Source organism: Harpia harpyja, chromosome 18 (assembly GCF_026419915.1).
Source record: "Harpia harpyja isolate bHarHar1 chromosome 18, bHarHar1 primary haplotype, whole genome shotgun sequence".
Lineage (NCBI taxonomy): Eukaryota > Metazoa > Chordata > Aves > Accipitriformes > Accipitridae > Harpia > Harpia harpyja.
The window spans coordinates 16,277,344-16,421,522 of NC_068957.1; the positions used below are offsets into that span (position 1 = coordinate 16,277,344).

The window sequence follows — 144,179 nt, forward strand, 5'->3', positions numbered from 1 at the left end:
AAAAGTACAGCCAAGCAATTAACTAGTAGAGGTAGTTACTCATAAGTTTTGCAGTTCTTTGTTCTTATGACTAGATGTTCCTGTGTGCTAGATGAGAACAATGTTGAAACTGACCACATGTGATTGAAACTGCATTAAGCTTCAAGATCAAAGAACAAGGACAAGAATAAAGACAGCCAACAAGAACTTCAAATGGGTCGGTGGTCGTAAAAGCAGCCCTTTGACTCAAATGGATCCTTCGTTGTGCATGATCAGATATAGGCAGTACTATGATAATCAATTATAATCATTTTTATGTATATGTATACTAATCTGATTAATGTGCAATTAGTTATTCTATATAAGCTGTTTGTGCTAAAGGTGTGGTATGCACGCTAGGTGGAAATATCCCCCGTGCATCCGGCACTGCAATAAAGAATGCCTGCTTTCTAAAACTCCAAGACGAGTCTTAGAGAGTTTCTTCGACCGGATTTCGGTATCAGTGAGAGATGTTTTACTGAAGTCTAAGCAAATGAGAGCTGCCTACCTAATGTGGGTAGCACACTGGAAACATGTCGTGTACCTACGATAAGCTTTATTCTTGAACAAATTCCTCTTTCAGTAAGACAGCGCATTGCAATGGCTTTGCATATGCGCTTCCATGACATACATAGTGCAGAAAATGCAGGACAGCTTTGTGTTATTGTCGAAGAAGTAAAGTCCTAATTATGTAAGATGTAATTTCTTTTTCTGCAGCTCCTTGTCCCCCTGTAATCATGATATATTTTCCCAGGATGAGTCTCTCATTTCCCTCCTTCTCGTTATCACTTTACCATACTATGCAGGCGCAGCAGTAACTGCCTGGGACTCCCTTGTGCAAGGCACTGTAGAAACAAGGAGAAAAGGAATCACCAGCCCAAGTCTAAGCCCTACAGTAGTATGCATGAGCTGGTCCCTAAGAGTGCAGGCAGATGTAGCCAGTGGTTTGAACAAAGGCACCAAGACAACACTGTTTCACCAAAGCCTCTGGACCACTATGCAAAGCCCTGTGTGACAATTTTCACTCTCCTGCCCTCTCCACGCTGCACTTGGGGGACTGTACATCTTTTAGGAGATGTATTTCCCTGACGGTCCCTTTGGTTACATAAAAGCTGCTGTGAGTAAATCTCATCCTCCAGGTAGCTTGTGTCTCACCCAGGAGTGTTTGGAAGAGTTTCATGTCTCTGTAGAGGGATTGTCAAGACACAGTTCATAAATTTGAGGAGGCACCTGGCCCTGTTATGGACTACTGTGGTGTGCATTGCTGGGACAAACTGTCCCCAGGGTAGTGCCTCCCCCTGTGTTACCCAGGATACGTTTGCTCCTGTATTGATTGCATACGTCTTCAGGCAGTCACTAAAAGGGGAAATTTGACCCCACAGTGCAGGGGCTCGTAACGATCTTGGCAGGTTTATTGGCCTGATCGATGGTACATGACTTCTCCGCCAGAGCTGAAAAAAAATGTAAGTCATCCTTATATTAAAACAAGTGTGGGGAAAAGATGTTTCCACAAAGAATTGTTCAATCTTTTAAAATTAGGTTTCTTTTTTCCCTAAACTATTGGCTAATGGACTGAAGAATTTCTAAATGCATCTGTTTTTGAAGACAATGCCATTTTTCTCAGGAAAGAAAATCATTAAGTGACAAGTGAACAACAAGTCTGTCCTTGTCAGTGTGTTTCTCAGGCTCAGCTGGGGAAACAGGTGTGGAAAAGGTTTAAATTAAATGGTTCTCCAAACTCAGAGTCAAAATGTAAACTGTTAGGATTCTGATGCTTTTGTTTTTCTTTCAGGGTTTTGCACATTTTTGCTCTACGGTCCAATTGTGCATTATTCCAGAAATCAGTGGCCTGGTGCAAAGCTCATCAATGCATTAATTTCCGTGGTTGTAAAAGCTGCAACTTCATCACAACACCCTAAATACCTTGGAGGATTTCCTGTGGGTCCTGGGATCTTTGTTGCTTACATCTGGCTGCTCCTTTATGATGAAGCTGGGCTTAAGCAGCCACCCCACATTTCTGCCTGTCAATAGGCAGCTGCTGCATGTGCCAAGTCACCCTGTGCTTGAGGTGACATGCCATTTCATTGCCTCTGTATGATCATCCCGAACCCTGGGAAAGGTCATGCCGGGGCTTTGCCAGAGCAATGACTAACTTTTGTTTTGCTGCCATGAGCTTTGTCCTTCTGACACCAGCTGTTATAAGCCTGCACTTTGTACCAAGGGCACATCAGACTCATCCCAAGTCCCTTTTTAGTATTTGTTTGCAGAGGTTAGCGACTCTAGGTCCAGTTTACAAGCTCCCCTGAGTTTGACTGCTATTAAGACAATTCATAACCTCATTCCTGTGTCCAACAAACATTCTATTGCACCTTAGCTAAAAACCTGGAGCCGACGGAAGGGAATGAAGCAAGTGTGGATTATGGGTCCTCTTGGCTACAGCAGTGTCCCTTGTTTGTAGGCATTTCCATTACCATCAGGAGAGGTAGGAGTGGGTTCTCATGCTTCTTAATAGCAAAGATGAATCTTCCTAGATAAGGATCATTTGGAGATTCTTATCCTTGCAATGCTGGCCACTTCTGCTCAGACCCAACATACTCAGGGCCAAATCCTGCTCATTCTTGTGTTAGTGGCAGAGAGCAGCTCAGATCTTTTTCACCTGGGGGAAATGACTGCCCCTGTTGTAGAACATACCAAGTGTGTTACATCACTTACATTTGCCTATTAAGAGACTGATGCCAAAAGGTTCATATGGTGTAAATTAGGCAAGATTTACCCAAGTCAGTGGGGATTGTGTGGGTTTTGGTTTTGTTTTTTTAGTAGTGTGGTTTACTGTCTTATTTATGGTTGCTAGGCAAGATTTTTCAAATGGTGGTGACAGTAGCAAATTTGGAGGAATAGGGATAATATTGGTAGAAAATGCAGGACCTTTCACTAACTGGATAGAGGAATCCTGATTTCATTTTTTAAAGCAAAGCTGAAGTTTACACAGAAAGAGTGGAGGGACTCCTTCATTGTCACTGCTCTCTTTTAGCAGATGCCTTGTTTTATTGATTACACTCAAGATTATAAAAAAATGAATCCGAGTGTCCTGAGGTGATTAAAGCCTCATGCTGCTGCTTGTTTTCAGAGCTCTTTAGAAACCCTTTGAATCTGGTTTTGCTGTAAGATGCTGTGGCTGTTCCCTTGATTTGACTTGGCCATGGTGAGAAATAGCTAAGGAGTTTTTAGTTTCTTGGGATTTGCATTTGAGTTTCCTTAGGGTAGATGATTTCCTGATATGGGGAGGATGTGACTCACCTCCTGGAGACAACTGAAGCCCTGGGAGTGCTGCTCCCTGGGGACTCTGGAGAGGAGGGATGGGCTCTTGGGCTGAGACTCTGCAGGTAAGTGAGATTTTTTTCAAAGCAATTCATTGCTCTTGCTGTATTAAATTGCGCTGCTGGAGAATACACAGTGGTGTGGAGGAATATTTCCCGACTCGCTTAGAATTTCATGAGCCATGAGTCTGTCCAGGATTGCTTGTTTATCTCATCTAGGAACCAAGACAGAGCTCTGCTGCATATTTAATTAGATGGGGGGAAGGTAAAGAATTTTAAGATAATCTTATCTTCTGCTCCTTCTCACAGCCCTCATGTAAAAAGTTTGCATGGCATGCAAAACAGAGCCTGATGGTAAGCCTTTTGGTTCTGAGGACACTGCACATGAAAACAGCTTTACAGAGTAATACCTTTTTCAGTTGAATACTCCTATGAATCCTTTTGTGTATATGACTAAAAAAATCTGTTGTGCAATCTTACGAAAATTAACTGGGAGATGTAAAGAGATGTGTGGGAACCTGGGGCTTCTGGAGGAATAAACTTTTTCATTCCTGTGGCTGTTGAAAGGAGAAGAAGAACAGGTGAAGAGAACCTGAGTCCAAGTTTCTCATTGCTGCAATAGGCTGATAATAATCAGAATTAAGGTACTGGGAATGACAGCATAAAGCCAGTCAGAAACCAAAGTGCAATAGAATTTTACGAAGAGCAATGGATTTTATATTGTGGCCTTTCAGTTCCAGTTCTGCAAGGGTTTTTGTGTACATTTAGGGAGGGGAGGATGACTGGCTGCTAGTCCTTGCTGCAGAGTCAGCTGCAAGAGCAGAGTCCGAGGTGGCAGAAGGGGTGTGAAGGTGATGGAGAACCGGGACGGAGTCCTGTGAGGTTTTGTGTTTAGTTTTCAATCTTCAGTGTTGGCACCAGTGTGCAGCAAGCGTTAAAACTATGTATCACTCTCACACAAAAACCAGAAATGTCAGGAGCCTGCACCACCACCACAGCTGGGAACCATCTTCTGCTCTCTCTGAGCTAACTTGCTCCTTTGTAACTCAAAACCCTTTGGATCTGTGTTCTCCCCTTTCAGCAAGGGTCAGAGGAAATCTGGGGGACGTCTGTACAGCTAGTCAGTATGTGAGTTGTTATCTGTACTGTCCAGGGCTTGCTGGGGAGCTGGGGTCCTGCTCTCCTCCTGGCAGAAGGATGTGGGAGGAGGATAAGATGGTGCTTTAAGCCTAGTTTTGCTAATTCCACATCTCTGAACAAGTTGTTACTGCTATACAGTAAACTCCCTGTCTGTGAGCTTAATGGTTATGAAATAATGGTTGCACTCTGCTAAGAAGTCACTGATGGGTATGAAGTGATAGCTTGGTGAGAGGAGTGAGTGGATGAGCCTCATGGGGATGTTTTGTAACCTAGGGGGGAGAGGGGAATGTGCATGTACTGGGCTAGGCACAAAACATCTCTAAGGAGGATGAAGGCCATCGGGCTGCACGCAAGGCTACCTTGGTCCAAAAGCATTCTGCATCTCTCTGCTGTTCAGGAAGGGATTCAAGATGCTCTGGGCCAGAGAGAGATCCATGGTGCACAAGGGAAAGCTTGATTTCCTAACGCAGTGGTGTATATAGCTTTTTACTAGCTTTCATGCACTGCAGTAAAACTCACCCCGGCATCAAGCATTCACAGTGCCAGAGAAACGAGTAAAATTCAGGAACAAGTAACTGCCTTTGTGGTTTCATGAGGATCTCTGTGTCTTTGCACTTCTAAATGCTGGCATAATAAATCTTGAAGTGCTTTTTTGCTCACAGCAGGTGTGATTAATACAGCTGTTAGCTGGTGTGTCTTCTAGAGGAAACAATTGGCAACCCCTAGGTGGATAAGCACTGGAGGCCTGAAAACCCCACGATTTTCTCTGCATTTGAGAAACTAAGAGAGAAAATAAAAATGTTGGGTTGTTTTTTTTTTCCCCCTCCTCTTCAAATCCATAATCAGACACGACGTAAGGACAGTCACTTCTGCAATAAGCATTTTGGAGAGTGCCTGTTAAAGTGAAAATGCTCTAATGCTGTGCACAGTTGCAGCCCCTGTGGGGTCAGGCGGCTCCAAGTGCAATGTGAGCATCATGGCAGCACATCCCACCTGCTGCCACCCAGACCCTTCTGCCCACCCAGCTTGGGGAGTGAGGGATGTCCAGGTGTACAGTGCCTCTTTTCCACTCGGCAGCTCTTCTGCAAGTTGAGAAGGGACCCTGCGGGGATGCTCAGGGATGCTGAGCCTTGTAAACTCTGTGCTATAAATGCACCTTTCCTCCTCCTCACGCCTGTCTCACCCCAGGGAAATCCTGAGCAGGACACAAATATCCTCGGTGACTTTACCAGGTTTCCCTTCTGCTTCTTCCAGCATAATCACATCCACTGACTTCTGCTTGTTAACAGGTCTTGTTTGCAGCTGGAAGCTCAAGCCACCATTTATTTTCTGTATGGGTTCCTAGTCTGGAAATGGATCTAATTAGCTTTACCAAATTACAAGCAAATTAAGTTAAACACATTGTGTTATGTCCGGATGCATTGTGGAGCTTTCATGAAAGAGGAAAAACCACGTTCGTCCTTGCTGCGAGGTTATTCTTTCCTCAGTATCAATAACTTTGTGTTCTCAAAAAATACAAAATGTCTCTATAAATGGTAGAATTCTTCCTTGGGGCCAGGAGAAGGGTAGCTTGAGCTGCGTGTGTCTCGGATCTTTTATCCTCTCAGCCCTTAAAGAATATTCTTGCCAACATCCTGAGCTCTATTCCCTTGCAGTTCTTCCCCTTGCTCTTAGACACACTTTGATTATCTGCAATATTGCATTTGATAGTATTACTAAATAGTTCTGAAAATTTTCCTTTTGGCAACTGCTTCTTCTCTTTCAAACAGATTTTTTTTCCCTACTTGTAAATCAGCTTTAGACCCTTGTATGTCTAAGGACAGTAAATACCCCACTGCTCCAAATGAGACAAGTATTTTGCATTTCCATTTCCTGACCCATCAAGGAGAATTTTGCGCAAAACGCAGGAGAAATGTCGAAGTGATAAAATAGCATTTGTTTTTTGTTCATTCTCTGGTTAGAACAGCTGATGTTATGGAAAATACCCAGCACTATCCAGACTTTGTGGAAGTTGAATTCAAAGAAGGCAAATACTTTATAGGTACTGCTACATTTCCGTGACAATTTCACTGACTGACAAATACTGCATCACCTGAGGTTTTTGACATAATTTCTTAGTTTACTGATTCAAACTAAAATATATCTGAAATATATTTCTTTGCCAGGAAAGTTTGCAGTCTGGATGCGGGATGGATTCCCCATCTGCATTTATAGCCACAAACATCAGCTTTAGTTTCCTTCTGCCAAACCACATTTATTCTGAGATAGGGAAAATGCTGCTCCTCTTCAAAAAGTCTGTTTAACGCAACTGATTTGCAAGATTATTTTTTAGCTGAGAACAATTAAGAACTCTAACAGCTTAACCGGCTGTGATAATTAGCAGTCACTAGGTCTATCTTTGGGGAAATACAGCATGCTGTCCTATTTTAGTCCTACCATAGTAAGGACTGAGAAAATAACGTAGACACCCATTGCTCTCCTGAGCAGCTCCTTGGGATGGAGAGCCTGGGGCAGAGCCCGGGCTGGGCGTGAGCTGCTGCAGCAGTGATCTCTGCCTGCCTAGCTTGGAAGGTGTGTCGATTTGGTAAACACGGGTGATAAATTTAACTAGTCATCGTGACGCAAGCAAAAACGGTTGGCAGCCAGGGTGGAAACGCGTGCTACTCCCTTCTTACAGGAAGGGGTACTTTTACGTTAATAACTCCTAGAAGCAGCCTTCTGGGCTCCTGCTGGTCCCCCTGCGTGCTCCCAGGTGGGTGGGAGGTGGTGGTCCGGACTGGGATGCTGGGGGGGCTGCTGGGGCGCAGCCCCGGGCTGTGGCGGTGGGTGGCTCGGCCAGCCCTGCACCCCGCCAGAGCCGTCGGCGACAAAGTGAAGGGCGCTCGGGACGAGGCTTTGGAGACGGCTAATCCAGGTGGGTAGAAAGGCTTTGGTTGCTGTTTCATGCTGCAGCACAGAGGGAAAGGGTATCTGCGGGAAAGGGTGAGAAAATGACCCTTGTTGTCATCTGTGGGTGTGTTAGCAGTGCTGCGTCTCCTGGGGTTACAAATGCTCCTGAGCCATGGAGGCCATTGAGAGCTCTGACTAGCACAGGGATAAAGTTTTTTGTGTTAAATAGTCCTCCTCCTGGGGTAGCAAATACAAACTGATACTTCATGTCAGGGTACCTGTTAATTAAAAAAAATTAATGAATGTTCCTCCTCCTACCCAGCTGCCAGGTTTCCAGAGGAGGACCAGTGCACATTCCCGCATGTGCAGGGCTGGTACAAGTGGCAGACTTGCACCCCTCTGCTCCCCCTGACACTCCCTGCCAGATTTACATCCACAGCCGTGCGTGCTTGGGGCAGGCAGAGGGCATGGGCTGCTCCCACATGGGCATGCTCCCTGGCATGGAGATAGTTTCTCTTTTTAATCTGTACCACCACCTCCTTGGCCATGCTTTTGCAGGCTTCTCACCCTAGCAAGGCTGGGCTATATGGGGCTGTCTGTGCTCCCATGGGATGGCTGTGGTTTCCAGCATGGGGCTTTGCCCTTGTCTTCCCTGGGATGGACCCTGTCCTTTTTAGCGATGCATCTTACTGCTTGCTGCGGATCTGATTCAGACACTTGCTTGTACTTCAGATGTAGCTCTCCTAGTCTCACTGGCACTCTGTAAGAAAACAGGAGAAGCAGGAGATTAAATTTAACTGAGGGTCTGGGTGCCAAGATTTGCCCCTGGGATTCTTCAGCCATTCACAAGTCCTGGCGTGCATGAGCAGGCCTGGGGCCAAGGCACTTAATGTAATTTCACCATCTCAATACAGGCAGAAGAGATGCTCCCTGTGCCCTGTTCTGTAGTGGCAGTAATTTCCTTTCAGCCAAGCACCAGCAATCCAGCACCAGCCAGGGAGTGCAGGACACGGAGACTGCGGACATCTTCGTGTCCATCCTTTCCTGCATGCCCTGGTCACCCATGGGGCATTTCTAAACACCAGTCCCACATTTGCAAGCACAGGGCACTACAACCTAGCATCTTGGGTGTACCTACCAGGGTGTGTGAGCAGTCCCAGCTACCTTGTGATGACCACCTGTACAGGTGTGCAATGCAAAAGCCAGGATTTGAGCTAGCCATTGCTTACCCTAGTTTTGCAGGATCTCCCTGCCACTGCCCTCATTGTGGCCTGTCATTGGGCTTGTTTCCATCAAGAGGAGCCAGAGTCCCTTTTCTCATTGTGCTCAGGATGACAGCATGCTAATGGCACCACTGTGGTAGTCTGGTGGGGTGTAATGTATCATCATTAGAGTACAGTAATGTGGTACCCAGCTTGCATGAGAACGACTGCCAGCCTCCCACCAGGCTGTATTTTAACAGACATCTCTCCCTCAGCGCTTTTAGAGGGAGATGCTGTCAAGAAGTTATTAGTGCTGCTGGCAGTTTGCTTAACTCACTAGTTGGGCCATTTAAAAGCAAGATGCTGTGGGCTTTGGTGACTTCAGCCCCACATCCTTTCCCTCCTTAATCAGGAAGGTTAGTAGAGATTTTTAGTTTAAAACCTACCTAAACTAAAGGAAAGAAAAAAAAAAGTAAGCAAAATGAAATAAGCTGCAAATGTAACAAAGCATCTCACACCAGCTGCTGAGTCCTTTTGACGTTAGAAAGCACATTTGGTTCTCACAGAATAGAAAAGTACCATTCTGAACTTTCAGTCCTTTTCCCCCTGTAACGACAGCTTTTTTCCTCTTCCCTTCTTTAAGCTTAGCTCATTGTTTTCTTTTAATCTCTTACAGGTTACAAACCTTTCAAAAATGACAGAAAGCCTACAAATTTTGATAAAAAGGTGCTGGTATGGGCAGGACGCTTTAAAAAGGAGGAGGACATTCCCAAGCACATATCGTAAGTAGACCTGTCTGAATGATGCTTTTGGCTGTGAACATACAGATTGAGACCCCAGTCTGCATTACCCAGAATTGTGCTCACATGGTGAGGGTTAGTGCTCCTCCAAGCTGATGGGGCCTGCTGCTACGGGTGTCCAAAAATAATCAGAATTTTTGGAAACATGAACTTTTTGGCACGCCTGGTGAAGTAAACTGGATTCGCTTGGTTTAGATATCATTAGTTTTAGACTAAGCTGAAGTGTCTTTTGCAAGACAAGTGGCTTTGTAACTCAGACGTCACCATGCTAAACTATCATCCACTTTGGATTTTTGCATGCTTTGTTAGTTTTTATTGATTAGCAATTAATAACCCTGTGTAAATTTTAAAAAGAAGTTGGAGCTGTATACAGCTTTGGTGACAGACATCTGCAATGAGTTCCTCGCATCTGGGCTATGGTTTCACCAAATTGTTGAGGTATTTCGTTAAAGGACTGTCACTCAGTTTTGGAGACCTAATGCTTCCTGATTTGTGATATCCTGGGGGCTCCTCCAGCTGTCCTTCCCCTTGCAGGTGTAAGTAAATCCATGGTTGGATACGATTTCATGAATGACTCATTGCCACGCTGCAGCCTCTTGCAAGTGTGAATTGTCAGATAAATGCTGTAAGTCATTCATGGAAGGTGGTGGAGATTTCCCAGTGACAGCTGTGGCTGTTCAGCTGCTTGGGAAGACAGCTCTGCACGGACGGCACAGTTGTCCGCTCCAGCTCGGGCTCAGCTTCCCGCCGCAGGCAGATGCTTGTGGGGCTGGTGCCAGCTGCCTGGCAGAGGGCCATGCTGCAGCGGGACAGGGCTGCAAAGCACCGCATGCAGCTGGGATGGGGATGTGGCCACAGACCCAGTCACCACTTGCTGTGCCTCCTTGCTGTGTGAAAACTCTCCGTTGCTCTTGGCCAAGATGTCATGCGTGTGCTTTTATTCCACTGAGGGTGGCATTGCCTGGCCCTGGTGGCATGGCCCCAGTGTCTCCTGGTGCCGTGCAGCACCCTGTGCTCTGCCCTGCAACACCCAAAGCTGGGGTCCTTGTAATTCCATTATCACAATGGAAAGACTTTCATGTCCTTGTCATTTTTCAGGTGTTCTCTCTCATATGCAATAAAAGAAGGCAGGAGGGCAGGATTTGTTATTCTTCTTGTTACTGATGACTATTGGGAGCAGCAATACCCCACCTGTGTGGGAGGGTGGCTAAAACTTTACCCCATAGGCTAATTTTTTGAGTCGTCTTCTAAGCACTTGCAGAAAGAGAAGGCTGAAACACATTGTACATTAATAGGCAGTTGCTGGAAGACTTGAGGTTTCATTACCCAGCTCCCCATGATCTCATTTCACACATGCTGCTGCAGGATGGAAACTCTGTTCTGTCCTCTGCAGGTCTGAGGTCCTCAACGCAGCAAGGAACAGCATCAGGATAAAGGTTTGCTACATCATGATTGCACTGACCTTGCTGGGCTGTTTGGCCATGGTTATCACAGGCAAAGAAGTGAGTATTTTTTCCGGGTGAACTGATCCATTTAATGTATTGTCCATTTATGCTCTCTTTGTAAATAAGCTCCAGAGTGACAGATAGGTTTGAGAATAAGTCCATGTAAGCAATATTTGCACAGGATTTCTATCGCTCCATTCTCTGGAGGAGAGATTGGCATGGGGAAGCACAACTTGCTGATTAATGTATTGCTTCTGACCCATTTTGCCATAAACCTGTGCAGTGCAATGCTCCGTATCATGGTATCTCAACAAGAGGCCGGTCCAAAGGTTGTGGAGTAGCTCAGACAATGTCAATGGTACCTAGTCCTGCCCTGCATCCATGGGCCATGACGGTTCTGCCTGCCTAGCCTGCATGCCACCATGGCCACCAAGAGCTGTGACACTTACTTCTGCCCATCCCACTGGTGGGGAAGGAGGGTCTCCAGCCTGACTTGCATGTCCCAGTGCACCTGTAAACAATTTGCAGTGTAATTTTCCCGCTAATCAGAGCTGCAAATGCTGAAAATTTGGTAAAACAAGGAAACACATTAACTTCTGTCATTGCAAAATATCAAAAAGGACAGTGGGGTGTCAAAGCAAGTGGTGCAAATGTGGGGAAGTCTAGTGGTGGGAAACGTGTGCATGCAATGATTTTCACCATTTCTTTTCAAGGCTGCTAAAAGGGATCATACGCTGCTGAGGATGAACATGGAAAAGAAGGCCAAATGGAGGGCTGAAGTGGAGAAAGATCAGGAGGCAGTTGTTGGGAAGCCACAATGATTGGGAACAGATTTATTTTAACAGCAGGATATAAGTGATTAGCATATGTACCCGTCTTCATTTAACTCTTTGAAGCTTTTTCACTGAAACTCTCTCAGGGCAAAGACTTCACTGCTTAAAAACTGCTCCATACAAACTGGGAAACTCCTATGGAATCTCCAACAGCTGCTTTCTGTGGCCTCTGGTCTTTGGCACTGGGTTCAGCTGAAATATAGAAATCTCTTCTAAACTGGAAAGTGTGGGAAGGGTGAATGTTGGAGTCCCCAGCTCAGGATCAGCTTTTTGTGGTGCTGCTGATGCTCAACGTGGCTGTGGGGCCACCTCCTTGCAGCCAGGAAGGATGCAGCCCTACATCAGAGAGCATCCCATTCTGTGCAATGCCTCTAGGGCAAACGGCCTTGGCCGAAGTGGCCCAGGGCAGGGGGAAATGGAGTCTGAAATGCAGTCACAAAGAGGTCAATTATCTCTACCTCTGAGCCTGCTGCCATCGCTGTCCCCTCCCTCCCCAGCCTCTCACGGGATCCCGTGGCCAGGGGAGAGGGGGGGCCATGAGAATGAAGAGGTGTTGGGAAGATGGAGGAGTGAGAGCAGACCCTGTTGACTGATTTGGGCCAAAAGGGGCTTTGGGCCAGAGGAGGTGGTGGTGATGTGGAGTGGTAGCATGGGCACGCAGAGTGGTTTGGTTGCTGTGGGGCAGCCTGGGGATCCTGTGCCTGGTGCAGGGAGCCTGGCCTGGAGGCACCTCTTGTCCTGTTGCACCTCACTGCTTTTACGTTTTCATCTTCTGCTTCCAGTCATTGTCATGAAAGTTCCCTAGCACTTCCTTAGTTGTGATTTTAGTCAGGAGTAATTGTTAATACATGGTTTGCTAAAACGGGATTCTTTTTAATCATCATAGTTCATTAATTCATAATAAAACAGCTGTCCAGTTACATCTAAAACAAACGCATCTCTTCACAGCTTCATTTAAAGTGTCACCAAACTCTCTGGGATGATGTTTAACAGATGGGAGAGATCGTAATGAAATATTGAAAGTTACATTTTCCTGAAGTGATTTACCTTCAAGATAGGCCCCAGTTCATGCTTGTGGGTGCTGACGGTCTGAGCCCCTGTCTGTTATTCATAACCCTTCAAGACCTCTAAGACAGGCTGGTGGAGCTGGGTGTGCTGCGTGGGGTGCCAAGGGACATGGAGTGACAAAACCCAGCCATCTTACCCAGCTGCCATAAGAGAAGGCATATGCTGTAACCACGCTTAGCCTTTGTGCCATGTCCTGAGCATCACACCAAGGCTTGGCCTTTGCAAGGTTTATGAGTTGGAGCAGTTGCACTTGTCTTCCAGGGGAGTCTGGAAGCTCCTGCTCAGGTTTCTGAGGTTTATTGTGTCAAAAATCATGTCCACTTACTGCTGCTGTGTTGCTACACGAACAAACTGCTGGCAAGGATGGGCTGGGGCATTGGCAGGTGGTCAGCAGTTGTTGGGCTGGGAGACTCCATCTCCTGTGCCTGTGGTTGTTGGGCAGCTTTCTCCCTCCGATGCTACTTAGGAGCACTTTTCTCCACATTGCATGCCAATTTAGGATGAGGAGCATGTGCGAGGGGGATGTTATGTCTGTCACAGCTCAGTGTTTGCAGTCCTTGTTTCCAACTCAGAGCCCTGTGCAGTACAATTCACCAAACGTGATTTCTGCTCCCTGTAGTATTCCTCACGAAGTGCATCTCAGGGAAGTGAAAGTAATGGTCTAGGACAAGCACAGAGTGAACAAGTCTCTGCTGAGAAGGCACTTTTGTCTGCACATGTAATATGGGCTCTTTCATTTTACATGACCTGGTTTTCTTAGTGCAATAAACCTCAAGAATTACCTCAAAGTTAGTGTTCATTTGGGAATAAACTAAAACAGCTCATCAGACTTTTTTTTTTTAAAATTCTTAAATGGCTTTCATGTGCCCTTTTTAAGAAGGCACATGTAACACTTAAAGGAACCCCTTTCAATGCTTGTAAACAAATCCACATCCATGTTCTGAGCTTCTCTGACTTAAGCAGGAAAGGAGATGACCATAACCATATATAAAGAACAAGCAAATTAATTGTGACTTGTTCCACCCTCTGTTCTGCACTTCCCTCTGCCTGGGAAAAAAACCAAACTGCTTCAGGTGTGAGCTATTATCAAATCCTCTTAAACAGCCCGGGTCTCTGTTGACTAGTGCATAAAGCTGCTGCATTACACATTGTTTTTAAGAAAAAGGAAAAATCAGTTCCTCCTCCCTGAGCCACTGATGACAGGCCAATTGTGAGCAATCAGATGATCCAGGTGCTTCTGGGCTCTCACAAAGAGCTATGACTATTATGTAGGGAATAATCCTTTATCAGTCCCGACTACATGATTATTCATTTTAATATCATAATATTGCCCAAAAAATCAATCGGACTGTCCTGGTTTCAGCTGGGATAGAGTTAACTGTCTTCCTAGTAGCTGGTACAGTGCTATGTTTTGAGTTCAGTATGTGAAGAATGTTGATAACACTGATGTTTTCAGTTGTTGCTCAGTAGTGTTTAGACTAAAGTCAAGGATTCTTCAGCTTCTCATGCCCAGTCAGCGAGAAAGCTGGAGGGGCACAAGAAGTTGGCACAGGACACAGCCAGGGCACCTGACCCAAACTGGCCAACGGTGTATTCCATTCCATGGGACGTCCCATCCAGTATAGGAATTGGGAAGTGGGGGGCGGGGAATCACCGCTCAGGTGCTGGCTGGGTGTCGATCGGCGGGTGGTGAGCAATTGCACTGCGCATCATTTGTACATTCCAATCCTTTCATTATTGCTGTTGTCATTTTATTAGTGTTATCATTATCATTATTAGTTTCTTCTTTTCTGTTCTATTAAACCGTTCTTATCTCAACCCGCGGGTTTTGCTTCTTTTCCCGATTTTCTCCCCCATCCCACTGGGTGGGGGGGGAGTGAGTGAGTGGCTGCGTGGTGTTTAGCTGCTGGCTGGGGTTAAACCACGACACGGACCAACAGCTGGCTTGCACTGGGTGGGTGGTGCGTGGCTGCTGGTGTAGCACAGCCTCGGTTGGAGCCGTCCTCTGTAGTAACTGGAGATGCCAGCAGAGGACATTGTGCAGCTGATGTCTCTCCAACACTGGGACTTAGCACTGCTTGTTAAAATCCGTTTCCATCTGTGTTTGCAAAGTCCTTTGACTCTTCTCTTAAAAGCTTCTAATTAACACAGCTTCCTGAATGTACAATTGGCTAATCCTCACCCACCACCTTACGGTTGTGGGTTTTTTTTTTATTTCCCCTCCCATCTATATTGCTTCAGTATCACACCTGATCCCCCAGTCATTTAAAAAAGGGATGGGAGTTTTTATTAGGTAGGAGCTATTCTTCCCTTTTTAATAACGTGCCTTGTATTTCCCCAGCCTAGCCCTGAGGACAATGTGAGGGGCTGATTCCTTTCCAAGGCAGGGGATAGAGCTGAGAGTGTGCAGGTTTGCTGCAATGCTTGGGGAGACCAAGGGTGAGTCCTTTCAACTCTCACCTGCTCATTTACTGCTCTGTACTGGGAGGAAAGAATGCTTCTCCCCTTGCAGGATTTTTGCCATTTTAATGAATTCACATATGGAAATGGTTAACAACGTGCTGGTGGCTGGTGCCATAGAGATTTGCATTATAGTAACAATTATTGGGGAAGATTTTCCCTAGTAGCTGGAGTTGATCTAATTCTGCTTCCACTAAAATCAGTGCTGCAGTTCCTCCTGGCTGTAGATTAACGTTATCATCCACCATTTTTTTAAATTTCACTGACTTCTAGAGACTCAGCTTTCCCAGGGAGCCAGGCTGCTGTGGGGCAGAGCTGGGTGCACCAAGCTTTCTTCTACTAATGTGGTGAGATCAAGCTTGTACAGGAAGCTCTGCATAGTGAGCATCCCAGTGTCCCAGAGAAAAGGTGTGAGATAGGAAAGTCTAAGCTCAGGAGATCTCAGTCCCTTCCTTACTCATTTTGCCTCTCTTTTGGACCTGCTCAGGGGGTTTCTAGTGGTGCTTGATTTCTTTCCATCCATCAGCTATGTGCAGCTCTTCTGGGATGCAGCAAGGCTGACATGATTCTGCACTTGCAAAGGACTTTTTCCCTGGATGCAGATGAAATCTTGCCATTCAGAAAGACCTCATTTGAAAGAACGGGGAAGTCTTTAAGTGTTTAGTCTCCCACCAAGCTTGGAAACTGCTGCTTATTTTAAGGCTGAACGCACCCAGCTTCAGCTTCCAGGCATTGGATGTTGTGTTCAATATGGAATATAAAATATCCCATCTCAACTCGTTCCTGTGTGTAACCAGTCACCCCTCAGCTATTGTTTGCAGTTGGATTCCTGCTATGTTCAAAACACCCGTATTTTCTAACCATTGCTTGGTGGGTATCACTGGCTTACTGGCCATTTAAGTGGCTGACACTATAGTGAATTTATTCCTGTATCAAGCAATTTACTACATTAGTAGCCTCTTCATAAGCAATCCAAATAGATTTTTTTGTTTGTTTTAGCATAGAATCAATAATCTAGTACTTTTGCAGAAAGAAAGGATGTAAAAGCTTTCCAGGATTTACTGACTACCCTGGAAAATTAAAAAGCAGTGGTTATGCATCAGAAACTTGTTCTCCTCTGTCTGTGCCCAAGGCACCAGCACCTGCAGGAGCAGCATGGCCAGCCAGTGGTTGCAAATCTGCTTTTGTTCCTGGGACTGCCAAGGGTCAGCTCAAATGAGCTTCGAAGTTGAAGGTCTTCTCTGGGTAAGATGCAATGATGGTTTGGATCTGTAAAAGGACCTGCTCCCTCTTACCACAAAGATCTTTCCAGCTTGGAGCAGCCTCATGCTTTCTCCTTTGCTCAGTACCATTGCAGCAAATAAGCACTGGCTCCTTCTGGCCCACAGGTATCTGGGGTCCTCATGCCCATCATGATTTCAGACGTGGCTTAAACACCACTTTCCTGTCTGGATTTGGCACAAAGTCATTCTAGCCTAGCAGGAAAGCAAGGCCAATGATCAAAGATTTGAATTAATTAATGGATCATTCATTAATGCATTGAGGTAGCATTAAAGCAATTTTCCATGGTTAAGTAGTTTGATGATCATTAGTGCTCTGTGATTTACTGCAAAACCTCTGTGACAGTCATATGGTGAGTAGGTAGCTCCTGAAGGGCTCTGAAAGGACCTGACCATTTAATTTCTTTGGTCTGTGAAGGATCTGGACACAAATCTCATCATTACATTAGTCTAGCTGGCTCCACACCTTGCCTGTGTGTGAGACAGCTTTCTACATGGAAATCCAAAGCTGGGATCTGACTCTTCCTCTGCAGCACTGTGTTCCTCAGTGAAGGAACCCAAACTTTGAGCTATTTGGGCAGGGACTGCTGTTTGCTCTGTGTGTGAGGGCTTGCCATAGGGAGGAGGTCAGACTGGAACAGGATTTCATAGAAAAGAGGTGGGTTCACTCATGGCTTATGTATGCTCTGCAGCATGAGCAGAGTTATCAGAAACTGCTGGTGGGACTAGACCAGAAAATTGAGGGATTTGCATGCTGGTCTGTAATATACTTCTCCCAGATTTTGTATGGTCCTGAGACTTTTTCTAAATGAAATGGAAACCAAAATAACCCAATGAATTAGTCATATGCTAATTACAATAATTCCTAATGGTTCATGTTTCTGTTTCCACAGAATGTATGAATGCAAACACAACTCTCGTGGTGCACTGTGAATTGTACCACGGTTACACAGATCTCCTAGCTCCCCAGTAGCTGTTTTATCACTGTCTAATCATTGTCCTGCAACAAATTTCTAACAGTAGGGCTATAATCTTTACAAAGGACATCCATTAGGGCTGTAAAGATATCATTAAAGCACTGCTGCTCCGGGGGGGGGGGGGGGGGGGGGGGGGGGGAGTGGAACAATCTCCAGAATGGTTTCAGACTGTACTAAGGTGCTGGAGTAAACCTTGAAAGGTAGGCAGTTAAATATCCAGCATTTCAGTGCTCTAAGCCCCATGAGAGGGTAATTTTACTTGACAAACAAACCTTAATGCAAAGCAAAAATACAACTATTGCATATTGTTCTCTCCCACTCGTTTCCTTTTTTCTTCTCCTAAGAGCCGTTGTGCAGGTGGCACTGGGGATGCTGTGAGCTGGGGACCGCTGGGTGCCCACTGCTGTGGCATGAGCCTACGCATGGGCAGTGGGATGCTGTGGGGCTGGCAAGAGCCGCACAGTGAAACTCCGCAGAAATGGGCAAGAAGCTGCCTGTGCAGCTGCAGTATCTAATGTGCCAATTCCAACAGCCTTTCTGTAGCTGCTAATGTTTAGTGTTTGAGGAGTTTTTAATCTACTTGCTTCTTGTTGCCTTTGCTGAATGCACCAGGGAGGGATCTTGAGCTCATTTCAGGTGAAGTCCACGTGTCTGTGGACTTCCATGGGTGACAGCTGGATGTGCGAGTGTCTGCTGCTGCTGGGAGGACACAGGTGTCCTGCCAAGGTGGGTTCTGGGAGCCACGGAGGAAACTGCACAGGGTGAGGAGCAGAGACAGCCGCTGCTCAGACGGTGCTTTGCGTACTGCTCCCCAAAGGCGGCTGATTCCCTCCCGGTGTCCTTTGCTCCGGGCCAACCTCTGACCTGGCACCTGGGTGCTCTGCAGCAGATGGTGCCATCCTCCCAGAAGCCAGGCTGTGAGATCCCAGCTGCTCAGGGGCTCCCAGGACAGCATCAGCTCAGTCAGCACAGGTGAGAGCTGCAGTCCCACAGCCTGGGGCTTTCACCTGCCCATGGGGTGATGGGGCTGGGAATGGGCTGCCTGGCTGCGGGGGGGCCAAGCAGAACAGTGCATCCACCCTGCTGTCACATCCTTCCTCTGCTCAACCCACCAGCACAGGCAGTTGCTGTGGTTCATCGCCCTCTGGACTTCCCACAACACATGAACTCTGCAATATTCATCATGTGGGACATTGGCCTTCTTTTCAAGAAGCTCTTAATGTACAGTAACTACCTTAGGGCTGGTCTTCTTTGGGAAGAACTAGGACAGAGTGTTCAGCAGAGCACCTTGAGCCCAAATATTTTATTTTGCTTCAATTAGTCAGAGAGAAATAGTAATAATAATTAAAAAAAAAAAATCAACCCTGGAAAAAGCGTGCCTGCACATGAGCCTGAGTCACCCAGATCCACTTTCCATGCACAAAAGTTATGCACCAGCCTGGAAAATGATTTGCAATATCCCTCAGGTTTTTTCCTTTACACGTATATTTACATAAAGGAAGGTAAAAATCTCTGCAGCCTACCTTTATCTCAAAAGTAGGTTTCCCTTGAGACAGAGTGAAATAGTGTGGCTGTCTCATCTGAAGGAAGAATGATGTAAATTTTGCTTTCAGCCCCATGGAAAGAAGCTGAAAGTTTTGCACTGGGAAGAGGCAGCCAAGACTCTGCTTCCCTACTGCTACTGGGGGATCTAACCTCTGCCATCCTCAGCACCTCCTAAAGAACACCACAACAGCAGTCAGTGCAATGTCATGCTTTTTAGAGGTGGGGAAATCTGCACCCCTGGGAGCAGGGCTGCCCTGAGAGGAGGCAAGCGCAGGTGGCATGGGCATCACTCCTTTATGGGCTTGTTTTGCTCTTAGACCTGAGGACTTGGGATGAATGAGGTTTAAGGGCTGGGTTTGGGGTTCTGGGAAGGGGTCCCCCATCGCCCAGGGGCCTGGAGATGCTGCTGGGCTCTACGTAAGACCCCGCTGTGGTGGCTAGCCCCTGTGGGGTGCCCCTTGGAATGTACCAGAAACAGCCCAAGGGTGACAGGAGAGAAGGGAGGGCTTCGATCCCTCTTCCTCTGACTTCCTCCTCCCTGTTAACAGCATTTTCATCAACAAGGAAAAGTGATTTGAGTTGCTTTTACACATCAGCCAGGGGTCATGACCTGGAAATTAAGGCAGCCCCCCACATGCACTTATCAGCCCTCTCATGGAGGCTTGGCTGGGGTCTGGATGCTCTCACACAGCAGTCGGTGCAAGCTCAGCGCTTCCCAGCTAATGCATTCCCTTGCTGCTCTGTATGCAGGCATACTTCTATAAACAGCAATAAAACCATGTACTTAACCAATAAAACAGGCGTGGGAGCTCTGACATCCAGGCATCAGAGCTGAGATAACGGCTCTCTTGGAAACTAACCCTCTGCATAGGCCGAACCATTATGATTTCTAACTGTACAGCTATTATCCTCCATTATCCCACTCATCGTCTCACTGCCCTTGCCGGAGTGTGATCTGTGTCATATGCCAGCTTTCAGCCCACTATTAGTGTCCTCGAGTCCCCAGCACCGATCCCCCTGGATGCTGTGTGGTTCGGGCAATTCGGGTGCTCGCCAGCTTTGGGGTGTTTGGCTGGGTGTCACCGTTATTTTCTCAGGTTTTGCTGAGTGTGAGATGAGCACTGTTTGCAGCGTGGGCTTCCCTGGCAAACCTGGTTCCCGTAGGGAAGGGCTTGGCACTGCTCATCACACACATTGTGCATCCTGACTAACAGCATACTTATGCATTTTATCGACCGACTCGCGTACCGGCCGATAAAAGCCTGTTGCTGAAGGGGAAACCTGTCTGCCAGCTGTAAAATGGTGTGTTTAAATCAACTGCGTGCTGTTTATCTGGCTCCACAAACCCAGGAGCAGTTGTACAGCACTGGTCTTCCAGAAACGTGGGCTTTGCTCTGAAGAGGTGGAGGAGCAGGTAACGGCTAGTGGTCTGAGATGAGGGAGTTGGAAACACAAGTTCATGTAAACTGCCCTGCTATGAAGTGCAAAATTCTGTGGTTTTGAACCATGAACTGTTTGATGCTTAATTTTGGAAGTATAGACCAAGTGCCTTAGAAAAAGGAGGATTGTGTGGTACGTGTCTTAGTCATTACAGAAGGTTTTTGTAATAGAGGCAGGGAGTGAAGCAGTGGGGGACCGTAGGGCTGGGCAGCTTGGTGCCGTGGTGGAGAACTCGGTGCCCCGGCTCTGCCTGCTGCCGAAGGCAGGACACAGCAGTGTTGGGCGTGCTCACGTGCGTGTTTAGTGCTACCGTGCACCCTCCAAATTTGCTGCTGTAAAAGCCGGTGAACCCTTCACTGTGCTCCGGGCGGGGGTGGCACAGCCGGTGCTTGTGGGGAGGAGAAGAAGTAACGCTCTGCGGGCTGTGCAAGGCCTGAGCTGAGCGCAGAGCAGCCTGACACAGGGCTGGCAGCGTCTCCTGAATATCTCCTGAGGCTGAGAGCATGAAAAAGCCTTGTGAGCCTCTGGACAGAGGGTTAGTGAATTTTTTGTGGCTGAAGCACTCCTGCTTCGCCCTAGCTGCCAGCTGTGCTTGGGCCCTTGTTTTGGGCACTGCTCTGAGCTAGTGCCCTGCCACAAAACCAGGAATCGTGTCCCAAGGGTGCGTCTGATCCGTAGCTCTGCCCCATCTCAGGCCACCAATATCAACCTGCCAAATGCTCTGCTCTTAGCCAGGTGGCATCCATGCAGACTGCCAGCCCTTGGTCTGGGGTGGGATTTTCTGGTGGACCTTGCTGGGGTGGCTGCAGTGGCCGGCCCAGGGCATGCCCACTCCTCCAGTACACCTGCACCAACAACCTCCTAGTGTCCTCCCCATCTCTCATGAGAGAGGAATGGGACTTCTAGCTGCATTTTAAAATGCAAAACCACAGCCTGACATCTATGGAAAGTTAAGCTTGGTGCAAGAACCTTTAGAGACTCCGATTTTAATTGACTGGGGAATAGCTTTTAACCTAGGTTGAAACTAGAGGCAGATTTGCATAACAATTTATCTAAAAGCTCCACCACCTCCCACAGCCAGAACAAGGAAACCTGTTTCTGCTCGGTTTTATGTTTTAAGTGCTTCTAACAATGGAGCAATTCAGTGTTTAAGTACAATTTGCAGGCTCTACAACAATAGCCTGCTGCAGAGAAAGCTCCCTCCTGGCATTTCCTCATTTCTCAAGTTCTGCTCGGAGGCCTGAGTGCATTTTAGTAAAAACTTTATCCTCCCTTTGGCTTACCATTCATTCAGTTACTTGTTGAAGATTTAAGTAGTTCCAGAATATACTGTTTTAATTTTTTTTTTATTCTTGTGGCAGAAAAAGCCATTAAGCCCAGATTCAACTTCATGCACGTGAGCAAAATAGCTTTTATTAATGCCTTTAGCTGTGATGGAGTGAAAACTCCAAGCTGTCAGCTCTAACTGCAGGAAGAGTCCTGACGCTGTGCTCAGGTTTTATATTAAAAAAGGATGAGAAACCGAACGTCAACATGTCAGTGAAAAGCCTGTGAAAGCAAGAACACACGATACATTGTTTATTAATGTCATGGTTCAGTTAAAATGTGAAAGCTGTCAAGTGGGGAGGAGAAAGTGGGGCCCAAGTTTCTATCCAGGCAGGCTTTACAGTCCTTGTTTGACTTTTTTTTTTTTTCTCCCCTCTTTCACCTTTCCAAGTAGGAAGCTCAGGGTCCAGCCAAACAGCTGATTATCCATCTCCTTACACCAGCAGATATCAGTGCCCCTCCTCCCTCAGAATACCTCCACCACTGAGCGAATCTCTCCAGGCTCTTCAGTGATTTACTGGCAACCTCCTCCATCAGGTCACAAAACCCGGTTTCTGAGTGTGGAAAGGGACTTGCTGAGCAGGGCTGCCTGTCCAAAGGAATGCAGGTTTCTTTTTTTCTGCCCAGAAGCTTCATCTCAGCAGAGTATGCTGTGTGGCTCTCTGTTGGGGGTTTTTAATGTCAGGTGTGGTGCTGAGGAGCTGGGCTGGAGCCATGTAGCCCAGACCATGCACGTCCCCTCCCTGGTATTGCAGCCCCCTGCCCTGGGTGGCAGCCACTGACCACGGCACCCAGGTCCCACTGTGGTGGCAGGGACTAAACCTGCCCTGCAGAGTAGGGCTGAAAGAGGGAAACTGCTGTTACTGGGTTATCTGACCTCAGTGGGGGTAAACGTGACATGGAGGTGGGTTGGGAAGTGCTTCCTCCTTACAGTGGTTCACCTAGCAGTGGCTGCTGTCGGCCAGCTGGGATTCGTGCTCACATACGCACAGACGTTTCCTCTCCTGCTTAATCCTGCAGCTTTGTTAATAACGAGTTTGCACTATGCAGTTGGACAGAGACTGAATCTGGCCCAGATTTGATCAGGGATACAGGAAGACAGCACACTCACACCTTGCAGAAGCTGCTATGTTCTCTGCCAGAAACGCAGCATTTCTTTGTTTTTCAAGTAAATCTCTGGTTGCTGTGGTTTCAGGGAAGCACAGCCTCACATTGCGGAGAGGCTGGAGCAACAGTGAGCAGTGTGAAGCTCCCCAGCCCTGCCACAGGGCTCATTTGGCCACTGGTTTCCACGTCAGTGTTGCCACCTGGGCCACCTCCAGCTGCAGGGGTGCAGGGAGCAAGGTCCTCTGGCCCAGACCTTGAGGGACTTCCTTGGATGTAGAGGTCTTTCCAAGATCACACCTACCCCATGTGGCTGCAATGCATGGGTACAGACCAGGTAGTTTACACCTCCAGAGAAATATGATAATTTGATTTAAGAAAGTCCCCCTGTGCCAACACTTTGCCTACAAGTTTCAGCAGGATGTGTAAAATCTATCCTCAGAGCCCAAAGGTTTTCCCACCACTGTAGGTTTAGTGTTATAATCTTTTTTTTCAGTCTGTTTAGCATCCAGGCTGTCAATCAATACATCTTGTCTCAAATAAAGGATTTTGACCTTGGTTTATTTTACACCTGTGGGTGAAATCTTGTAGCCATTAGAGGCAGTTCATCTATTACACAGTCAAGGAACAGGCAGGGATTGTTAGAAATACTAACTATCACCTTTGGGGCATCTGTGAGGATTGCAAGAAGCAGCAGCACATCCAGGTGGCTTTCAGAGGGAGGCTGGCAGCTTAGGAAATGCTCTCAGAACTGCTCCTGCCTTTGCTGCTGGCCAGCACTGTGCTGATTAATCATTTTTAAAGTTCAGTGAATCCATAATCTTGCTGGGAAATGTTGAGAAAGCAAATTTGCCCTGAACAGAGGGCAGTGAGTAGGCTCTGAGGGTAGGACTTGCTCCCATTTTAAATAGGTCTTTGTTGGTGCAAAACTGACTTCATGTAGGATCCATAAGTGTCTCTATTTTTCCTTCCCTTGGCCTTTTTCCCTTTGAGGGAAGACAATTTATTCAGTTTTTCACAGCTCTTAAATTTCAGTGAGAGTTTTGGAAATGAGGGATGGTTTCCTTCTCCTCTTTCTAGCAGGGACATGCGGGGAGTGAAGGCAGAAGATCATCCTGGGAGGGCAGGAGGGGTCTGCTCCTCCTCACCTGCCTGCCCTGCCTAATCCATACTGGCCACCAGCATTAGCTTTGCAAGGGAATACCTGCCCTTTGACTGCCACTATTTTTTGAGTGTAGGAGTGACACAAACCAGAGCTGTAGTTATGATGGAAAACAAATATGAAAGGGAAGAATTTGTCCCTTTGCACTTTCTTCTATGAGTAAATGGCAACAGTTCAAACCCAGCATCGTTAAACTGTTCAGGAAAAACGGGAGCTCATAGAAAGAGAGGTCGATTCCTGCTTCTGTGTGGACCGAAGCCACCAAAATTACTCTTTCTATGGCATCAGCTCCTCCATCACCAGCAGAGTGAGTCCAAGAGGTAAAGATAGTCAGGGAGGCAGGAAAAATAATAATCCACCTCTATTTTTTTCTTACCAAATTAAATGACCTGCACTGGGGAGTTTTAACACTTCTAAATGGTTGACTGAAGGTCCAATTTATTTCCTGTCAGACTCTTACATGCTTCAGTGTGATGAGGACTGCCCTGTGAGTGCTGAGCAGCCTCTCCTTGCTCAGAGCCAGCATCCCTGGTGCACCATGTGTGCTCTGCCTGTGCGAGCTGCTCTGGACCACGAGTTCCTCACCCGCGTCCAAAAGCCACGCTCACCAAATGTGCTGCTTGCCCTCACCCCCTTGGACATTTATCAGGCTTTTGAGCTTGCAACTGCTCAGGCAGTGGGTGCAGGTTTTGGGTTGTTTTGTTGTTGTTTTTAAATAACTGCTGTGTTTGCAGCTAGTTTGGGGCTCCCCATGGCTTCCAGCAAAGGCAATGTAGTTATGAGCTGTCAGTGTGGGTAACTCTTCTGTCTCTCAGATGTTCAGTGTAGCTATGTTGCTGGTGTAAGGACACTGTCTTGCTTCTGTTGCACATGTATGGACACATGAGGCAAGCAGGAGAGTTTGGAAATGGATAGAGGTGGCTTTCGTGATGTCAGGGTGAGGCTCCTTGCAGTCTGCACTGTAGCTCTGGCCAGAGGGAAGGCAGCCAGGAAGCAGCTGTATTACTGACAAAAGCCATTTCTGAAGCACTTGATGATTTTAATAGCCTTCAGTTAATGCAAACAGATGAGGCTAAGCCAGGAAGGGCAGCCCAAAATGTGGGGCTTGCTGTTTTCCCAGGGAAAGCAGCCTAGTGCCAGGCTCCAGTAGGCAACTGAGATGCTGCAAACCAGTGAAGCTCTGCCAGATGCGATGCCATGGGGCCATGCTGGCTGGTGGGGGCAGGTGTTGGGGGCAACAACAGCTTATCTGGGTGAAGAGAAAACCGACCCACAGCGTGTCCCGGTCACGCAGACCTGCTGCTACTCCTTGGCTGGCTCAGATGGGCCAGGAGGTGGCTGTCTCAGAGCCCGGCAGGTTGCCTTTGCCCACCCACCCTCCTGTGCCCCACAGAGGTTTGTGGGTGTTTAAAATGCTCCGTGGTGTGACTGAATAACCCCAGCTGTCCTGAATGTCCCATCCTCAATTTGGATAGAACTTGTAGATAGGATAGGTCTGGATAGATCCTGCTCCTGCAGCTCCCAGCCTTCATCCGAGATTCCTGTACTGCATGGCAGGAACAAGAGAATGTGCCTGAATGTCTCCATCAGCTTTTCAAATGTGTCTGAGCCCTGATATCTGAAATTTGGCCAATACAGTACTCTCCAAAGAGCTGTGTAGAAGATAAAGAGCATATAATGGTAAAAACAGTGTCACTTTCCTGCACTGCACAGGGTCGCAATGCTGAGAGCTGAACTGCACATTATGGCATGCATAAAATTAGTGACATTGTGTTTTTGTTTCCTCCTTTGATTAGGAAAGCTTGTTGCAAGTCGTGTGTTTAAACAGATATTATGCAGGATGGCGATAACCAGTTTTAAGTCATTATACAAGCAGTTTAATTTGATGTTGCTCTATAAATAATCTAAGTCTATTTGCATGCATATTTTGTTGACAGGAAGATAAAAACCGTAATTCCTGCAAACAACATAACAATGTTATATCAATGGCAAAAAAGAGGAAAAATCTGCCTTTCAAAAGGCAGTGGTTCAATCATTAAAAAATAGAACTTCATCACATCCAGTAATAGTAAAAAAAAAAAAAAAAAAGTACACCTCCATCCATAACCTCTGTGGAAGCAGAGAAAAGACACAACCATGAAAGCTGGAGAGAGAATGTTTTGCATCATAGCTGAAAATACTGCTGGCTGATGTCACTATGTTGTTATAAAGGGTGGTATGTCCTGGTGCATCACTTAGATACACAAAGTAAACTTAATGTTTTTTGTCTATTCTTTGTAAGAATATCACATGCTTACAAAAGAAGAAAGAAACAGTTTCGTAGTTCAGTCAAGAGAATCTTTTAAAACAGATTTCTCTTTGTTGTGAGTCCAAAAGCAAATCTCACAGCCTGCTACTGTGACTTGCAAAGCTCAGGGGTCGTGTTGCCCCAGCACAGCTGCCAGCATTGGCAAAGATCTGCTGCCAGAGCATGCCCTGCTACCACAGGAGGTGGGCACACTCACAGGGAGTGGAAATAAGGGCCTAGCTTTTACAGATGGCAAGGAAAAATCGTTTATTTGGAAGATTCTTGACACCTGGCTTGAAATGCCTACCTTGTATGGCCTCTAAAAATTTCATCCCTCTTGCTGCTGTTCTGTGAGCAAAGCTCGGCAGATATAAACTTGTACCAAATAGGGTAAAACTAAGCTCTACGGGGAGTCCATTAAGTGTTAAGAGCTGACAAATGTGCAAATCTCTGATATTGCTGTCTTGTGCAAAAGGCACCCAAAGAGTCAAGCTTCCTGGACTGCAGAGTGCAGATCAGCGCATCCATTTCTTTGCAGGCCAAACAAACAAGAAATTTACTTTTCCTGAATTTTTTTGCTACATTTTATGAAACTGGCTGCTCTGGATGTTTATCCCCCTGGCACCTGCAGGGACACCTGGGCACCTCCTCAGATCTCTCCCTGTGCATAAAGATGAATTTTTTGAGCTCATATGGTGTTTGTTGTCTTGCAGTGAAGTTTTCTGGTCAAGTTTCCCTGTTGAAGTCTCCTGCTTGGTGGTGAGTGCAGGATCCCCAGGACAGGGCATCTTGGCCTTGAGGGCTGGCTTGGTGCACTCATTAGCTGTGTTTTGTGTGAAGGTGGTTCCAAGCCTGGAAGGAAACCTGGGGTAAGGCTTAGCTGTGCCCAGCTGTGCTCACCTCAGGGCCACCTAACCTGGCCAACACTGCAATGATGAATTCTGTAGAAAACAGCAAATTCATCCTGAAGATCTGTCTGCCAGATCCCAAAAGCTTTACTACAAAGAAGTGACAGCAAACAAGGCTCATTCTCATCAACAGTGAGACAGAGAAGCTGTCAGCAATCCTTTCACTAGCTTCTAACTCTTACTTATTAAGAGTTAAGTGTTGTTTGAAAAGAGAGAAGAGTGTAGCCTTCTTTCATATTTTTGCTCACTCAGTTTCTTCAGAATGAAACATTGAAGTTTGCAGGTGGTGTGGACAGTTTGGAAGAGGGACTCTGCTTTTAGTGTTGGTCCATTAGGTCTGTTGTTTGTTCACTATTTATTACTCCTTAAGACTTTGAATTAATTTAACAAACAATTTCATCTGACTGCAATAAATAAATAAATAAATAAAATACCATACAACTTTTCTTTTCCAAAGTCATATTTGCCAAGTCAGGGATGTATTACCATTTTGTTGAGGCACAGCAGTGGTTAAGAAAGTCATTGTATCTCTGGAGAACACACTTCATTCATTTCACAATGGGTGGTTCTTGATTATCCAAGTTGAGTTTCTTAATAAAAGATGCCTATTGTTGGAAATAAGCTGTAATTTAGCAAATATTCTTAGCGCAGAAGTTAATAACCTGACCATTTTAGAGGTAGCACTCTTTAGATTTTCATCTCAGTTTTGAGGCTATGAGAGAGCGCAGGGTCTCTTATCAGTTCCTAAAAGACAAACGTAAAAGACATTTTCTTGACTTGGACAGAACCTCCATTTGTTGTCATCTTGAAGAGCTGAAAGTTTTTCCAGTCTCACATAACTTCTCTCTGCTTTTTATTGTTGCTTTTAAAACAAGAAATTTCAGTGCAGAATAGGTTTCTAATAAGGAACAAAAGGCATTGAGAATGAACAGCACAGAAGTTCAAGCCAGCTCCAAACAGAGAGTTGCCCAAGGAAGGAAGTCAGCAGGAACACCAGGAGGTGAATTTTTAGCCTGCTTGTAGCTTTGGCAAGGAATGATCTTAGAAAAGTGAAATTACTAAGAGTTAATCCAACCAAGAGTTTGTGTCCCAGTCAATTTATTGCTAGTCTTCCATAAGGGAAAATCCAGGTGCCCATCTTATTGCTACCCGGCGCCTCTGTTTGTGTAATGCTCAGTGCAAGGTGGCAGGTGGGACTGGTACACATCACCGTGGCTCATGTGGGAGACTGCCTTACATTCATTAAACTAGATTTTTCCAAAGAGCAGCACACACAGAGTTCGCAACAGGTCTGGGTAGGCTTTATGTCTTCCTGGATCAAGGACATTCTCCCAGACTGGTAAACAATGACACTTTCTCTGTGCTTCACTGCACACGTGTTATTAAGCAAACGCCCTTTGATTCGTGATGGGGAATGGTAAGTAGCTCTCTATGGGTTTACCAAACAGCATGCTATGTAAGACAACTAATAATTTATCAACATACCATATGCATTTACTGCATGTCAGGACTTAAACTAAATTGGTCCCAGATCTGAAATAAAATATGAAAAGCAAACAGATGAGAATAAAAACAGTTCTAGTACGAGGCTTCTGATCCCACAGGCACAAAGACAGGAGATGTGAAGAACTATCCGCTGCTGCTCCCATCCACCCAGGAATGCTTCACTGACCCAGGGAGCCCAGGAGGTGTCTAATTGACTCTGCTTTTTTAACAAATGGATAATTGATGGGTTGTTTGTAAATGACATTCTCATGGTTGGTTGGATAGCCAGTGAAATCTGTCTGAAGTGATGGTTGGAGGCACTGGAGAGCTCTGGTCCATTCACAGAGGAGCTGCAGTAGATAGAGCAGAAGTGCACGTGGCCTCCTTGGGGATGCCCGGGCAGACACGTCAGGAGGGGTGGCTTCTTGGGCCAGTTTCACTGTTCTGGCAAGAACAGGCTTTTTCACAGCCAGAACAGAGACCTGATGAGCACAGGCCAGCCAGCTCCTGTGTGCTGACCTCCCTGCCCTGTGGCATTCCCTGGCAGGCACGTGTTCACTCTGTTGCACTCTCTCACTTTCATCACCAGCATTTTTCACTTCCTTTCCTGCTTTTCCAGCTGCTTATCATTTGTCCTTTTTCAGGGCATTGCTCTGTTAGGGCCTTTTCTTTTCTGTGGTGCACAAAATCCCCTCTTACTGCTTGTGTTTGTCTTTCTACCTGCAGCATTATGGTGCTTGAAAGCACTATTGTGGAATCCTGCAGTTGTCATGAATTAAATCAAATAAATGGGAAAGCAAACAGATCCAGGCATCTCAGAGCAATTGCCTGCCTTACACCATTGCTTGGGCTTTGCTGTTCATTATGTGCTGGACATCGAGTCAGGCTCCCTAGGTAGATGGTGCTGGGTTTGGGGGTTTACTGTCCTTGCATGAGATTCCTTGAGTGTCTTCCAACAGGCACGTTGGACCTCTCTCCCTTCCAGTTTCTTGCCTGGCTGCTGAACCGAACAGTTCCTTCCTGGTCCTCTCTGCTCAGACAAGGTGCTCAGGGACATGGCAAATGGAAATCGATTTGGCTGGGGAACAGGTGCCAAGGAGACTTTCCAAAGGAAGCAGAAATGCACATGCAAACCCATATTTTCCAGTCTGGGCCTTCAGCAAGCAGGGCTGTGTCATGTAGAGAGCCTGGCTGTCTTCACCAGCAGCTCTGAAAGGCCTCCTTTACCCAAAATACACAGATGTCTGTGCCATGTTGGCGACATTGCTGTCTGATTTCTATAACTCATTTGTCTAACACATTTGTATGAATCACTTGATTTTACTATAGAAACAAGTTTGTCTTCCTTCTTCCAGACATTTTTCTATCCAGCAGGAAGAAAGGTTCTCCAGTGTTTCTTTCAAGAACCACAAAACTAAATGGTGAAATATTCTTAAAGAGGTATGGCACTTCATTGACAAGAGAAAAAATACATTCTTCAATTCAAATAGCTCCTGGCCCTTCTCTCTGGCCAATGTTCATACCCTCCATGCCTACCACATGGAGTCAGAATTGCAGGTCCATGCCAGAGCAGTGCAGAGGTACATCCACAGATGTGGAAAGCAATTTGAATGGAGCCTTGTGCAAGGAGTGGGGCAAAGAGAACTGCTGTCCCACCAGCTGCTGCTGCTTGGTCCTGCCTTCCCCCATCTCCATAGATCAGGACCTTCCTGGCTACTTCCCGGACCCCTTTGCATGTCTCCAGTGGGCCCAAGCTCCAGCCCTGGCACAGTGGGGAATTAAAGACCGCAAAACCCACAGCCCACCCTTCTTTTTGGGGGACTCATGTAGGATAAAGGAGGTGTGGAAGGCTTCGGGGAATGGATGTCAGAACTCGGGAAGAAGCCAAAACATACAAAGGCAAAGGGAGAAATTAAATTTAGGGGTCTGGAGTATCTCTGCACAAGCACAGTGTGGGAAGGATTTATCCCAGCTTTGAAAATGGCAGAGAGTGAAATGCAGGAACGTTGCCTCTGTACAGCACTCTTCACCTGAAACCACAGTGCAAAGAGGCTTTTTTTTTATGTGCTTTACCACGTCCTGGGATTTTCTGATGTTTCTAATACCTGGTCCACGTGGTAACTTTCTCAAAACTGCAGATTATCAGTGCAAATCAAGTTGGCTCAAGTTCTTCATGTCAGATGTAGACTTTTTTGATCAGAAAGTAGAATTTCACATCAGAGAAAACCGTGGCTTCAAATCTGGCATGCAGACAGGCAAGTGACTTCTTTGCAAAAGGACTAGATCCTGTGAAATAATATTAATCTGTGTTAATTGTCATGCAGCTGGGTTAAGCCTTGCCTCATTATGTTACCATTAAGTACATTAATATTTTTCGACAAAACTACTACTTTAAAACTGTAGATTGATCTTGGGACACTGTGGAGACCATGCTGGCTTTCTAGAGTGCCTGGAAATGTTTTGTGTTTCGATGTGAAAGAAGATGAAAGGAATGAAAGTCTATTACACAGACGTCCTGTGTGGTACTGTGCCATTTGGTATATCATGTTTTCAGAGAAGGATTTGAGATGGAGCATGGTATGATGGAAGGAGTCCGTAGCCAGCATAAGCCAGGATATAGTAACAATAAGACAAAAGATATATAGAATGAAAACCTTCAAGTTCAAGTGACTTCAAATTTTTAATGGAAGATCTCTGATTTGTAAGAAGTCCAAAGTCTAGAAGTGAAGGGTGTGGGTATCATTAATTTCAGCAGTTGTCTGTTCTCCTGTATCCATACACCCATGATTAAGACTGAAAATCTGTCTCTCCGAAATAACTACACGTACAAGAAATGTTCCCTGTGTTGTGATTTTTTATATTGGGATGTCCTTACTGGCTGGATTTTAGCAAATAGATTGGTCAGCTTTTCCTAGGACAGGGCAGCCTGGGTGCAGGGCAGGCCTGGAAATTGGGGGAAGCTCAGCCTTGCAGGAAGCTCAGCTCTGCCTGGTAGTTAGAGAGTTTAACTCAAAAAGCTGAAGTCACATGCAGGAAAGAATTATTATTTTTAAATGTGTTGATTTGGAGAGGGAAGGCAGATTATTTGTACATCTTTTCAATATAACTTTCAGTTAGAGAAAGATGAACCTGAGATCAGCCTGATTGCCACCATGGGGGATTTGGGACAGGCTCCTTGATTTCTTGACTCCAAGATGTTTTGGTCCTGGCTCTGCTGTACAAACAGCAGCGACTGAACTTTAAAAGTACTTGCAAGTGGGTTTTAGCTCTCTTGACTTAGCCAAGGGAAGCCAACAAGGACTCAGCCTGCATTTTAATTACCACAGCATGAAAAGTGTGCAGCAGTGATTGGGTAGTTTCAGAGATGAGACTGGTATTTGACAGGAGTCTATGACTTGTTCCTCACTGTCGTGTGCAGGGCAGCTCTCCCCTCTCACGCTAAGGACACTGATTGTACCCTCACTTCATCTCTGGTTTCACTCATCACCTAGAAGCACTTTGTTAGCTGTTGTTTAGGGTTGTAAATAAATATAGATCTGGCCTCTCATCTTCCTGCAGTGACCCTAACAATGTCCTTTAAAGTGCAATTTCTCATTGCACTCCTGGGTGGAGTTTTCCCTTGTGCTCTTCACCAGCTCAGAGCATTATTTGGGTTTCCTCCTATTACAGTTGTGAACCCCACTTCAGGTGCCTTCAGGATATTATTTACAATATTGCTGAGCACTCTGTTCAGTCTTGGGGGGAGAAAAAAAAAATCTCTTCCCCTCATAACATAATCTTTGCTCCATTTCATCTTTTAAAAGTATACCTGACCAGCTGGGATCAAGGCTAGAATATTTCTAACATCCCTTTCTCCTATCAAGCAAAATCAAAGCTGCTGAACTCCGCAGGGCTGGCTGCTGATTGAAGTACAATCACATCTAATCATTGCAGCCTGTGGGCAATTGACTTCTGGTGATTCTGGAAGCTAATGGCCAAAGCTGGCCGCAGGGCAGGGTGGAAGAGCCTCATGGAGATGAGCACCAGGTGGCTTTGGCCCTCTGGCTCAAGAAGATTAGCAGGAAAATACAAGCAGCAGCTGATGGACTACGGGAAGAGCTGCAAGGAACCAATTAATATGAGCCTCAGGCACAGAGAAAAATGATAGGTGGTGCTGGCAGGCAGGAGCTGGAGCAAGCAGGAGGGGTCTGGGGGTGGAAAGGTAAGTGAGAAACAAGGGTGAAGAGGGAGGGGTGTAACAGCAGCCCCATTCCTGGGGAGGTGAAGGGACCCAGCTCTTCCCAAAGTTATTTGCTGTGTATGAATCAGCAGCTACCTGAGGTGGTGCTGGGTTTGCTTTATACTTTTAGTTTCAGGGTAAGCTTGAAGCACCCTTGTGTTTCAAGGAAGGAGGACCTTTTCTTGAGGCAGTAGTTGAAGCAAAACTCCCCAGGCCCAAAACCTTTCCCTTTGCTACCTTCTGGCATCAGGGGGGGCAAGCCTCTGCTTCTGGACCCCCTTTCCTCCAGCTCTGTGCCATGCAGGTGCTTGCTATGCTTGAACCCCAGAGCCCTTGGATTTCAGAGGTGAGCAGGGACCCAAAGTCCCTCTCGGAAAGGCAATGTCCAGTCTCATGGCAGTGAAGACCTTGCATGGTGAAACGGGTGGATTTGGTGCAGCGGTGGAGGCTGGCAGGGTGCAAGGGGGACACTGCTCAGCTGGCACTGGAGGGCAGCCTCCTTCGGAGAAGAATTAGCTTCTATTAGAACTAAGCTTCAACTTAATTATTTTAGCTATACTGGGATAATTTCAATTAGCTCTTCACATCTGATGCTATCTCTCCTGTTTTGCTTAGGCAGCATTTGCCCTGATTTTTTTTTTGCTCTTGTGCTAGTTTGCCATGATTAAAAGTCTCGCCTGTTTTCTAGGTGCTTTGTAGTTATGCTCTGCATCTCATTGTTTATCAGATTATTCAGGATATTGAAACAACTTATTGGAAGCAGTTTCCTTTTGATTAAACCCCATCTGTGGTGTGGAGGTTGGGCTGATTTCTCTGCCTCTCTTATCGTACCAGAATCGACTCTCAGCCAGGCACATCCTTTGAGAAGATTACAAACATTTTTACGAAGTCCTGTCCCACCCTCCCCCCGTGGTAGTCACTTAGCAACTGCATCCCTGTCATGTCACATGTGTGATGGAGCTAGTGTGCAGGTAATATATCTTCATTTGGGGGAAAAAGTGTGTTTTGAAAAAGAAGAAGGTTAAGTAGAGAAAATGAGCTCTGTGAGCTTTGGTGCAAATGACTTGTTCCCCTGGGGTAAGGCATATTCAAAAAACTTCACCCAAAAATCTTTGCTGGGACTCAGGGTTTACTTGTGCAAGTGATGGGAGAAGTAGCCTCCTCTTGAGTAGGTCACAGTTCCAGAAGGGCCTTGTGGATCTGTTCTCTGTTCAGGAATGGGGCTGCTGACTCCCCATCCCCTGGTTTGTACTAAGGTTAAAAGGAAAAAAAAAAAAAAAAATTATATTTTGTTTCTCTTTCCCACACCATCTACAACTCTGGGATGGCTGTACCCCTTCTCTTTGTCTTCCTTCTATCCTTCCTTTATTTATTTCAATTTCTAGGCTGATGTGTGATGCTCTCGTTTTCCTTTTTCCTTTTTTTTTTTTTTTTAATATGCATTAGCTGTATAATTACACAATTTAAGCCACTCTGCCATTCCTGTCCAGCTCTGAGGGGCCAGTTGTTATGCAGATGGCTATGACTTCTTTACCCCATAGAAGGGTGTTGTGCAGCAGCATCTGCCTTGGTCTTTCATCAAGGACAGGAGCTCTGCCGTTGTTGGGCCAGATACTTCTGCTCACTTGTAGATATTCTCTGTTGTTGTTAGCCTGGCCAATCTCCCAAGTGACTGGAAATGTCAGAGAGATGTGATAGTGTGATCTGAAGGATTGTCTCTGTTCAATATCAAAGTAAACTTGTGGTTGTTGTGTAATAATTAAAACCAGCTCAGCTAATCAATATGTCTCAGCTTAGCTAACTCTTGCTCAAGTTCAGACTTTCTCTTTAATTAAACTTGCTTCAATGATCTTTTATTCCTCTGCTTGCATCAATAATGCCACCTGTTTGCAAATATTAATGTGATCGGAAGGATGCACTCAAGCCAGCTGCATGGGAAATCTTGATTAAACAATTTTATGAGGAAAAGGCTGATTTGCTAGGAAGGTTCATGATGCATTTTCAAGAGAAAGATGGACTCAGCTGGGAGAAACTAGTTTAACTCCTTCACAGGAACTGGAAGGGTGTTGGCAGTGAGTGTCCTGACTTCTGGTACTGTGGATCCTCTGGTGATCTTCCATGGGGTCTTGATTTGTTTGCTCCACAGCTACATGCTCATTTGTTATGGAGTCAGCAGGGATCCCCATTTACTGTAAGTCTTGTTCTAGCTATGCAGAATCGAAGACCCCATATGGTTAAAGTTAAGCAGGTCCATGTCCAAAACCAGGGAGTAGCTACAATGCCATGTGGAAGGTGATCTACCAGATCACCAGTCAGCTCTGACGTGTCCCTTCTCTTCTGCTGCTTCTAGGAACTGCCCAGATTTACAGACTGGGAATTTACCATTTGTTAATTTTTTGCTCTGTGTGAAACTGGATCAATCAGGAAACCCTTTGCTATGACTGTAGCAAATTTATATGTTAAATGTTTCCACGGTAAGAAACTGAGTAATACAGATGACATTTCATCTGGCTCTGGGTTTGCAGCCTCTGTTGGTGCATGCCATCTTGATATCTCTTGGCATCACACAGAGACATCCATTCAGCTGACTTATTTCCTCTCCCCAGCAAACACAGGCTAATCTTTCTTGAATGCACAGCTGGAGAATTGTGGGAGCCAGCACAAGAATCCCAGTCATACGTCATGACCCACTAATGTGGACATGAGAATTCGGAGAGTCTTAATAAAGCCAGTGGGACTTTGGGCAGGGCTTAGTACCAGCCAGCTCAGTACTGGATTGGTGCCCTTAGCTGGCAGGCAAGTTTGTCACCCTGTGATTCATCCTGAAATGGGGAAAATAGCTGAACTTTTAAATGACAAGATGATGAGCAGCCTTGAATTGTTTAAAATCACTGTTGCATAGTCAGTGTGTGAAGCAAAACGAATGTGCTCGTTTTGCACGTCCCCTGCCAATCTGCACCCTGGCCCTTTGGTATTAAAGGTCACTGGGTACTCTGCAAAACTTATCAAAATCTTACTACATGATGTCTTTCTTTCAATCTACTCCTCTGTCATTGCAAAGCCCAACTGAGGGAGGCTGCCTAGGAGTTGGTTATCATTTCTCTGCGCCATCTGTCTCCTCGTGGGGCAGGGAAGCAGGAGCGGAGCCATGCATGGAGCTCTGGGCTGGCGTGGTGAGGGCTGACAGGTGGCAAGGCTCTGCTTTATGGGCACGACCAGGGTTTTAAAGCCACTTCTGTCCCATGCTAGAACAAGATGAGAAATACATTGATGTTTTTGAGAGCGGGGGAGAGAGGCTGACTGATTCCAGAATGGCCAAAAGGCTGGTGAGTGGGATTTGCACCCAAAACGAGCATCGGCTGTTGGCTCCTCTGAAGCAGGATGTTTCTGCTTGGGGTGAAGGTGGTCCTTCTCCCTTCCTCCCTTTCCTCTGCTGCTGCCTATCCTGCATGGCGGCAACCACCCAAAGTGGATTGAAAAGACCCCATTCTAGAGGCTTAATTGCAAAGACAATTTTGCAAAACATTGAATTTAATGCATTTTTTGATGAGGTGGGGGACAGGATATGTTGTCTGCAGAAGGCTGTTTTGTTCTACCTGCTGTCCAAGATGTCCTAGTCCTCCTATTTTTAGATGCTCCTGAAAGCTCCGTTATACGGTTTCCTAACCGACTGTCAGACTGGCATGGTTGCAGGTACTGTCAGAGGACAGAGTTCATGCTGTGTCATGAAATGACTGGCTTTGAAAACTACAACGTAATGAGAACTGTTTATTAGGTTGCTGGTATGGGACATTTTATTTTGTATTTTCTCTGAGTGTGCTTGCTGTGCTTAGTTCAACATCTAGGTCAGAAACAAGGGGCTGCTGTGCTGCCCTGCCTGGCTCTTGCCCCAGCTGCAGCCAGAGGCATGCTGAAACTTGGGAATGGAGATGAGAGCCCCTGTCCCCTCACAACTTGCAGGTCACTCCTGATGCTGGCATGTACCTTTGTAAGCCTCTCTAATGTACCTTCAGATGTTATCACTCCCTGCTCAATGGGATCCAGCCAGATCATGTGTTTTCCCTGAGAAGGGCAGTATGCTTGTGTTAGGTCTGTTAGAAACCTCTCTGTTTTTACAAAGCACTCAGTCTGTCTCTCTATGATTTTCTTTTATTGCCTGTCAGGGCTTTCTTCTGCTTTCTTCCTCATTTTCTTGAGAGCTTCAGTTCTGGGGTTTGGGGGGGGGGGGGGTGTTTTGGGTTCTGGGGTGGGGTTTTTTTTTGTTTTGTCTTCAACCAGATGTTTCTCCTGTTCTTAGGGTTTGGCCTTAGGTTTTAAGGCCTCAGCCAAGATGAGGCTGTGCAGTGCCATGAAGTCAGGGGAGATACCACTTCTTGCAGGTTTGGATCTAAAGCTGACTATTTGAGAAGAAAGTTCCCAATTTTTTCTACCTGTATTTCTAAGCACTACAAGTCTTAGACAAAACAGCCAATTTCAGAGTGGTCATACTGTGTTACCTTATATTGAACTACAAAGTGACTTGGGTTTGGCCAGGAGCAAGGTGAGAAAGTAAAAAGAAAGTATCAAAACATGTAAATTCCATAGTCCAAATGCATCTTCCTATTCCCCTGAATTTTGCTGTAAAATATGTGCATTGTGTTGTGTTGTTTTGTCTACTTGGTTTAAGGTCCTCCAGACACCACGACCATTTAGAAAACCCATGCAGTATTCAAAAATCAGTACACTAATGCTGTATAGCACTTACCTTCTCCATCTGAAGGCACAACCACCCGTGTGCTGTGTTCGCCTTCCTGGAGGCTCTTGCTATGAGCTACGCCAAACATTTCTGGGTGCTTAAAGCTAAGGATAAAACCCAACCTTCAGGGAAGGTTCTGAAGAGATTATTGTTATTTATTTATTATTAGAAGTCCATAAGGCATTTAATTAATTAGTAAGCAATTAGTTAATTGTCCCTTATAAGCAGCAGGGTTTTCAGCATCAAGCAGTGACCCACTAGCAGTCCTGTCTTTCCCAGAAAGCATCCTCACCTCCCCAAAAGCAAAACCATTTTGCTTTTTGTAGAGTTTGGCAAAATGCTCATCTGCAAGAGTTTAACAATGTTGCTGATATATTTGACAGACCATGAAACCTCGATGTTCCCACCTATAGAAAACCATTTCCAGCCAGTGTGGCAGCTATAAATAGGATGCAGAGTGGTTCCCAGGGGAACTCATGGCACTACTAAATGCTCTTGAGCCCTAAGAGCATCTGCAATCAGCTAAAGAGAGCCCTGCATGCTCTCGTGGTAACATCCAGGTCCCCTGAGACAGCACAGACTGTCATCATCCCTATTCCTCATCAGAGCAGGTCCCCTTCACTCTAGAGTGCCAAGGGCCCACCTTGCACCCAGGCTCTGTGGCAGCAAAAAAAACACATGGGTGCAAGGTTGCTTGCTCCCTCCAGGCTGCAGACACTGCCTGAGCAGGCACGGGCGGTCACCGCATGCGCCGCGGACGTGCAGCAGAGCCGAGACCCAGCCAAGGCTCCGGCCATCTGGGGTTGCACTTTGGCAGCAACAAGGTCATCCTCTGTATCTGCAGCTCTGCATCAAGAAATCTCTTGTGCTGTTGAGGCGATGTGAGATGAAATTCAGGGCTGCTTAGTTCTGCTTTCAGCTCATTGGAAAAGAAGCCTGAAGGGTGGAAGCCAAATGAAGCGAAGGCAAACAAAACATTTTGCATGAATATTTTCATAAGCTCTTAGGGGGTTGAGGGCAGCATCTCGCATATCGCTAGATAATGGGGCCCTGAGTTGCGCTGACAATTACAGCGTGGGCACAAGCTGAAAACTGCACTGACCTAGGTCAGTTGAAATATAAAAAAAGGAGTGATGGGTATGGCTACTCTGAAAGCAAAAAGGAGGCTCAATTTTGCATCAGTCTGGGCTGAGCTGTGCTCCCCGCTGCCGTTATGTTGCCCTCATAAGTATCAACATACAGAAGCTGGTGTTTTGGGGAAAAGCTGTGAGCATTTTCTCGAGACTCCTCTGTGATGACAGTAGGGTATGCAAAAATGTAATCCATTAGAGAGATTCTGCTTGATCTCCTATGTCTACTGAATTTCTTCTTATTTTGATCTGTCACTGTAGATGCAGCACACAAAGGATGTCTGCACAGCTTAGAGCAAAAGCCATTTCATTGCCAAAGGGAGCAGACTGGGTACTGCAACCGTTTGCTTGTCTGTAGGAGGAGATGAAACACAGCATTTGCACAGTGGTGTGTGGAAAGGCAGGTAATGGCCCTGTGGAACGAATTGGGTATCAACCATTGAAAGGAAATAATTACTGGGCTTCCCATTTGCATGAAATACCTCTTTTCTATGTGTGCCAGTCAGGGGTTGGTAAAGCCACTGATTATATTTAGCAAAATTGTATGCTTCTTACCTGGGTCTCTTTTCATTCTCTACCTCCCCTTTTTGACACTAAAATTAAAGCAGAGTAGGATCTCTTTTGTTATTGAATAGGAAAGCTGTAATTAACTAGTCCATCATGATTGCTTTTTATACTTGAGATCATTATAGGTCAGGCAAAGTCACATCTGTTCCTATGATATGCTCCAATGTTACTGAATGTATAGATACATTTTGAACGTTTTCTTATGAGAGTGCTAATTTCAAAAAGTTCTGCAGCTATAGGCCGCCTTCTAAGCAGGGAGCTTCTATGCATGCATATATATATATAAAAAAACCCCTCTAATTATGCAACTCTACATCAGTAGTTTGGTACTTAATTATAGTGGGGTTTGGGGGGTTTTGTTTGGGGTCATGACTTCTTTTTTTTCACTCTAGATCACCACCAGAAGTTTATTTGGTGGAATACCATTTCTCCTAATTACAGTCTTAAAACAAAATCTTCATTTGTGTTACTGCAGAAGTAAATGCCCTCTGGTTATAAGAGACAAGAGAGTCTTGGCATTTCTGTACAGTAAAGGCTGTTTGGATTGATTAAGCCATGCAAAACAAACAAAAAAGAAAAAATTAATTAGATTAAATGAAAAAATCCAGTCCGAGAAGCCCCTCCACTCCCACAAGAAGTGGGAGGACTCATTGAGTTTGTGGTTAATTTTAGAAGAGAGCAGTTTTGTAATCTTTATGACCCCTGGAGCTCTTGTGTATGTGTCTTCCAGCTGCTCCCTTAAAAAACAACAACAACAAAACCAAAAAAAACAAACCAACCAAACAAAAAAACCTGCCAAACCACACCTCCCAAGAGCATCAGAGTTTCTCTCTTTGGCTCAGGGCTGTATTTCACCAGATACCAGGTGTAGCCAGGCACTGTACCCCAGGTATAACCCATCACATGCCACTCTCCTCCTCCCCTCCTTGCCTGTAGGGATCAGAGGAAAAATTTTAAAGAAATATCCATAGATGAATGAGAACTGGTCAGAAAACTTTCAGTAGAATTTTGTTAGAAAATGCCTATATGTCAAAACTTTTTTTTTTTTGTCCATAAGAAAGAGCCTGTTTTGCCAAAGTAACTTTTGCAAAGCTTTCCTCTTGCTAGTGCCAAAGGCCCTGGGGCACTGAGGGTGCAGGACAGAGCAGGACAACCTGTGAGTTCCACCCCCCCTACAGCAAGGAGACCCCAAAGCCAGCCGGTCATGGGAGGGAGGGGGGAAATTCCTATTTTCCCCCTGCATTTGCGTCCAGTTTAATGATACATGACTTAAGATGTGGGAGCTGGAAAATCCAGGTCATTGCAACCTTGAAATTTCAGCCAGGGTTATGCTGTCTCCTGAGCATAGTTGCCAATTGCTAATACCTAAATCTGCGAACTAATTTATGAAACCTTTAAAAGATGAGTCTTGATCACAACCATTACGGATTTTCTCTTCCCAGAAATCAGGGTGAATAGCAGAGCTCATTCACGGCTGCAGCTGGGGATGCCCTGACAGACTTGGCCAGGGTCAAGATGCAAAGCACTTGTCTATTCTCTTTGGGTGGGTTATATCTTCCCTGGAGAGCTGACTTGGGTTTGGGTTGGACAATGCTCCAGGCTGTGTGAAAACAGCCTTAGTCTGGTCTCTGCTTTCTCTGGGCTGGGTGGTCACTGGTGCAATGATCTCGGTCAGTCAGCAGCGATGCTTGAGAGGCTTTGGCCGACTGTTTGCTGCGCTCACTGACACCAGGATTTGGGGTGCCTGCCCCAGGTTTCCTAGTACTCTACCAAGCTGTGGTGCAATGCTTTGTAAGGGTTGTGTTGGCCCTTCCTAACTCCCTGTGTGGGACCCATTCTTTTTCTTGCTCAGACAAGCCCTGGACACGCAAGAGGTGCCCATGGTATTGTAGTGCAGGAGAACTGTGCCTCCAGGATCCCGCAGCCGTGTGTCTGTGCGCCTGGCTGCCTCGCAGGGGCTGCTTTTCATTAGAACTCCTGGGCACCAAATGTGCCTTTTGCAAAGGTTCTGAGACTTTCTTACAGGGCTTAGGAAATTTGTGAGCTGCCTCCTCTAAATAAGAAGGAGCTCTGAAGGCATCAACCTGCTTCGGGGGAGTGCCCGAGAGCAGTGCTGTCCCCCCTCTGGGAGCAGTGTATTTGTGGGGGATGTTCTGTGCTGTGAATGGTGCTGTTTGTCAGACCTGCAGTGTTCGGGCCACGTCTGGGCCTGGGGGGCTGTTATTTAACAGCAAACCGACAAGGCTGCATTTCCTGTGAGGCCCTGTAAATGCGAGAGGGGGAGAGGCAGGACAGAACCGTGCAAATACTGGAAACAAGATCAGAAAAAGAGTGTTTGCATAAATCAAGAATGATGAGTCCCTCTTACAGCTCACTAGGGCTGATGGCCCAGTGTGGCTCCCCCTGGTCCCATGCTCCTGCCCAGCAGCTCCTTGTGTGAGCAGCAGCAGGGGCTGTTTTTTATTGTATGCAGCAGATACCGGCCTGTCAGATAAAGTAGTGCTACTGCCAAGAACAGTTTTTAACCTGGGTGAAATTTTTGCCCTTCTCCCTGCTAAATGTTTCTATTACAGTGGTGTGGGGAAGAGGATCCCAAAGGAGAAACGTGAAGGGTTTTCTGCAGAGAAGGAAGAGAGAAGCCATTGCAGGTGAACACCCTGTGTATTTGATGAACTTAAGGATGGAGCAGGTTGTGTGTCTGCATGGGTTTGTAGGGCAGCAGGGACAGAACTGGCAGCTTTCTGCCTCCCTGGCTGGCATGGCACATGGGAGCCTGTGATGTTCCTGCTATCTCTGCTGCTTCTGCCTCAGCACTTATTTGTGCATTGATGACCTGAGCTCAGAAGTTGGCTGCAGTGCCCCGTGTGAAGCTGGGTTGGGATCCTAAACTCCCAAACCCAACAGCACCTTATTCCCAGTCCTGCCTGGGTATGGACGCTGCTCGCTGAGCCTCCTGCTTGGCAGGAGTTGCTGCTCACACTCGCACTCCATCAGCCTCATGCTTGCTGTGGGGCAGAGCAGGAGGGATAAATGACCTTGACGCTTGTTGACAGCCACTTCACAGATGCTGACTGACACAGAGCTGTGGTGCCAACAGCTGAGTGTGCCAGACAAAGGGCAGAGCTGGGCTGTGTGTCTGGGTGCTACTCAGCTCTGGGCCACCCTTTCCAAAGACCTTCTGGTACCATTAGCTTACCAAACTGAGAGTTTTCTTTTCTGGTGAATCAGGAGGTAGAAAGGAGCAAGTCCTGCCCTTACCTGTCTTCCTGCTACAGCCACAGGGCTTCTGTCTGTGTTTTTAAAACCAGGCACTCAAACAGCCTGGTCACAAGGCAAGAGACCTGCTAATGGGTCCAGCAAGTGCTCGCTCGGCAGTGTGCAAGGATGGGCATCGCTGAGGTTCTCTGACATGAACAGTCGCATTTGCTATTGTTGGCCATCAAATGTTAACTAGGTCATAAATGTGTCTGTGGGTTGGCTGTAATGAGTCTCCTAACGAGCTGCTATTTCAGTCCGTTCTCCAGCAACCATGCTTGCAAGAAGCATGGCTTCACAAAGGCTGCATTTATGAAAATGTTTTAGGGTAAGTAATCATTTTGTTCTGAGCGATGGCGATGGCTGTGGGCTGTGAAATGGTTCTTCAGTTTTTTAGGGGTTGTTTTGGTCAAATGTTTTCCTGTCATTTGGCATGAAGAGATGGCGTGCAGAATGGCTTAGGTTACAGAGAGACAACTGCACTTCTTTTCTTAGAGCTAGATGGTGGTAGGATAATAGCCAGATACATTTTCACAGCTTTTTCTTACCCCCATCCTCCTGGATTTATAAATCATAGCACTTCCTTTTGAGCATTTGCAGTTTAAAAAAAAACCCAACACAACAGCTTTCCCGTGCTGTGGAAAACTGTACTGAGATTTTTGCAACCTGGCTTAAAACTCTAAGCAACAAAAGAGACCGAGTGAAAATGGTAGAGACTGCATTTCCTAGGCAGAAAGCAATGTGGGAGTGTCTATGGGAGTCAAAGGCAAGGAGCTCCTTATTTAGGGAGGCATTGCACATAAATCAATGTTTGCTAAACAGGCCCTTCCCTTGGGATTACCCCTCCTGCTTTCCCACAGGGAGTATTGTGTGGTGGAAGGGACCACAGGGGATGTTGTCTGTCTGTTTGCACCGCTTGCTGGTTCATCTGAGCTTTCCCCATCCTCCCTGTGAAGCTGTGGCCCTGTAGCTGAACTGCAACTTGGGCTTTGCTGTAGCAGTGCAGAACTGCCTGCAGCGTTGGCCCATCTTTCTGCTCCCACCTGAGCAAACAGAATTCATGTTGCCAGAAGGGAAGGAGAAGTCTGAAGCCTCTTGTGAGATTGCTGGAGGGCTGACTTTCCCTAGACAGAGTGGCTAAACCCCAAAGTGGGGCAGTCTGAATTTGAGCACCTGGGCCCAACTTGTCAATTTGGGAAAGAACCCAAGAGGTGGAATTGAAACTCCCAAATTACCTGTTACGAAAGGAGCTGTGCGACTTTCATGAAGGGCAACTGAGGACAAAGATGTTTCCCTGTTGTAGGTCAGTGTTTCGCAAAATATGTTGTTGTTGTTGTTTTTGCAAAAGTTTGCATGCATATCAAGTTTGTTTCCATATCGAGGTCCAGAGGTGCAGCAGGATTTGACGGTGCATCCTCCCACTACTATTCCCGCTCCCTGGCTTGGGGCAGCATTGCGCTTTAGCAATGTGAGCCATTGCAGAGACTGCCCCAAAAACGAGCCTTCTGCAGACACCGTGCTCCTGGGTTCCTGTGCGCAGCTCGGCCACATTGCTCTCCTATTGGCAATTGCGTTATCCTACAAGCAGTGGGTGCCCGAGGAAAGCCAGGCTTCCTCCTTCGCTCCCTCCCCTTTGCCCCGCAGAGGGTGCCTCCTGCTAACTAACATAATTGAAGCTCTAATTCAAGCTCAGTGAAACCAGTGGGGGTCTTTCTGCTGACTGCCTGACATCTGCCTGCTTTGGGTTGCTCTAGGTACTCCAGAAACTCTTGGTTTCTACCCTCGTTGCACCTTTCCTGTCCTTGGCCAATGCCTTGCTGTGTGGGGCTGCTAGAACTAGACTTTAATGAAGCATGAGCTTGATTTAGGCAGGGACCATGTCCCTTTGCACTGGAGCAAGGAGGAGGAAGCCTTGCTGTGACTGCCTATGCAGACTAGCTGAAATGAGCTCCAGGTGGAGCATAAAGTACCACCTATCCTGCAGGGGAGACAGAAGAAAAAAAATAAAATCTTTGGCTCATTTCTTTTGTTCTCGTGATTGTCCAGATTTGGAGTATGTGTAGATTCCTAAGGGATGGTAAATTAAACTCTGAAAAAATCTGTTCTTCAGAATGGCTCATAAAAAATACCTTTTGACAGGAGTGCAATTTCTGCTATTATTTAATTCTGCCTTTCTGTCCTTTGGAGCTAAATGATCAGCGAGATTATGTGCTGTGCTTCGTTACTTGAGAACATTGCAGCAACGAGCTGGAATAATGAGTGCGAAGCTTCATTCAGATGGTAGCTGAGATCCTCAGAGCTTCAAAAGATCAGATTCATCAATGAGAAATACTGAAATGTCCTTATCTAAGAAGTGTATATTTCCTAGGATGGTTCTGAAAATTACAGCAAAATCAGCTGAGATGACAGGCATAAAAAGAGATACAAAGCCTGAAGATGGACTGTGTGATTCCTACTAATACCATCTGAACTGTGCCTGTCTTGGCTGCCCTTTCTGGCAGTCAGTGTTTTGCAGTTCTCATTTCCAACGCTTTATATAAACAGCCAGATTTGGCTTTATGTATGAGAGAGATCTCTCTCCACTAGCAGTGGAAATAGAAATAACTGGCATACTAGCAGCAAAATGTAAAAAATGTAATCAACTTTGCAGGCTTTAAAATCCTTTCTGGAGGGGAGAAACAGTAGTACCCATCAAAGTATTCTCATCTTTCTTAGCTTCTTAACATTAGGTTTCAAGCACCATGTAATCCACAAGAATAAGAACAATATCCATTTCAAATGCGCAAGGCTGCCAGGCTGCTTTTGTTCCCGTGAGCTATTGTGTAAGGAAAGATTCAGTTTGCCCTTATCTCCTGCATCTTCTCTGAGCTAAAATATTGGCATCACTTTTCAAAAAATACATTTTATTTGTGCAGAAATGAACTTAAATGTATCTTTGTATGAATTCTTGTAAGTTGTCTTTCATGATACACTTTGAAGAGTATCATGAGCTAACTGGCTTTGTTCCCCTTCTTCAGACAAAGTGACACTGAGAAACTTCAGGCTTCATCCTAAGATATCTTGTGACATTTGTGTTCTCTCACTGGGCATTTTGGACATAATTTTGTCCCTGCCTGGATTAGTTCTACTTTACCAAATCACTCAAAGATTATCACTTGTACCTTGTGTCCGGTATGACTCCTAATTCCCTGGTCTATAATTCCCACAAAGTACTTGATTAACTTCTGAGGTATTCTGGATAACTTTGTCCTAAGCCTGGTTAAGTATCCTCAAAGCAATTTAGCAAGCCTTGCTGCCTTCACAGTATTAATGTTCTCTTAATGTTGCATTCTGATGATAAACCTTTTTTTAAATAAATAAGCCCACAACACTGAGCATGCATTTTGATCAGACTAACACTGATCTCCCATTCATTAATATGAATGAGCAGGATTAGCATGGGAAAATTTGCAATTTCTGTAGGTGCTGGGAGTCTGAGACAGACTAACAGTGTTAAAATTTTGCCTTGGCTTGTTCATCCTTAAAGGTTTTTTTTCCAAGATATAACCAAGCATATAAACTCAGTCAAAGGCCAAGAGCATGGAATATATTTAAGAAGCTGAAACTTTAATGATATAAGTTGGAGATGTGATAATTAGCAGGCATTTTTATTCTGAATTTCCTACATGGTTGGTTTGTCAGTTGGTTTTTTGTTTGTTCTCTATCTTTTTATTTATCTATTTTTAATTGAAACGCGTATTCTGAGCTGGCAGGGGCTGGAGTATGGGATGCATGCAGAGGGTCGAGGGAGCTGTTCAGCCTGGGGAGAAGGAGGTGAAGCAGGAACTAATAGCCATCTTTACCCAAAGCAGGGGCCATAAGGAAAGAGAAGCTGGGCTCATCTGGAAGGTACAAACTGAAGGGCCATGAGGCACCTTCCCACATAATTTCTTTTGTGGCTATATGGATTAAGCAGGAGTTTGTGTGGGGAACAGTGCCTCCAGATGCGTTTTTAACGTGGTTTACAAAACATCAGGAATGACAGATGATCCCTGTCCCAGAAGGCAGTGGGAAGGAGGTTGTGCTGGGTGTGCTGCTCACAGCCAAACTGGGGTGGTGAGGGCACTTGTGGTCTGCATGCTCATCCGCCCTGGCCTGCAGAGGGGCTCCTGCAAGGCCGTGGGTTTTCGTAGCTTGCTTTCATGGCCTATGCATCCATTCAGACTTGCACCCCCTTCCCATATGGAGACATCAGGCAAGCTCCTGGAAGCTGCAGTGATGAATGGCAGTTTTTGCTTCTCCTCTTTGAGACATCCTCCTCTAAAACTCCAAGCAGCTGCAGTCTTCTTGCTCAGGCAACTTAATTGTAAACTCTCCGCTGAGCCAAGCTCTCCTCTTTAGGTCATTGCAATGAGGAAACAGCTTTGTCAGAACATCATCCATCAAGGATGAACGCAATGTCAGTGACAGCTTGGAAATGGAACGGGCTTCACTAGTGCAGCTGTATGAGCATTACTGCACTTCCCACTGCCCTGACACTGATTTAGCAGGGGTTTCTCTGGCACTTGTGCTATAACGCACATGGAGCTGGAAACTGGAAGAAGACACCATGGAATGTATTTGCTCCCCAGAACTGTCCTTCCTCCAATTACTGCCTTCTCCCTCTGAGTATACATTAACTTTTGTTATCAAACATACATTAAAGCATTGTATGTTGTTACTGCCCACAAATATTCCCTATCATCATGAAACAAATGAGATGCAACTGCTGGATGAAATTAGTGAGAGTGCCTAGCTGGAGAGAAGGGGGGGGGGAGAAAAGGAGAAATCTCTCCTTTTTTGGGGTCTTGTTTACTGTGCTAGGGACACTGGATAATTAGGACATGGATTTTCTTGACATACTATCTTAGACTGTGCTGTCAGAAAGCGCACGTCTGCCTCGGGGTCTGGAGCAGGAGTGGAAACACGGAGGCAGATGCCAGGTCTGCCAGGAGGAGGGCTGGCTCTGCAGCAGGCTGGCTCTCTGCAGCTCCTGACCAGGTGACTTTGACCTTTTATTTGTCGTTCTTAAGTTGTGATACTTCTTGTCTGTGGGGCTAGGGCTGATCTGGGAGCTGAGGATGTGCCGAGGAGCAGGGCTGTGCTGCCTTTCCCATGAGGGAACAGTGTACAGGGGATTTAAAATCACTTCCAGGGATACTGAATATGTATCTCGCATGGAAGCCAGCCCCCGCTGCCTCAGCAAGGGGCTACAGTTGCCTTAAACCAGTATGTTATGATTTCACCACAACTGTGTCATTTTGACTTTCCACATGTTTCTGCAGAACCATTTATATGCATATATATATGAATAGATTCAACTCTAGGCTGTCGCTGGGAGCTTAAGCCACTAGAAAATCCTATTTTCAGACAGAAACAACATGAAAACAAGAAAATTCAGACACTGTGGGATCTGTTTTGGTGCTTCTGAGGACTGAGAACTCCTGTTCTTCCAGAAACAGTCCCAACTCCTTTTTGGGAAGCTCTACAGTGGCGCTGCTTATGCAGAGCCAGCAAAAATGTGTCTCCCTCACTGATTTTCTCCAGTGCAGAAGGTGCTGCAGACTTGCTTTCCTGCTCTTGGGAAGTGTTAGCTGCTGGGCATGGCTGTTATCTCCAAGTCCTGTTGCTTGCTCAGCCAGGAGAAGGCTAAAAGAGGGCTGTGTGGAGGAGGAGGGTGCGTGTGGGATAGCTTGGCTCTTTCTGCCAGTCTGTGCTGCTGCATTTGGGTTTGCAGCAGCTCTTGTGGGTTCCAGGACTGCAGGGGAGTGGACAAATGCTGCATCTCTTAGCAAAGCAACTCCAAATGCTGTGTAACTCTCTACGCGGAGAAGTGAAATACTTATGGGCACCATTAAAGTGCTGGAGGCACCAAGTATTTGTGATGCTGACCTACCATGATATTTTTTATTTTATGATATTGCAGCACACAGTGAAATACCAGGCTCCCCAGGACACAGCAGCCTTGCACCCAGGGTAGCAGCCAGACTGCAGCCTGCTGAAATGAGCCTTCGTGTTTGAAGGTTCCCTGGCAACCAAGGTGACATATCTGGTCCCCTTTTCTTTTAGATGTTAACATAGTTTTGTAATTAAAGGGAAAATGCTGGAAAGCACAAAATGTGAGGCATTAATGGGTTATTTTGCAGGATTTATTTGCTTGCTAGAGTAATGGGCACAGTGGAAGGCAGAGTGAGGTTTCTCCAGGTGCTTTCATGCTGAGTCAGGGTTAAGCCCTGGGTTTTTCTGGCATTTGGGGACTGGAAACCTCTAGCATTGGGTGAGTTAGCAGGTGGTTTCATGCTAACACCCCTGGCGATGAGAAGTCACCCACCTGTAAAGATCTGGTGGGATTGAAGGGATAGAGGTACAGCAAAGAACCCACATTGCCTCTGTGCTGAACTTTGCAAATTAGTGACTTTGGCAGAAATCCTGTGGGACAAAATTTCCACCTTTTTGGTGGAGAATGGCCCCACTGCAGAGGAGATGATGCTGACTCTGTACCTCCATTCCTCTTTCACTTTCTGCAGACTCAGTCACTCCAGGGCTGTCCCCACGTTTCCAGGCAAAAGGCACAAAAGGCAAATTTGCAGCTGCTGCGGGGACAAGCCAAGCCTGCAGTGATGCAGATTTACCAGTCAGAGTGGCAGGGCAGTTCCCAGCCCCTTGGGTCTCTTACAAGAGTCTCTCCTTGTCCTCAGGAGGACCCAAACATGGAGAAAACATTGCTGGTGGATGCCCAGCTTTGCAATGGAGTGACATTTCTGTGGGCTATGGGGCTGCATCTTGTTCCTCCTCTCCCCTTGTCAGGACAGCTATAATCTTGGTGGCTTGTTATGAGGAGCATGTATGTGTGTGTACACACACAGAGCCAGAAAAAAAGCAGTTCAGGACACTGTTATTCAGACAGCACAGTGTGAATTCAGAAAATTGGACCATGAGGTTGAGAAAGCAAAGCCCTTGCCGAGTGTGAAGCAATAGGGAATACAGCTTAAGGAAGGAGGGAAAGTGCATAATGAGTCTGTTATTTCCTGGTGCTGAATTCCTGCTGGAGAAGCAGAGCCGAGAGCACACAAAGTGATCATAACCAGGTGGAAAAACCTTCCAGTTCTTCTTGGCTTTTCTGGAAACAGCCTCATTCACTGATGACATGAGGGTAGGGAAAGTGCTCTGCCTTTCCCAAAGGTGAGATGGGTTAAGTGATACTTGATAGTAATTTTTAGTTGCTCTAAATATTAGTAATATTTGGAGGTAAGATGGTAAAAATTTTTAAACATGGATCTTGTAGACGGTGAACTATAACAAATAGCAAATGATTAACATGTGACTAATACGAATTGACAGACAGATAACTGTGCTAAAACTTGCCAAATGCTGAAATTTGTGAGCACTTCTAAAGATCTGCAAGCCAGCAGCACCCTTGAGAAAAGCTGATTATGCTGCCACCTTGCCCTCCTTGGAAGAGCAGTGGAGCAAAGCAAAGAGCTCTGAGTACCTGGGTACTGAAAGCAGTTCAGTAGAGGCAGAAATTGCCATTCTGAAGCTGCGTTGACATCCAAGGAAGAAGTGAAACGGGGTGCAGAGGGTCCCCAGGGCAGGAAGAGCAGGAGAAATGCAGTGTGTGCTGGGCTACATGCTCTGGTGTCTGTAGGTGCTTTGCTGTACTTGGTCTCCCTAGTCAAGGCTGCTGTTGGTTGGTTTGCTCCAGGCTGGGACTGAGGGTTTGTCTTTGTTATGGTTTAACCCCAGGCAGCAGCTAAGCACCATGCAGCCACTCACTCACTTCCCCCACCCGTCCAGTGGGATGGGGGAGAGAATTAGAAGGGAGAAGGTAAAAGTTGTGGGTTGAGATACATCCTGAGATACAGGAAGAAACTAATAATGATGATAATAACAATAATAAAATGACAATACCAATAAGAGGATTAGAATGTACAAAACAAGTGATGCACAATGCAATTGCTCACCACTTGCCAACTGATGTCCAGTTAGTTCCTGAGCAGCAGTCCCCCCCAGGCCAACTCCCCCCAGCTTATATACTGGGCATGATATGGAATACCCCTTTGGCCAGTTTGGGTCAGCTGTCCTGTCTGTGTCCCCTCCCAACTTCTTGTGCCCCTCCAGCCTTCTTGCTGGCTGGGCATGAGAAGCTGAAAAACCCTTGACTTGTTGCTAAATAGTGTTTAGACTAACTGAAAACATCAGTGTGTTATCAACATTCTTCTCATACTGAATCCAAGACATAACACAATACTAGCTACTAGAAAGAAAATTAGCTCTATCCCAGCCAAAACCAGGACAGTCTTGTATGAAGAGGAGGGTGAATTTCATAGAATCAAAGAATGGTTTAGGTTGGAAGGGACATTAAAGATCATCTAGTTCCAACCGCCCTGCCATGGGCAGGGACACCTTTCACTAGACCAGGTTGCTCAAAGCCCCATCCAGCCTGGCCTTGAACACTGCCAGGGATGGGACATCCACAGCTTTTCTGGGCAACCTGTTCCAGTGTCTCACCACCCTCATAGTGAAGAATTTCTTGCTTACGTCTAATCTAAATCTACCCTCTTTCAGTTTAAAGCCATTACCCCTTGTCCCATCACTACATGCCCTTGTAAAAAGTCCCTCTCCAGCTTTCTTGTAGGCTGCATCCGGATTATAGCATATAACGTGAGCAGTGACTGTGCAAGGTCACATAAGGGCATTGCAGCAGAAAGGGGAATAAAACTGGGATCGCCTCAATCTCAGTACAACTCTGAACAGCAAGGAAGGGGGGGGGGGGAGGGCATTGAAATTTTCAAGTTGATTTAACGTGGAGATTATCCAGATGCTTGTGCACTGGGTTGTATAGCATGAAGGGTTACTATACCCCCAGCATAACCAGTGTGAAGCCCAATGGAGCAGCAGCCTGGGCCATCTCCCGTTCCTCCTGTGCTCAAGCAGCAGAAAAAAACCTCACAGCAAGAAAAGGGGTTTGCATGATGTAACCTTAAACAGCTCCAGTTCTTCACCTGGAGTGCTGCACTGGGTTGTAGTGGGCCCTAAGTTAAAAAGTCCAATTTATACTTAGATTTAATTTGAATTAAAACATGCTCTTTAGAGTTCTACTGAGAATTCTCTGGTACCTGATGTGGATTGTGAAAGACTGAAAGGGGATTCATTTTGAGCATTTTTATATTTGTCAGTCATGCTGACAAATTCTCCCAAGTTTTTGATGAATGGGCTCATAAAAGTAGCTACCCACACAAATGTGGGATCTAAATCTCATCTGCTGGAGAGACTGGCAAAAATATTAATGATCTGAACGGGGGCGGCATCGGGCAGGTAGCTGGACTGTCGCTCTGGGGAGCACACTGCTCAATGCCTATAATCTATAACTTGCATGTAACGATTTTACTGCCAGGGCTTTGTGGATTAGGTGTGTGAAACCAATTAATTTATGTGATGTTGGCAAGAATTCTAGGCTAAATATGGTCACCCCAAAGTGATTTTGCTACTAAGTGGCCTGTTTCATTCTGGAGGTTTTTAGAGGTGCATTTTTAGAGGTATGAATTTATTGGTTGCTGGCTGTACAAACCGCATCTCTGTTGGGAGGGTTTGCTAGTAAAGCAATACCAGAAAACTGCCTCTGATAGCAGCAGATAAAGGTGGTAAGCAGATGAGGTAAAGCACAGGAAGCAGTAAAGACGTACTCATTTTCCTCCACTACTAATAAATTAATACAGTTAATGTCCTGTGAGGACTTCACATGATTTCAGTGCATGAGCTCACATGGCATTAATCACCAAGCCTTTCTCCGTGTCACTGGTGTGTATCGTGGGAAAGAATAACAGCACTGTTAATCAGCCATCATTCTGCAGGAATTCAGAGCCTGGCTATTCAAGAGGGTGGATTTTTGTTTTCTGTCTTCAGAACTGCAGTTAAACTATTGGAAGATCTGTAGGAGACAGTTCTTCTGCTGAGGAGCAGATATTTATGCTCTGAGAAGCTGCCCACAAATACTCTTAAGTAACTAACAAAAATAACCTACCCAGTTACTCTCTCATGACTGCATTTCGGGAGGATTTCAATAATCTCTCATGACAGGCTCTAAACATAACATGATTATCAAGACAGGAATAACGTCCCATTTCAAATAATGTCCATTTTACTCCTGAATATAAAAATCTAAAGCTTCTGAGAGATAAGGAACACGTGGCGATTATGTAGTGAATCGCTTTGCTACTGGAAAGATTTTCTTGTTAGGTTTGCAGTCAGGAAATGTTTGTTTAGCTCCTTTGATCTGCAGATGCTGAGTTGTCTTGGAGTGGGAATAGCCATTTCTAGTTGCTTTAGAATTTCAAAAAGTGTTTGATCCAGAAAGGTATTAGAGATAAATTCTCTGAGTTTCAAAGGGTATAGATAATACATCACATGCAGTAGGAGACACCACTGTTGTTCTCTGAAAGATTAGACAGGGCTATCTTAACATCATCGGGGAATTTTAAAACAGGCATTGAAATGTATTTGTTCTGTCACTTATGAGGAATATTTGATGAAGCTTGTTTGATTTGATTGTTTCACTACTGTGTGAGCTCGTTTATCTAATTATGGTATTGACCACTTTTTCATTGTATTGAATTTTAATAGTCCCAAGATTAATTAGATGTGCATAAAGAGCAGCTGCGAGAGATGTGAACCTTTTGTTCTGGATCTTTTTTTGTACTGTTTTGAGAAGAAAGAGATGAGAGATAACTGAAAGCAATCAAAATGCAGTCATGCTCTTGATTAACAACATAATTAGTTAAAATCTGAAACTTTGCAGGGAATATCTGCATTTGATATATAGGGCTCTGAACTGACTAGAGAGAAAGACAATGTTTGGGTTTTGCTTTATTATTTATAAATATGGTTGAATGTTTTAATAACAAAACCTGTCTTTTTTCAATAGTAAAATAAGTAAACTAAAAAAGCAACCAGCCAAACCGGGCAGGTATGTTGGTTTCATTCCTGTTATGCTAATCCCAAAAGGGAGAGTTTGGTTTCCACCTGCAGCTATTTTGCAGCTAGCTTTGCTTTAGCTCTTCTAATGCACACCCAGTCCAACGTTTCACAGAGAAATGCAGAGGGAAAAGGGCTTTTTACCTGGGATCAGGACCTTCTTTTTAAAATGCTTCAGCTCACGTGGATGCTTTTGATAGGCACAGATGGAGGAGGGATGGTGCAGGCAGGAGAGTGCCGACCTGGGCTGGCAGTGGCTGGCAGCGAGTGGGGATGTGCAGGAGGAGGTGGAGGCGGCCATTATTATCTTTTTAGCTAAGGGCTAAAATGTGTACCCTGCCTGGCCTTTTTTGCAAAAAATACTGATTTTTTCAGTCTCATTTAGCAGTTAGAATTAGGAAAAAAAAATCTCCCAGGCTATACCTGGTCAGAAAAATCATGAGGCTTTTTATGAAGATTTTTCCAAAATGTCCTCCTGCTTTAATGAAAACTTTATTGCCAATGAACATTTGAAAATACCTATTTTCACACTGAGTGAAAATCATGTCCAACATTAAAAAAAAAAAAGGCATTGAAATTGCTATTATTTGTGAATACTCTGTTTATTTGCCAAAGATAAGGCACAGGACAGAGAACTGCAAGTGATATCTTATTTACATTTTATGTAATTATATGCTTTTACTTTCAGCTTTAAACAGAATAAGCTTAAAATAATCCTTTGAAATTGTGGAATGGCACAAACTTGATAGCAATGAATCTGTATGATCTCACAAAATAAAATATATGTTCTTGCTGTTCTAGGGGTATATGTTTCAAGATTTAAGTATCTCCACTCCAAAATTCATCCTGTATAAAAGCCTGAATTCTGTCAGTGCGTCTGCATGTTTGCAGTGCATTCCTTACAAGCTTTCCACCCGTCAGTTTTAACTTATCAAATTCTACTTAGTGGCACTGCTGAGAATCATAAAAAATGGTAGACTAGAAAGCTAGCAAATTTATTTTGTTGTGCAAGTGAAACTATTAATTTCAAAGTCTGGAGGAAATCTGGCTCAGCTACAATTATTTCCCCAAAAGTTTTGATCTTATTTTTTTAATGAAAAGTAGATTGATTTTTATTCAGTGCCTTTTCAGTGCCCATAAATCCCTATTATACGTGAAGTATTACTCTGCAGAAGGAATTAATGGTATAGATTTCCTCCTTTCACCATTCTTATAGCTTATAAATACACAAAAGTAAATTCCAGTAAGGAAACAATGATACTTTTATTACTAAATGTCTTTTCTGGGAGTAATTTTGGGTAAAACACCATCTTCATTCATTCATTCACCTTGTAGATTTGCAAACCAGAAAAGAAAGAATCGCCATACCTCACACAAGGGATTCCCTGGGGGACAGATCCACCGTTTTCCAGCAGGGACCTGGGGAGGACAGGAGCAAGGGTTTGTGCTCGGCAAAAGCCACGCCAGTTTGATTCTGTTCTGGTGGTGTTGATACTTTGGTTCAAAGCCTTTTCTCTATCCCAATGTGCTGAAGCACAACACAGAGGGCTTGTCCTATTTATGCTGAGTGTCTGATAGTTAGGAATTAACTGTGCTTGCAGCTACTTCTTGGTGGGCTCATAAAAATTCCTTTTAGCTCTGCGTGGCCCTTCAGTATGCAGAAATTCTCGGGTGCACCATCTGCTCAGGGCTTGTGGACATCTGCAAGTTACCTCTCTGTGGCAAGGATATCTGAGCGCCGTGCGTCTTTAGCATCCATAACTAGCCGAAACATTTCAAAGCCGACTACTGGTGAGAATGCAAAAGGGATTCTAGCGCAAAATGAATGTGTGCTATGAAATAAAATACAGGAACATACTCACAACAGTTTGCCTTCTGCTAAGCTTGTTGCTACTGAATTAATTCTGGAAACATGATCATTTCATTCTGCTAAAACTGTAATTCATGCATGGGATGTGTTTTTAGAGCTTCAGATCATCTGAAAACACTTACTTTTCTTAATTTATCACCTGCTTTCCAAAAATCTTAATTTGTAATTTTTCTACTGTGCAATCAAAAATGTATTATTGAAGAGGCTGTCACCCAAAATTTCCTCCTTCCCTCTTGTGATGTGCATATTGGAAAATGAGTTCTCTGTTGAATGTGCTTGTGGAATTCACTGGGGCCAATTCTGTTCCAGATCTGATCCTACTTTCGCAGCTGTAAAGCATGAGAAACTCCTCTGAATATTCACTGCAAATTATCTGATCAGCTGTTATCCAGCCTCCTGTTAGCAAAACCAGAATGTAACAACTGTTAGGTGCATTTACGGGCTGCTAAATAGCCTCTTCCTTAAATCGTTGTGCTCCAAAAAAGGAGACTCATGTAATGCAGGAGCAGAGCTGAGATGAGGATGCCCTGACTATAAGGCACTGAAAGACCACTGTTATACTTTCATCAAGCAGAGAGAACAGATCATTTGAGTTCTGTAATCTGTTGCTGTTGATAGCTGACCTAATTTCTGAGTGCAGAAATGACTTAGTAGCAATCCCATCTCTTTGATAAAGGCAGTGAGTAGAAGTGGTGTGTCGTTGAATGGCCTCTGCCAAGAAGGTCAGCAAGTTCTTAAGGGAAAATGTTTGATAGATGCTATTAAATGTACAAGGCTTCTGCCTATTGCTTATTGACAGATTCTAAAATGAAATTATTTTCTCTCAAGCCTGAAGGTCATTTCTGATACGTGTCTTGGCGCTAAACTCAGGATCACTTCAAATTAAATGCCAGGAGCGGAAATGAAAAATTAAAAAGGTTCATATGCTGCAATTACAAAAAACAAACAAATCAATAAAGGAAGCACATTTAATGAGACTCGCAAATGTCAGAATGCAACTTCAGGACACCTCCACATCCGTGGCTGAGTAAGGCTTTACTCCGTGCATGCCCATAGTGCACAGCTGATAGGCAAATTGAACCTCACTGACACCCTTTACCTATTTAAAATAATTGCTTCCAATACATTGCAAGGGAGAGCAAAGTGGATGTATAATTAGACATCTCCCTTGGTGGAAAGTCAGTCATTAGGCTTGGATGTCTTTTTATTTTTAACATCCCTAATGCCATCTGGAGGTTACTCTAACCCCTGAAAGTAAGACTCCTGTTGGTAAGACAGCTCTAGAGCAGCTTTAACAGGGCTGGGCCCTGAGGTTCAATTATCATGCCTGGTGTAATGTCATAACTCATTACTTTTCAGAAATATAAATTTATAATGTAATACAGCAGGCATAAATATTTTTGGCATTTGATGTGGGGCAGATTAGAACACAACTGGAACAGAGCTGTACTTGGAGTGGCCTTTTTGGAAACATCGATGCGATGCCTGCTCATTAAGGGAGCAGCCAACTGCCGGACGTGGTTGATTGCATTGCTTTGTGTCTCTGGGAGGTATTTTTCTCTGATTCTACAAGCTGTAAAAATAGCCCCCATGAGTCTGGGTTCAGATTTCATGCCGCATTTGCACATTCCATTAGTGAAATAGGAAATTTGCTATTACAGTATGGAAGGTAAAATAGGGTAGCGCTTTTTGCTTTAATACATTTGTATACACTTATATAGCATCCCCTGCACAGCTTTAATTGGTTTTCACTCTGTGTGTATACTACTCACCCCTAAATATCCAGCTATCCTGCTACCCATTACAAGGAAACTATGTAATATGCTAAATTTAATCTTACTGTTACCAAGCTGGATTTGGGAAATCCCAAGAGACCTTTGGAGATCCCTTGGATCTTGACCCTTTCCCTGATATTCCCACAAATATATAGCCTCCATTTCCCCTGCTTCTGCAACTCCATGTAGCTGCTTGCTGCATGCAGCAGTAATGGGCATGAGAGCACCAGCCTGAGGGACAGGATCAGGCATAGCCCAGTGCATGTGACCCAGCTGCAGAATCTGTAGGGTCTGTACACAGCCTTCCTGCCTCTTGTACCCCTCTAATGGTCTTTCTAGCAAGGAGCATTTGGAGCTGCAGTGTGTGGTATTCATGGGTCAGCTCACCTTCTTTTCAAATGAGACTGGTGACTTGGAAAGCCCTTATCGAGAGTGATAATGCATTCTGGAAGATGGATGGAGAAATTCTTGCTATGCATAATGCATGTTTCCCCCAAGGACAGAGCTGAAAGTAGTTCTTGTAGGATGCTAATGATGGAGATGAGATGGAAATTCCCACCTTGAATTCAGATCCACAGTGCCATTTAGCAGCTGGTGAGCCCTGGAAGCTGGAAGGCTGGCGTTTCCTGGTGGATGCTATGCTGAGCGCTGCCAGTATGGGGTTTTGGGGCAGGATGGCTATAACACAGTGTTTCAGCTAGCTGTGTGTCTGGCTTCAACCCTCTCAGGACCTGGGACCTTCCCAGAGCTGCTGCAGCATTCTGATGGTGCTGTCAGCAACTGAGGCCAACTATCACCTGTGCAGGGGAGAGATGCCAATGGCTCCACATCTGAGCTCCTGCACCAAAACCACTAAGTATGTGATCTACAGACCTTGGGGCCGTATCCTAGCGTCAGATGATAGGGGTTGGCTGCTGGACTGAGGATATTGCATTAGAAAGGGTGTAAATCAGTGCAGGAGCAAAGGAAAGGGTCATTAAAAAAATTAACACAGCAGTAAGGCCCGTTTTCTTTGGTGGCACTGGGAGGGTTGGTATGTACATAGGCTTACTGTTGTGGTGTGCATGGGGCTGGCACCAGTACCCAATGCTTACAACATGCCCTACGGTCCATCATTTGAGACATGGCTTTCAAATGAAGGCAGGTTTTAAGTGCACTAAAAATACTCAGGGACAGAGCGCTTGTTCTGAGTTTTTTTGACAAATGTGCTCCTTCTGTTTAATGGTGGTGTCAGCAACACATGCTGGAGTTCAGCAGCTGTAAGTGGCTGTGTCTGAGCTCTTCTCTGATTTACCAAAACCTACCTGCCTGTTATGGGCAGAACTTGCAAAAGGGTCCCTTCAAGCAAAGAATGTCAGTATAGATGTTTATGTGTCCAAATACATTCAGGACTACTTTCATCCATAACCGGTTTGAATTTGTCCCCAGCATGTGATATATAGTGGTGCTTAGGGACATGGTTTAGTGGTGGACTTGGCAGTGTTAGGTTCATGGTTGGACTTGTGATCTTAAGGGTCTTTTCCAACCTAAATGATTCTATATAGAAAGCAGAAGCACATGTATATTTGCTTTTTTGGCAAGAGAATTGTCCAGCGCAGCTCTCCGCCATCCTGAAAAACCTAGGTCATCTTCTTCCAAATAACATTTATTGAGCTGCCACTAGAGACAGAAGATATTTTTTGCTGTTAGGTGTAAAATGTCTTTAATATCCCCATGCATGTGGGTGTTTGAACAGGAGCAGATATGTATATAGTACCAAACTACTGAAAAACCTTTGGCTGCAGCACTTGGGTTTATGTGAGATTTGCACAAAACAGATTAACTGTGGGACCATGTAGCAGGTTAGCAGATGGCCAGCACAGTCTCTGGCATTATTCTGGGCTGGAATCCTGTCTGGCATGGATGCTTATGTGGGAGGAATGATGCACTAGCATTTGATGCATGAGTGTGCAGCCATGGCATTGCATGGCTCCTGCCAGCAGTGCTGGTAAAACAGCGTTTTTAGATTGTATTAACACAAATGAACACATAAACGGGCCTTCTTTGGGTCCATGTTAAATAAGGACAAAAGCACAAAGCTATTAGCAGTTACCTCTTGGTTTCCCTGGCCTGAGATCAACGATAACACTGACTGTGGCCCTTCATGTGTCTTGCTCTTGGGTGTTGCTTCTCCAGTGGCAGAGCCCCTCATCTTCCTTCCCTGTCCCTGGCTGAGCTGCCACTCTGCAGCCATGGGCTTAGCAGGGGGGTGCTGGTGACATGGGATCTGTTTCTGTTGGCTGGGTATATACAACCCCCAGTACCCCTCCTAGGAGTATATATACATACATATATATATATATATATAATGTGGCACAGACGGCTTTCAGCACCAGCAGGGAAGGGAAGGCTAGACCCTGCAGGTCAGCTATGAGATGCTGGGTTTGCAGTGCAGCAGGGAAGATCATCATCAGCTATCTGGGCAGTGCAGCGAAGTGCTTGAATAGTCCAAGGAGGTGGTTAAGGACAGATGAGACATATCTCATAGGCAGAGATTCAGCTGATCCTGCCTGCGGCAAGAAAATGTATGAGCTGGACCTGCGAGGTGCCTTCCAGCCCTGTTTTCTGTGATTCTGCAAACCTGTCATTTAGGCTCACACGGCATTGCCCAGTGCGCTGGAATGGCCTGATGGCTCTCAGCCCTCATGGGCCCCTGCACTGTGCTCAACACCAGAGCATCTGAGAGCTGAGTGCTACGTGGCACGCTCAGCCCGAGGGGTCTGCTCAGGTCAGATGTGCCTTGTAAGAGTAAATCCAGGAGGAATATTCCATGCAAATAACACGTCCAAGACTGAGCAGCCTGGTGGCACTGTGTCCCTTAGCACGAGGATGAATACCTGGCCTTGCAGTGCTTGTGCAGCAGTGCGAGGTGAGGGGACTATCGTTGCACTGAGCTGCACGGGGGCTGGCAGTCTCCAGCTCACCTAAAGGGCAGTGTTTGAACACAGTGGATGGGACAGCATCTTTCTCATCCTACACCTAGAGAGCACCTGTGCGGGGTGAGAAGAGCACAATGTGATGCAGCAGCTTGTTTTCAGAAAAACTGCAGGAGCCATAGGCTGGCTGCCACTCTTCAAGCTCAGGCACCAGTATGAACAACTCTATTAGGAGTCAACTTTTATCCTCAGACTGGCTTGCCACCTTGTGAATGGAATAGCTGATTTACTCCCACGTAAGCATACGACTTTATATGCCACAAAGCATCAATAAGCACTAATTAGCCCAGTTCATGTGCAGTGGCTTTAGTCTGACTCCAAGGCCCATTTCCTTTGTTCCTTAGAAATCCTGTTCACGTCGCTGGGACTGCTAGTCAAGGCACTTGGCATGCTGCGGCAGCCCCATCAAAATGGAGATTTACTCCAAGCTCTACTGTTGTTGCCTGCAATGTGGAGTTAGTAAATCTCCTTATATCACCCCAGGTTAGAAACCCTTTTTGCTTGTCTTCATAACTTCTATTGCAATAGAAATACAAATGTTTACTCTGCTCACCATGGTGGAAAGAGAAGTTGTATTTGGTTATTGAGAAATGCTGCATATGTGGTTGAGCTGTAACAAAAGAAAACTGCTCTTCCCAGGCTGCTTGGATCCAGGACTTTGATCCATTATTGTCATTCTCAAGAAAAGACCTGTGTGGAAACTGAAATCTGGTTCCAGATAGTTTCCAAACAGTCAGATCCATGGCTTGGGTCAGGAATGCTGTTTGGTTCTTTGTTCTTTGTCTGGTGTCTGTTTTTGTGGACTTTAAAGTGCAGATGTAATTTTTTTTTTCTTGGTCACCAACATTGCCAGAAGTAAAACAGCTTTTGATGAAATCACTGATTTGAGGAAAGTGTTCTAAGACCAATGATAGACTGTTGCTGGCACCTAGATTCAATTTTACCTCCTATGAAATACAGATTTCATAAAATGCCCCATGACTTCTCTGAGCTGTTTCAATTTTCTTAAATCAGTTTTGAAAAAATATTTTACCTTCTTCAGCCAGTCAATTTTCTTGACTTTTTGACCTTTAAATTCAATCTCTTGTATCTAAATTAGTTGGCACAGAACAAAAATACAATACTTGAAACTTAGCTGCCTTACAGAAGCAATGGGCAAAATTCTGCTTGCAGTACAAACCTGGAGCAAATTTACTGGCTTTATGCCAGATCTGAACTGAAAGCAAAGGGGGGCTGTTTATTTTGATGCCAAATTATATATAAATGCTGTACAAATTGTGTCCTTGCAGAACATCACTCTTTCTACACACACAAATATTTACATGATGAATAGACTATACAGCAGAGATAATGTGACACTAAACTTTCAGGCATTTGTACTGGAACAACTGTGTAACACGCTGTTATTTTAGAAGACGTGGCCTTTGTAAGTCTTTGCACTTCATTGTTTTTCTATGGCAAACTTGCCATTTTTCTAGATGGTTATAAATGTGACAGTAATATATCTACAAGGCCACAGTAATTAAATATATAATTAATAAAGCATTATGCAATTTAAAGAGGTGTTCAAACTGTAAGTGATAAGATATTACATTTCAATGCTACTTTCATTAAAGATATTGCAAGGAAAAAATCAGGTATATACCACTGAAAAGCCCTTGGCTACCTATTGGGAGAGAGGGTGTGAATTTTATTGTCCATCTAATTACTTGGCTGAAGATTCTGAGATTTAAAATCCCATTTCCCACCCCAGTAGGGATGTTAGATATTGTTTCCTGGCATAAATCCAAGCCAAAGAGAGAGTTTCTGCATACCAACATGCCCCTACTGCTACAGCTGAATATATTTCTTGATGGTTTGTCCTGAAAATACTATATAGTATTGCTTTTGCTCTCTGCTCTGCAGGCAGGTGATGTGACAGAGTACCTAACAATATAGTGAGGGACATTGTGCCAGTCCTTCACAGCCTCTGCCAAGGAACCCTGATAGGTGCAGACTTGGTGGCCTGAGGGTCTCCTAACTCCACCAGGCCATTACCCCACTTTTATAGTCAGCAGGAGCCAAAGCGTACCTGGTGTGTAAAGGTGGGATGCAGTAGGGGCCAGCTGTGAGCCTCCGTATCGTCCTACAAAACACCAAGATCCTTTGGAAAAGCTCTGTAAGAACTAATGGATAATGCACATTGCAAGGGAAGCCCCTTAGGTGTTACTGAGAGAAAACCTTTGTCCTATTTTAAATTAAATTTATTATTTGTCTCTGCAATTTTGAGCTTGAAGACAAAATGGTAATGTGGGAAATAGCAGTGTGATGTGTGCAAGTGTTGTATCAGCAGCTCAGAACTCTAGCTCCATCCATGGACCGGGTACTGCACCCACATGGGGAAAGCTGCTGGGAATGATGCTTTACCTGCCTTCATCCTCTTTGAGTCCAGGGCAGGGCTTGCATCTCGTCTTTCATTGTCAAGGCAAATCTATTGGATTTGCTATGTAGAGCAGTGCAAAATTCCCAGAAATGCAAAGCTAATTTATTTTGCTTTTTTGCCTGTGCATGGTGCAGGCATTGCAGCAAGGATCTGGTCATTTACATTGTGGGGACCTGAAAGCCCCACCACAGGGTCTGCAGCCACCCTGCTGATTTATAAAGAAGCAAAAAAAATAGTGAACTAGACAAAACAAGGGATGAGACAATAAATATTTCAGATTTTCCCTCCAAAGAGTATTAATTTATTGAACATTTAAAGCTCCTAATTAAGTATATAAAACAATCATTCTTCCTCCCTCTCTCTCTTGTTTAATAAGGTTTCTAGAGCAAAGCAAAGGTGTGAAGTCGGTCAGGCTCTCCTCAGAGGATTAAGGCAAATTGTGTAAGTTTTATTTAATTCAATTAATCTTTCCAGATAGGTCCTAAATCATGTCATCAATTTGATTCCACAGGCATAATCCTTAACATGCAGCTGCCTCGCACAATAAGCCAGGGAGATGCTCAGTTGCATTCAAGGGAAATAAATTTAATTATAAACACATCATAGAGTTGAACATTTCCTGAATTTGGAATTCAATGTCTTGTCAGCCTTCCAGCCGAGAACACCATCAAACTTTTATAGGGGAGCAGACTCTGTCCTGAATTTATATGTACTGGCAAGAAACTTAAGCAGAGGAAAGCATAAAAACTATGTCTTTTTTTTTTTTAACATTTTTAAACTTAAAGCTACTTTCGCCTTCAGTAGAACTATCCACAGTGTTAAATAAAGCAGTTAGAACTTGTCAGAAAAGGGAGAAATACAAAAATCTACCTGGTCCAGATGGCCACAGCATCACACCCAAAATACTGAGGACTGCAGAGGGACTGGACGTGGGGGGGGGGTGCAGCAAGCCATTCACAGCCCATGTGGGCAGCCAGAAATTCAATCTCTCACTGTATTTAAAACCTAGGGGCTCCATTTGGTGCTGGTTGTTCCTCAACGATTCTACCAAGGACCTTAAATGTGGGGCTGATCTCATTGTGATCGCTGTGACTTGGTAAGTTGAGGTGTACTGGGACCAGGAGTGGCCCAGTGAGCCACGACCTGTTGTGCAAAGAGGGGCAAGCACCCTGCTAAGAGGGGCATCGGGTTGTCCCAGGGGTGAAGAAGCCAAGCCCTGGGTGTCCACAGGAGGATTGGAAGTCCCCAGCTCCGATACAGCCCTTGCTGACCAGCAGCGTCCTGTTAACGCTAATTGACCACATCATAGGGCATCTGGATTTATTAGAACATGAATAATTCTGTTTTCCTCTTTTATTTACTTGTTACTATAACTCTGTATTGTCTCCTCAGCCATACAGATGCCTGGTTCTTTCTGGATTTCTTTAAGAGGAATGATTGACAGGTTTTTTCACTGCATGATTTTTTTAGCATAACCCCAGGTTATGCTAAATATTTCATAATTTATAATGGAATATTATATAACAGATGTTTTCAAGGAATTCTATGCTTTGGAAATTCTATGAAAAAGGGCAGAAAAAAAAATTTTGAAATCCCTGAAACATCCCCTTCCAACATTTTCTTACAATGCTCCAGCAAGGGAGTCAAAATTAGTTTTCATTTTTAAATGTGAGGTTGTTATACTTTAAAGAATTAACAAAATGAAGTGTTTTCAGTGCTCCTCCAGTGTTAAAGAGAGAGTCCAGGCAGCGAGCAGCAAAGGTGTGAGAGTGAGCGCGGCTCCAAGGCCCTCATGGGGGCTGAGCAATGGGTTTTAGTCTTCTCAAAAGAGGGCTTCTGTATTAGTGTGTTATATATCATAAATGTATAATGGGGGAAAACTGTTCTGCTAATAGCTTCATTTAGTTCAGAATAAATTTTTAATCCTTACTTTTTGCAGGCTTAATTATTAAAGCCAGTTTCACACTAGTTGGGGTGTTTCACGCTGGCTTTGGCCCCTCTTGGGGAAATAACACATATTTATTTACGTGGCAGTTTTCCAGTGACCTGCCAGCTTCCACATACCGATTTAGCTTCTCCCATTGTCCATGGTTTGCATTTAGCTTGTTGTTTCTAACGTTGCAACGATAAATAGGTTTCATTTATAACCGAACCAAAGTTGTGCTGGTCTCGAGGGCTTGCGGTTGCTTCCCCATTGCCCTTTTTTCGGTGCCTGCGTGGGATGTGTCGGTGCGGGTTTGTATTTTCTTTTCCTCAGCTGTTCTGCAGACTGTCTTGTGGTATTTTATCATCCACCGAGACTGAGAAATTCTGAGCTGAGGAATAAGAGATCAGACATTTTCCTCCTGCCAGGGAGATGCTCTGAAGCGGATGCTGGGGGGAAGGCACAGGTTGCTCGGTGGGGCTGGGGGGGCTCAGCCCCGAGTCCCGGGGCAGTGGGGAGGCGCTGGGTCACCGGCCGCGGGCAGCCGCCTCCTGCCCACGGGTGGGAAGGTGGCAGCTCCCCTGCACCACGTGCAATAACCCCACCGTGCCTCCAGCACCACTCCTGCCAGAGCAACAGAGAAAAGCTGTGAAACTATAAAAACAAGCAAGCACGGAAGCAAATCTCAGGGGAGGAAAAGGCCACGTTTTCTCCGGTGTGTAATACCTGCTACATCACTTGCCCATTCAGCCTACCAAACATTTTCTTTTCATATTACGTTTTAATTTAGGTTGTGACTGCTTTTTCTACGTGCCCTTTAAATATGCTTATAATGCAGAGGAAGAGTAGGAAATAGAGAGAGGTAATTATCTGTTCAACCCTCCACTGCAGCCTCATGCATGAATTAGAAAATCTCAGTTTAAGTCAGAGGAAAGGAGAGCCTAAGCACTGCTTATTGGCTTTCCTTAATATGTAGCATTAGTCAGGTACAGTTATTCCACCTGATATTTTATTAATGTTTTCCCCGTGCTTGCCCCGGGGTGGTGGCAGGGCAAGTGTAGGAGAGCAAAAACCCACCTGCATGCACTGCCCATGCCGTGGAGCAGAGGCACCTGTGGTCACTGAGCTGCATCAGGAGCCATTATTTTTAGGCGACATCTTTATCTGTGCAGGATTTCCATCTTTCTCAGGTAACCCTGGGACACTTTGCTAGCAAATTCAGTTGCTTCCAGTTTCTACCTGTATTTTTACACACTTGGTAGCTTCCCAGGAAGAGTTAAGCTTCACCGATGAAACATTCAGCAATATCCATGATACTTTTTACTTAAGGTTCTAGAAAAATTTTTGTCACTCAAATTCTAGCATATTTTTTATTTACAAGAAACCAAATACTATTAATGAAAAATAGGTGCCAAGTATTTTGGTGATGGTTTGAAAGTGTTTTCATAAGCATCTCAGTACAACGATCATTAAATCTGCAGAAATATTTTCCACGGCTAATTTTTCTGTCACAATAAAGAATATTTTTCCAAACTCTAGGCGATGTCTTCACTGTTATAAATGCATAAACATAAAGATAGCATATATCAAGATGTCACTTGCCTCTGATTAACCTCTTAGACTATAATCTGTTTATCTTGAAAACAGCAAGGATGAGCAGGCAAGTCTTGCCAGGGATGGCAAGATATCGTCTGGCAGTGCAGAAGCAAACAGCCGTGGCTGCTTGGGGACACATGTGCTGGTAGATGGCCCAGAAACTGGACACTGACCACTGCTGCAGGGCACCTCGTCCCACGGAGGAGCAGGGTGATGGGCTCCTCATGCACCATCTGGTAATCTGCAGGGAGGAAAGCCGAGTTATTGCAAGGGACTTCAATATGACTGACATACGGAGGTCTCAGGCTGTCAGTGCTAAAACATCCTTGAAATATTTCGTAATTATAGATGACAATCTCCTAACTCAAAAAGTGTTGCATTTGGCACAGGAGAAATCTGTATTTGACCTTCTCCTGATGAGGATAGAGGAAAGACATGTTTCTAAGAACTGAAAATGAGTGATTTGCCTGAGTACAATTAAGTCTGGCTGGACTACACTGCCAAGACCATCTTTACTTGCCTTCGTGAATGACGGCGATTTGGTAACGGTAGGTGCTGCAATGTAGTAGACCAAGTATAATAAGATTCAGTGGAAACTGAAGCTAGTTCAAACTGGAAAAAAAAAAGCAGTGCTTTTTCTAGACCGAGGAAAATTAACTCTGGGAACAATTTGCAGAAGAGTTGTGGTCAAGTCATTATTACAGGAAGTTTTCCCAAACACGACTAGATTTTTCTCTCTGAAATCTATGCTCTTCCCACAGCGATTGGACTCGTGGCAGGAATTAACACGGGGCAGTGCTGCAGCCAGCCAAGGCACTGTGTCAGGAGGGATAATCACAGCCGTCCCCTCTGGCTTGGCAATTTCTGAATCTCTGAAAATATCCATCCAAGTGGGTATTTCACTCTCTTCTTCTTTTCCCTGTTTGCATTTAAACCAACGTATTTAGGCACAGTGATATGGCATGGCAAAAGCTTCTTTAGACAGAAATTACATTAAGGAGAAACAAGAGCTGTAACAGAAAGGAGAATGTTTTCCTGATGCTCCTTTGCACTCATGCAGTCCCTCAGATGATCTGGTCCCCTCTGCGTGCTGGGCTTATTTGCGGTGACAGGTTTTGATTACGGCATCGTCTTTGTGGGTGGTGGGTGCCTCACAGCCCTGTGTTGTGCTGGGTAGGTGTAATCTGGCAGTGCCTGGAAGGCAAGTTGACACCCCCCACCCCCTCTACACACCCCCCCCCCACCCCCCCCATTTTTGGGCCACCCAGAGTCAAGGGAAATCCCTTCAGGCCCCAAGTTCAGCAGCTGGGGTTGCAGCATGTGCCTGGAGCAGATACAGCACCCGGGATGGACAAGTCTGGCTTTAAGGCTTCATTTTAAAAGTAACTTCTTAGTTACCTTACAGAGGTCAGGGGAGAAATGCAGCTTTCCAGACCCCGGCACTTGCTTGCAGACAGTCTTTGGGGTGAGATTTCATCTTTATGTGTTGGGGGGGGTTGGGGGTCAGAGCAGCTAATCAAGGTTAAATTAGATCCAAGTGACAAATGTTCCAGCTTCAGTGGCATTAAATTTAGTTGCAGCAGTGGAATTTTGACCCCTTATTTGGAGGAAAATGGGAGAGGTTTTGCCTTCAAGAATCACTTTGCTTTACTTGGCTAATACACTGAAGTCAGACTGCTAGGTATATTGTTATATATTTGCTTGTGCTTTAATTATTGTTAACAAACCTGCCCTTTACATCATGTAACATTACCACTCTCCTTCAGTATATCTCTGCTCTCTTGGAGATAGCAGTACACTGATTAGTGTCTCTACTGGTAATTGTTGCTTCAAAAAGGGTGAGAAGTCTGTCTTTTGGAGGGCTTCAAAGTACCCAGGCAGACCTGATCTCTTCAGTGTGTGTTTAGCAGGAAACTGCACCACGGAGAAAACCAAAGGAGAGAAAGCCATGAAGCTGGGGAATGGGCTTTGGTGGAGGTGGAAAAAAAGATGGAAAAAAGGAGTTTCAAATGGTATCAGGCATGGACACACATCTGGATGAAAGAAGCTGTGACTCAGCTCACTGAAGAGAGGTAATACTTCCAAAATATCAAGGTAGCTCTGTGCAGAAGACAGTTTCTAATGGCTTTAATGCCGGCCATCACCCGCTCCATACCCTTAGAGGACTTAGCAGGGGTGATGGCGTACACATTATGGTACTTCTGGTAACAAGACAAGAAGACAACATTATTTTACTCTGCAGCCGGGTACGCAGGTTAGCCAGAGCGGCTGGGCTCCCAGTACAGCAGAAGGGAGAGGTAGCTCCTCTGCCAAGGAGTAAGAGCAGGACTCTGACTTGCTCCAGTCAGATCAGATAGGCCACCCTGTGAAAGGCATCAGCCCGTGCCACACAGGGGCCTGAGAAAAGCACAAATGGCTCTTCTGTAGTCAGAGGCAGCAAACCCCGTGGTGTCATCACATACTTGGTTACAGCCACACTCCTGGAGACAGTCACGCGACTGCACACCGAGTCATCTGCAAGAAAACTGCCCAGCCAGCCTGGATGGGGAGCAGGAAGGGTATAAATGCTCCTAAAAGGCTTCCCTCCATGCAACAGTCACCAGTAAACACTTGTTTTTACCAAGAGTGAAGTGCAACGTATTTGCATTCTGCTGCATTAAATTAACATGACAGATTAGTTCACAGCAATGGATCATTGTGGGGGAAGATGTCTGGAACAGCTCGCTGGGACCAAAGTTCTGTGAAAGTCCTTTGACCAGTAAAAGGCCATCCTTTGACCAGTTTTGAGTGGGGTCCTCTTCGTCTGTGACATTTTAGCCTAAAGACATCATGCATAGTTAAATCCTCCTCCTCCATGCTCCATCCGGGTAGTCTCATGGCAAGGGAAGAGATGTAGATCAACTCCTACCCCCTCCCAATGTTTAATGTGCTTATCCCTCTGCTTGATAAGCCCCTGAGTAGTCTGGAAGGAGGTGTGTGGAAAGGAAATGATGCTTCTGAGATGTAACCGAGCAGTACTGGTTTCGGGGCAGGGCTTTGTGCTGAGATGATTACCTGTGGTGCAGCAGGGATGGAGAATTAGCTGTGAGGCAGTAGATTTGCCAGCTGATGGAGGCTATAATTAAGCACAGCACCTGCATGTAGAGGCTGCTGGAAGAGGCTTCTGAAAATACCTTCCAAAAAAGATTTCCCCACCCACAAGGCAGGAGCTCTTTCCTGTGCTCCTGTTTGGATTGAGCCTGGCTCTGAGCAGACTGGGGAGCACAGAGGGACTGGTGGAGCCCAGGCCCTGTCACTGGTAACCCGGCACCACCCTGGCATGGGGTGGTGTTGGGGTCCATCCTCCTGGTCTCCTTTTCTGCTCCACCTTAGCAGTCGCAGCGAACGAGCAGCTCTGCTTTCATCCCATCGGAAAAAAAAAAAGAGTGGAGAGCGCTGCTGTGGTTATAGCCCTTTCCACTCCTCGAGACCTCTGGAAATGGATCTTTATTAGCACCATGGTCAGTCATAATGAATTAATTTCCATTCCCATCACTAAAACAATTTTCGTGCCTGATAAGTCACATTATTTTCACTTATATTCAGAGCTAATTGATTCCCAGTGTTTATTTTCTCAGGAGCAGAAAAACCATAGCTCACTGCCAAGCAGAAGCTTTCTCCACCCTCAGCCCTGCTCTTTCTCCACCATGCCGTGGTCTCTCCTGTCTTTTCTGATTCAGTTAGGGGCAGATGAAGACATTGTGCCTCCACTTCAAGTGCGAGCTTCCTTTCTGCACAGCCCTGAGGGGCTCGTTGAAGGAGGCATGGAGAGGTGACACTTTTTCTGTACTGACACCAGGGTCCTCCAAGTGCTTCCAGTCCCAGCTCAAAGCATACAGGAGGAGCAAAAATCCCCCTGGTTTGTAGGTGAGCATCAGTTAGCCCATAGCAGATGCACAGACACTTGCTATTCTTTGCCTAGAAAGTCATCACGTCCACATATGGGAGGAGGAAACTGAAGACAGGTCAGAGACGTTGCCCCCAGGCAGCCAACCTTGCAAATAGTGATTTCTCTTGGCAGGAGACAGGAGAAAGAACGGATTTTGCTGTTGGATGTCTGTGTTTAGGAAAATGGTCTGGTTTCCTTATAACTCTTCCTTATGCTTGTAAGTCCTTAAAACCCTTATAAATGTATAGATTTAGACATATAGAACAAAAAAGTGCCTTTTTGCTTTTTTTCTATATAAGCAGGATAAGGCCTCAGTTTCCTCTTTCAGCTGAAAGGGTCAGAAAAGCCAGTGCCATGCTACAATCTCTTAAGGGAAAAGGCTGGGATCATATCCGAGGCTTTAATATTTGTCAGACTATGTTTTCTTATTTTTGTGTCAAAGAATAGAACAGAAATAAAAGGAGGGTCACATTTCTTTTAAAATCTAAGGGACAATATGTTGAATTTTACATTTCTATAGCAACATACACATTGGTAATACGTGCACAAGGAGCTGAAAAACAATTATAGCAATCTAATATTAGAGATCAAAAGTAAGGCAAAGCAGGGGAATCAAGCATGTAATTTGTTCATTGTTCATTTATCAGACTCAACATGAATATTTTTGTATCTGAGACTTGGACTCAGGGGAGTTACATCATGCAATCATGAAGCCTTTCTTTGAAAAGAGCTTTTTACATTAAAAAACAAACAATAACAACAACATTCTTCTAACAGATCACAGCTGAAGCAAAGCAGTTTTATTTCCAGCAATAGAAATTTGTTAAGAGAATTAGTGGCTGTCTGAGGCATCAAGCTGTGTGTGATAATGAGCTGGGTTATAAATAGTGTCATTAATTCACATGTCCTTCTAACACATGCCACTCCAGTTAATGTACAAATCCCAAATCCCTCAATGCAAAATACGCTGACCTCCTCATTAAAGTATCTAATGGCACGAAGCCTGGTTTGCACGTATCTGCTGTCTAGTGCTCCGGATCAGGAATAATTACAGGGCAGCATTTCTGCTCCTGAGCAAAGAGGCAGAAGTATTTCTGTCACCAGAAAATAAGACTTTCCTCATGTCTTGTGCTGCCTGTTCCAAGCGCTGGGCTGTGTTATGGGGCAGTACATCTCCCTGTGCCCTGCAAGGAGACGCTGCCCCAGCACCAGTGCTGGGGGGTTCCAGCATCCTCCGAAACCTCTGTCTGTCTCGAAGCATCCCTTGACATCTTGCTGCCGGGCCCCTAAAGCTAAATATACCTACTTCATCCCTCTGCTTACTCCACTAGCAGCAGCTTTTCTGCCGGGGAAGGGTCACTGCTGATGGCAGCTGGCATTTGTCTCTGTCGAAGGCTCGGCCGGGTTCCCAGGGCTGCTGAACAGAGGGATTTCCTGCAGGCTGGTCCTGTCCCTCACATGCAGCCCCTGCGGTTTCTCACTTGTTGGAAAAGAAACACTCATTATGGGGAGCAGAGACGGGGTGCTTGCTGTTCCTGGGGCTATACAGAAACGGCCCAGCACCTCAGTGTGCATCATTGCTAGCGAACAGCCTTATACTGGAAGAAAAGGCAAAAGCAACAGTTTTTTTTTTTTTCTTTTTTCACCATTTTTCTAATAGGCCCCTGGAGAAGTGAACGTAATTCTAGAAAGTGCCTGGAGAGAGCAGTTACCTTCAACACGGTCTGGGGTTCCCAGTGAATGCATCCTGCCTCGCCTCTCTCAGGACGCTCCGGGAAGTCAGTGCCACAGATGCGTGTACAGCTGGTGCAGCAACCGAAGGAAACCACCATTGCAACCCACAAACTGGTCTTTTGTTCTCTGTCAGCATCACATGCAGCCTGAGTAATATTTGTCCAGTTTCCATGTTAAGAGAGAGAATGTGCTGGGTGTTTTCAACAGCTGGGCAAACTACACTTCTGCAGTATTATGACTTTTGTTGGTGACAGTTTCCATGGTGTTCATGTTCTCTTTCTCAGTCTCAGAGTTAGCACAGTTTCATTCTCTCCAAAGATAGTGCTTAAATTGCCCATCTTGTTAATAAATTAAAGCCTGGTAATTATGGGCTTTTCTAAATAATCTAGTAAGTATGCTTCTGCTTTGATGGGGGGAGTTTAACTGTAAAAGCAATATTTATAAAGTAATTATAGAAACTGTGATCAACAGGAATGCCTTGCCTGGAGAGTAAAGGTCCTCTCTGCCCTCTACAGCCAGAGTCCCACTTCTTGATGGGAAAAGGAGCTACTGGTTTAAACACAGGAACCACTGAGCCAGCTGTCATTTCATCAAGGGATTCAGGGGATCTTTGGTTAAAGCTTTCCTTTCCCTCTCCTGACGCCTTCCCCAGCCGATCTGATCCCACTGCCTGTGGAGTGGGGATGGTGCATCCCCACTGGCCACCTATGTCATGGAGATACAGTCTGGTTTGGTTTGGTTGGGTTTTTATCAGTGACATTGCTGATTTGGATGTTGCTAGGGTGGATCTGCACTGTAGCAGAGCAGAGCTGTGTCCGAGAGGTCGTGCTGCTCAGCCCTCTCTAATGTAAAATATTGACAAGAGCTAGAGCTAAGGTGGAGCAGGAGACTTGTGCTGGGTGTCCCTCTTGTGTGCTGGCTGCACTGCTGCGATTCAGCTGTGGCTTGGAAAACCCCATGCAGAATGAACTCTAATTAGCCTGGCTATTGTTTGAAAGAGCTATTTAAAATGTATGCATCTGGATTGGAGCACTAGGATGATAAACAGTAAGTGGGATGAGTGCTGCCTCCAGGTCATCTATGTTTTGGGGGATTTCATTCACCAAGGCATCTTCCTGGAAGTGAAGCCACGGAGCCAGGAAAACCTGAAGGATCCACAGGGACTGAGGTTGCTGCTTTCTTCCCAGTGACTTGCCTGGCACTGAACTCTGCATCCCTTCCACCAGAGACCACAGGCTGTTCCTGCAGCACCGGCACAGCCAGTCTTAAACCCTCCTGCACTAAGGGATCGTTGCTTTAGAGGGCAGTTACTGCAAAATGTAATCCCGCAGTCACCAGGTCACTGAAACACATCAGCATTTGCTTGTGCAGAGACAGAAGGGTCAAGCCTACGTTGGAAAATCTCCCTGACTGGGGTTTGGGGGGTGGGGATTCTGCTCTGAGACTGCTTGCCAAGCCCAAATGCCCTGAAATCATGATACTGACTTACAAATCGTGAGATTTAGAAAGTAATATAGCTGGTGGTGGGTTTTTTTTTTTTCCTTCTAGGATTTAAGTCTTCAGAGTGCACATATTCAGGCTTTATTCTGAGCCCTTCAGGGAAGCAAAGAAGACGCTGAGATCCCCCTGTAATCACCTGCCTCCGGGAGCTGCAGCTCCACAGACCGTACTGAGTATCAGAAGAGCTGGCAAAATCACTGGCTTATCTGACTGCGGTGGGTAACGTGTTCGTTGTAGCGACAGGGAAGTGTTCCTGGTGTTGTGCAAGGATATTCTGTATAATTCCCAGCACACGCATTCAAAAAAAGAAGCCAGAAATCTGAGGCAGAAATGTGGGGAATAGGGGTCCAAGTGGCCTGTTTGGGCACCTCCAGGACTAGGGGCTGCTCAGGGCAAACGGAGCACAGAGGGAGCTGGACTGTGATTTTGGGTTGTGGAGCCAAAAGTCAACCCAAGTGGCTCCTCCGAAACCAGCACAAAATTGCAAAAAGCCAATGTCCACAAAACATCTACAGATGCTCCATTATGTATTCCCTTTTGAATCTATGCTAAAATAATCTGGTTCTGTAATACGATGCTGTTGGCTAGCCAGCGCTGGCTTGCAAGTGTCTGTGCAGGTGTTTCTAGTTCAGTTTCTGCAATGCTGGGATGCAGGTGAGTCTGTGCATCAGGCTGGGGACTAATGCCAGAAGAACTGATTTAACTCCTGGTCTGGCCTCAGCAGTTCCTCCATGGATTAGGTAAGACATTTGGCTTTTTGGTGTCTATAACCTGGTCCTGAGCATAGTGGACTTTTTGCCTTCATGACAGCCACTGGCCTGCCTTCGTCCTCCGCTATTGCTGTGGGAGCTGCCAGTCCTGGAAGTGGCATAAAACATATATAGCTTTTTCTAGAAGAAATTAAAAGTAGCTCTTTTATATTGGTAGATGTCATACACCAACTGGCTTATAAATATAACTTTAATGCCTAAAAAAGGTGATAATCGCCTTTATACTTGCTTAATAGCATCGTTTTAAAGTGAATTACTGACATCATATATTACCTTCTTCCCCTACAGTAAATGGTCTCTCCCTGCTGTATTTTATTACTTATTGTAAATTCATTCGAGCAGTATATTTTGCTTTCAGCAAGGTACCCTCAGTTACTTTTTCTGTCTGGGATAAATTGAGATAGATTTTGCCTGTGCCTGGGTTCTGCTCATGGCATCCATCTTTGCCCATGAAAAGTTACAGCTGGAGTTGAACAGGACTTGAGAAATGATAATATCATACTGCAGAAAGTTACAGATCACCAGTCCACAGTCACGCTGTGTACAGAGAGCTCACTGAAGCAGTCAGGAGTTTAATAGGAAGTGAAAAACATAAAGAAATGTGATGTATTCTCTAATGTTTATCCTGATAAAGTAGTAAGTACATTACAAGAAAATGACACTAGTTATTTACCATGCCATCGTAAGATTATACAGTAGCATATCACCCCAGGCACCACTTTTTGTCACTAGTTAACCATTTTTGCCCTTGGAGGTCTATGGATTTATTGCTAGAGCTACAGAAATGTGAATTATTTGGGGGGGGGCAAAGGGGAGACTTCAAAGATCTCCATCCCTTTGCTGAAAATTCCGTGCTCCCAAGGCTTAGCAAACCTGATAGCTATGGTCACTGTGTTGTCAAATCAAATAAAAGCCACGAGGCTGGCACCCATCGCCTTCCTGCAGAAGTTGTGGACCCCCTGTGAAAACCGCTTGATTGAAGGCTCTGGTTTCACAGCCGTGGGAGCAAGATGTGACCCCAAGGTCGGTCGAGCTTTGCAGTGGCTCTGGGGACACCTGCCTGTGGCAATGAAGTCTCCATCTTTGCATGCCTTTTAGGAAATCCTACTAGATGCCACTAGATGCAACACTTTTATGGGTCCATCTAGCCCTTGGTTTGTGCTTCCAGCTCTAGAAACCCCAGTATCAGTCCATGGCAGGGTCTGGTGGCTGTGTTGGGATGGATGTTGGCAGATAGCCCATCACACCCGCCCTCGCTGCAAAGCAATGCCTGCTGCGGCTAGTCAGAGCAGTAGCTCAAACACAGAGTTCATATGGATGGAAAAATAATAATTATTCAGGTCTCCCAGGTTTCGGGGCTGCCTGCGGCTCTGGGACAGGTCATCAGCACTTAACATCCCGACTGCTTTTCCTGCAGCTCCTGGAGAGCGCGAACAGCAAAACTGTTCTCTCCTGCTCCCCTCCTGAATTGTCATCATTCGCTCCTCACCAACATCAAGTGTTTTATTTAAAAGTGTTTAAATATGCAAAGCTTATTTTGGATTTGTATTATTAGAATTTTTAAGTGGACAAGGGCGCAATTTTCTCATTACAAGGCAGAAATGTTGCATTTTAGCTCAAAGTGAGTTTTCAGTGCCAGGTTACAAAACGCAGGTAATGAAATATGCAGATTTTTAACAATGGCAGTGAAAGCCTGGCAGGGCTGTGTGTTCTTAGGCAGGCAAACCTCTCTTGTCAGCTCAAATCCACGTGGCAAGGGAAGGGAAACCTTATGGGAGCTTCTGCTCATCTTGTGGCAGAGTGGTTCAAAACATATCTTTGGGGATACTTCTGGGCATTGCTGGAAATCTCACTCAAACCTGACTCTTTGAAGCCAAGCAGTGTGTTAAAGCCTACTGTGTTTCCCGTTCCCTCTGTGAGGACTCACTATACATTTCGCTCTGCAAATTTCCCTTATTTTCTTATGGTACTGATGAAAGGGCAGGTCTGTATGCTAGAGGGGACCAGAGCACTTGTGGAAGGGGCTCTGCTGGGCTGTCTCTGTTGGCTAACCACTGTAAAACCCCTGAAATTTATTCTGTCCACACACGCTGCTGAGAAGAGAGGAGTGTTTCCTCTGGAGGTTTTAGCATTCCGTAAGTAAAATCAATTGATTTTTAGATCATGGGGCTAAGAGTTGAAAGCTGGTTGGGATGGATTTTGTTTAACTTCCCTATTTAAATAGCTCATGCTCTTTGAATACTTATACTTGCCTTTTTATTAGCTCACCCATGTTAGCGATTTGTATGTCTGTATCTCATGTCTTTGAAAAAAAAATAAGCAGCTGGCGTGTAGGGCTGCAAATAGGTATAAGCCAATGTCTGATGTAGAGAGAGTCAATGTTATGGCCTTCTAACCCAAGCAGGGCATGAAAACCTCAGCTCATCAGGTGCCACTGGGACATTTTGCCATTCTTGCCGGCCCTTCTCACTGCTGATTTCTCCTGTGGTTGGTGTCTTTTGGGCTGTCAAGAGCACCAGGATCACCACTGTGCTGTTGTTATCTTGCAATAACCCTGCACACCGCTGTAATAGCTAAGCTGTGAAGGGCAAGGTCACCTCTGATACTTGCAAAGCCAATTAGGACTTACAGAGCACTAAACTCGGATTTCTTCAAGCCATTTCATTTTATTGATAAGACACATTTTTATTTCCAGATTGCTTACTCTTGGGAACCATCCAGATTTCATAGTGCGAAGGACTGTGTAAAATGTAATGATTCAGCATTCCCAGTGTGGCCGTCTGTGGATTTTGTTAACCTTGCAAGCAACATTTAAGATGCAAGACAGGGCTTGAAAAGCACCATCATATATCTGATGCTCTTCTGAAAGAGTTCTCCAATTTGCATTTCCTTCTTGTCCTCTTTAAAATCAAAACACATCCTTCACCTCTTTCTTGGTTAAATCCTAGGATTTTCCCAGAGGGGAGATTTCCAGCATGTAAGAGAGTTCAGCAATTCAGACAGTGGATGGACTGATACTTAACTAACTCTTCTTCCAAAAATTTCTGTACAGGTTGGTAAGTTTTTCCCTGTGGCTAATGGGTCTCAGATCAGGCAGATGGCACTTCAGGCAAGAAGCTGGAGCTCACCCTCGCCCACAGAAAGTGCAGCACAGCTACGTGCTGTCACTGCTTCTTTACCAGCCTTGTGAGTGCTGGCTCCAGGCACACACAGGCATTTCTTGGAGACTCTAGCATGAGCAAAACAACCTTACTGGCAATTTAATGCCTTTTTGCACTGGAAAGATATATTCTTTTTGCCTCAGCTGAATGAGAGGCTTAAAATCCCAAGAAAGGAAATAAGTGATTCTAGATCAATAGAGAGAAATATACAGTAAACGCTTTAGTATGTTGTGCAATAGAAAGAGCCCTCATGCCTTATAAATACAGGCGCTTAGCTTATCATGTGCATGCAGTCAGTCCGCCAGTATCCACAAGCTGCTCAAAGGGCACACAGCTGAGCAGGTCTGAAGCCACTGAAGCTGCCTTTGTATTTGTTTCTCCCGCTCGGTGAGATATCTTGGACTGAGAATGACTCTGAGAAGAGCCATTGTCATTGCCCTGGACCTGGGTGTACTGGGGGATGCAGGACAGAGCAACCTGTGCTGGCTCTGCACGGATCTGGCTTATGTTTCAAACTAGTAGCAGCAATTCTCATTACTCTAGGTAACACAGAAATCCCTCTTACACTGCTGATGACGCACAGGTTGCCTGGATATAGGGAGCAGCAACAAAGGTAGGTGGCTGTAGAGTGACGGTTGGAGCATCTTTGTGTGAGGGATCTGCAGAAATATCTGCAGAGCTGAGAGGGTTGAGCTATCTGCAGAGTTATTCTCCTAACCAAGCTAGCTGTGCCTTCGGGGCTTGCAGGTTTTCCTTGCTGTATAGACAAGTAGTCCTGTAGTCCAGTGAAATTCAGCTGATGGAAACCCATACTGTCACACTTCATTAGAGGACAGCCAGGGATATGCATGGGGAGTCAAAGCTAGGCTGATTGCAAACGTCTCATTTTCTTTAGAAATCAGAACACATAGGCTGGCTGTGAGCAGCTCTGAGTATATGTGCGATTAGAATGGTGGCCTGCAAAGTCAAACGAGCAGGATGCTGAGAGCTACTAAGACATAGAGCCTTTCCTCATCAGCAGCCCAGCCTGAATTTGTGGATTTCCATGGTTTTTATTTTCAGTCTTCAGTCATCATCTCCTCTTTTGATGTTATTATGGTGGTGGCTGCTCCGCTCTCTTTCCCCAGCGTATGTGAGTTCATCCCAGGGTAGCACCAAGCCAAGAACTTGTACAAACTTGCGAGGCTGTTGGCACTGGGCTGTCAGAGGCCCTCTGCAAGACCACAGGCCGCGTCTCCTCTGGAAAAAGTACCACCAGTGCCTTGAATCTGATGTGAGATATTGTATTTCTGGACATCACAGAAGCATAGGAATTGGATGCTTAGTTGAGTGGCAAGCACAAGTTGCGAATTACCACACTTCCCAAGTATTATTCCCCTGTCCTTGTCTACAAGCCAAGGAGGAACTGATCCAAACACATTTCTCCCTTTGCTCGCCTGAGGCACCCATTCCTCCTTCAAAACAGTTTTTCAAATTTCTTTTGAGAAACAATACCTCCAAATAAGGTAGTAGAGAATATATAATGAAATACGGGAAGATTTCTGTGGAATCCGTCATAGTCACGTTCCCAGTTCACCTCCTTGCCTCAGATTCCCTTTGTTCCCCCTCCATCCTCCCACCAGCCTCCCTGTTTGTTCTTTTTCCTTTTGACTGCCCACTTTCACATTCATTTTGGCTTTCCTTCAGTCTTTTAATGCTGTATCTATTCCTTGGATTTACTATAGTTTGACATTCTGTTTCATGAGTCACCGCTGGGGATAGAGTTTGAAGTAGATCAAATCACACAAACTAGTTCTTACAGCTCCCTAAAACTAATTTGAATTCATGGGGTTTTTTTCCAGATAAACCTTTGCGGATTCTTTCCTCCACACACTCCTCCCAAAAGGTGATGAAGTAAATACATGTATTTATTGCACATGGTGATGACTGTATGCTAGGGATGGAGGGGACGCACAAATTCCTTCTTTTTCCCTTTGCACAGGTGCTAAACTAACACACCACAGAAAGTCTGAATCATGTCTCCTTCCTCAGAAGGTTTCTTTAATCCTTTTTTCCCCCAATTAATTTAATATTATGACCCACAGTGAGGAAATTCCGTGGTAGCAAACTGAATATGCATCCCCATTTACACCTTTCCTGGTGAAATGCTGCATGGCAGCAACACTGAATCCCCAGCACTTCTTTGGCCAAAAATTACTTTTCCCCACCTTTTCTTCCATCATGCTTTATTGAACTTGTTTTCTCTAATACAGTAGGAATAATGCTGGTGCTTAGAGGAATGCATGCTCACCAAACAACTAAATTCTCCATACAACTCCCCTTCGCTTTGGTGTTTAATCACCTTCAGAAATTGTTCCTAAGCTTGTATATGCTACTAAGAACATTAGTCTTTAAATAACTTTGTGCTATGGTGGTGCAAGATGATTAGGTTGGCAAGGATTTCTGTTGTGGTGTCATCATAATTTTCATTAGTACAGTGAATTATGACAGCTTGTTCTCTGCTCAAATTGATGTGATTACTACTCTGAAACTCTGGCACATTTCACTAACACCTGACATCTGGAAGAGAAAGGTGGGAGGCAAAGCAAGCTCTCAGAGTTGCTGTGTGACGCACACTGATGGTCTCCTCATTTGTTCCAGCAGCCGCTGCAGCCAAGGGTAATGGCCTTTGTTGGTCAGCAGAGCTAATGCAATTCTTCCAATGATAAAACAAATAGCTCTTGTGATAGTGATGGAAAATACCATGAAACGATGTGTTGTGCTGAATAGGCAGCAACTGGAATTAGCAGCACATCCCTATTTAAACTAAGGTAACACGTCAGAAGCAGGTGGATGAGTTGGAGAATTATTTTAAAAAGAACAGAAAGCATGCATCAAGTGTACAAGTGTACATCAAATTGAAGGCCCATATCAGAACAGAAATGATTGTTACAGCTTGTTAAATGGAAGACTGTTCTACCAGCAAAACTGTAAAGGGATTAATTTCTAGCTCATCTCACAAAGGATAAACTCTAACCCTTGCATGATTGTGGTCCCTGGCAGGCTGGTACTGCACAGGTGACGTTGCTTCTGCGGGAGCTGTGCAGATACAGAGCATGGTGCAGCACACCTCTGCTTTGTGCCCAGCTGCAAAGGGGGAGACAGATGTACCTGCTCTTCTCTGGTATGGGTACAGCTCAGCTGGGTGCTGTGACCTGAATGGGAATAGCTACCACCTCCTCCTTGTTCTTCCTTTAGGGGAGGCCAGTGACACCGTCAGATCATTTTCACGCTGTAGCTGCTTGCAGGAGCCCCTCGGCGTGGGATGGCAGCAAGGGCTGCCCCGTGAGGCCAGGGACGCCCATGCTGGCCTGGCCACAGTCCTGCCCGTGACGCTTGGCAGGCTGCAGTTCTCCAGTGTACATCCAACGCTGCTGATAAAAAATGATGCTGCCAGCCTGCCTTGCTTCGTACCTGGCATTTAACAATGGTAGCAAAAGGAGCCACGGAGAATAAGGCAAGTTCACAGCAGAAGTGAATTTTCTTTGCATTACAAGATAAATTCCTTTTCTGCAGTGTTAAGCCTCTCACCACCAGCTCAAAATGCAGACCGTTGGCAATGTTTTTCTGTGCAGACATATATATTCCAGCACTCATCACTGGTGATGAATCTTTTTACAGTGATCTTGTTCCCTGCGGAGTTAGCAAGCCCCATGCACTGTCAGTGCTATGAGTGTCCAACAGGAAAATCTGATTTGCACTTCCACCGTTAAGCTTCTATTTCCAGCCCTGAAAATTATGCTAGATGACACTAGGCAGCCAGGCTCCATAAAACAGTGTAGACAAGACTGTCAGATCGCTGCCTTGGCAGAATAATCTGCTCTGACACTGAGGAAACCACTGTACGGGTAAAACCGAGCCCTGATCTAGCCGGGGATGTGCATGAGTGTGAAACACCAGCGCTGCCACCGCAAGACCTGGGGACCCCTGGGTGTGCCATGCATGAGTCACCACTGCCTGGGGACTTGGCCAGCACTGTGCATCTCCAAGCAAAGCCAAAGCGCATTCACGTGACCTTTGTGCATGAGCTGCAACAATATGAAGCGAACCCCCAAAATGGTGTGGTCTCCCTTGCAGAAGGTATCTTAGGCTGCTGGTAGCCACCGTGTCTGTGTCAGGCTGTGGTGCAGACACCGGGGAGGCTGCAAAGGGCCTTGGCAGTGCATCCAGCTCTTAGCAAAGTTTATGGGCTCTTAGCAAAAAATACATGCAACTTTCACAGCTCTACATCCAAGTTTACTTACAACAGAGTGAGGTCTTGTGGCTGCCATTATGAGAGATATTTTCTGTACAGATATGTATTAAACTTTTAAGAAAGTAACCAAAACCCATTAATCACTAGCATATTTCTTACTACTGTATGGGCCAAGGATTACTTCAATACTTATTTTAATGGATTGCTCAGCTATGAACGATTTTAAAGTTAAAGGTCTTGCAAGACTCTTTTTATAAGCTTTCTGAAATCTAATCCATCACTAATTTCCATACGTCTTGCACAGCACTAGGCTAATGTAATGCATCACCACATAAATCCCTCTCTGATAAAATTATCCCGGGTATTACAGAAATTCAAAGCGTTGTTCTTAACTACGTGTGCCTTTTTCAGATGTCTCACTAGTTGAGACATAAGCCTAGTGTGTTCAAGATTTTTTTTCCTTAATGATAGCTGGAATAGGAAGTTTTAAGATGACACCTGGCAGCTTAGATTTTCCATGTCAGCAAATATCACAGACAGAACTGGCCTTTTTAATAAAGGCTCTTAAGAGAGAACAAGTAACTTCCTACTCTTGTGTCCCCGACTCAATTTTTGGTCCCAGTTCCAGTGTTTTTCATCCCACAAGCCAACCCACTTCCTCTAACACCATGTGAAACACTGGTGTGGCTCCTTTGCTCTTTCATCATTGATTTCCCCAAAGAATTTTGGTATTCTCTGCTACCCAGGTTGTACAACCACCAGTCTAAGCATCAACAGTACTTTGCTTCTGATAGTTGCCTTGTTGGTTATCCAGCCATGATCTCCCACAGAGGAGACAGGGAATGGCATTATCCAGCTAATTCTGGTACACACAACTGTACACTCAGCTAAGACCAGACAGCTTTTTGCCTTCTCTGCCATTGAGTTACTAAGAAATTTCCTATAAACGGTGGGAGAAGACCAACATGAGAAACCAGGCCAGATCTACCATGGTATATGTTACGGGGAAAGTTTGTGTCCAGATGCAGAGTCTAAGAGAAGCAGGCAAAAAAATTGATTTTTCCAAGAAGTATAAGGAAAGCTTGAAAATACAAGCCTGTTAGCACCTCACAAAGTCAATACAGCACCTGAAAAAGTATAGAAGAGAAGATAAACAAACCGGAAAGGAAGCCTTGTTAGTACATTGGCAAAAAATATGGTAATGGAAAAAAGTCTCATATGTGAAGTCATATGCAATGATTGTGGCAAGAGAAATCATTATACCAAAGCCTGCAGACAAGAAAAGACAAGAAAAAATATACAACACGTGAAGTGAGCAGTGATTCAGACAAGGAGACTGTGCAAGTATCTGACATTACCCCAGCAAAACAGCAAAAATAAATTGTGTACATTAAGCTATCTTCAGATGCAAGAACCAGCCCCATGCAGCCCACCCAGGAAGCAGCACGCTGAGGAGGAGCTGTGGGAGGTTACCTGCAGAGCATTTGAGTAACCTACCCAGGAATAAGTAAGTTCAATAGTCTGTAATGCAGCTGTATCACATCTGTTCTGTGCCAAAGCCGATTGTAAAGCAAAGCTGAGCCAGCAGTTCAGAATTAAAGGCAGCTGCAGAAAGCAAAGGCAGACAGGAATTTACAGAGAAACCAAAGGCCTCAGAAACCATCTTCTAAGAGATTTGTTGTTTTAACCTAACACACCTGTCACCTTAAAGTCCTTGAATACCATCACCAGTACAGCTGCACTATACATGAAAGGAATACAAAATTCACCTTTGGCTGGATAAGTATCAGCTAGTCAAGGCTGCTCAGTGGTTCTTGGTGCTAAGGTGTTTCAGGTATTTCTGAAATTATGAGGTGCCCAGGCAGCTGGGCTCTTGCCCTCACCAGCAAAGGGGGTTACTTTCTGAAAACAAGCTTTGGCAGGACTTGCAATAGGGACAACTCTTCCCACAGGGTTATTTAATGCAAGTCCCACAACAAATCTTAAAATTGCAAGCTACCAGCCAGGTTTCCCAAGCCAATATATTTCCAAAAAGAAGTGCTTGTTTTATTTACAGGTTACCACTAAAGAGAAGATTTGCATCACATTATTAAACTAATATTGCTGAGAATGATGTGACCAGAATAGCTATTCATGCCTCATCGATGTAAATGATCTATGCAGAGCCCACCTCCATCCCTCCCCCTGTACTGCCTCATCTGTGCTGACATTTCTTTGTGAATGTTTAGGGTAATGTCTGCTCTCATCTCTTGTTCAAAATCAAACACAAACACACTACAGTGCACAATGGGCGGTCGCTATTCAACACAGAGCACACCAACATGCAATGAATGCTGCCAATGAATGGATACAGCACTGGTTTACTTGTAAAAAAGTATTACTTGCAAGGCCGCTTTGGGGTGTAGGTTGTGTAATTCTCACCAATAAGCCTTTAAAACTTTACCTGGAAAGTGAATGCAAATATTGGAGCCTTGTTACAGCCTTTCCTTATTTAAGTACAGGAATGTTTGATGGGGCAGGAGTTAAGTGGTGATGGTGTCATCAGATGTGAAGGGCGCCTGGTTGGCTCAGCCTCTGCTGGGAGATTCACCATCCTAGAACATGAGTGCAAGCAATGGCTGAGCCTTTCAGAGAGCTTCCCTTGGTCCCAGGGTCTGCTCGGGAGTTTGTCTTTCCCTGGAGGGCAGCTCTGCTGCTGGTGACAGCAGAGCTCATGCCTCCACTAGTGCGCTGACCTTGCGTGACAGAGTTGGTAGCAAAAGACATTTCAAGACACTCCTGAATGGGGACACCAGGTCCTTTGTTCATTTATTGAAACGACACCTCACTGCCTGCAGGGCCATGTATTATGCCCCTGTTAAACCTTCTCAAGCAATATATATAAAGCAAATTCTGCGCAGCTATGTTTATGTGTTCTTCTCATTGTGACCTCTTGGACATATTTCTGGCCTATGACTGGGCTGTCAAAACCTCAGTAATCTGTCCCCAGTGCCTGCAGGGTTTGTGCTGCAGAGCTACTGGAAGATGCACATGATGTAGAAGGGATGGGGGCACTGGTGTTAATAATAGCACCTGCCTTTGCCACGCAGCCTTTTAGCAGAGTACTGCCTATGCAAGAGCAATTTCTATCCTGCTTCCACACACCCTGGGTGAGGTATTGGAAACAACTCAGCCTGCAAAATAGGCACAAGCTTGAGGCAATGGGGCTGTCATACTCAAAGGACACTGTGTCCTGACACATCCTCCCTCCCTCCGCCTGTTCTACCTGAACCCTTCCACAGGACTGTGATATCCCCTGGGCTGAGCCTGGCTCAGCTCCCTCCTTGGCCATGGGGACTCTGCCAGGGCTGTGTGGAAATGGGATTGCCCCAGGGTGTTGCTAAGAGCAGCAAGAAGGATGCTGAATGCCCTCCCACTCCCGTCTGCAGGTCACATCTGCTTTGTCCTCGTCCTCCATCTTCCAGCATCAACATGGCACTGGGGTGAGTCTACAACTCACCTTCACAAGGATGAATGCCAGTGAAAAGGGTGGGTTCTGCCAGCTTTCCTTGCACATTTTAGGCACTACAAGGAAATACCAACATTTAGGCAAAATACTATAAGCATGTGTGTCCCCCCACCTCCATTTTCTTACCATAGCTCAAAGTCAGTTGGGAGCCCCACTCCTTCCTCCTGGCTTGCTTTTCACTCCCTGTGAATGGAAATTGGGGTGTCACAGGGCCATTTGTGATGGAGGGAACTCCCGCTCTCCATCTCTCTGTGCTTCCTTGATTCATTTGTGGCAGTGACTCTTGCTTGGAGAGTGCTCCCTGCAGTTGAAAGGCTCTCCCCACTTATAAACCCCTGGAAACACCACTGTGAGCAGGTTTGCCCATCTTACACAAATTACACCAGCCCGTTGCAAGATTTAGAGAGTTTTCATCACCTCTGGCAGTGTCAGAGCAACACCACAGCAGCCTCAGTTGCAGGCAAAGTCACCCAGCTCCTGCCCTTGGGCCATGCTGGGACGCAGACAGGAGCTGTGGAGGTGACAGCCACACTGAGACTGGGGACATCCTTGTGTGCCGCTATTACCACAGGCCCCGGCTGCAACATTACTGTCTGTTCAGAAAATCCTCTAAATAAAATCCTGTGTATTGTTCACAATTTTTACATTCGGGGACTCTCCCGGGAAACCTCCCATTATGCCTGTGGAAGAAAAGAAATACTGTAAGTGCTCCTAAGATTATTAACAATATAAAAATTTCAGTTGTGCAAACCCATGAATATTCACTCACATGAAGTTGAGCTTTCGTTACATTCAGCTCCTGATTAAGGTGTTGGACAAAGCAGACATTCTCCAGGATACTTTGTATGTATATTCGGGGGCTAAATAATAACCTGCATCATTGCTGTAGTTGCAAATATTCATTTCAATGCATATGGGAAATTGCATTCTTTGAAACATAAAAACAAAAGTTATGGGGATTTTGTGGTTATATAGTCAAAATATGCTTGTAGAAATAGCTGGAAATTGTTCTGGTGGTTGGTCTCAGCTTGTCTCCCTTTTAAGGGGAAATAGCGAAGGAAGTGCAGGCCGGTTTGAATGTGCAGAGGATCTAACAAGATGTTGGTGCTCAACAGCAGAGTTTACAAAACAGTATGTTCTGCTTAGCTTTAAAAAATGCTCATTGCAAGCGGTGATATAGTGAACCTGCCAAACAAGAAGGAGACTACTTTACCCAAACAGTGATCAGACATGAGAACAAGCAACCTCCTCGGCGTCAGCATGATTTATTCACAGCACAATCTGCAAATCCTCTGTGCTGCTTTGCTGGCATAAAGAGCCATCAAGTGATGAAGAGATTCGGGAAAGAAAGAGCGAGGCGTGCTGAGCCTTTCGGGACCTCTCCCCGTTGCTCACCAGTCCCTGGGCAGCAGCAAAGCTGGGCACCGCAGACTCCTGGCTCTGCTCCAGCTCAGCCTTTGCTGGCACCCTGCGCCATACAGCGAGTGAGAGCTGGTGCCAAAGCAAATGCATTAGCGCAGTCTGCTGGCAGGTTGTTCTCTCTATTACAACTGAGAAGTTTGAAAAATATCCCTGTTTTTGTTCACCGGAATGTTGGCAACAAAGCAGGGAATCTAGGGGAGCATCACATGGGGAATAATGACAAGGTAAATGTTATTTTCATTACAGCCACATTAGCGTGATTAGAGAAGGTGGTCACAGTGCAAGAGGAATTTTCTGTCCTCTCTCCATTCTCCATTACTGGAGACATTAATCCAAAACAAAACCCACCCCTCCTTCCCAAAATCTTACTCACATCTTTCATTTTCCTTCTCTGCTGCAGTCTGCTAGCCTTCAGCTCACTGGCATGCTTCAGATGATTTTTTTAAAACACCATCAGATGGTAGCCATGGATAGTTAATACCCATGGATGTATCTTCCGTGCATAGGTTTCCGAGCACAGGGACTGCCTTCCTCACCACACACCACATAAATCCAGAAATCTTCACCTGTAAGACAGTCCCATGGTATTGTCAAGACAGAGCAGCTTTTGAGCACTGTTCTATGCAGTCATGCACCATGCTTCACAACCCTAAAACATCTGGAAACTGGGCAGAGGGTCTCCCCCTTTCAGAAAAGGGAGAAAGAAATCCTCTAACTCTGAAGGACAGAAAGACAAGGAGTGGGCGAGGGCAAATGGTGCCCAGGGAAATAATCACCCAAACTTAGGAAGCAAGAATCTTGAATGAAAGAGAAACCTGAGCTTGGATAATTTTCCAATTAATTAACCATTGAAATGGAGCAAATTCCACATCTGGGCCTGGCTTCCTTAAATTGCAGGTTTGAGTCACATTGACATCTTACTGCCTAAGGCCATCCCTCTCTAACCAGACTAGGAAGCCCATCCCTTAGAGAGGCAGTCGCTCAGCAGTGTTATCCCATTGCAGACATTCCCATCAAGCAGCTCCAAGTTGCTCATCCAAGATTTACTACCAGCCTTTTGAACCCAACTGTGCTTTTCAAAGCCACAGCAGCCCACGTTACCTCATGCCCTGAAATCCTGGAGGTAAAGCAAGCATCATCTGCCTGCACAGAGCTAACATAGCTTGGAAACACTACGCTCTTCAGTCCACCGAGATGGTCTGGAAATGCTGCACTGTGGCAGAGCTGGATGATGAGGAACAGACCCAGAGCATCAGACTGCAACAGGACAGTTGGTTGTTGAATTGTGCAGCACATAATTGTCTCCATGATTTCTGACAGCTCAAAAAGTTTGTGGCCAGGAGGGCCAAATAAAAAAAAAAAAAAAAAAATTTACACACTCTTAGTCTCCCTCAGTCCATATTTAGGCACCTACATACATTGCCCACTTTCCAGCTGGGACAAACAGGATTTTAGTTGCAAGGAACTGAGATCAAGCTTAGCAGGATGCCCACACATTTCAGCATCCCACACACTTAATATCCATGATTGTTACAACATAGCAACTAGTCTGTAATTAGTACAGACGTTGCCAGAGCTGCCTTTGTATTACTTATGAGTCATGCTACTAAAATATTCTTTATTCATTATCCAAGTCCTTTTCATTTCAGTGCCAGCCATTACCATGTTGCAGGCTACATAGGACTCTGTCAGGCTTGTCAAAGCCAAGTGCTTTCTGATAGGGATCTTCATATTTTATCTGATGAAGAGTTACTTTACAAAAGAATGAAATCAAAAAGGTTCATCTCTGCACAAAAGAAGAAAGAAAAATTTAAATGCTTCTCAAAGTAAGAGATTTTCTCCTTGTTGCTTCTCCAGGCACACATCCACAGTTAGAACCACTTTCAAACTTGGCTTAAATTGTTCTGTCAGTGAATTAAATATTTGTATTTTAATGCCTTTCTAGTTAACTAAGAAGGAAAAAGGCTCATGAAAAACTGAAACTGAATATGAAACTTTTTTTTTTCCATCTTTAATATAATATATGGAACAGAAAGGGGAAAATGTAGCTGAAATGTATTATGACAAGCAAATAAAAGTAATATCAGAAAAATCCTTTGGGCAGATTCTGTTCTAGGCCACTAGTATTTGCTAAGATTTTTTTTTTTATTCACCGTGTTATTAAATCACTGGGTTGGAAAGTCCTTGGGTCATTTCAAACCACTGTCTCATTGATTTCTTATTCCTAAAGCATCCTTAATATAGCATTGTCATTAGAGCCGATGACAACGATCCCTCGATTTCCCTCGGCAGTAGGCTAATTGTCTAACTGTTCCTACTGTTGAAGAGTAACACTGACAGATTAATTCAGGCCCCAAGATTAGGTTTGTAAATAAATGAGTAGGTTAAAAAAAAATAAAAAATCTGACATCATCAGAAAAGTTCCTATAAAAAACACAGTAGAAAATGAGTGCCTTGGCTCGCTGTTTCCCAGCTTGCACGCAGCCAGCCAGATGCAGGGACTGCAGCACAGCAGGAGAGCATCCTGCTGCAGAGCAGGGCCCTTGGGTGCTGAACTACCGCTGGTTTAAAGACTGTACATTTCGGTGCTTTAGATTACGTCTATTATTTCTTACTTCTGGAACTCAAGTTGCAGACAGAGGTGTCTCCCCTGAATCTAACATTTTATGGGAATGGTGTTTTTCCATTCAGTTAATTTCATAATCCATCATGTTCTGCATTTCTAAAATCTTTTAAAGTTTTTCTTGAATGTTGCTATTCTTTTCAGATTTAGGTGTATACTTCAAAGACATAGTTTTACCACAGAGTGGAATTCATTGCTTTATATTTTGGAAAATATGCTCTCAAATACTTCTGCTTCTGAAGTCGTAAGAGTAGCTTCAATTTATTTCTGATGTTTCTTGAATCCCTTTTCAATGAGCATACAACCTTTGCCCTGCAAACAGATGTACTAAACAGGAAAGAGTAGAGATTTCCAACCAGTTAATCTTCTAACTTTATTCTTCTGCTTCTGTTTTCTACTCCTTGCTAATTTACTTAGCATTTCTCTTTAGCCTTTGGAAACCTGCTGTATCTATGCTTCAAAGAGCAACCACTCTCCTTCCCAGATCTGCGCCAGAGCTGGAGCATTTTTTCTGAGCCATGCAAGCACTGGAGAAGGGAAAAGGCCAACCCTGGTACCTGTTGGTGCAACACTGGACCAATGTAACAAGATTACTGACACTAGTGATACCTGAGACAGAATTATCTGTGTTAGAGGAAATCAAACTGCAGTCAAGAATAATCTTTGAACTATTCAGTTTAGCAATCTAATTATTTCCCAATTAGAAAGGACATGGCAGAAATGCGGTACAGAATGCTGTCAAGAAGACAGAAATAAAACTTCCAAAGCATTAAGCTAGAAATAAAATTAAATTTCTCTTTTTAAGCTGAATCAAATTTTTTTTTCCCCATGTAATCTGTCTTCTTCCTTTCAATAAAATCCCTGGGTGTAGCCATTTCTGAAAGCACAAAAGCTTGGCACTGGAATGTACTTACTGCCTTTCAGGAGAAACCAAGTGCAGTGGCATCATTTCCTGCGTTACAGACCTGGAAAAACACATCCACATCTCTATGGGGAATGGCACCAGCTCCTTCTCCCAGATCAAAACCTGGCAGCAGTGGCTGGCCAAGGAGCTGAGAAGGCTGGGCTCTATGCTGCACAGAAACAGATGGATGTGGATGACTTGCCCCCCACTGGAAGACCCCAAATTCATGTCACACAGGTTACCAAACCCTGACGTTGCAGTGTGGACTGAGCAGGTTGAGGCCATGTTTCTTACCTTGCTCCCATGCTGGGACCAGCCTGGACGCGGAGAGGTTCTCTTCACCGCTGGGAACTTACTGCTGCATCAGTACAACGAGGCAGGACAGGACCAGAGCAACTGGGATGAACCACCAGACAGGCAGCTAAAGAAGTGCTGCTTTTACTCAACTTTTTTCTTCTCCCTTTTGCAAGTGCTTTTGACCAGTACTAAAAGCACATGCGCCTGGTTAAAGACCCAGTGGTCAGTTTAGGGCATCATTTGCCTTGAGCAAAGAGAGGTAGGTAACTAAAAGTTTCAGCTGCAGGAATGATTGCAGCTGCTGTTTCCAAATCATGGCTGAAGGAATTTAAAATAATGGAAAATAATACAGAACTACTTTTGAGAGCCAGAATAAGCTTCTTTATAGCACTAACAGACACTAAATTGTAAATTTCTTCATTAACTCATCTTGCTACAGAAGAAATGGTGTTTCAGAGGGAATTCAGAAATCATTTCCTCCACATGAAAAATTTGTGCACTTAATTTGTGGCAGTAAACCACCATTCTGAATGCTGAGGAGCTCTGTGTTAGCCAGATGATGAAACAGCATCTGCCTTAACTGCTTTTTTCCCCCATTTAACTAGTAAAATATTTCCATTTCAGTGATGGGATGAAAAGCATAGTGGAGAAAATCACAGAAGAAAAGAAATGCCCGGTTTTCTAACCAGGGCTTTAGAGTGAAATAGCTGATATTGCCAAATTCAGCACAAAAGAAAATGATGGAGAATACTTTTACAAAACTTGTTACAATGAACAAATACATTAAGAGTGTTTTGGAGGAGCAGATAGATAGCACACAAGTTGGATTTCAAAACAACATAAGGGACTTCTAGATACTTATGGAGTCTGAAATCTGAGTCTGGTTTCCATAGACTTCCAGGTATTCAAAATAAGAAGGTAATTGGAAACTACAGCCTCAAAATTGTGCCTAACATTGGCTCTGCGCGTTGACAGCATCTACCCCATTGAAACTCCCTCCAATAACATATGCAAGATGCAGCCTGCATAGAAGGGGGTGCAGTGAGGTCAATTTGAGCTCACTCAGTACACTTCTGGTGCAGTACAAGAGATATTAAGGACCCTGGTCTTTTTTCTTTAAACAGTGTCCCAGATACTGGGCTTTGACCCTCCTCATTTCATGTAGGATATGCCTTTTTTTAACAAATTCTGACTAAAATATTATTAAAGACTTTTTCTAGCTGTTCCTTCCTTTTCCCCTCCCTCCAAACACTCAATTCTCTTATATTACGCCCAAAACACCTTAATGTGTATAAAAACACATTATTGAATTTGAAGTGAAATCAGAAGAGTTTTAATTGCTAAGTCTTGGGAAGCCCCAGCCCCGTCTGCAGCAGGAAAGTATTCAAGGATTCAGCCACCAGATTAATCCCATGCCTCAATAGATGGATCCAAGGTTCAAATTGGAGAGGCTTGGAATAACCAGGTCACTGAGCCCAGAAATCCTTATGGTCAGTGATGTCTGGCAGTGGACTCTCCCCACAGACTTTTTACTGCAGGGTTTTTACTGCAGTTCTCTTCCCTGCATTAAGTGCAGCGTTCAGTGCATAATTGCCCCACAGCTGTTGCACAGTGTGCAAGGGACCTGCAGACGAAAATTATCAGAAATAACTTAATTATTGTGCCAAGGCTTTGAGGGCTAAGAAAAGGGATGACTGCAGAGCATATTTCTTTTTCTTGCAACATTTTGGCAGAGTTCTGAGCACTGAAAAGGCAGCATTCCCAACGATTGGAATGGGCAACTGCTATCCACTATTTATTCTTCACGGTTAACACAATATTTTGGGCTTAGTCACAGAGTGGGAAGCTCTTTTGGCATTGCAGGTGTTGTTTAGATCTTGTCCCTAGTGCATGTAACACATGGAATTGGAGAGCCAGCACTTACAAATGTTCACATATTAAAGATGTAATATAGAGGAGCAGTGAATATTAATTTGAGGCAGCCCTGAATGAATCCCCTGCTCCTTTGGGGGAGATTCCAAAGCCCTTCTCTGTCTTTCAATATTTTGTCTTGCTGGGACACGACGTCTCAGAGAGGTGCTTTGTACCATTCTCCAGAGGAGTGAACTTTGTCCCCATAGCAAACTAGCCATAGATATCAGACAAAGTAGGCATTCAGATTTGTATCTACATTATCTGCTTTATCACCTACAAGTATCTCAAGAAGAAATCATGGAGGGAGATTTATGTATGTCTATAAATGGCCAAAAAAGCAGAAAGCCACATTTGTCAGAACTTTTTGCTGTAAGTAGCAAAATGTTGTCGAAAACTGGTTACTGAGCATATCCATCTGATCACTATTTCTAATTTCAAAACACTGTCCTGATTATACCCTGCACACTCTGCTCAGCAGCCATCTTGAAGCAGCCAGGATTTTCTAAGTAAGGAGAAATCAGAACATGCCAATTCATTTACCAGTGTGCTACAAGCTTTGCCATGATCAAATTGCATCTACCCATCAGAGTGAGTTGCTTGAGTTACAGAAAGCACAAGATAGTGTCAGGGAAGAAAATATGTCCCTAGGAAAAAGTTACAGAAGTGATCTTGTTGGAAACAGCGGAGCAGCATGGACAATGAGAGTCCTTCCGAAATGTCAGCGGGTTGAGCAGGGACTCTCAGACCAATGCTGGTACAGTTCAGCCACCTCTTGCTATTTAAATGTTATCACAACAATTCCTGCAAGTTTCTAAATTGAAAAATAATGAGCAGTACATAGAAATTAATCATTGGCTTGTACTGGGAAAGCAGCTAGCCAAAATATAAAGGACCTTTACAGTGTCACAGAGATATTTTTGAAATAGTAATGACTAGTGGGAAGGGTTTATTTTTGTCTCTGTTCTGCAGCCAGCCTAATCAGATCAGCACCGTTAATAAAGCATATTTCCCTCTAGCTGGGTTTGAGCTTGCAAATGTGCGTGCAGCTGAAGTCGGGGCAGACAGAAGAAAACAGTTGCTCCCAGTCTGCTCCTCACAGGTTTCAGAAGAGGGATGACACTGACCTTTAGGAAATCTAGGTTCAAATCCTGACCAAGATCCACAGGTGAATGGGGTGAGCCCAGTGCTGAGCCCTGTTTCACCCACCTTTGCTGAGCTTTGCTTATGCAGACAGCAGCTGCTGCAGGGCCCTGCCCAGCTGTGCTTGTGCAGAGGAGCTCTAACCTTGGCATGGCCTTGCTGGAGTGGGGTGTCTGTGCGACCGATCCCACCTCCCTCACTGTCCCTGGGCTGGACCAGTCCCGCTTGGGCACCCTCCAGCCATGCACACTGCTTTAAATTGCCTGTGAATGAAATGCCCAGCAGAGCTGATGGTTTTATTTTATTTTATTTCCCTAAACCACTGCTAAGACTGCTTTTATCAAGTACCTTTTGCTAGTCTAATAAAATACCGCTATCATTTATGAAGGAAAGCCAGATGTGCAGCAGATGAAGCTGTCCAGGAGAGCACTGGTGACAGCACTGCAGATGCACTTAGATGCAATCAATTTATGATAACAACGCTGAGCAAAGGAGCAGAGTGCCTATCTCCCAGCTCGAGTTTGGATGCTGCATCTCCTGACACCTTTAATCCTCCTTCTCTCCACCACGTTTAGCTATGAATTTAGCCTGTTGCCAGACTGAGGGTTATCCAGCGTAGACAGCAGCCATACCTTCTTCACCATGCACCGACGGTGAAGAGCAGGCAATGCTTCTGTGCATGTGCAGGCAGGCTTCTGCCCTGCTTCGCTCAGTGGACAGATTCATTTTTTCTTGCCGGCAGCCCCGAGACAGTTTACTCTTGCCTCCGTGTTGGGCTGGATGTCAGTTTGTATGACTACAAGGACTGGCTTACTGCAGAAAAGCAGGTATCATGCTGATTTTCTTTAAGTGTTCCTAAGTGGCCTTTCATACAAAATATAAATTACCTAGCCCACTGTTTGACAAATACCTTTTCTAGCTTTTTTATTGCACAGCTGTAAATACATCACTTGATATTGTACATGTAAAGCCTGCTTAGAGATCTTTCCACCAGTGATATTTCATCTTGCAAAAAGTGGAATATTGACAAAATATGTGGTCTTTGAGGTAAGGTGTGGTGGCCAGCTGCTCTGAACCCATCACTTAAAGGAGGAACAGTCCCACAGAAATTCAGGTGTTTCAGAATGATCATGCTACCTTGGCTCAGTTTTTGAGAATACCCAGCTGCCCATAGTTTTTATTTTGCCTGAAGTTGGTAGTATGATGGACACCAAGGCTATTTGATATATTGTTTTGTGGCAGTAGTAAAATTTAAAATGACACAATAAATAATGTGCTTGTGATTTATGGCATTTAGACTCATTGTGAGTCAAATTTGAAAAAGCAACTCAACAGACCACATCACGCCTTTGGGTTTTTACCTAGTGAGGCTTTCTAACCCCAACAGCTGCCCCATGCACCCTCCCTGACAGGACCACACTCAGCATCGCTCCTCAGCAGCCGGGCAGTAGCTGACTGTGCTTCATAGTTTGTTCCCCCAAACACCTGGAAATGAGCTTGCTCACAGAGAAACTTAAACACAGCACCTCCAAACTGCACCATGCTCAAAGGATGCACGACAGGTGCATGACACTTGCTGGGACCAAAACGTCAGCAGGCCATTCTGGCTCCATCTCCCTGCAGATTTTGCTACAGCTCTGTCACCCAGGATTTCCGAAATACAGGGCTGTGATCTGGTCCCTTCTCATGCTTCCTCTCTTTCCACACTTGCTAGCCTGAAAGAGCCTTCTAATATGTATTCATTGAACTAAACCACCAGGCACCAACACCTTGGTAAAAACTGCAGTTGATGCCCGGAAACAGGGCATCACCAATGCCATTAAGGGGATTTCATGTGCTTCATCATAATTTCTGAAGATGAAGCTGAGTTGCCTATTTAGATGGGTAACATTATGGGGTCACACATAGTGTATAACCCTACGGTAGCTGCCCCCTGACAATGTCACATTCATGAAGTCAAAGATTATTTTGCCTTTTGTGATACTTACACTAGTCCTAAGCATAGGAAGAAGACGAAAAAAAAATAAATGCCTGTTTTGCACATCGCTAGCTATTAGGCTATGTCTGGTTACATCACATCAGCTGACATAACGTAAACCAATGTAAGCAGATAAAATGTGACACAAATGTCATGTTGCATCAGATTTTAAAGGAGTTGGCAGGTTTTACACCATGGATGAAAAATATCAAGTTCAACCATCATACCTGTAGGCCTTCAGGATAAAGCAATGCTACCCACCAACTGCAATCCACATTTTCATATTCTAATGGTGCATTTCTAGCTTATGAAATGACCGGTTTTAGTCTATGCTATGCTCCTATTCCTTCCCAAAAGACATACAAACATGATGAGGGCTAAACTTGACAAAGCACACATCACGAGGGAATTCATCTACTGAAAAATGGATAAAACATAGAGCCTGTCTCAAAAAAAACAGCAAAATCAATAGCAACCTCTTCATTGATTCAAACAGGAAATGGATCAAGGTCTCCATGCCTCAGTAAATATTTTTACTGTGCAACTGATTTCCCATTAGAAGGAAAAGCATAGGTTTTTGTAGGCCAGGAGGGAAAAGCAAAGCAAATTCTATGTAACAGAGCAGACAGATTACAAAGGAGAGGCAGTGCTTAGGTGATGTATGAAGTGCTAATAGCACGTTTGGTTTTTTCGATGTTTTCTTCATTTTCCACTCACAGAGAAATTTTACACTGAAAAGAGCAAGCCTGATGTTTGCATCAGCAGCAGGATGATGATTCACGTATATGCCCCTCCTAGCTACAGCTGACAGAGAAAATATGGTACCTGGGCATCACAGAGCCCACTGGGCACTGGCCTTCTCCTCACCCAGCTTCTGGAGCAGAAAACAGCTGTGGGACCTTTGGAGCTCCCTTACCCATGGTTTCTAAACTAGTCATTTCAGAGCCACACCAGGTAGGAGATACAGAGAAGCCTGACAGTCCTCTGCAGGAATTCCCCTTAGTCATGGCTGCAGCTTATATCAATTACTTTCAGTGACCTGAGGGTATTTATCATGCAGTGGCTTGGTAGGATTCTGCTTTTACAGCAGATTATTGTCATGAGACTGAAAACTCTTGTGCCACACTGGTAAGATAACGCTCTGGTAACACAGTTGGTTAATAAATTTTGTTACAAACAGAAGCTGAGTCAAAATTACAGAATTGCAGCCTGACAAAGGAAAGAAAAGAGAAAATGGCCAGCATCAGCATTGCCTGCATTCCTCACATATCACCTGCTCACCGCCTGCACACTGCAGCACCGAGCTGCAGCAGCACGGGGAGGGCATGAGCTGGCTGAGGGATTTTGCTCCCCAAAATACATCACCTGGACGGTTTTCTTACACGCGGATTTTCCTCCTCTCACATATCATGTATACATCAGAAAAATTTCCCTTCCCTGGTTTGCATGTCTGTCTTAGGGTGAAAGAAAAAGGACAGGTATCCCTGCAGGGGCAGGAGTGCTGAGCAGTGAGCTGAAAGTTCTTGTCAGAGGTGGCAGGAACTAAAAGGACACTGTCCAGGTCATGTGGTTCTCTCTAAACTTTCAGTAACCTCCTCCTTGGCTTTGTGTCCATCACATAATAATGCTTCAGAAGAAGAATTGTGTTCAACACCTCTCTGCATACCAGATCTTGCTCTGCCATGCCACTTATTTTGCTATGAATCTTCCCTTTCCACCTGGCGAGAGCAAAGGCTCATCTCTTGCTTGCTTTTTTTTCCTAAAGGCTCTAATAGCTCCGCTCCTCAGCCCAGTTCTGGGGGAAGAGAGCACACACAAGGAGATGCTGGTGGCAGAGGTGCAATTTGGTAATTGTTGAAGTAATGTTCAACTAAGATTTCCAGTATATTAAAAAAGTTGCCTGTGCTCTGCTCCAGGCTCCCTGCAGTAGCTGCTGTCAAGGGCAGGCTGCACGGAAGAGTGACCACATTGCTGAGGCCAGTACTGCCCGGTGAGAGTTTGCCTTTTGTACAGAAACTCCGATAAAGGGCAGTCAAACAAATCAGATATTTTCTCTGAAGTGAAAATGTTTCCGGCTTATCCTCTTGATCCTTCAGATTGTTATTCGTCGTGTGCGCGAGAGTAGCGCCTGCGGATGGACCCAAGCAAGGCATTAATTCAATAATGAATCCAGCAGTTTACCAGTAGACTCAAATTGCAAAACGATTCATCTTAGAACCTGTTTATAAGTGAAAAACAGGTATCTCGAGGCTGGTAACCTTTTAGAAACACCACAGTGACAGATTCTGCCTGACAGGTTTGATATGAATTTTGCCCACTATATAAATATTGATGTGTTTAATGCTTAGCCTTGCAGACTGAGTCTTCTTAGCAGGTACATTTCCAGATCTAGAGCTGGGCTGAGTGCAAGGTCCCCCCGCCCCAGCGTGGCAACCATGCGGTACATCGCTCAAGGTGTTATTTAGAGTCATTAGTCCCTGAAAGGAAAAAGTTAATTGACAAGTGTTCACAAATGTTGTGTACTTGAGCATCTCAGGAGAATCGCCCAATTAATATACTCTCAACCAAGCGATTCGGGATCGTTAAGAGCCTCTGATGCGTTAACAGGGAAGGCGCACAAGCGAGCAGGGACTCATCGCGTTGCCCTCATCCTGGTGGGGGAAACAAGCCACCCTGGTACTGCTGCTACGTCTCCATATTCCCTACAGATCCCCTGGAGACCTCTGTGATCAGGACGAGAAGGAAGCAAAGAAGAGCATTTATTTTCAGACCCTGATATTCTGAGCAGCTCTTCCGAGAAGGTCTGTGTCCATGGAGGCTCAGAGCCCATCTCCACCAGCCAGACGTGTAATTTATAACTCCCTTTCTTCAATGTCAAAGCTAACTGCACAAAGGACATATAATATTGAGAAAGACCCAATTTTACTGACACTATGAAGGATTAAGGAAGCAAGACAGGAAAAGAATATTAAAAAATCTGTATATGAGTTTGCTTTGTTTTCCGGCTTCTGGACAGCTCCTGTTTGTTTATTCTACCCGTACATCTCAGTTCACCTTTAGATAACTTAGCTGATTAAAGTTTATTCTCACTTTTAAAGTAGGGAATGTTATAACCTAATTGTTTAAATTAATGAGCCGCCCTGCCAGTTTTCTATTTTGAACAGGAGCCACTCTCAGTTGGTCCTGCAAAACCAAATTCTTTGACCTAATTTCTAAGAATAAATTCCCTCCTGAAAGCTGAATGCAGCCGTACCAATCCATGTTGTCCAGCCTGCTGAAACTGGGTTTTTATAATGGAAATATGCAGAGCCCTCAGCGATGGTGATGTAAATTAAGCTACTGGGTTTTGGGGTTTTTTTTGCCAAGGCTATTCTGAAATCCTGAGGTCAGTACTTACATGGCTTGGTGACAAGGGAATAAAATGCACAAAGATCAGGTGATATTAGAATAAAGAGAAAAAAATCTCACTGGGAAAAAATAGAAGCATTCAATAATGTATGAAGCATAGATGTGCCATTGTTTAAGTAAAAGAGCTGGAATGCTTTTTTTTTACTTTTACACTGACAAATGGATGCAAGAAAAATAAAAGGACTTTGTGCTGTCTATTAACAAACATTCTTTGAAAAAATTATGATCAGATTTCTATGATCAAACTTTTAAAGATGTATTATATAGAATGAGGTAACTGGATATCATATATTAACTGCCAGTTACCTGCAACCATGCAGATCATTTCCCCTTGCCTCTCCTTTCTGTTTAGGCTGCAAACACACATGTCATGGAGTGTATCTCACTGTGACCTCTTGCCCGCACCATAAATCAATGGTAGTTTTGCTGCTGAGCTGCTGCGCTTAAATCAAGCCCTATGTACATTAATAAATACAAAATCACATAGCAGCTCGGTGCTATAATCCTGATAGGACTCTGCGGAGGCTGTCATCAGAAGCATTGTAGCTTGGTAGCAATTGCACCCTGGCACCCAGGATTTGTATTTCTGCTCAACACTGGCTAGAGCAAGACTCCAGTTTCCTTCAACTCATGTAGATTAGGCCTCTTTAATCTCTACTGGTGATATTTTTACACGATATTTTTCAGGGGAGTTTGTGATACAGGGAGAATACCTGATCAGCTTGCAAACTCCTCACTCAGTGAGACCCTGGGGTACCCAGTGCAGAGTGAGGTCTGGCTGCACTAAACCAGGGATAAAAGGAGCATCTCAGGGAAGAGCTGTTTGCTGTCACATCCCTAAATCTCTCTGAGCAGAGCGGGAGGCTGCAGCAGCACAAGCCCAGCCTGTCAAAGAGCAGAAATCACCACTCTCCCAGCACAGCGCTTGCTTTAGATGCAATAACAAATATGATGCCCGAGTCTGGAAGGACATTGGATTGAAAAGGATTTACAGGCAGAATTGGACCCCTGGGAGAGGACTGGCAGCAGCACCTCAAATACTTGCTGTAGAGACCAGGTTTCCTGGCAGAGCCATTTACTTCTTTCTGAAGATGTAAAGACACAAAACAAATTTTGTCAATATGAACATCTCATGAACATGGATGAAGCATTCTTTGCAGTGGTGTTCCCATCCATGCGTGCTGGCACATGGCAGGACGAGGTACAGGCTGTACTCCAGCTATACCAAGCTCACCCACTGCCAAGGAGCCCAGCACAGTCATCCCAAAATACCACCCAGAATAATTTATGATTTGCTTGCACTCCACCTTGTCTCTCAGAAGTATTTTTTTCTGCTGAAAGTATACAAATATATTTAGTAAAACTAGTCTTTATTAAGACTAGAAACTTTGCAACTCTATCATTTTTATTTGCTTCAGAGAGAGGATGTATCTCTGAATCAGTGCAAAGAAGGGACTTTTATTCTATTTGATTCAGGAAACAGTATTTGTACATGTCAAAGAGAAATATTTAACCATATTCAAATGGGCTAAAATGGTGCTATTGTCTAGATTTACAATTTTAAACAAAAATAGCTAAAAAGTCTTCCTTAATAAAACCAACGAAATAAGACAGCTTTGAAGGAAAAACAGACAGAACTGTGGTTCTATACAGTAGCAAAGATCCATTCACTCATTTGAAAAAAAAGAAAATACCCAACTTATTTGCAGTCTTTCTTTTAAGGGAGAAAGAGGTTTTTTGTCTCCAGCTGTAGAGCAGAGAACTATTTCCAGTCCATCAAAGAGAGAAACTCAGCACAGACCTGGTCAGCCATGCAATCAATTTCCATTTTTTTTTTTTTTTCTGAAAGCAACAAGCTTCTGTGAAGCTGCGTTTGTTCTGTTTTTTCCTGGGTGAATGATTTTGCATTAATAACAAGATTATCAGTAAAAGTTATGCACATACTGGTTTCTCAGAGTGTCCTCTGTGTAACTTGCAGGGTTTCTTTCCCTTCAAACACAAGAGGTCAATAGTGACAACAGTGGTGCATACGTGATGGTCACCTCCTCTGGTCAGCAGAAGACAGAGCTGAGATGAGAAAGAAAATATATATTAGAGGATCCTGCACAGCTGTGTGAGCCAGTAGACAATGTTAAGGATCTTGCTCAATTTGGATCAAGGTAGCTGCCATCATTGCTTTAAATGGTAAGATTTGGTTAGGATGCTGGGAAATTTTGCTTCCATATGCTGTCCGTGATCCTGCCTGAATTTAGCTGATAGCAGCATCAGTGCTTGACGGAAGACCTCAGCAGCAGTCCTGAGAACTTACGTTTCCTCCAACCAGAGCTACTCATCACATACCAGCCAGAGAAGAGCTCTCCTGGCATATGGGACTGGCATGATGCTACAGCTGAAGTACTGCAGGCACAGCGGAAGACCCTGTCAAATCAATATTTTGCTTTCATCCAGAGTCTGAGGACATATTCTAACCACTGTTATCTCCATGGCTTCTCCTTACTCTTTTGGAAAAAGCAGCACTGGTTTATGACCCTGCGTCATCTCCTCTTGGGAAACAGAAAGGTGTTTCTGCAGAACGGGGCCCATTAGCTAAACCTCTGCTGCAGGGCACAGCTCAGTCGATCCATTGAATTTTCTGTGCACTCCCTCAAAAGCCTCTGGGAAGCCTCAGGAAACTTAAATGATGTGAGGGCACCAAACACCGAACCTAGCCCCTTTATTTTTTGAGTTCAACCACTTTGCTTTTAACCTCGTCACCCAGTGGGGTAAAGAAGAGGGAAGCAGTGTTTGCCTTGCAGTGAGGTGACAGCATGGAGAGGCACATGAAAGGCACAGGGAAGCTCTCCAATGCGTGGGCATGCTCCTCAGCAACATCCATTTTCTTTTTCTTCTCACTTCTCAGGGGCCTGGAGCCCTCCCGGGTCTGGACGTGCAGCAAGACTGCCTAAGAATAATTTGCTTGCACAGGAACTTGCAAGGAGCAAGAGCGCTGGCAGGGTAAACCGCAAGAGAGAGCCAAGAGAGGAGAGTATTTCGAGCATCAAGGTGATCTGGGCTGTGGTTTTGCTTCTCTACCCTTGCTGGAGTGAAGATACAGTAACTGCTTGTATCAGTGGAGGAGAAAACCATGGCAACAGAAACTTAGTTCGTACTTTAATTTATTGCCATCAAGATATTTGCCAAGTGCCAGCTCCCTGGGAAAAACACATATTTCATCAGTACTACACAGAAATTAGCATCAGAAGAATTAATGCACTTAATAACTGTCAAGGAACACCAAGGAATGTGCCTGAGACACGAAGACAACTGTATTTATGAGTCCCTTCAACCTATAGCAAACATCAGCTAACTGGATAAATGTCACTGCAAGTTTGAATCACAATTTGGTGTCATTTTAAATTTAAGTGAGGCAAGGGTTTTCTTTATTTAGCTAATGCTGGAAGTGACATAATGAATAAAGGGCACTAGCTCCTGTTTGTGTTGCAGATCTCTCAGCCTTAACCCTAGAAGAAGGTGAAGGCGCTTCCTAGATGGGTCAAGTCATAAGCAAACATGGTTATTTTGTACCCAGAGGAGAAGGGATGCGTAACAGAGATGGAACCGATAGGACCCTTTAACAAAACAGCGTTGGGACCCAACGCCATCTCCTCCTCCTCAGTTTTCCTCCTTCATCTAAGCAAGAAGCTGCTGAAGCCCACTGGCGTTGCCGTGCAAGCACCTCCCAGCCAGGAGAGCTCTCATGAAGCAAGTGCAGGCAGCCTGCTCCTATTTCACAGGTGGCAAAGCAGCAACATGGAAAATTTATGGGTGGCTATAGGAGATCCAGGGGTTAGTCCTCTGGGCTGAGTGTTCCCGAGCCTGCTCTGATGCTCCATTCCCTGGCTTAACTACAGGGTTATCCTCCTGCTACCCCATACTCCCAACAGCACAACTTCTCTGCATCGCTTTGGTATCAACCCTCCCTCCATATCACAGCCTGCTAATCTGAAGTGACAGAAAACAAGCAACCAGCTGCCCAGAGCATCTCTGGGCTTTACATCCTTATCTCAGGAGAGTCCACATCTTGGTTTTGGCCCAGGGACAAAAAGAAGTAACGTTTCTCCCCAACACTAGTGTTGAATCACAGCTAATCCACTAAATATACAACACATGGACTTCAAATACAGTTAAGATGACTACAGGTAGCATCATATTTCTATGACTATTTTTGAAGGAATGTCAATCTCTGCCTTTTTTTTTTTTTTTTTTTTTAATATACTACATTGTCAACAGATAGCAGCACCTGCTGTCAGACACATACTGGAGAACTGAGTCCTGGGTTTGCTTTCAGGACCTACAGAGACTTCAGGAAATTTGGGTTGTGATGGGCCTGTTTTCCCATCCGAAGCAACAGCTTGTTCATACATTTCTAGAGGATGGTGTTTTCAGATGTCTCCTGATCTGGAGCCAGACTTCCTCCTCCAAATTATTAAACACCATTTGCTTACACTGAGGGCTGTATTGCTGAAATTCATTCTGCTTATTAGTCTGTAAGCTAGTAACAAATTGACCCTTATGATTTTTGCAGGGAACATTATTTAGTACCACATACAAAATGGCATCTTTACTATGAGAAAAATAGCAACTGATTCATTGTTCAGCTGATGGGAGGAATTACCTCCATCACTGTGTGATTCAGCTTGATTCATCCCACGCCTGGAATCATCAAGGAATAATTTAAAGTCAACTCAACATATTGGTAAGCTCTAAACTAACTGCAGTCACTGGGCATCGCCATGGGCAGCTGGGGAAAGCCTGCATTTTATACACATTGCTGATGGACAGAAGCAAATGTGAGGATATCTCAGTGGCAGAGTAGCAGTACTGCAAAGATTAAAGCATAGAGAAATGGATGATGTTCCCTCACCCAGGGTTCACTGTGGAAAGCCAGCTCTCAAGGGAGAAGCTAGAAAAAGCAGCAAGTTAGAGAAAAGGAATAAAAATTTTATTGAAGGTGAAGCAAGATCTGTGTAGGGAAAGAGTGACAAAAATCGAACCATTACACGTACTGATGAGACAAATAGGATAGGACACGGTAGATCATCCGAAAATAGTGTAAAGCCTGGTGCGTGCCTGCTTGCACATAAGACAAGCAGAGGACAGGTAACAAAAGGAAAAGCATGCAAGTCAGAAGCAAATATAGGGAAAAGGGAGTTAGTTAGAAAACCAGCAACACAAAGCGGATACTCCAGGACCCAGTAACACTGAAAGATAGGGATAATGAGAACAACAGCCAGGAAAATAACTCAAAGACCAGAAGGACTCAGGTCCCCTGATGGGGTGGGGTAACAGGGGTGACCATATAGAGAAATTGTGGAGTATTTATCAGCCACAGAGCACCAATTCTTTCAGGATCCTGCTATGGCCTGGACAAAGGGCTGCATGAGACAATAAGACAGTGTATATTGTTCCCATGGCACAGCTTTAGTGTGTCCAGAAACATGGGGTTTTCTAACACTGTTCTAGCACAGGCTAGAAAGCATGCTGTGGTGCCAAGGGGAACACACGCAGGGCAGCCCTGTGGAATGGACCAGATTATAGATTCACTAAGTGAATACTCTGAAACACTGTAATTGCTGTCTGGGATGCATTATTGCAATATGAGGTTTTTAATGGAGAGTTAAGAGCAGCGCTGACCTTTAAATACCCTATGCATTCTAAGGCTGCACTAGGTGATTTTTACACCAATTATTTATTAGCATTATAAGTAAATGAGTTACTATCATTCATGAATTCTGTAACAGTCAATTTGTTTCTCTGCCCAGAGCCTTGAAGTGCCTATTTCACAATTTCTTAGAGATGTAACCATAGGAACTAAGTGGTTGCCAACATAAACCTTCATAATTAATGATGATAAGCTTTCACCCTATTGAGTGATACTGAAATGTATACAGTCGATGAAATACACCTCAAGGGCCATGGGACCCTGAAGGCAGCAGTACATCGACTTACTGTATGTAACACTTACATACTGCCTGAGTGAGTACATTGGCTCAGCTGCGCATTTTTGAAACTCTCACACAAAGAAGCGTGCTATGAAATGGAAGACCAAGGCAGCAGATTTTCTGCCCTGGAAAGCAGAGATCCCTCTGAGCTGTAATAGAGAGCAAAGACAGTGCCACTGACGGACTCCCTGAGCGTCACAGAGGAATGGGAAATGGCAGTGGAGAGGGGCCACAACCCTGCCAGGGACTGTGCTCGTAGGGCAGTGCCAGGTCCCATGCCCTGGATCGCTAGGGTAGCTGCAGCACTGAAGGGTCTGCTGCTCCTCCGTGCAGTTTGGAGCAGCCCCCAGAACTGGAGCCAACTCCCTTCCTGCAGCAGAGTACCCACCTCAGAGGAGGTATGTAGCTGTAGATACCTCCTGCGGGGTCAAACTCAAAAAGGCAGTCAGGTAGCTTTTGTGGGCACCCTTCCTGTCCCTTTCACACTGGGATGAGTATTTCCAGTCCGTTCCCCTCTGAAGAGTTATTTTTTTTCCTAAGCATCTAGTGCTGGAGGATAGACAGCTCCACTGCAGATGATCATCCTCAAATGGGTGTGTGGTTTCCAAGCAATAACGTGGCTTTTCCTAAGAACCTATACAGGGACACAAACACTCCATCCCTGGAGGTGACAATTTTATATACCAGGCCATGAAAGAATGCTTTTGCTTTTGCTTGCCTGTGACCGGGAAGGCACAAGACCTTCTTCCAGGGAAAAATTTTCAGTAAGCCCACAAATTAGGCTGGCAAACTGATTTCTTGCCTGGGAGGGCATATTCAGTAGAAGTGAGGCAGGGTGAAGTCAGAGGGCTCTTGCAGATTGAGCCTGGCACTATGGGTCCAGAAAGCTCAGCTGTGGATCACCAGATGGCCTGTCCAGCCAAGGGAACTGCCTGTTTTAACATGCATTTGAAAAATGCAGCCCAGCCAAGGCGCACTGTCTGCTTGCAGTTACTAGCAACAGGTCATAATGCTTTTTGGGGAAAAGGGGGAGAAACCTACAGGGTTGAGAACCCTGCAAGATTCCCAATACACTTTGCTTATGAACAACTGCAGTAGCTCCCATCAAGCACAGCCCAGGACAGCTTGGTGCAAACTGCACAGACCAGCCAAGATGACAAGCGACTGCACAAGCTGAGAAGCAGCGTGCGTGCTCAGAGCCTGAGTCCAGCCTTGCTCCACAGCTGGCTGGGCTGGGAGTGCTGGCAACTCTCTCAAGCTGCAGGCAAGAGGCACAGGAGCTTTTGACAGTTGCGATAAAAGGCTCAGAGAACGTCTTGCAAGACATCTTCATTTACTGCTTCAAGAGAAACATCTGTAAGGATCAAATGTCCCTCAAATCCCAGAAGCAAGATCCAGATGACTTTTCCCACAGCATGTTAGTGTGGAAATTAGAAGCATCCTTGCAAATGGTTTGGGGTTTCATGAAGTGGCTCTATCATAAGAAGATATAAAAGACTTTCCCATTTTTGAGATTCTTCCTAGAGCCATACTGTAGAAGAAGATCATGAGTGTGCTCCAGTTTCAGAGATGGAAACAGTTATTTGCCTACAAGGAAGTGGAGAACACAAGAACAGTCACTTGGGGCCTGACTAAAAGTGATCGGAGCCCCTGTGCTGCCGGGAGAGCTGCTTAGGGAGAGGGTGCAGGACAACGCAAGCATTGCGGTGAGGGGTGCAGGTACATCTCCCACCTTGTAGCATACAGGGAGCAAGGGGCTGCCTGAGCCAATGGGGTCAGGCCTGCAAAGGACCAGAACTAAGAGTTTGCCATTTAAATGTTTTCTGAAGGAAAACATCTGAAAACAGACACAGCAATAGTTTCCTTTCACCTTTGGGGAGTGCTACTACAGAAAAGCGAAGTGCTTCAAGAGAGAGATAGTATAGGCTGGGTACACTTCTGCGCATAGATATATACACACATTTCTATCTAAGCTGTCTATATACAGCACCTTGCATTAAGAAACCCCCATTTTGCTTCTGTAGTGCAATAATCCTAACAATAAAGAAGCACGTTTGAATATTTGACTTCATTAAGTAAACTATACTGATCCTTTAAGCAGGTTGTTGGTTATCTTGATCAGCAGAAACACTCTATGTTTAAATGTATCTGTCTTCAATTTGGTATAGATACACAGTCACTGGCAGATAACATTGTCACACGAGATAATAGGCTCCTGCTGCTAGATAAACACTTAGAGGAAGATGCACATTGGAATGTTTATTCCGTTGGCTTTAATGAGATGCCATCAGCTCAAGTTTGGCTCCATATTTAGATGTCATTAAGAGAAGCTCTGTACAATCATAACAACAATAAAAATGTTCCCAATAATTTTTAGAATAATTTCTACTGGAAATAGGCTTTTCTTGCAAACACACATTTCTTTGCAGACTTCATGCAGCATTGCGTTGGCAGATAAGGAACCACACGCAGCGAGGATGGGACTGAGAGATCTCATGGCATGACCCAGGACTCAGCCACCTCGGAGGGGCCAGGTGCCCCCCCCACAAGCAGGGATGCAGCCTGTGCACACGTGGTAGCGATGTCTTCTGTCCAGAGCACTGGTGTCAGTGCATGACATGATGCTGGTGCAGTTCTATTTGGCATGGACACAGTGTACGAATCTGGCCACCTAGCCACACAGGCAGGAGAGTTTTGGGCCTGCTGAGGGCCCCTGTTTACAGCAGTTTGGGCTCCTTCATGCTCCGGCACACAGGACACTGTCCATTGCTCCCCAACAGCGGCTGCTCCCTGCAGCAACAAAAGGCTCAAACCAGCCAGGTTTACTGTTTTTCCTCTCTTTGTCTGCTTCATATGCTGCTGAATTCCAGTGTGTCCAGCTCCACATCCCTTTCTTGGTGACCTCTGAGGATTTTAAAATCTCCAAAACACATTTTCTCCTTCATATTCCAGCAGGGATAACTTGGAGGAATAAAAATTTGGCCATATATATATATATATATTTATATCCTATCATATTATACTCTAAACAACTGCCTCTGGGTACAAGAAACCACATTAAAATGTATGCAAACTATGTTAACAAATGTCAGCTAGAGGTCCCAAATACAAACTGTGCTTCTCAGCCTCCAGGCTAGAAATCTGAATAAACAGATGTTCTTTGCACTGTGCCCTGAAGGTTAAAGTTAAACTTTGTTAGACAAACAAGGGACACTGATATTCTTTTCTAAATAAGAAGGGTTGATGGCATATATAATTGAGGCTTAGACCATTTGACATACTTTAGGTTAAGGATTTTAGCAGAGGAAGAGAAGTTATAATATTTCTAGGAGAGAAGCAGACAGATTGTACACAATAAATCTAGAGGTCAGAGGCATCCACTGAGAGACACCATCTCCGTGTTTCCATACCTACTTTCTTTGCAGTTCAGGGTCCATATCAGCTGGAGGGATAATCTTAAAGTCCCTGGAGGAATGGCTCCCCTCTGACACCCTGTTCCTGGCAGGTTTCCAGCTTCACTCAGAGCAAGACCTAAGTTTTACTCTTTCACATACCAGTGAGTTAGGGCTTGAGATCTGGATGTGAGTAATTCCACCAGAGATAAACCTGTCAGAAGTACTCTTATCCACAAGAAGCATTTCAAATGCTATATCCATTCCCATGTTGCAAACACCCCAGCTCAAGCTCTGGGCTTAGGCCATGGATTAAAATACATCTCTAAAGTCTGGTAGTTTTAGACAATCTCTACCTAAGTACCCAATCTATTTTATGCATACCTCTCTAAAGTCAATGCATGGTAGCAGGATCCCACCTAACACAGATAACAACTTAGACACAAAGTAAGAATGGTAGAACATTTTCAAAGACCATTGTCCCTACTAGCTCAATATGATGTTTACTGGGAAAGGTATGTCCAGCCAGGGCTTTGCTACTTAATTGCAGCATCTGTACCTCTCCTGAGCAGCACAGATTGACTTGCACCATGAGAATGGGATTCACAGAAGGTCACATAATTTCTGTGAGCTGCACAGTCAGTGAGATGGTGCCTCTGCAGGCTCTGAAACCTCCACACCTTTGAGAAAGGCAAAACCATCACAACCACAAACTCAGTTCCTCCTAGCAAACACAAATTTATATAAAAATATGGTCATGTGCAGCTGCTACTCACATTTACATAGCTTGCATAGAAGTCATCATCTCTGAGCTCCTCTCTGTGCTTCTCCACACACAAGGGAACTATTAAAGTAACAGACACAGAAAAAAGAAGAGAAGCTCTAAGGGCCTGGTGGTGCCTCTAGCTGATGGAGGAAAGGTTTACAGTCTAATACTCACAAAGAGCCTTAAAGAAAAATTCCAGAATTACTTCTAGAGAAAACTGTACAATACTTCTCCATAAACATAAAAATTAAAGACAAAGTTGGGGAGAATCCTACCCACTGTGTTGTTTTTCCCCTAGAAACAGGAACACTAAATATACTGAAAGACCATTTGCTTCCCCACAGGTTAATCAGCAGGGTTTCCACTTTTTCTTGCGGTCTTTTGGGGCTTTGCAATATGAAATCAAGGCACATGTTCCTCTTGCTTTTTTTGGCTGAGTATCTGCATTGCTTCATATTTCTCTAGGCTGTGCTGCCTTTTCCTGCCTGTGCTTCTGTTTTGCTCTAACCTATCCTGCATGTCTATCCGTGGAATTTTTTTTATCTGAAAACTTCTAACCCATGTACATATCCATCTTTCTAGCTCAGCAATAATGTGAATATGAGCAGTCTATGTTCCAGCTGTAAAGTGTCATGTGTGGTAGGGGCTGCCTCCCACACTTGATTGCTTTAATTTACCCATTTTATTTCTCTTCACATAAGTAAATTCTTTCTCTACCCAGTCCATGCTTGCTGACCTTGGAGATTATTTTTTATGTGGTCCTTTACAGGATGCTTCATGTTCTGCCAAATTAGTTCCAAATTTTCTCAAGGTCTACTAACAGACATTTTTTTATTCTGTATTGGGCAAAGTGAGATAGGCTGCTTTAGTCCACCTGTCTGAATGCTCTGCAGGTGAGATATGAGAACCCCCTGGAAAATAGAAATGAGTAGTCCAGCTTGGCACAGCCATGATGGAACAATAGCCCCATCCTAATCTAAAGGAAGGTGCTTGGGACATTCTCCTAGGAGCAGGCAAAAAGCATAGATCTGAAGACTATATGGGATTAGTTTTCATAGAGAACCAGAATAAAATATATACCCCACTGCTGCTCACCATGAGGTACCCTGTGGCCAGAGGCTGGCCAACCCTACGAGAGCAAGGGTTGCAGAGCCAGGAGAGCCATTAGGACAGTTAAGTTCCTTGCTGCTTTGCCAAGCTATACATCACTAACTAATCTAGAATGACTCTCAAGGACCGCTGTTATTCAACAGAGGGCAATCAACAGGTTTTTTTAATATTTTGCCATGTCGTTTCAAGAATAATGGATTCAGGTGCAGGGACAATGCCTTGTAAACTGTCTGTAATAAGATACTTTGTATTAGGAAAGTACAGAACTATGATTGTTGATCATCTAATTAAATTTCAGGCTAAGTTTGCTATAATTTGATTCACTGATGTGTTCTGAGTGAATCACAAACATTTTGAAATAAGAGGCTAGTATGACAACTGTGCACAATGATACAGAAAATAAAGGTCTTTTCCATGCCAATTGGAAATAAATCAACAGTTATTTAAATAAAGACATGAATTATTTATGGCACTTCTGTAGTACAAAGATGCTGATGCAGACACTATCATAACAGAGAATATAAAAGCAGAAACTAAATGTGTGACTTAACTGCCAATAATTCTGTAACATGTCTAAAGAAATAGTACCTTGTTTACTACAGGAAGCTATTCCCACCAACACGCAGTGGACATGAGTTTTTCTGTATTACATCATGCAATCAACTAGACTACATTAATATCCTCAAACTAAGTATTTTCATCCTAAAGCTGAATCTTCGTTAATGTTATTATACAGAAAAAGTATCTGTTGAATACATCCAGCCAGATATGCCCATTTCCATCATAAGCTTCACAACATTTTAATGCTTCCCACTGAGAAGTCAGCATTTTGCAAGACTTAAAAGAAAAAAGTTGAAAACAATTAAAAAATACAACTTTCATAGCCATTTTCCATGGGAACAAAGTCTTCTATAGCGAGGGCAATTATTCCTTTTAAAGCATAGCTTTCACTGTTCTGTTGTGAGTTGCATTTAAATGGGACTGAACGCATCACCTCATCTTTCAAACATCTGTAAGTAGTCTAAATACAGGACATTAGATCTGGATAAGAAATCTCTGCAAAAATGTTCATTGGTATTTTGTGCAAATTAGAGCTAACTCTATTTTGTACATGACAGCATCAGAACTCTCTGTTCCTCACAAATGATCTGAAATGGTAGATGTTTCTGCTAAATGATGGCATTTTGGCTGCCTTGAGTGAAAGTTGAGGGAGCATGGCTGATGCAAGGTGTAGTTAAATATTGGTTAAAATCAGTAACTAGGCCTTGGTAGATTCAAAACAGAATCCATGGAAAAGGATGCGAACCGCACTACCCTGCTTCAGAGACCCACTGCCAGGGTTGTATTATTTCAATTATAAGCTGCCCTGCAGCTATTAATAAAAGAAATAAAATAATAACCTGGACATGTTGCACTTGCTGCATCTGTAGCATTAATGATGGTCTCATCCCTTCTGTAACAGGGCATAACTTAAATAATGTCCTTTTAAAACATAACTGGACTCTCCACTTTTAAAAGAGCGAATCAGTCCCCTGGTGCTTACGCGAAGGCAGAGCTGCTGCACAGGGGCACAGCAGCTAAACATAATTTCCAGAGGAGCTCTTAATTGACTGCACTTGTGGAAGATGCATCAAAATGTCCCCAAATGAGGACGTTGTTGCTTTTTTAATTTGCTGATAGTTTGCCCCCAGGTAAACCTCTAGCACACTAATAGTTTTTCTTGGCCAACATAACCAATGTAGATTTAGTATCTTTCTTTGCTAAATAAGAGGAACATTTACAATAGCTGCTGGCTAGAAAATTAACCAAGTGAACTCTTCAATTTGTCTGTCCCTGTCTGCCTCCCTCATTAATTTTTTATGGAAATCAAAGACTAATTCTGTCTCTCTGCTTGTAATCACATTCAAAACATGCTCATGACTCAGTAATCTGCTTATGAACATTGCCGTTCTCTGCAGTAACTCTGCAGACACCCACATTTGGGGCGGTCTGAATGCTCACACAGCTTGCAGTTGCCAACACAATTTTTTTTTCCTTGCTGTTTTTGTCATCTTAGACTCTCCCCTCCATCATGAAAGCTAACGGGATGAACAGGAAACCCATCAAGCCAAAGTTAGAAGTCATAAGAAGCTATTCACCACACTGCAAAACCATGGTAAGCAATTTCTGATGGCTTTATTCAAAAAGTGAAATTGCTGCTGGTGCCTTATCAAAACAAGCCCAGCCTGAAAGGCCAGATGTGAAATCCCACACTTATTATCTCAATGCAAGGGAAGTCTGATCCAAATTTGATATTTTGGCTTGAGCAAATGCAAATAGCACAGTTCCTCTGCATACAGAACATACTGTGGATGAGGTTTTATTTTAAAATTAAACTAGTTGCCAAGATGTTAACTTTCTGAGCTGTGTTCAGCATCATAATTACCTGCTTCAACCAGTAATCGGTTGCCTTTGTGCAGCGGGACCATCTAGTTATTATTCCTCATTCTGCCCCAGTTAAAAAGCCTCTGGGGACGAACTGTGAGCAGGTATCCATGTCACCTTCCCACCAGCTACTGGAATAAAAAGTGCCCAAGGTGAATTCACATTTAAAGGCAATACCATAATTTGTGTGCTCTTCGATGAGAAGAGACAAAAGGCAGCGAAGAACAAAGGACAAGGAACTGCTCCGTGGGAGCATGAGGTACACAGCTGGGCTCATCATTGCTACCCTTTTAGCTGTATTTTGATGGCTTAGCAACCCAGCTAATTTTACCTAAGAGAGAAATGGTGAAGTAAAGTGATAATACTTCTCTATTAAGCAAGTGCACTTTTATTTATAGACAGATTTTGGATCACAAAAATAAAAGGGAGAAGCACTGAGCTTCTTTTCTATTTTTGTGTATAATCAGTATAAATGCTTTTCCACATTCAAAACATGCACCAAAATCAACTATCTTGCAGCATGCAATTTTTTTTTGAGACTGTGGACAGCACAAAGACACTGTTAAGGGAGGTTTTAGCAAAATTATTTGAACATTTCTACTTAAAACCTTGCTCTGTACACAACAAACGTACATGTATGTATTGCACAGAGCTCTGGTAATGTATTCTAATGTTCTCTCATGCTTCCTGCGATCATAGTCCCCAGAGCGTAATATTTTGGAAGAAGCTAATTTGTCATATCATCTAAAGAAAACAAGCACAGTCTTCCCAGCTCTGCTCACACAACAGTGCATAAAAACAAAAAGGTTTTCTTTATTCCTAAAGAATGAGCCATGAGTTGCCTAAAAATAAGCTTTAAGAAGCACATAAAAATAAACACCACAAATATGAATGAGAGAGAATTCTAAATGAGACATTTATTAGATCCAGAAAGGCAAAGGAATAATGCAGCAACATGTGCCTTCTCTTCAAAACTAATTCTGTTTGAACTGACATGTTCATTTTTGTGTGTTTACAGCTAGGCGGGCATTTGCTGAAGAGATGTGGTCATGGGGACATGCAAGTGGGTCAGAATGACACGCTTCTGCAAGCTGAATCACATCACTTTTTAACAATTACCTTCCAGAGAAAATGTAGGGACAAAAACACGCTGCTGCCAGCTAAGCAAAACCTCTCCTGAAACTTCCTGTGCAGAACATACTGTACTTCTACTTATTTACCCCATTTCTTTGTTTTATTTTGCCAACTACAGTATTTCCATATTAATCTGGAGCATGCTCATTTTAGGCTTTAAAACTGGGTCAACGCACCAGAAAATTCACACCAAACTGCAGTTCCTGACCACAGATAGGCAGAGTTGTCAAAATATTCTCATCACTGAGTAAATTTGTGCTTAGAGCAAAACCAACAGCCTGGAAAACATGAGTGCCCTGCAAGCTATCAATTAGCCCTTACATCAGGATAAACTTGTGTCAAGAGGAAATTACTTCCATTTTATGTGAAGAAATTCAGCTCTGCTCTGACTTACAGAAAAGGACAGCTTGGGAAAGACTCCACTTGCCCAAAGAAAGGGTATTTCTTGCTGTGCTGTTTGATAAGTTCCTATAGGGGAGCTCCTATACTCTCAGCGGGGTAAGATTTAATCTGAGCATCTTCTGAGATTTCAAAGATTTCCCATTCCTCATCAAGATGAAACAAAAATGCTTTCAGGAGATGTTTTCACAAAACCCACAATATCTCCCCAGAGCAACCCAAAGCTTCATGACAGGGGCAGCAATTTGGATGCTGGACTTGCCACAGAAACCCCTGGTCTAAGTCAGATGTAGTGGGGTGATAAAACAGTTCTCCCAGACCTTGTGCAATTGCCTGCCCAAGGCTATTTGCAATTTAAGGCAAAATACTGTTTTTCAGGGAATGTGTATTTTCCAAAGAAAATATGCCTCCAGATATCGTATTGCATAAGGTGCTCGAAGCATCTGTAGATGAACCAGGGATTGCACCTCATCCCAGCGTGCCTGCCAGGCTGCGTGACAGCTGGGTACAACATCAGGGCTGCAGATTCAAGGGGATTTCTGAAAGTATAGAGGGGTTTCTGCTCATACTGCTTGTGCTGTACTGGATCTTGCAGTTTCAGCAGGACAATTTAATTTGCTATGTACTGTTAATCTCAGTAACCCTGCTTATGGATCTGGCAGCATGACCAGGGACCCATTATTTTTGGAAATGTGAATGACATGTAGGAGACCAAAGAGCAGCCATAAGGGAAACCTGAGCATCAGGTGTAGTATGAACTCTGGCCTTTCTGAGGTTATCCAGACAAGAGCACCCAACACAAACTGTTCCAGTCCACTCCAAAATCCACTGCTTCCAGCAAGGGTCACTGGTCCAGAGTGCGCTCTTCACCAGAGACACATGCCAAGCTAACAAAAGCTCTGCAATGCCACTGCAACCTATAGATTAACTGTTATTCAGTGAAGCCAACAACCTGGATGTCAGAGAAATCCACCTTCCTACAAATACTCTGGAGAGCCTCCTTTTTCCCCAGCTGGTCTTTCCTTGCTTACAGCCTTCTAGGCCCATGAACCCATTGCTTCAGAATAACAAGATGAATCAAAAATACTGAGATATAATGTAACTAAAGCTGTAGGAAGAATGCAACATTTTTTAAATTTTTGAAGTTTTTTTCATTTGCAATGGCTCAAATTTGACTTTCTGTCTTTTTTAAGCTTCTCTTACTGCCTCTAATTAAAGAATTCATTTTATTTGACTAACGTATGCAGAGACATATTCTGTAAAACGGTACCTGAACCACATTTTTTCATTAACTTTAACAAAATTGACATCTGTTGGTTTTGTCTGATCTTTGGAACAGATCTAAGATAAGAAAATATTCAGAGCACTGTTATCCCAGATTATGCTTACCAACCATGCTTCTCAGCTCCACATCGAACACAGAGACAGATGGTAATACGCAGGTGAGCTTTTCCCTTCCTGTAGATATTCACACAGGCCTATATGGGTAGTAATAAAGTCTACTTAGAACACGTGAATCTAATAGTGGGTAATTCAGATGCAAAGATTAAACCTTTGAAATGAAGGGTAAGTAGAAACATATTAAGGACTATTTCATTACCTCCAGTTATGGGAGGTGTATTGCTAACTACTGCAAGTTATGCTTAGATCATAGAATCATAGAATGGTTTGGGTTGGAAGATCATCTAGTTCCAACCCCCCTGCCATGGACAGGGACACTTTCCACTAGACCAGGTTGCTCAAAGCCCCATCCAGCCTGGCCTTGAACACTTCCAGGAATGGGGCATCCACAGCCTCTCTGGGCAACCTGTCCCAGTGCCTCACCACCCTCACAGTGAAGAACTTCTTCCTTATATCTAACCTAAATCTACCCTCTTTCAGTTAAAAGCCATTACCCCTTGTCCCATCACTACATGCCTTTGTAAAAAGTCCCTCCCCATCTTTCCTGTAGGCCCCTTTAAGTACTGGCAGGCTGCTATAAGCTCTCCCTGGAGCCTTCTCTTCTCCAGGCTGAACAACCCCAACTCTCTCAGCTCGTCTTCACAGGAGAGGTGCTCCAGCCCCCTGATCATCTTCGTGGCCTTCCTCTGGACTCACTCCAACAGCTCCATGTCCTTCTTATGTTGGGGGTCCCAGAGCTGAAGGCAGTACTCCAGGTGGGATCTCATGAGAGCAGAGTAGAGGGGGAGAGTCACCTCCCACGACCTGCTGGTCACGCTTCTTTTGATGCAGCCCAGGATACGGTTGGCTTTCTGGGCTGCAAGCACACATTGCCAGGTCATGTTGAGCTTCTTGTCAACCAACACCCCCAGGTCCTTCTCCACAGGGCTGCTCTCAATCCACTCATCACCCAGCCTGTATTTGTGCTTGGGATTGGCCCAACCCATGTGCAGGACCTTGCACTGGGCCTTGTTGAATTTCATGAGGTTTGCACAGGCCCACCTCTCAAGCCCATCAAGGTCCCTCTGGTTGGCATCCCTTCCCTCCAGCATGTCGACTGCACCACACAGCTGGGTGTTGTCAGCAAACTTGCTGAGGGTGCACTCAATCCTACTGTCCGTGTCACCAACAAAGATGTTATACAGCACTGGTCCCAATACCGACCCCTGAGGAGCACCACTCATCACTGGTCTCACTGCTGGAGAAAAGCATCTTGCTCATGATTCAAAACATGGCACCACAAGCTAAAAGACAGAAGTGTTGGCTCCATAGAATTCAACAGAAAAATTCCCATAGACGTGGGTGAAGCCAGGGCTTCCTCCCAAAACATTGGCCATATCTCTGCCTTTCTGCACTGACATGTTCCTGCTCTAGTCTCGCTTTTTCCTCTTCTTTTACATGACTTAATCCTTCCTCCATTTATGATGTTGTCGTGGTTTAACCCCAGCCAGCAACTAAACACCACGCAGCCACTCACTCACTCCCCCCCACCCAGTGGGATGGGGGAGAAAATCGGGAAAAGAAGCAAAACCCGTGGGTTGAGATAAGAACGGTTTAATAGAACAGAAAAGAAGAAACTAATAATGATAATGATAACACTAATAAAATGACAACAGCAATAATGAAAGGATTGGAATGTACAAATGATGCGCAGTGCAATTGCTCACCACCCACCGACCGACACCCCGCCAGTCCCCGAGCGGCGAATCCCTGCCCCCACTTCCCCGTTCCTATACTGGATGGGACGTCCCATGGTATGGAATACACCGTTGGCCAGTTTGGGTCAGGTGCCCTGGCTGTGTCCTGTGCCAACTTCTTGTGCCCCTCCAGCTTTCTCACTGGCTGGGCATGAGAAGCTGAAAAATCCTTGACATTAGTCTAAACACTACTTAGCAACAACTGAAAACATCAGTGTTATCAACATTCTTCGCTCTGAACTCAAAACATAGCACTGTACCAGCTACTAGGAAGACAGTTAACTCTATCCCAGCTGAAACCAGGACAGATGTCTTTTATGATGCCTCTTTTCAAGGCACTGCCTTGCCCCAGAACATCTTTATCTGCTTCTCTTTCTCTTCTCTTTTCTTTTTGCACCTTTTTCAGAGCAACTGAAAAAAAATTAACCTTTACTGCACAGTGTCTTCCCAGCCAAATGAGGCAAGAGAAATCAAAACCTCCCTCCCTTTTCCCATCCAAGGACCTTTCGAGAGTTTCAGTCCTATGAGGAGACTGAACTCACAGACCTGAAATTTGCTGAGATGTATTTTCCCACACTAGTCCTAATTTAGTGTTATTGGCTGTATGTGGCTCCCAGTCCTGCCTGTCTAACCTCCAAATAGCACTGCCACATGTTTCTGGTTGAATGTCACAGGGGGACCCCGTCTTAGACTCCATCGGGATTTAATGAACAGGAAAATATCCCTTTTGAAACACATCATGGCTTTCAGGCTACTGAATGGGGTAAATGCAAATTGAATGCTGAAGATCAGTTGATTTACAAAAAAAAAGTGTCATGGATAAACTAATTTCTAACAAGATATATTTTCTAATAAGACATATATTCCCCTTCCAGTTTCAGTACTGCCAATATAGTGCTACATCTATTAGCATAGCACACAGGCTGGACAGGTCAGAAGAGTTCAGTCTTAAATTTGTAGGAAAAATGATGCTGTATGTATTTTCCAGTTCTTGTCTGTTAAACTCTCCATCTTGAGATATGCAACATTTACTAGCTTACACATTTGACATTTCCCTCTTTGACTGAATGCCCATTCTCCTTCTGCTTTGGACTATTTCAGAGCCTGTTAACAAGGGAAAATAGAACTGGCCAGGAAAATAAATTACTTTTTGAAAAAGATCACAGTAGTGCAGACATGTTTCTGAGTAACTGGATTGAGAAAGGGGACAGCAATTGCAAACCATATGCTTAAAAGTACCTGGACAAAGTGACTTTGCTTTAGAAATTGGACTTGTGTTATTCAAATGCATCTGTTTGTCTTGTGTTAATAGTTAACAGTTAATAGTTAATTCAAATAGTAGTTAATAATATTCCATAACAGTTAATAATTCAATACAAATTTAAAACAAACAATAAATAATTTTAATGTAACTATTATTTTAAATTATTATTATTATTTAATACAAATATTAAACAATGAAATTCAATAATAGTTAGTGGTTAATTCAAGTCACCTATTTAATGTTTAAGAGACCTGTCTAAAAAGAACTTGCTTTCAGGACTACAACATCAATGAGCTATTGCAACATCATGGTATTCCCAGGAAAGAATTTGCACCAGAGCTAGAAAACTGCTCACCAGCAATTCATTACAAAGGCTCAAACCCCCTCCTAACCCACACGCTGTACCATGCTATCAATTGAAACGCAACTCTTTCCATTAACATCAGTGAGGATTTCTGCTTTAAAATGCTCCTGAGTTGGTCACTGCTAGAAATAATGAACCTTCTGCTGGTGACACTGCGAAGCTCTCCCGGACCAGTGGCATGAGGGTGGCATGTGGTCCCTGTGCAGGAGTGTGTGCACTGGGGACGAGGGCTGCCAAACACCTCCTGTTAGCCAGCCCCCAACCTGTGTTGATAGCTAAGGCTTGTGATATCAAGCTCTATTATTTTAGAGGAATGTTGTCCAGGTAAGGCAATCCTGACACATGTATTATGGCATTGTGCCGTGTCTCTTTTTGTCAGAGCTTTTTAACAGATAGAAGCAACTCTTACTTAGAAAATATACCCTGCAGACAAGGGTATGCCCCGTTGGAACGGGGTCTACGTTGCACGTCTTGGGTGATGGGTTTCTCCTCCACACCTCGTCTCCAAATTCCTGCTGGGTAAAAACCACCTCCACAGACTCCCTCCCTGCCCCAAGTGCTCAAGTCAGACTCCTGTCTCTTGTACACAGCTCTGCAACAAAAAAACGAGAGAGAGAAACTGCCTCTTGCCGAAGAAAAATTTGCAAGAAGGAAGAGATAAATGTGGAACAGCTGTGCTATGTATTTTATGAATAATTTGCTGAAAATAAACTTTAATGGCAAATTAAGGACAGAGATTAGCTCTGCAGTTCTGTGTTCTCAGTGGGTAACTTGCTTGCACAAAAGTACACGACAAAACTTGGCACCATGAGCAGCTCGACTGGCAGCATCTCCCTGGGAGCAAGGCAGCGATGGCCTGCCAGGGCTGCTGCCTGCCGGGGTGCAGGCAGGCGGCTGGCAAGGAGCTGCTTTCCCACAATCTGCTCAGCTCTGGGCAGGCTTTTGCTTTAGGGAGCTCTAAATGCAGTGAGCTCGTTCAGGAATAAAAAGGAGACGATGGCCAAGTGGACCAGCTCGGCTGCTCCTCTCCCCTCTGCATCGCTCCCAAGAGGTGATACAGTTTTTGGGCAGCAGTTGAATGCTATCGCCCATGGCAGGGAAGCCTCTGACTCTGCCCATTTCAGCCTTCGCTCTCCTGGATGGATCTATTTTCCCCTGTTGCATTCAGGAGGGCATCACCAGTTCAGAGCCCCAGTTGAACCAGCACCAGGTTTTTCAGGTCTCTCGACCAATTTTGGTTCCCACCCCAGGTGCCATGGGTAGCCGATAACTGGTGGGCAGCATGCACCCCACTGGCCTATTTGAAGGCATTTTCTGACTCACCAAGAACTCAAGTCCTTCAGTTTGCATCTCCTAAGTACTCACCAGCACAAAACCTGCACTCTCCCTCCTGCTTTCCACTCCTACCCCAGGAGTGTCTTTAGCCCCTTCCCCAGCACCAGGGCACGAGGGAGGTGGGTTCAGTGGTGTGACAGCCCCTTCCCATAAGCAGCGGGGTGCAAGGTAAGGCACGCTCTGCCCAGCTCATGGCATCTCTGCTACCTGCAGCAATGCCCATCTCTAGGACCGTGCCTGGCTCAGTTTGCCCAGCAAACACCTTCCTGTTGGAGCCCACAATTTCGGACACAGCACTGTCGATGCAGAGTGTATCGGCTCCCCTCCTGCTACTCCGTGCCCAGGGCCAGAGCACACGGGAGGTGCCACCCCCCAGGAGCGCTGGGGCTGGGGTCCCTGGCTGGGAGGCGGGTGGAGGCTCTCCCGGTGGGAGGGAGGTTTCTCTGCTGCACGCCTGTGATCTGTGAATTAAACCCGTTGGCTCCATCACCAGTTTCTCCCATAACGGCTGGGCACTGACAGGGAGAGGGATGAAAACACCGAGCCATTCCTCCTTCTCTGAAAGGATAAAGGCCAATAAAAAATGGATATTGGCAGGCAGGCATGAATTACCACGCGGGCTGGCGTTCTGAAATGTCCCAGCTTTGCCAACATGCCTGACTGCTTCGTGGACATTGAATAACACGACCCCAAACACAACAGAAACCACTTGTGTCTGCAGAAATGATGGCAATTCATTTTGTGGTTCATTCAGCCAGCTCTGATCACTGCTTTTGCTTCAGCTGAGAAAAGGCATTAATCTGCCTAATTTTTCTCTCTGTAATTCAGATCAGACAATTTCCATTTACTAAACGTGATTGATAAATGAATTAATTGCACAACATTCATTCCTGACACTAGTTCAGAACACGCAAACTGGAAATAAGTCACTAGGAACCTCTATATATGGAAGATAAATTATGGATCATTCAGGATATTTTTGAGCTCAGTACCAGGGGAGGATTGAAAGATTGTTTAACCTTGTCCAGTCCAATTCTTCCTCATCCTACACCCTCAGCAGCCATAAGAGATCACCGGAGTTGCACAGCCAAACATGAGGGCCTCTTTGGATGGATGTATTGCATCTGGCAGAAAAATTTTCTCCCATATTTCTTCACACTTTTCTGAATTCTCTTCTTATTCCAACAGGACAAGAAGTCTTTTCTTTTTCCCTTTTTGAAACAATAATGTCCAGCCAGCAAGCAAACAAACATGTTTTCTCTTCAGTACTAAATTTTTGTCGCTTTTTACGTTTACTTGCTTGTTCAAAGAGAAAATTTGAAGAATTACACAGTATATAACAGAAGAGATCATTACCGGCAAAAGGCAGTGGTGGAAGGTTCTCAGCATGGCCAGCAGCAGACCCAGGCTCACAAGGAAATGGTGCTCACTCCTTTACTAACCCACACAGACACATGGGGCAGGTCGCGGTTGAGATAAACCCTGATTAATGGAAAATTGTTCCTTAAAGCCAATGAATCACTCATCAGGAAACACGAAGCACATCCAGTTCCTTCCAAACAGGAGGACATTTACTAGCTGCTCAATAAGCTTTATTACAGTATCTCCTACAAGTTTTATGCATGCAATCAAAGCGTCTACATCAAGTTCTGCACATTTTAAACACCTCCATAAAGCAATGTAATGACCTTCACAAAAAAAGTTAATAAAGACCAATAATAATCAAGTTTTATGCCAGTGAGGCACAAATATTAACCATATGCAAATTGCACTGATAAATCTGAAAGGAGCAGGTGGCATCCAGTGCTTCCCATAGTCACTGGAGATACTGGGACCAGAGGCAGCATCAGGAAAGACTCTGGTTGCCAGTACTGCAAGACAAGACACAGGGTAGACACGTGTCTCAAGTGGCGAAATTAAATGCAAACATGTTCATAGACCTATCTTTAGAAATGAAAGGAGCAAAGCGGTAATTCAAATGTCACTTAATTTTTATGACTTCAACAGCCAAACAAATGCCCTTTCCCAGGATTGGTTAAAACTCCTCTAATGGCATACAATTAGGAAAGGCATTTAATAAATCAATGCCACCCCCTGCACGCCTCAGGCTGACTGGCACCTCTGTGCAGGTCCTTGCAAGCTGTCCTGCTGAGAGATGGAGCTGTGAGCGGTCAGGGGACACAGAAAGGGGTGTCTCGGCGAGGAAAGCATAGCAGGTACAGCAGCTTTCTGCAGCGCTGCCTCTGGCTTATAGTATGTTCCTGCTGAACAACCCTTCTCACCCTGAGCTCACGTCATTGATCACTGGTGGGAAAGCCTAGCAAAGTGTTCCCTTTGTTTTTTTTTTTTTTAATCCGGAGTGATCGTATAAAGATGTACTGGTAATCCCACAGCTCCTCCACAAAAAAAGGTTTGATATATGACTGTATTCACTGGCTGTCTGCCACTACCCAGCAAAGGACCTCTACTCTCATGTCATCATGCATTTAATACACTGTGCATCTAACAGCAATATTTTGGCTGTTTTTCTTTGCACTGCACTACAAGCTCATCAACAGAGTAACAAGCTCTACTTCTTTTGCAGGTATTGATACAGAAAACTGAAAGACATACTACCATTGCATTATTATCCCCTTCTTTGTCCCTGCTCCTTCTCCCTCGGTCTGAGGATGCAGAGATCTGACAGAGGAGGTGTTTGAGACAGAGACAGTTTACCTTCAGCACATTGCTGTGACCGGGGCCGTGAGGCCCTTGCCTCTCAGACCAGTGTTGAGACCACAGGAGGGTTAAGTTTCAACAGCAGAAGCATCATCACATCAGACCACGGATCAGATTTAATCTGTTTTATCTGTATATTCACAGCCATGCCACAGGGAGCATGCTACCAACCTCACAGACCCACCAAGGCTCATCCCAGGGCCAAGCTGCTCTGTCCACATTAGAAGAGAACATTTCACATGCATTTCTGCTCCTTCTGCATGTTCTCGTGTGCAATCTGGCAGGAGCCCATAGGACTTAAATAGTTGGAGCAAGGCAAGCAAGGCATTGTCTCTCCTTCCTCTGCCAAGAAAAGGCAACCACCCACCCCAACCCATCCCATCTCACAGCAAGGATGCCCAAGGCAGTTTCTATCTCCATGCCTTTGACAGTATCAGCAGATCTATACAGTTCAATGCTGACAGCTTGCACTCAGGTCAGGGGCTGCAGAAGCGACCCAGTAGCATCAAGCCTGGGTTTTAGATAAACAATTTCCCAGCCTGCCTCTAATACCAGCCCTTGCCCCACTTAAAGCTGAGTGAGAGGTGACACTTTGGAGTCACAGACTGGAGAGCAGTGCTACCAGGCACCGCATAGCCTGCGATCGCAGCACAGCCGTGATTTATTTTCCTTAGGGGTCTTCTATGCTGCTAGTCTGGTCCTATAATTGCATTTCAAAACAAAGTTGCCTGTCAAGATGAGGTCTACTTTCCTGATGATGCTGATTTCTCTTCTTTTCATATTGCAAAATAATACAAATAGGATGAGAGCGCCTTTATTTTTTCCCAGATACTTTTTTTTCCATCTAGGCTGCATAATTTTAACCTCCAAACTAGGTCAGCTCAGAGAGGGAGCATTTAATTTCATCTGTTACAGTGATTAAAAAAGCTGTTATATTGTTAAAGATTAAATGTGAAGGGTTTACCAAAATATCAACCACTTGGTGTAAATGGTTCCTAGATGGTGCTAAGAAAAAGCAGCCAGGATGCAGAGGAAGACTAAAGAAAAGAGCCTGACAGAAGCTCATCAGTCTGAAGCTCTGGTATTTTGGGCATCTTATCACTCCCTGGGATTTGAAATGATGTTACCCCATCCATGAAGAAATTTAGCACATTCCACTGCACGTATAATCCTAATGCACAACATCGGTGATGGGGCAAGGGTGAAGAAAGTCTTGTAGACTCCAAGATTAAATACAGCAGGTCTCACATCTTTAAAATTAATCAGGAAATGTAGCATCCTGCCCTTTAACATAAACGAAATTGGAAACAAAACCCTCTTCTCCCTCCCTCTCTTCCTGGCATTTGTGCTACCTGAAGACACAACCCTCAGGCTGAGCAGTTTTGGGGGTGCTTGTGATCAAGTCCTGGCATCTTGATTTTGGCTATAGAGCAATAAGCCTTAAGCATAAGACCACTGGCTGGAGACATTTAAGCAGGCTTGGGGTCCTAGCCGGGGCAGGAGGGCGCCCATCAGAGGAGACCCGCTCGCCACTGATGATTTTACTTTGGCATTGCTTCATTTTATGCTTGGCAGTCCCCCCTCTGTGGGCTTTTGTCCTTTTTTTCTTACTTCAAAAGAAACACTCCCTGTCCCATCTGTGGTCCCTGAAGGATCAGGTAGTCACAGATGGACGGCACCTCTGCCTGCAGACCTGCTCCCCACCAGGACCCTGCGGCCCTGGGGAGGCTGCCCCTAAGGGAGTGCTGCCTGGAGCAGAGCACACAGCCGTGGTCTGCATCTTTGATTGAGTTATGATAATGGAGAAGCATTTTATTAGCCTTTTATTATCTTTGTTAAGAGTCTCAGCAAGGTAAATGAGCGTTCCTATGAAAAGCTTCACTATTGTGCCCACGGCAGGAAAGCACTTGTTGCAGCAGACTCCCGTAAGTGCCTGTCCATGCCGCAGTATTTGCTGCCTTGTCTCACTTGCTCTTCAGGCTTTCCTCATTGCCTCGGCATGTCTGAAATGCTGGAACAAGTGTACTGAGAAGAGCCTGGAGCTCAGTCTATCTTCCTGTGAAACACACGCCTCCATTGACTTCAATGGGAAAAGGAGCTGACCTTTAAATCTTGTGTTGCATTAGGCTTGGAATAACTCAGAGGTCTTTCTGTACAATGATTTTCAAGCGTATTAATCATATACAACAGTTCATGGAGTTTTTGTGTTAGTTCACTGCCTTATTTCCCCAAACCCCGCCAATAATCTCCACACCTGGTGGTGTCTGGAGTATGGATGCTCTTCAGGTGCTGTCCTCATTTCTTGCCAGGGAGTGGGGGATGTTTTACGCTTTGCAGTCAGGGATTTTGCTACCATTGTAGATATGTTCTGCAAAACCCTCAGCTCCTTTTAGGACTAAAATTAAGCCTCCTTCGTTGTGCGTTTAATTAACTTTTATTTGCTTGACATTTCATTTTTATTATTTTTAAGCAGTCTGAGGTTCTTGGCATTAAAAGCAAATGTAAACTAATTCAACTGATAGACTATCTTCACAAAGGACTTTTTTCTATCATGCCACTAGGAATATTTTTCTGGGGAAAGAAAGCGGCTGCAAAAATTCACCTTGATTACCTTAGTACAACTGACACCATGCAAGGCAATAAGAGGAGGGGAGAAAGTACCTGCTGAGAACATGTGGACACTAAATCAGACACATTATGCTTCTGGTTGAGCTCCTCCAGGTACCAGTAAGGGAGCGTCGTGACTGCAGAATATTTATTTTATTGGAAAGCAAGCATTTATTTCCTGAGTGTTTTAAAACCCAATTTTAGCCTGGTTCCCTAAGGGATCGAAGAAGAAAAAGTGTCTGAACTCCTCTGCCATGCTTTGTCCTCCCTCCCTGCCCATTTTGGGCACATTTGGAAAAGGATTTGATGTCTCCGAGATGTGAGGCCTCTTCTGCCTGGGTGGACATCAGTGGCCACACAGGAGCAGGAACAGGAGCCCGTCCTCGCTGTGCGCACTGTGGAAAGGGAGCGGGGAGCAGCCGGGCTCTGCCAGCGTTCACCCATCTCACCCAGGGCTCGCTCGAGAGGAAACCTTTCACTACAACAACACCCTCTCCAGTGGTCCCATCAGCTTCTAGCCTGAGCACGAATGACCCAAATAAAACAAACAAATAAAAAAATTAATCAACATGAAGAGTAAGCCTGAGGGGAGCACAAAATCCACTGCTTTTGATAATAATTTTATACATATACATATATATATAAGTATAAAACACACACACACACATATCTGAGAAGTAGAGGAAGAGTTTAGGAGAAATGTTGCATATCATAAAAAAATTGAATCAATTAATATACCGGGCATTATCAAGATACCACTTGCTGAAGTGCCCTCATGAGAGTCAAGCAAAAAATAACTACTTTTGCATTTACAGATCATCTCAACCCACAATGTTCCCTCTCTCCATTTCAAAGAACTCATAATTCAGCAAAGAGAGGAAACCTGGCACTTACTGCATATGAAACATTTTTGCAATGGCACAGTTGGTTTATTGATTACATTACTTCTTTTAAAATATTTTAACACAGTCTTTGGCTAATGGAGTATTTAATTAAAGAGAAATAAACATTAGTTTTCAATTTATGGGTAAGGAGTGCCCTTACCAGTATGGTCTGCAGGATATGATCCTCACTGTCTTTGCAGATTTATCACTTGTACCAGACATGGAGGCTATAAATAACATCAGCATTAGACTGGTGGCACCCAGTCAGTCTTCAACACTTCATAATATTCTGCTGAAAAATCAGTGTTCTCTGAAATCCTAGTCTTGAATAACAGGCAACTTCTTCCCAGCAGAAATTAAAAATTGTTGGGAGATGAGCAATGGGGGTACAGTTGTCATTATTTAGCCATATAGACAACACAGTCTATTTGGATGATAATAAAGCCAACATGCTGTTTCCTGAGAATAGAAAATAATGTTTAATAAGCATTGGGTTTGCAAACACCCATTTTATTCCTGTTTTTTTAATTAATTTTTGCTTCCATTTCCTATAATATGATGGCTCCAAAGTGAAAAATTCAATTTGCAAAGTCCGCCCCCTTACCAAAAAATGATATTCCAATCTGCATGGATGCGGAAAAGAAATATTCAAATGTGTCACTGCAGACAAATGGGCTCTTTGGAACCTTTGTTGCCAACACCTCCACTGAAATCAAACTAATAGGGACCAACCAAACTTTTCTGCAGCCTGACAATAACTTCAGACCTCACCAAACCCAGAGGAGAGACCTCAGAGGCCAGGCATGCCTCCTCTCCAGCACCACGCTTGGGGTGAAAGACAGAGCTGAGCTCTTTACAGAAAAGAAGAGAGACTTCAAAAAGCAACTTTGGGCAAGAGAGAAAACTGAAGATGATCAGCCACAAAGGGATTGTCTTGGCCACTAATGGTATTTGAATGCAAACACATACTTACCACATGGTTTTCACAACAAGACAAGGCTGACAAAGGGAAGGGATGTCCATGGTCTGAGGTGGCTCAGATATCCCCACGTGGACCATAGGAAGGAGTCTAAGCCCTTCAGAGCTTCAGCCCTTCTCTGGTGGCTCAGATCCAGGCACCCGCAGCTCCCTGCCCCTCGCCATCAAGGCGTCCCCACGAGTCAGCGTCCCTGCGCCAGTGCTGAGGTGATCAGGCTGGGAAAGCTCAGAGCTGGAGAAAACTGGGGGAAGTGAAGAGTTACATAGGGTCAAGCCAGAAATCTCCACCTGAAAGACATAGCTGTTTGCTCTCAGGTTGTTCACCAAAAGATGGGAGCAGGAACCTCTCTTGAGGCACCCTTAAGCTTTGGGCATGCTATTTAATGGTGTCACCATAACATTTTGAGGGCTGTCACCTGCCTCATGATTCACACTATGGCATTTCTACTTCCACACTTTGAGGCCTGGTTTTTCACCCAGCTGCCAGCAGCGTGGCCCACGTGTCTGCAAATGATCTGGAGCTCTGTGCCTGTAATTCAAATTATTCTTCTTGTGCAGCACCTTGCAATTGTCAACATTGATTTTCAAAGCTTGCAGCACAGCATTAACCAGGAGCTACTCTTTCTAAGGGATTTCTGCTGGCTGTTTTTCTTCTCCTTCTCTTTATTTTTCTCCCCTCAAACAGACCTTTGGGAGAGAGCGCCTCAGCACAGAAATACTTTGTTTGGGTGCCAAATCCTCATCGCAGTGGGGCGTAGCCAGGAGGCTTGCATCCCTCTGCCAGTAAAAGTCTTTGCTTTTCAGTAGCTCTCAACCCCCAGCATCCCTCTGGCAGCCAAAGGCGGGAATGAGCAACCTTATTCCCACCCCAAAGCACTTATTTTTTCCCCCTTCTCTGCAGGCTTCAACTCCACAAGACGCATCCTAGCTCACAGGCATTACTCTGGTCCAGGTCTCTCCCCACAGTGTCTTCACACAACTGGCCTCCAATTTGCCACTCTGGCTCCAAACATAGTTTTTAAAATCAAAAGGAAAGCCAAGGCATGGAGGGAGAATGAGCACCCCAGCTCTTGATCTGAGTAAGCCAGCACAGTGAGCCTGCCTGGTCCTCGGCACTGTACTGAGGGACACGGCTCTCCCCATGCCTGCTGGCTCACCACCCCCCTTTAGAGCAGATTAGTTAGCCAGAAACAGAAGAGACTTTTTATTTGCTACTTCTTTGGAGAGCTCTTGAGCTGCTTTCTGAGCAGCACTTATTTGAGAGCTGGCATGGCAGCCATTCGATTTCTTTTTAAGCAATCAGCTGTGGAGGCAATTTCTTAATTTTTGGCAATTTCTTTAACTCTTGTAAGAACAATTTCTGCCTGGGCAAATGCTGCTGTCAGCAGTGGCACAAAGAAAACTGGGAAAAGAAACTTCTGCCTCCTAGAAGGGGTAGGAACAGCAAAGGCTGCACGAGTGCGCTGTGCCCCTTGGCTTGTGATCTCCCCAGGACCACAGTGATGCTCGGAGGACAAGTGAGCTAGCTAGACATGGAGGTAGCATCTCATCCAACAAACCCCACTGAATGTCCCACTGGTCCTTCCCTTCTCAGAAAGCAAGCAGATTATTTCCCTTTCTTTTCTGCCTTTCTTTCATTGCCATTTCTTTCCTGGTTTTCTTTCCCCAGCAAGGAAGCAAAATCTTCCCAGCAGTGCACCAGGTCAGAGGGTTTTACCCCTTGCACCATGGACCATTTTCAATTGTGCTGATTGCTCAGATACCCTGGGGAACAGCTGGATTGCGGAGCCCTCCGGGCTCCCTCCAAAACACTTCTCTTGGGAATGAGAATCACACAGGGTAATACAGCACTGTTTCTGCTCTAGTAGCACTTTCTTTCATGCTTTGAGACAAACACGCTGTTCCCTTTTTCACACCCTTCTCATTCATTTGCCATGTGCTGATGGCTGAGAGTCCTGCAGAGCAGCTTGCTGCTGGAAAAGGTCTGGAGACAGCAAATAAACAGGATTTTAGATGATTAAATTCTTGGGGGATTAAGGGGGAATATATACATATAGTTATCCATTTTACTCATTCTTTCACATTATTTTTAATGAATACCTATACATATGTTGAAAGGCAAGGAAAAGTAGAGAAAACAAATTAAAACTGCAGGAAGAGCTGAGTGTGGTATTCATGACACAAGAAGGGACCGTGCCATGCAGCACCAAGGAGAGAAGCAATACTAACAGCAGCATGAAGCCCAGCAAGTTCCTCCACTGGGGTGCCGCAGCCCCCCAAACAAACAGCCACAACAGCTACTATCTGCAGAGCTGGAGCTGGCACTGCAGCTTTCTGAGATATTTTAATCAAGCCACTGCAGCTATTTTCTTCTAGAAACAATGCAAAGAGATTTTTAATCAACACATCCACCTGGGAAGGAACAGGGCAGGAAAGAAAAATTGCCCCTGCAGAGTAAACATTAATGCCCCAACAGCATGGCCCCGGGGACCAGACAGATCTTCTCGCAGTTGCCAGAGACTCGCTGACTAAGTAACCTAGTGCCATTTTGGTTTGCTTTCCTTGTTTTCTGCTTTCGTAGAATCATAGAATTGTTTAGGTTGGAAAAGACCTTTAAGATCATCGAGTCTAACCATTAACCTAACACTGCCAAGTCCACCACTAAACCATGTTCCTAAGCACCACATCTACACGTCTTTTAAATACCTTCAGGGATAGTGACTCAGAAATCCCTAAAGAACAGAAGGTGAGGGGAGAATGGAGGGGAGTTTGGCTCTGGTAGAACACTGATGTCCTTCCTTGGGTTCATTCCTTTCCCTTCATCACTTGACAGCTTCTGGCTATTATTAATTTCAGCAGGTAAAAGAGGACAGATCCTCCCTCCCCCTGTCCAAAAGCCTGACTTCGAAAAATCTGTGTAACGAGCCGAGAAAATAAACCTCAAGACATCACATACAACTCTGATCTGGGCTATGCTGGAAGAGAGCTCTGCTAATGGTAGTGTTTCTCCTAATAAAGTTTTGTAATGATGCATTTGCAGCAAAAATATATCAGGCCCCAGGAAAGCACTAAAACTGCTTAAATCACTGAGTCTCAAACATCTACATTTTCAAGGCTAATAGCCTGAGAAATGAAGCACGCTGCAGCATAGAGCAGACAAAAATGCCCGACTCATGAAGCCCAACAATGAAACCCATTTCCAAAAGGATTTGGAGATTGCACTCAGCAGAAAAGCCAGAAAAATAATAATTTTGAGACCCTTTCTTTCCCCTTGAAATGCATGGCTTTGGGGATCTGACAGCACCTGGATCCATCCAGCAACAACAGTGGTCACTTGGCGGTTTGTGAACCCAAGGGAGGCACAAGCCTTGCCCAGTCTGCAGTGACCACCAGGCTCTGGACCCTGTTTTGGTGCGTTTTGGTTGTGGAAACCTGCCCCCCATCCCCAGGCCACCACATTTAGCAGATGATATATTCATAAAACCACACTGGAGAATTAGAGATGGCATAGCATTTCCTCCCCCAGATGTCTCTGGGAACAAGGAGCACTATGGCAGGGAGTTTGAGAGGGGCTTTGCCTCTGCTTAGTGCCCTCATTAAGCTTATCAATGAGTCCAGGAAAGATGTGGTGTTTGCTTCAGTCCTTCCCTTAGCACTCTGGGGGCCAAGGCAATTGGCATCTCACACCAGGTTTGCACCAGGCTCTGCCAAGCTCTACCAGCGGTGGAATTTTTAAAAAATACTTGCTTCTATCTGCCACATTTCTCTGCTGGCAAAATACGTAGCAGAGATGCATAGCGCCAGCATGAACTGCATTTGCCAATTGAGCTTATTTTGCTCACTAAAACAGGTTTGAAACTGTGTTTGTGTTTTGCTACAGTGGCCAAATTTCTCAGCACAGACAAAGCTGAATTCCCAGCTCCCAGCTCTGCTGGGGCGCAGGAGGGGGTCTGGCTCTGCAGACCCTGGGGCAGCCTGGGAGGCTTTTGCGCTCCTGCCTCTTGCACGGCTCCTCCATTCCCTGGCTTCCCTACTCGTGCTGATGGAGAGAACTGACCTCAGCTGGGTCCATTCGAGAGATGATTTTTCACACTGCGTATTTCATCTTGCAGTTTGTATCACCTAAAAGCTGCCCTTCTTGCAGTTTTGAGAACTAAAATATTACCCAGCAAAAACCAAACACGACACTCTGTTAATACAATCTAAAACACATTATCTTTTTAAGGAAGGCTTCAAAGTGAAGATGTATTCCAGTTATAGCAGCAAGGACAGTTTTAATCAATGTTGAACAGTTCAGTTTCTTGCCTAACCCTTGATTAATGAGCATGAAATACCATCTACCTTATAACTACTCCCAAACACCTAAGTATGTTAAACAGCCTTTTGATTTTCTCTGGCTTTTTGAGTGTGTGTGAAGCTTCAGCTGAATCCAATTTGTACCATGAGCAACTGGAGTTATTCTGCATTTGTCACTGTTGGCATTACATTTCTCTTAACCGTAATGAGGTGACACTGAATTATAGACCCCTTTATACTGTTTTAATACTGTGATCATTCGGGTGTTATGAATCTGTAGGAATGTTAAAGCAGTTAAGCTATGCTTCTGCCCAGATGAAAAGGCAGTAGTGTTTCCAAGGAATTTTTGACCAGGTAAATTTAATCACAATTTAAGCCAGAAATGGCTCTCCTACACTTCCCCTGCAGGCAGTCAGGAGTGTGTCTTCTGAGGGACTTGCTAAAACTTCTCAGATAATTCGCAGCTGTCAACAGGAGAAAGGCAGGCATATGGAAAACAGCTTTTGCCCAGAGACACCCAGGTCTAGTGAAGCCATGCACTCAGAGGGTGGCTAAAGACACCTCCCTGACAAATTTAGGATCCAGTGGCTTGCTGAAGGTGTAGGGTGAAGCCTTGTTAAATCCCAGAGATGGATGTCACTGACCCCAACGGCAACTACGTCCTCCCACCCACCTCCTCCCAGCTTCTTTCACCCTTTGGGCTTGTAGCAGCCTTGGGTGCTCATCCCTGCTCTGGTCTTCAACCTGTGACCCTCCTTTCCCTAGCACACATAAAGGGTGAGGCATTTGGCTTGGACCACACAGCCAAAACATCCTATCTACCAAAACAAATGCAAGATTTCTCTAGTGCAATTATAGTCCGGGCTAACAATGATAAGTCCACAGAAGGGCTCTTGGCAAATTCCTGTCCTCTCCTGTGCTGTCCTGCAGAGGCGGTAACATGCAGTACACCAGGTCCACACAAGCCAAAAAAATCAAGAGTGCTGTATTTTGACAGTCAAGAGATGTAGACATGTTCCAGGGTGGAGACAAAATGAAACGGTGGATAGGCACAAACATCTGCATGAACCTCTGGCCACACACAGAGCACAAGCTGCACATTGAATGTGCACGCAGATGAATGGACCCATTTTTTAACTTTGTGCCAAGTTGGAAATCTGTGCTCTATCCCAGCTGAAACCAGGACAGCCATGAGGAAAACCAGCTATTTCGCCTCAACCTTTGCTTGTCATTTCCTTCTGAATTTTTGATGTGCGTCTTTCACCCTGTGGACTCTTCATTTCTCCAGCACTCCCTTGCCAGAAGGGCTAAACACCAACCTCTGCCACAGTCCTTGTCCAACAGCAACTCAGGGAGTGCTGATCCTACCACTCCAGATATTTTCCTCTATAAATAAAAACATTGGAGCTGCTTCCCTAGCTTTTTTTCTACTCTTATCTAGCTTTCTTTAATCTGTACATGTATTTTCTAATATTTAGCATATGCGCATGAGCAAACAGTGTCAGCTCTTCTTTAAAAGCTTTAATCTTTCTGTTATCTAACTTGAGGGGGGGGGTTTGTTCTCATCTGCCTTCCTACTCCCCTTGTATTGCCAAATATAGAAAAAGAGCGAGCAGGAACTTGCCACCCGTTAAATGATCTTGACAGCAGAAAGCCTGAAAACAGACAGTCAATCCAAACGCAAACTACAGGATACTTCATTTTCATCATCTTTCAGGCAAACCTCATTTGATTCTTAATGGTAAATCTTAACTATTAAATCTGTGAAACTAGTTAAGCAATAGATGAGAAAGGGAAAGCAGAGATAACAGGGAACAAATGTATTTTCAGATGGGATACTAAAAAGACATAAAATATCCCCTAATTTTGGGCTGCTTTCAGAGGTGCTGTGTACAGTGAAGCCACCTCAGCCCAATTACAGCCCTGCTGTCCCCCTAGCTCTGGCAACACCCTGTATCAGCCTGTAACGCTGCAGAAATAGTTGGTGTTACTTTCCCCTAGTGCAAGGCACTGACTTGCACATTTAACTGGCTGTTCCCCAGTGGAAAGGCCAACATGGAAAACTAACTGCTTATCTAAGGAGAGGGTTTCCCTTTCCTCTTAAAGACATACATCAGACTTTATGTTTTACTTGCCAGGATGGTAAAAGATTCCACTGCAGAATCACATCTGCCGACAGCTTGAAATGAGCTTAGACAGCCATGGACAATTAGCAATCTTACGTTCATTACCAGGTTCATGATTTGTCATATGACCTTTTTTTTTAATTCTCTCTTTATTAGTCAATTCAAGTACAGATTAAAAATGCAATGAAAACTAAAAAAAAAAAAACAAACAAAGCACTGCAGGCTGCATTTAGAATAATCAGAAACTGGATTTTTAGACCTCCGTTTAGACAAGTGCTGTGCACAAATATTTGTCTACACAAAGTGCACACAAACTTTCATCATCTTGCTTTGCTGAGGATAGGAGGAATGAGGATATCATGGGATATATTCCAATTACATTTACCCAGAGCTCATGTATGTCTTACCATTATTACTAATTCAAATTTGCAGTTATAATATAGATTGTAGTGACAACTTGGAATGGAAAGTACTTCTGGAGTTCTCTAGTCCATCCCCTGCTCAAAGCAGGGCCAAATTCAGAGTTGGACAAGGTTTCTCGGTGTCGCATGCTCAGTGAGAACACTTTTATTAGAAACCTTGTTTTGGGCTTTATTCAGACAGCCATTCACAAGTTTCAGACCTGGCAGATGTTCCACCTCACTACTACATTCTTAGCAAATTTCCATACAGGTTGAATAATAGAGCAGAGAGAAATACATGACTGTCAACAACCGATACACTTTTTGCAGAGATGAGAAAAAAAAAACCACCTGAAATGGGTCTTGCCACAGAGCCTTTGGAAAGCAGTCCAAAAGAGACTTACATACCAGCAGGGTCCAGACTTAATGCCCGTCTCCATAAAGATAAGCAAACCTGAAGGTACAGGTAATTAACTTCCATGCAAATTAAACGCAACAGCAGCAAATTTTGGCTCGTTCTGCCTACTCCTGTAATCAGTCAGTGCTTTGCCATTGGCTTCATTGACAGCAGGACCCAGTTCTCAGTTCAACGTGAAGCTCATTTTAATTCCCCAAAGCAGGCTGTGCCGCAGGCTGGGTGCCCCATAACAGCCCCATGCACCCGGGCTCTAAAGCTGTGCCCAAGGCAAGCTGAGCCCCGGTACGGGGACAAAGGACAGTGCCACACGTAAATGCACATCACAGACTGCTGGTCCTTTGCCCTGGTGCTCAGCATCGCCTGGACCAGTTCAACCCCCTCTAGAGGGGTCTCCTAAGGCACTTACTGAGCCTCGGACGGTGGCCACGGAGTCCCTGCAATCCCCTGCCTGGGAACACACTATTTTTAGCACCTGCATAGCAAATCCCAAAATGCACAAATACCCAAACCAAAGCAAAGCCCTCCATCCTTCAGATGGAAAAAAACCAAAATGCATCACTTTTTCCGTATTTGTTTCCCATTTCATTTGTACATTTCTTCTTTGTCAATGTCTCCAAAGTCAGTTTTCCCTCTCAGATTTTGCAGCAATCCCAGTTCCCACCAACAGCAGCCAGACTGGCGGTCCACAAGGGACGTGGGACTGAGCAAACTGAGCAAAAAGCACATTTAGGGCTGTGCCTAAAACTGGATGTTTTCCTGGCAACATGGAGAACTGGGTACATCTCATGACTTGCAGCATGCACAGATTTCCTGACTGTAGCATCAGCCCAGGGAGCGGCAGGGAACTGGCTGGAAACAGTAATTCCTCCAGCTGCCGCAAGCATCCAAGCGCCTCCAGCCCAGCACGGGTCGAGGCTCACTGCTATGCACTGCACAGCATTTGGGGGGGACACAGACCCCTGCAATGGCTTGTGTCCTACAGAAGGACAACACAAAAGCCATTCTACTTGTAATGTTCTTTGTCCCAGCACACAACAATGCCATAAAGTGAAGAAAACATAGCAGCAAAGCACAGCTTAAATTCATTTCCACTTGAAAAAATGATAGATAGTTTTACTTCAAGGACCTTGAAACCACCAAGCAACTTGGCCTTTAGTGGAGCGAAGCCTGTGAGAAACACAGATCCCAAATCCTAAAACTATACAAATGGAAAACTCAGGCACGTCCTCGCTAGGAAATTTGCCCCAATTCCCACAGCACAGCTGGAAGTGGAACGACATCTCTTGACCCAAGACAAATTACACAGAGACCTCGACCTTTGGTAATGGGTCCCGGCTTCCCAAGCTATAGTGTCACAGGCAATGGCAGTAAATGTGTATTTGGAGTCAGTGTTTGTAGGGGAAAATGTATGCAGTGCAACCAAATTAATCAGAAAACATAAGAACTGACATGATAATGTACAAGAAATGAACAAAAAGGAATCCAAAATCATCTCCTTTGCTGCTTCTTGCTGAAGAAGGTTTAGCATATTGTTCTTCAATACAATTCAAATTATCAGATGGTAGAACAATTATCTAACTAAAAGATTTAACCATGATTAAAGTCTAAACAATCTGCTGAACAAACACCTACTCAGCCTCACTTGAACTGAATTTCAATTCCCCACACATTTAGTGCTTTACCTACAGATTTTTCTGGTGATCAGGCTAACAGCATATTAGGCAGCATCTCTCACCTTCTCACGCACAATTTACAATTCATTGCACCATTACCAGGAGGACCAGTGCATTGGTTGCATTTCTTTGGCCTGGCCCTGTCCATACAATCAGCTCATACTGTGTTTCAGGTTTCCATCCGTATGCAGTTTATTTCTCTCCCAGCATAAAATCCAGGGAAGCCTAAAACCACGTTGGTATGTACACAAGACATAAACTGCAACAGGGCACTCCAACTATTTCTCTTAGAGGTCCTGCAAAATCCCCCACCAACACCTTTATGAATACATGTGTTCAGCAGACTGAAATGGAGGTAAAGAGCACTGAAATTCCATTTTCAGATAAACAGCAAGAGCAAACAGTAGAGGCAAAACAGGCAAAAAGCCATGTTTACTGTGCTAGGGAGAGGCAGCGTGCTCAGCTACACTTTAAGACCAGGGCAGCATCCCACAGCTAAGGGGATGCTCACTTCCATGCCTGGGGCTGTTGCCTGCACTCACCTCATTATGCTGATGCAGCAGTATTGGCCATTATTTCCATCTGCCCATAGCTCACAGGTGGGTTTGGGGGTTGTTGGGGGGGTTTTTTTGTTTTTTTCTTTTTTTTCTGATAACTTGCAAATTAACGACACATCAACAGAAAAGCCTGGGGAGGGCATAGAGAGAGGGAAGCAGGCTCACCTTTGCAATAGGTGAGGAAAAAGGGCACAAGGGCTATCAGCAGCACAGCAGGGCATCCAGAGCTTGACAGGTCTGATTAAAAGGTACCCAGCCCTACTCTCATCACCTTTGTGTTGCCAACGGCACCCCAAACACGGCAGGTCCCCTTCACAAAGCCTCAGATGGTGGAGGGGTCTCAGCAAAGTCAGCAGGAAATTGTCCAGAAGGTTTTCATTGATGTTCTGGAGTTTAAATTGCTGTGAAGTGCCCCAATTTCAGCCACGCTCTGCTCCTGTTGGGATTTTAAAGGGAGTTTGTTTCAAGGAGGATGGAAGATCCCAGTGTTTTAATATGGAATGTGGTAATTTTCTGTTTTAAGACAAAAGGTAATTTTTCAATAAAAAACATTCTATAAATATTTTTAAATCTTGCAGTCACATGAAAAAATATCACATTATTTTAAGTTCACATCACAGAAAATTTAGAAGCTTTGATTTCATTCTGTTACAAGAAATTATATATTAATTAATCAAGACTAAACAAAAGTTATTGAAAGTAACAGTTTTGGGGTTTTTTTATTAAGATCCTTAATAATCAAACTGTGAATTCAGGAGACTTTGAAACAAGGTGATATAAGCTGAATCCACTGCTCAGAATCAAAATCACTACATCCACTTTACACATTGCACATCATAGGATTCTTTTGTTACTTTGAAATTTGAACACCAACTCCATGTCTTGTAAATCCTACTTTGCTTTGAGGTCATTCCAGCTGTTCATTTACCTGATATATTCAGAACTTCTATGCAAGTGCTCTGCCATGATGAAAGGAAGAAGGAAGAAGGATCAAAGACAAATTTTCCTGTCCTTTGTACTCAACAGTGTCTGTACAATTAAATATATTGTTTACTGAATAGAAACTATTAAAAGATATTCATTCCTTACTACTACAAACATGATAGAATATTATTACCCTTATGTTAGTGCACAGATTCAAACAGGACACATGTGCAATAGCTGTAGGCAGGTATCATGTGTTCGATACCCACAATCAATTTTTTCTTTTTATTTCATTACCAATAAACAAATTATAGGATAAAACTCTTATAAGTAGGCCACTACTATACACCCGTGAAAGATAAACCTGAAATGCATATGCAATGTATTAATTGTGTAGACTTAATGATGAATATTACTACAGAAGTAGCAATTTTTTCTAACTCCACTTAATTTGGTGACTAGAGCAGCACTCATGATGGATCCATCTGCTTAGTGCAAAGGACATGTGCCCCCATGGATTTTGTTCTTTACAGTGCAGAAAATTTAATCAAGTTAGAGGATCAATGAGTTGATAACAGGGATGACTAGCTTAGTTTTTTAGCTAGGTGAACTCAAAAACTTCTTTGTATTCTTATGGAAGTGCAAGGAAACAATTGGCTTAACTCCACTTTGATAAAGTCATACAGTAATTTTTTGCTATTCTATTCAAAACTTGTTTTATAATGCTTTTAAATTATTTGATGAAAAGATCTTAATGAATACTATTGAACAGAAATAAACTTCTGAAAATGCATGAATGCATTTATATAAAATTATATAGTACTGTAGAAATGACGTGAGAAAACTTCAAACCCTCAAAATTTTCCTTTCATTAATGATGGTGAAATCACAGTGAAGGGGTGATAGCCACAGTGCACCCCACCAGGATGGAGAATGGTGATGAAAAATCCCCCAGTTCCATTATTACTGAGGCAGTTATAGCTGCTCTACACTTAAACCTTCAACTATCTAGAAAATACAGAGCTGTATCCCAGAACTAAAGCCCTGTGCTGAGGGGCTGTCAGGATGGGGAGGTACTTTCTGGCAGTCCAAGAAAAATCTGGAAAACTTCTTAGAGCTTCCCTTATAAACCACAGCCCTCTGAGCTAGATCCAGATAATCACTGGTAGGTACCCAAACACCAGCGGCTCCCACAGAGCCCACACACAGGTGTCCATGTGTGCCATTATCTGCTCAGCATGAGGTATTCGACCTTAGAAATCATATTCCTATTTTCAGTTTAAAATCTTCCAAATGATAAAGCTGAACAGGACAGGTAAGTGCAGGCACACTCAGGCATCTACTCAGGCAAGTTGCAGCTGGGAAGAAACCCTCTACTCAGGTAAGTGCAGCATGGGAGTTTAAGTCAAAAGACGACTGGCCATGCAGCAAGTCTTTCTTCAAATGTCTTTTCACAGAGCCATCATGAAAAATTTAAATGGAAACTTATTCAGAGAGCAACAGAACTCGAATTTGGCAATGCCAAAACAGCTGCACACCCCAGCAAAGCCACGATGCCGGGAGCCAGTCGGCACCCTCAGTGCCTTGCAGGGCACCCAGCTTGGTTGTCACAGCTGAAACGATGCAAGGATGTCACCCGCAGCCGAGGTGACATTGCTCTTCCCATGAAGAGTCTGCAACGTCCCCTCTGTCCCAGCTAACAGCCCCTCAACAGCAGCCACCATGTTCAATCACCCATTTCTGGAGGTCCCGCAGAGTTCTGCAGATCCTTTTGGAAAGGACTGATGCATTTTAACAGGTGATTTCTGCAGAAAGGTCCAGCCTTCCCAGCAGAGGCCTGAAGCAGAAGACAATTTTATAACCCTGTGTAATAAATAGCATCCTAATGAGTGATGGCAGAAGGAAACGAGAGTCAGCACTCCTCCTCGCCACACACCAGCCTTCCCCGGTGAGGCAGACGCGGCTGACCTTTCCGTGGTCAACAGGCGAATGAGCCCATCAATTTGTCCATGATAAATGATAGTATGCGTTAAATTAAGAGTTTTACAACAGTGAAATGTCAATACGCCAATAGGCACTAGTGGCTTTCCATATGACTAAACAACACGTTCACATCCAGAAAATGTCACTGTCTTGTGGCAAGAACCAACAGGCATTCAAAAGACATTTATTTAGGGGTCCACGTAGCCACACATCACCACACTCATCATTACCTGCTGCCACACATGGTTCAGCCTAAGAAGACACCAGCAAGAGCGAGGATAATCCACTGCTGAGAGCAATAAGAAATACAAATTCAACCTGGACTTACTGCAGCTATTGGGCTCCCTAACTCTGAAGCATTCTAGAAAATGCTCAAGTGCTCATACCAACACAATGTTATACCATGGGTGCATCAGCAAACAGAGAAGATTAAGCTGACAGTCTATATTCTGATTTATGACATAAAAATGGCAGGATCTTTACTCATTGGGCTTGATAAATAGTTGCACAGCTTGACTTTTTAATTAAATTGTGAAGACTATTTATTATATGAACATCAACTGTTTGTATAACTAGTTATGGTATTGAGGGATCTGAGAGCAAAGGCCAAATAAAATAAAAACTAATAAAAATGTATTTTTTTTACCATAAAATCAATAGTAATGTAAGCATGCTAGGGGTCACAATTCTATTTGAGAAAGATTGATCATCTCACAGGAAGAATTTTTAAACATTTGGCTGGTTTCTTCCATTTTCCTAGAATCACTTTCTTTCGGAGAACCGACAGTAAAATGTTAAAACATGTTGATTTTAAAATGCTGGGCTTTGAAAATCACCCACATTTGTGCACACCAGGCAAGTGATGGGGAATGTATATCGAAACAAAACTGCCCGTAAGTTTGCTAAGAAAAGTGAAACACACCACAATGACATACTACATATTCACATGTGGCAATAAAAGTAATCTGTAATACCTATTTCCCCACATATAAATTCAATGCCAGGTAATAAAAATCAATACATCATAGAAGAGGATCTACAGGCACAATTACAGATCTGATTTTGTACCACAGGTATAAAAAAAATCTGTTAACATACAGTAAGGTTAGGAGACTTTCATGCCAGTTGGATGACAGAAAACTGCAAGGAAAAACTTAGACTGAAGGAAGCTAATTATGGAAAATCGTGTATAACTTCCTCAGTTTTCTGCATTACAGATATACAGATTTGTTTAGGTAGATATCCCAGAACGGTAGAGAGAAATGTGAGCATAAAAATATTAAATTTCTGTAAAGAAAATAAGAAACAGCAAGATAGCACTGGCTGGGAATGCCTCCCTTTCCTTCAGCACATCCTCACACATACGCAGGGATCTTCCCCACAAGGACCATGTCTTGACAGGTACAACAGGTTCAATATAATCTCTTATTTATGTGCACAAGTAAATAGAAGGAGCCAGGGAAAACTTTACATCTTACAAAATATTAGATATGCAAGTCTAGGGAGTAAAGCTTACAGGGTCTCAGCTCATTTAGTCTTTGACAGGAGCACTGAAATCATTACCACACCTAAAGCCTGGAAGCTGTTATTTATGGGAACTGTATTTGAAAGCAAATCAGCTCAGAGCGCTCACCTTTCCCTGGAACCCATTTCTTGAGTTTGTCTAATACTTTCTATTAGAAATGATGCCTGACACCTATTTCTGAGAAGGTCTTACACCTCTGCCATTTGCTGCCAGACACTGAAATTCAGTGGAGAGAAAAGCCCCCAGCTAGACAAGCGCTTTTTCTTGGGTTCGTTCTGTTTGGGGCTGCTCGTGTTCCTTCTGCTCCTGGTGTCAATGGCAATATTTTTTTGCAGCCTGTCAAAACAGTGATTAAATCCAGGACTGCAATCTAAAGTCAGCCCTCAGCAGCCCCAGAAAGTCTCAGCAGGGGCATCCAGGTCCTGCCTGCACGAAGGGTTTCAGCAGGCACCTTGCCCAGGGAGGGATGGGAAGGTCGCGGGGACTGAGCCCAGCAGCATATCCCACCTCCTCGGTGGGATTAATGTGCTCCTGTAACAAATGCACCCGAGGGCCTCACTTCTCCATGGGCACTGAACCAGCAAGGCTTTGCACCACAGCCTCACCTCCCCTGTGTGGCCCCCATGTTGCACTGCTTTTTACGGATTCCTGCCTGATCTATATTACAACAGAGGAGCCCCAGACATGCCCAAGCAGTTTTCCCAGCTCACCCTCTGCGGGGAGGCATCTGAGATGTGAAGGGGGGTAGCAGAAAGGCAGCATCCCCCATAGGGGATGAGGAAAGGAATGCATTTGCCTGCTGAACCTTCTTCAGAGACAGGCAGAGGATGCTGCAGGTAGTTTGGAGAGAGCTGCACAACAAGACAGATGCAGAGATAGAAGTACTCAGAGGAATATTAATTTACCAGCAGGCAGAGGCAAAACCTGCTACTGAGGAGACAGTGATTATCTCTGCATGAAAAGGAGGACCTGGAGATTGTAAAGGTCTAGAACACACCTTAGTAGCCTATTGGGACACCCCACCCGTGGCAAATTATTTGCCAAGAGCCCCAGTGCGTGTTGTAGCCCAGCCTTGGGTGCTGAGCGCACCCCAACCCCTTGGGCCCACGCATCAGCTCTGCGCTGCTGCTCTTGCACCAAGATATACATGAAAGTAAATCCACCTGGAGCAGATACCTTTCTCAGCCCACAACGCTCAAAAACCCAGATCTACTCGCTAACTCTTCAAGGTGTTATCGCAATAACAAAATAAAGCAGTGATTTGCTTTTGTGGAAAGCAAACCATATTCTATTGCAACATCAGAAAGCATTGACTTCTGCAAAGATGAAAAAGCAACAGCCTAACAGAAAGTGATGCTGTAACTTCCTGAGCTTCTTGAATGTTTGTGATTCCTCTGGCGGAAGGAACCTGGTGAGAAAGCAAAGATTTTGCATTATGCAGACCATATTCTTTCACTAATACATCTCATTCAAAGGCAAATTGATTTACTTCTAAATATTTTGAAGATATTTCTATATCCACACTTGCATTATTGTGTATCCTTCTCACAAACTTAATAGTGCCATTTAAGTTTAAAAAGCTGTGCAAGCTAGATCAGTGAGGCTTAAAAATGTTTTGGCTGATTAGGTTTGGAAAGACGCCTTGCTTTAAAAGTATTTTCTTTGTCTCTGTGCATAGAGCCAAAGGTGACTCCACTTTGCAGCATATTCCAGCTGAGCTCCAGATACGTAAGTGGGCTGGTACAATAGATCTCCTAGAGAAGATACGCATTCAGACACCGCATAGCTTCCTTTCCTCCCAGCCCCCGTTTCATGTTCCTTACACATGCCAAGTCATGTTTGTGCATGCGCAAAGTCCCATGGAGGGACTTTTCAGCACAAGGTTTGCAGTATTTGCCCTTTACCACCTGCTACAGATGTTTAAAAGGATATGTGCAAGCCAGGATTCCAAGGAAAGTGAGTGTAGAAACCCAGGACTCTCAGCATGCCAACTGGCATACATCTTGGCAAAAGTTCTGTGAAACATTTCATTTTCAATGAATTGGCATTTTCAAAGGAGAAAGTGCTTCATCAGAATATTCCCCTTTAGCTCTAATGCGAAGATACACCACACTAGTTTGATTTGCAACAAAAGTCTCAATAAAAAGTGCTGATCTAGCAGGGCTGTTTGCCTGAAAGGTTATATGAAAGGTTTGTACAAACACCATCAAAGATGAAATGATGTGTTAACTTCTGGATTATAACTAATCCCTCTGGAAATAATCATTTATTCAATCAGCAAAATAAGATCAGTTACATTAACCTTGAAAGATCTACTAACAGCTACTCTCCAAGCTTCACAAACACAGATGATGAGTTTTAGCACTGGCAGTTCCAAGAATCTGTTTCCTCACTCTGTTTTCACCATAAAACAGTGGAAAATATCCTCAGGCCTTTTTACTGTTCTGCTCACATGGAATGAAATAATATGGAAGCTAATTTTCTTCTCACATGCCCACATTTATCTCAGACTCGACTTCAGCAAAGTTGCTGTACTTTGTGTAAACGTAAGTGGGAAAGCACACAGGGGTGCAATTTCTCCATACAGCACTATGGATTTTTAGAAAACCTAATTCAAAATGCCTCCCGGAGTTGGGCCCTGGTTTGAGACACATGTGCAAATTTTTCAGGTATTCAGAAGATCTTCCCAAACTCAGGCACCACCAGGTATCTCCGGTCAGACAATTGGCACAGGTTTTGAACTCCTTATGCCCCCAAAACCACCATGGATAAGGGACTTGCAGTGTTTCCACCATGTGCTGCTGAGCTGCAGAGCAGGTGGACAGAAGGCTGGGAGAGGGACTTTTTAAATTTTCTTTTATTTTCTTTTATTCTCCCTATCATCCATAATTTAGTTGCACCATCCAGTGAGGTGTATTTTTGTCTCAAGAATAATTCTGACCAGAGATAGCTTCCTATGGGAAGTGTCACGCTGTGGTGTCCTTTGATTCATGTTGTGTTGCTGCTTCCATGCAGGTGATGCTGTGCCTTCCCACACTGCACCAAATGCCTGCAAAATGAGAGGCTTTGCAGCAATCCCAAGCTCAGCATGGACATTTCTGGAGTGTGGCCATTCC

The 144,179-nt window shown here is 44.5% G+C and overlaps 1 protein-coding gene and 1 long non-coding RNA gene across 2 annotated transcripts; one reads left to right on the plus strand and one right to left on the minus strand.

Annotated features, from left to right (window-relative positions):
* The first annotated feature begins 7,083 nt into the window (after positions 1-7,083).
* On the plus strand, positions 7,084-76,256 carry LOC128153668 (protein FAM162B-like). Its single transcript, XM_052813183.1, is given in 6 exon segments — positions 7,084-7,389; positions 9,243-9,348; positions 10,760-10,868; positions 71,735-71,830; positions 71,833-71,936; positions 73,357-76,256. Coding segments are annotated over 6 exon segments (555 nt in total). The 5' UTR covers positions 7,084-7,256; the 3' UTR covers positions 73,364-76,256.
* A 5,236-nt stretch (positions 76,257-81,492) lies between these two features.
* On the minus strand, positions 81,493-85,293 carry LOC128153669 (uncharacterized). Its single transcript, XR_008239053.1, has 2 exons — positions 85,108-85,293; positions 81,493-83,078 (listed from the first exon to the last, which is right to left on the minus strand). It is a non-coding gene; the product is annotated as an uncharacterized LOC128153669 (long non-coding RNA).
* Positions 85,294-144,179: the final 58,886 nt, after the last annotated feature.